The 144,179-nt window shown below is 43.6% G+C and overlaps 1 protein-coding gene across 2 annotated transcripts; it reads right to left on the bottom strand.

Annotated features, from left to right (window-relative positions):
* Positions 1–79,955: 79,955 nt before the first annotated feature.
* TNFRSF11A (TNF receptor superfamily member 11a) lies at positions 79,956–136,646 on the bottom strand (the record flags this gene model as incomplete). 2 transcript variants are annotated; one of them, XM_082668332.1, is made up of 10 exons in its annotated part: positions 79,956–80,296; positions 92,542–93,301; positions 95,394–95,446; positions 98,303–98,416; positions 100,390–100,481; positions 101,630–101,723; positions 104,632–104,775; positions 108,559–108,684; positions 110,170–110,251; positions 136,572–136,646. In XM_082668332.1, the coding sequence occupies 10 exons, from the start codon at positions 136,644–136,646 to the stop codon at positions 79,956–79,958; spliced, it is 1,881 nt and encodes a 626-aa protein (XP_082524458.1). The 2 variants fall into 2 exon arrangements, with proteins under 2 accessions (XP_082524458.1, XP_082524459.1); XM_082668333.1 differs by having other exon boundaries at positions 92,542–93,298.
* Between the last annotated feature and the right edge of the window lie 7,533 nt (positions 136,647–144,179).

The raw sequence follows: 144,179 nt of genomic DNA, 5'->3' as shown, positions 1-144,179 counted from the left end.
TTCTAAGAATCCAGTGTCAAATCTGAAGTCAGGAAGATTTACTCCTATATTTCCTTCTAAGAATTTTATAATTTTAGTTTCTAAATTTAGGCCTTTGATCTATTTTTATTTTTTAAAATAAATTTACTTATTTATTTTTGTCTGCGTTGGGTCTTAGTTGTTGCACGCGGGCTTTCTCTAGTTGCGGCGAGCGGGGGCTACTCTTCTTGCGGTGGGCGGGCTTCCCATTGTGGTGGCTTCTCCTGTTGCGGAGCACGGGCTCTAGGGTGCACGGGCTTCAGTAGTTGTGGCTCACGGGCTCTAGATCACAGGCTCAGTAGTTGTGGCGCCCGGGCTTAGTCGCTCTGCAGCACGTGAGATCTTCCCAGACCAGGGCTCGAACCCGTGTCCCCTGCATTGGCAGGTAGATTCTTAACCACTGTGCCACCAGGGAATCCCTGATCTATTTTTTAGTTAATTTTTGTATATGCTATAAAATAGAGGTCCAGCTCATTCTTTTGCTTGTGGATATCCAGCTGTCCCAATACCATTTGTTGAAAGACTGTTCTTTCCCCATTTTATTGTCTTGACATCCTTGTCAATTAACTGTAGATCTATGGGTTTATTCCTGGACTCTCATTTCTATTCCATTGATCTATACGTCTTATCATTTTTAATTGGTGTGGATAAATATGCATAAGAATGCCTTGCACTGAGTCATGGTAATGTATCAATAAATTCTGGCTGCAGATCAGATACGTAGCACTTGGTAAATTTGATAAAATAGTAGAGCTGTACATGCCCACTACTGTTTGGGAATAATTCAGTTTCAATTTATAGAATTGCATCATGTATTTTAGGGCTGGAGAGAAACTTGATGGGTCCTCTATTGAACGTAAATAAGAATGCATTGCAGTAAGGTGCTCATTCAAAAATCAAATAATGATGTGAATAAGGTTGATCATCTCTATTGGAGGAAGAAAATGCTACACATTAAACACATTACTCATTACATATTTATTTAACAATCTTGGACTTTATTAATAAAATGCTTTGTAGCAAAAAAAAAAAAAAGAGTAGAGCTGTCAACATTAAGCATAAATACTGCAAACACGTATGCTGAGACAGCAATTTAGGGACCTTTGCAAGAGCCTGAAATAAATATATAAAGAGACAACCTGAGGAGCCTTACTTGGAAGGCCTGGCCTAGAAGCAATGGTGTTTATCTTGGTGGTTGAACTTGTTCTACAAATTCAAGCAAACATCTTACGGAAGGGCACATCCGTCAAGGACACTGCAAACAACTCGGAACACAGTGCTCCGTATGCTGAAACCAGGAAGGAGTTATGATGCATTTGCTGGCAGCTATTTTAAATCACCCCCTCTTTTCAGTTTGGTAACATGATTTGCTTTTCTCTCTCTTTAGATGAAGTGGTGAAGCTTTCTAGGAGTGAATTTAGTTTAAATAAATTCAATGAAATGGTCTAAATAAATTGTTTACTATTTAAATTTTAACTAAATTAACAATTAATTATTAATTATATTTTAATTTTATTACCATGTATGCATATTATTTATATAATTATAATATATTATATTTAGAGGTAACATTAATATTTTTTGTTAATCACAGTTATTAGTACTATTTAATTAATTAAAATGCTTAATTCTTTAACTCAACAATTTATTAGGTGTTTACTTGGTGTAGCAGGCTAGATGAGGACATTTGTTCGTTCACTGAACAAACATTGTCTGAGCACACACACGCCCTGGGCACGGGGGTGGGACAGGAACAGACCCTGCTTTCCTGAAGCTGCTGTAGGTAGCAGAGGTCACAAAATGTTTCCAGGGCTCCACCTGCCCTGGCTACTGCCTCTGTCCTCGGCCCAGGGCGCTGACCTCACCACTTACTCAAGCCCACAAGTGCACCTCCCCCTTAGCCTCTCAGCTTAGCCAAGACATATAGGAGTTTTTCATATGAAATCTTACTTGGATGCTAAGGGAAATCCCAAAAGAACAAGAACAAAAGAAACAACCAAAGCAGAGAAAAAGACATGGATCACTTATCTTGCGGGAAAAAGAGTTCTTCATTTCTGTCTTACCGAGAGAATATTTCCCCAAACCCCAGTTTTCCACACACCATCCCCAATACCCCTAGCAAACTCCTTCCCTGGCTACCAGACTCTTAGAAGGCTCTCCAAGGGAGGGATAGGACATTTTCTGGGACCCAACAGGCTGCTCTAGATAGGTTTCAGAACCTTCAAACTATCTCTAGGGGTAATTAACTTAGGAATAAACTCCCCTCCAGCCCTAGGTTCACCCCTAACCTTTGCAGGGGTGCAGGGGAAAGGTACAAAGGGAGGCCCGCATGCCATAGGTCTATAAATCCAGATATAAATCAAGCTAACAAACTGTTAAATGGTATTCATATGCTCCTTCCTTGACAAATATAACTTCGCAATGACATGGCAAGCATGTTCCAATTTAGAATCCCCTGCCTCTGCCTGGGGCCTACCCTGTCACTCGTCTTGTCTTACACCAGGAAGGACCTTTCATGTATGTGGGTGGACACTCCAGCCAACATGTCCAAGTTCTGCATTAATTGCTTACAACTGCATTTGAATCTATGATTATCTCAATAAAACTTTTAATTAAAAGAAAGAGAGTGTGTGTGAGTGTGTGTGTGTGCGTGTATGTTTGCAGCATGGCCCATATACTCAAACTAGATGTGCCCCTGTGCTGGGCTGTCTGCTCTCAAGAGCCCCCTCTGGTCACTTTCAACCTGGCCCCTCCTCAGAGGACAAGAAGCCCACAGGTTACGGGGTCTTGCCTAGGGCTGCTGGGTGCTTCCCCTTCCAAACCAAGGCCTTGGAATTCCCTGAGGAAACAGCCTCCAGCCCACTTCCGGGGGCCTGCGTGGCCTTTCCCTTTTGCCGTCCTCCTGAGCGAATTGTCCTGCACTGCCGGTGTGTTTGCACTTCTAGGCCCAAGGGTAGCCTAAGGGGTGGCTGTTTGTGGAGCGTATGAACAAAGCTTGATTTGGAAAATGAAGGCTTAGAATGTTGGTAACCACTCATGGCCGTGACCAGTGAGGGGAAGGGGAGACAGGCACATGGTTTCTTTCCCTTTAAGATTCTGGAAAGGAAAGTGAGAAGACAAAGCCAACCTTAACACACACTCTCTGACCTCTAGTGAGTGGGACATGGTTCATAAAACACAGAGACAAAGATCAACTGTTCTGCTCCAATCAACCACAAACTATTGTGATATCCAGCAAAATGTCAGGCACCAATGCAAAGAGTAAAATACTGAAACCTGAAATTGAACAAGGGATGCTTCATTATTTCAACCTTCAAATCACAAGCTGATTGTACTCCTCTGGAAAGAAGGGCTGTTGATTTTGGCATCCAACGCCCAACAGTTCAAAGCACAGTAAACTTTTCTACGTCTTTCTGGCCCCACCAGGACATTTGACCAGGAGGCCCACAGTGGAGAGCTGTTTCTTATGTTAAATCCTGTCAGACACGAGGATTTCCTGGAGCGTACAACAACCCCATTCTCTGAGGAAAACGCAAATCTGAGACCTGACTGTCGTGGCACAGAAGGAAGTAGGACATACGGGAGAGCTGATCTCGGAGTACAGTTTAGAAGTTTCTGGAGGTTTAATATTAGTAACGGAATCATCTGTCAATCACCAAGTGCCGAATGTTTTAGAGTTTGGAGCATTCCTTTTTCTATTCCAGACTAATTATACTTCACAGTGGAGTTTTGGAATTACCATCTTAGGTATTTATACACTGCCTCATTCCCCTCCCAAAAGGATTCGAGACAGCTTATCTCCCTTTAAGATTAATGTGTTTGCATCCTAGAACTCTACAAAATGCATTTGGTTTTATATTAGTCAGCCAGAAATTCTCTTGGGAAATTGTCAGAGAAAATAAATAACGGCACGGGGAAAGGCAGAGTTAAAGCAGAGGACACTTGGGTATGAGTGTACTGGAAACACGTTTCTGCTGTGTCTGTTCTGGGGGAAAGGGCAGCACACTTCAAAAACTAATTTCTAGGGGATCGTTCTGGAGAACACAGCCTGACACACAGACAGTGCTCAATAAATATTTGTTGAATGGAGCAGAGTCTCCCAATCAGCGTGCTACAGCCTGTGGAAGGGATGGGGTGGCTGGTGCCCTCTGCCACAAAGATTACAATTTCCTATGTGAGCCATGCTGGAAATCCATCACCTGGTCCAGCCCCGTCATACTCTCCTCGCTCTGATAGTACCATGCGCTCCTCCAGGGCAGGGAAGAGAGCTCGTCTGTATTTATGTCTTAAGAACAAGGCATCATGCCTGGCATCTGGTAGGTACTAAATAAACGTTGAGCAGAATTTGCAAGCATGCTTTTTATAACTTCCTCCAAGTCATCTATTAGAATGTTGAGCAGTAAAAGATCAAGAACAGAACTATTGATCCTCCAGGTGCCAGGCTGACAATAATTTATTAATCCATACTGGAGGGAGGTGAGGTCTAAAAAGGAGGAGACTTTGTTGGGACATGATGGTTTTGTTCAAACACTAGAACAGCTGTCCCAGGGGCAAGCTGGGCACAAATGAGTGAAAACTAGAAAAAAGGTAAAGTTCTCCCAAGAAGAGTATTGGGGGTAAGTCCTGGGGAAAGGGGCATTCTCATAACTGCTGGAATTAGGGTAGATGTTCAGTTTTTCTGGGACAGAATTTGGTGATTTACATGAAAAGTCTTAAATATGTACCAAACCTTTGACCCAGGCATTTCACTTCTAAATTTTGATCGCTGAAATGAAATCAACTTCACAAAGATATATGTACAAGGATGTTTGATGGTGTATTGGTTATAATGGTGAAACATTTAGAATAATGTAAACTTTCAACAACAAGACCTTAAATAACTCATTGAATATAGTCAGTGCATGTAATATTACACAGCTATTAAAATGATGATGGAGAGGGAATTCCCTGGTGGTCCAGTGGTTAGGACTCGGCGCTCTCAACGCCAGGGGCCTGGGTTTGATCCCTGGTTGGGGGACGAAGATCCTGCAAGCTGTGGGCGTGACCAAGAAAAAAAAAATGGTGATGGAGAGTCATACTTATTTGAATGAAAATGCATTTGTACGATATGGTTAAGTAAAAAAAAAAGTGAGATACAAATGGTGCCATTTTGGTTTGATAGAAATATATATATATTATATACATTATATATATATTATATACATTATATATAATATACATTATATATATATTATATACATTATATATATTATATACATTATATATATTATATACATTATATATTATATACATTATATATATTATATACATTATATATACATTATATACATTATATACATTATATATACATTATATATATAATATATATGTGGGAAAGAGAGAGTGAGAGAGAGAGAGAGAAATTCTTGAAGAATACATATCAAAACGCTTCTGGTGATTCTCTCTCTGGGTATCAGGAATACAACTAATTTAATATTTTCATTTTTACCTGTTGTTTCTCAACTTCTAACTACAGATATGTAATACTGTAGTAATAATAATAATAATAAAAGTTAGGACTGATGAAAATGTGTCCCTGCTGTTCATTAAATTGGTGCGCTTTCTGCTATCCAAAGCACCCAGCTAGGGCTGAAATAGTTACCTGGCTGGATGTTCTGGGAGGGAAGCTGGAACAGAAGAGGCTAAAACCACTTCCAGCTGTCTATACACTGATCCCATGAAGGAAGACGGTGACATTGGAAAATGTGCCTAAGTCCCTGGCACGCTTTGTCAGGCAAATGGGGTTTTTCCGGACTAGTATTTTAAAATTTTTGGCAAGGCTGTTTTGTTTTTGATGATGAGAATGTCCTTTAAAATCAGAAGTTATATTCTTAGTATTTGCCTCTTTCTATGCCTTCTTAATGAGCAACAACATGAGAATTGGAATCTTCTCACTTTGTTCCCTGCTTTGGCACATAATACCCTATACAGATACTTGTGTCTGGACCTGGAAACAGAGATAACATTTGCCTCTCATCCCACAGGGTACACGGTAAGCTCCGTGAGGCCAGGGATTTTGCTCGTTTTGTTTCAGAGCCCAGAAGGGTACCTGGCACACAGAAGGCACTAGGTAAATATCTTTCGAATGAGTCAGTGAACGTCGGCAGAATGAAATAGGCAACCTGGAAGAAGCTGGTCTGCAAATACATGCTTTTGCTGTATTCACTTTACTTAAGTTTAAAAACATGAGTTTGTAAACAGAATTCCAAAAACTCATTTTTTGAATGTAATTAATTTTTCAAATTACTAACATTCTTTAAAAAGCAGGTATGATCATCATACAGCCATCTATTAAAAAATGAGAACTACAGGTTGTGTTCTAGATAACCACGTTCAATAGAACTTGCTGTGACAAAAGAAATATTCTGCATCTGCGTTCTCCAGTATGGTAGCCACTAGCCATATGAGGTCTTGAGCACTTGAAATGTGGCTGGTTGAGAATGAGGAGGTAAATTTTACATTTTATTTAAATCTAATTAATTTACTTTTAACTTTGAATAGCCACAGACGGTTGGTAGCTGCGATATTGGGCAGTACAGTTCAAGACTGAACTTCTCATCCTAGTGTACGCGACATGGTAAATACCACGTGTTTGCCAAGACACTGTGTATAAACATGATTGGGTCTTGCACTGAAAGAAGAGGATGGAAATAACCCCAGGAAACCAGTATGCATGACAGTAGAGTATTTTTCATAAATTTAAAAAATGTCTCGACCACACAGCCTTCCTAATCTCCAGTGGTCCTGCTACCTTCTCGACATGCCACAGATTTATTTGTATCCAAGATAAGGTTTAGAAGAGTTACAAAATCCAGAGCAAAGATCTGTGCAGTGCACACTGTCAGCATTAGAATGAAAAGTGCAATTTGTATGAAAAGTCTTATTTTTACTCTAGATTAGTGGATGATTCCACAATACTGCTTTGGTAACGTTAGTGATAAAGGTTTTTGCGTGTTTGCTTTCACTTAAAAATCCCCACATTACCTTCAAAGCAGATAACAGCATTGAGGAATTAAATGAATGTAGAACTCAGGCAACCAATCAGAAGAACCTCCCCCCACTGCCTTCCTCAGAAACCTTCATAAAACATTCATGCAAAGTGTTCTCCTTTAAATTAACTATTTATCTTAATTCTTCACCTTCTTGATGTATGACTGTCCTATGGCCTTTCTTAGTGATTTAGATATTACTGTAGGTCAAAGAACAGAAGGCAATTTCAGAGAAAAGCAAAAATGGAGGAAGAACACAAAGTGAATATATTTTTGTGGAATTAAACTGAAAAAAATTGTCATAACTTTATGATGAATTATAACCAGTGGTTAAATGAGTGCAATCACTTCATTATCACTAAGCCGCTATAACAAAAATACCATAGACTGGGTGGCTTATGAACAGCAGAAATTTATTTCTACAGTTCTAGAAGCTGGGAAGTCCAAGTTCAAGACCCTGTCAGATTCAGTGTTTGATGAGAGCCTCGTACACAGACTTTTTACCATGTCCTCAGGTGGCAGAAGGGGTGAGGGAACTCTCTGGGGTCTCTTTTATCAGAGCACTAATCCCATTCATGAGGACAGGATCACCTATCAAATCACCTCCCAAGGTCCCCCTCCTAATACCATCACACTGGGGATTAGGCTCCAGTGTTTGAATTGCAGAGCAGGGGGGAACACATGCACTTTGAATGGATATTCTGTCCACACCCTTGCATAATTTTATAACATCATGCATTGACTATTTTGAAAATATTGGTTCCCTGAGTTGTGGACTTCTTCCAAATGTTGACCCATTTCATTACACAATATCAAAAAACCACATTCATTATTATCCACAACAAACTCATCTGAAAAGTCTTTAAGTATTGGGATGCTGTCAAGCTTATGATGCCTGATACGAGATTTTTAAAAATCGAACTTTTGCTTAAAAGCTCAAAGAAACAAATATTATCGGTTGCTTTTCCTTGGTGTGACAAGCTCACTTGGTGCATTTTCAAGAAAATGCCCACCATGCAGTCAAGTCTGAATAACCCGAGTTGCCAGCTGTTCTTTCAAGTAAAAAGGATATGCCATGAAGAAAGCAGTTGGTACAGCTCACCACTTAAATGGTGGTACAAGTACTTTTTCTGGAGATAACCATGATGGTTGGATACACAGCAGAGTGCTTTATGCATACTTTCTATTCCATCTTCTGTGACTTTCAAAGTGGGCGCCTGTACCCTATAGATGCACAAGGAACCCTACTGGGGTCCTGGAAGGAAATAACAGAACTTCTACTTATATATATTTTTAATCTCATCCTTTTGTCATTTCTACTTTTGTGTATGGTTTATAACATACCATACAGGAGCTTATGTTTATAATTCATTTATAAATAAATGCACACTGGGGTGCATGCTCCAATTTTTTATTGGTGGAGCAGGCAAGCAAGAAAGTTTGGGGACAGCATTATGAACAGCCAGGGTAAAAACACCTCACTGAAACAGGCTGGATGGAATCCTGTGGATGTCAGAACACAAGCAGCAGGTCACTTTGCCTTTCCTGGCCGGGAAGAGCATGAAGTAGGTGGTGTAGTGTGAGAACTTCGCCCATCCGCCCGTAGGGCCTGTGCTGCCTTCCCTGTGGAGTGAGTGATGGAAAGTCCCTCCTTGGGAGCTACTGTCAGGTCTCCTGGACTGTCTGTCGCATTGAAGGACTTCCTGGTGCTTCACTTGAATGTCCACCTGAAGTCACTGCCCTCCACTGTAGCTTTCAGGGCTGTACCTGCCCTGCTGTTTCCACTGCTTGGGCCATTGAACCTTCTGCCCTCCCCACCTTCCAACACCACCCCACTGAGCCTGGCCCTGAAGCAGTGACATCTGGTTGCAGTCACAGAACAAAGGCTTCCCAGAGCCTGCGGGATCTTGTGGCTTCCGGTCCCACAGGGCCTCACCCGCTGGTACCCTTGGGGGCTTGTGGGGAGACTGTGGAGTGCCCCAGGGCTGACCACATAGCTCAGCCCCACCAGCTGTGCGGCCACTTGGCACAGGCAAAGCGTCTGGACCTTCCGCAGTCTCTAGCCAGCATCCCTAACCCCTACTTATGCCCCCAAGTGTGGGCTGTTGGCCCCAATGGACAGACTGCTTGTTGTGTTCAGACTCACCCATTGCCTCTGACAACTGACTTTTAAAAATTACTGAAGCTTACTGACTCTTTCCCTGAGACTTGTCACCAGGTTGCCTTAAACACCAGTGCAAAGAATCCCTCTCAAGATGGACCCCCCTCAGGTACAGTGGGGCGACTAGAACTCTACATCTCACTCTGAGGGTGGATGATATAGTTGGTCAAGGCCTTAAATGCTTTCCAGAAAATTCTTTCTAGTATTCATTTCATTTCATTCCCTTTCCCTCACAATGAGCTGTTAATGATTCCAGTTATGCAAGAATGTGATTACCTTTTCAAGATAAGAAGAGGTTTTCTGTTCTCTAATCTTTCTCAGGTAATATACTTCTGTATTTTCTTCCCTGGCTCCATCTCCTGGCCCAGACAAAGGCCTTACACGTGTTTACATTTCATTCTAAGACACTGGTTTTAGCCTCCCCATGGGGTTAGGGACCTGATAGGAAGGAACAGTGTATTGAGTAGCTTTCACTTGCTTTTCATCTTAGTTCTTAAAAATGCTTCACCTTGACAATGATGCAGTTAGTGAATTGTTTATATGGGAGTGTGTCCTGTTGTTCTCCTGAAAGACACATGACTGGACTCCCTCTAGCCTTCCAAGCTTTCTTTTTCTCTTCTCTCTTTATGGCTGGAGGGGAGGTTTCCCTCTCAGGCATTCTGACTCATTCTGTTGTGCCTTTCCCTAAGAGCCTGAAGCATGTTTATTGGAGGGTGTGGGACACAACTGCATATTCTGTTTCATATCTCAGCAACGCCAGCAAGACTTTCTACCCGCGCGTTACCACTCCTTCCAAATCTTTCTCTTTACCTGCTTTCTAGATCCCCAATAAAAATCCAATGGATGCAATAAAAGGTTATATTTATCTGTATCTACAAAAGGTAGAGTGTTATAATAAAAGGTGAAAAACAGAAGCCTTGAAGACACAGAGATTTTAAAGGTATATGAAATAATAAAATAAAAATAAATTCACCATCAAATACTAGAAACCCATACATGGTTGAAGAAAAAACAAGAGCAGGGCATGAGGCTCATATTGTAATATTCAACTTTTTTCTCATGAGGCTCTTGTTTCACTGTGTTCGATTTTGGTAACTCAGGGATAAAAACCAGGTTTTGTTTATCTCTGTGTCTCCAGTACCCAGCACTGTGCTTAGAAAACAGTGGATGCTCAATTAAGGCTTATTAATGGGAAGAAGAAAAGAAAGTGTTTCTGAGAGAAGAATGGAGAAAGCCTATTGAGAGAGAAAATCGGAGTCTAGCACATTAACAAAAAGAAACTCAGTGACTTTCTGCACCACAGAAAAGGTTATTTTATGCAGCTACAGTGCCATGTTTTCCCTCCAGCTTATTGGAAATGCACCAAGGATTACCTACCAAACTGAGAGGGGAGGGGTGACAGAGTGGGGAATGGCATCAGACCCACTGCAGTTCGTGAATTTCAGAATTAAATTAATCGCCAAGTGTAAAATGGCTTTGAATTCACCAGGAATCATTTGGGGATATTTTGAAAAGTTAAGATGAGCAAAAGAGTCAGCCCAAAATAGTAGGTAATTTAATGGTCTTTAATAGGAGCTGGAGGAAAGAGAACTTTTACCATCATCACCATCATGATTACTGTCCTCAACACCATCATTAAACAAGCAGAAAACAATGTCACTGTTAGTACACAGGCAAACATCCTCATTAGGAGATGCATTTCAGAGTTAGACGCCCTTTTCATCACTACATTCAAGAGGCAAATGAGGTAGAGAGGTAATGAGATGTAGCTTAGTGCTTGTTTTACACTGTGATTTTAGGAGAGTCATTACTGAGAACCTCCACTGATATAAGATTCCCCAAGGGGTTATTATGCTGTTAATATGGAAGGAGATGGAATTCAGGATTTTTATATCTTCTGAAACAGACGGTTATAATTTAAACTTCATGAAATACCGGAAAGAGGAAATGCAATCAAAACCCTTAAAGTCCTAGTTTCTTATTTTCCAGGCCAAAGCCTGCTGTATAGTTGTATAAATAGTTCTGAGACTCTCTTCTATTTTTCTTCCTTCCTGAAGATAATCCACAATGTGTCTGCCTGGACACATCTAATGGTTAGGCAGATGGCATTCCAACATCCCTTTTCTAAAAGTCTGAGCTCTTGTCAGATACATTGGGATGATCTTGAGCTGGTGAAGCAGAAGCAGCATTAAGTGTAGAAGCTTTGGAATGAAAGGAAGGGAAAAGCATAAAAGAATGCCTTGGGAGGGATATTTCCTTTAAAAGGCAGAAAGAACATTTAAGGGTGAGATGAGTAAAACCCCATACGTATTAAATCTGTCATGATCCTTATGACGCAGTGTTGCCCTGAGCCAGTCTCAACATTATCAACATATCTTAACAGCAGTGTAAATGCTATATTAGGGTTTATAAATATTTCACAATCAGGCTTGTTAACTGCATGACTTTCCTAACTGAAGTCAAACAGGTTTGAAAGCAAATTATAATGGTTTAAGCAAAGCTAATGAGCCTTCCCTTTAGGAACAGCCAGATGCTATTCCAGGAGACCCCAAACCTCACTTCAGACTCACGATTTAAGGTGGGAAATTAACCCAGAGCTTTAGTATTTTTTTTATAAAGCATTTTATTTTTTAAATTTTATTTATTTATTTTTGGCTGTGTGGGGTCTTCATTTCTGTGCGAGGGCTTTCTCTAGTTGCGTTGAGCAGGGGCCACCCTTCATCGCCATGCGCGGGCCTCTCACTATCGTGGCCTCTCTTGTTGCGGAGCACAGGCTCCAGACGCGCAGGCTCAGTAGCTGTGGCTCACAGGCCTAGTTGCTCCGCGGCATGTGGGATCTTCCCAGACCAGGGTTCGAACCTGTGTCCCCTGCATTAGCAGGCAGATTCTCAACCCCTGGGCCACCAGGGAAGCCCGAGCTTTAGTATTTTAATTTACGGCTCTACTGTCTGTTAAAACACACCCTTCTTATAACCACTTTTTATTCATATCCTCCCAGAGACAGTACAAAATAAGCTATAGACTGATCACTTAGAGGTTAGTGAATCACTCAGCACTTCAGGTTTGGTCCTGAGTATAAGTTTTTTAAGTGTATACTTCAATGATTTTAGTACATTCACAGATTGGTGCAACCAAACTCTTTTTTATGGCTGAATAATATTCCATTGCGTGGCTATACCACATTTTGTTTATCCATTCACTCACTGGCAGACACTTGGGTGTTTCTGCCTATTGTAAATACTGCTGCTATGAACACTCATGTACAAATAGTTGTTTTCAGTTCTTTTGAGTATATACCTAAGAGTGGAATTGCTGGATCATATGGTAATTCTATGTTTACATTTTAGAGGAACCGTCAAACTGTTTTTCACAGTGGCTGTACCATCTTACACTTCTACCAGCAATGTACAGGGGTCCCAATTTCTCCTTATCCTAACCAACACTTGTTATTTTCTGGTTCTGTTTTTGTTTTGCTTTATTTATAATGGCCATCATAGTTTGGTATGAAGTGGTATCTCACTGTGGTTTTGATTTGCATTTCTATAATGACTAATGATGTTGAGCATATTTTAAGGTTCTTTTTGTCTGTATATCTTCTTTGGAGACAGGTCTATTCAAGTCTTTGGCCATTTTTAGATTGGGTTGTTTGTCTTTTAGTTGTTAGAGTTCTTTAAATATTCTAAACACTTACGGAATACACTACAAATATTTTCTCCCATTAGCACAGATCACTATTATCTGGGATGAAAAGGAGACACTGCTAAAGGTCTTACAGACTTGAAAAAGCTACTATAGGGACTTCCCTGGTGGTCCAGTGGCTAGGACTCCGCGCTCCCAATGCAGGGGGCCGGGGTTTGGTTCCTGGTCCGGGAGCTGGATCCCACATGCTGCAGCTGAAGGATCCTGCATGCTGCAGTGAGGATCCCGTGAGTCGCAACTGAGACCCAGCACAGCCAAATAAATAAATATTAAAAAAAAGAGATATTATAATTCTAAGATAATATGTGTGCACTAAAAGACATGTTCCAGAATGGTCATAGTAGCATTTTTCATAATGGCCATAAATTGGAAACAATCCCAAATGTCCATCAACAGTAAGAGGGACAGTTCTATACTCATGCAACAGAACATTGTGATGTCCGTGACAATGAACTATTGCACCCAAAGTAACACTGACATATCTCACAAGCATAATATTGAGCCAAAGAAGCCAGATCGTAAAAAGTATTTATGGTACCATCTCAGTTAATTTACATGTAAATGTAATACCAGGTTCAAAAACAAACAGGCAAAACTAATCCATTATGTAAAAGTTAGGTTAGTAATTATTTTTTGAGGTGTCATTACTGGGTGGAGGATAGGAAACGAACTGGGAGATTTGGGGGTACTAAGAATGTCCTATTTCCTGTCCTGGGTAGCGGTTCCACTAATGTGTTTACTTTGTGAAAACTCGTCAAGTTGTGCATTTATGACCTGTTCACTTTTCCATATGTTATGCTACCATAAAAAAAATATTCAAACAAACAAATCTTCACTTTAGCCCTCTGTACATGGGCTCCCGGGACCTGAGTTCTGGGCAAATTAGCTGTTACCTAACTTGAATCTCTCTTCATCTGTTTCCACTTTATTTTCCTTTTGCCCTGAGCAGCTGACAGACAGTCCAGCTCTCACTTCAGAATGTGTGGAAACTTCTCGTTCCCAGTATGTCTCCGTCTCTTTCTGTCTCTGCCTCTTCGGAAACTCCCAATCTGCTTCTGTCTCCTCCTTTGCCCTCTCTACTTCCTGCTCTTCTGCTCATGCCCTGCTCTCCCCTGCCTTTTTGTCTCCATCCTGCTCCCCTTTCTTTCTCTTCTTTCCCCATTTCTCTTCTCTTCTTCACTCTCTTAATAAATGACGTATGTGCAGGGCAGGGGAGGAAGTCTGCTGCTTTCACTGCAGAAAAATTTACACTCTATACTCTTCTGTTTAAAAGCAGTTAAGTTGAGACTTCCCTGGTGGTTCAGTGATTAAGAATCCACCTGCCAATGCAGGGGACAGGGGTTCAAGTCCTGGTCCAGGAAGATCCCACATGCCACGGAGCAACTAAGCCTGTGCACCACAACTACTGAGCCTGTGCTCTAGAGCCCACGAGCCACAATTATTGAGCCTGTGTGCCACAACTACCGAAGCCCGTGTGACTAGAGCCTGTGCTCCGCAACAAGAGAAGCCACCGCAATGAGAAGCCCGCGCACCGTAATGAAGAGTAGCCCCTGCTCACCTCAACTAGAAAAGCCCACCAGCACCAACGAAGACCCAACGAGGCCAAAAAAAAATAAATAAAATAAATTTATTTTTTTTAAAAAGCCAAATTAAAAAAAAAAAAGCAGGTAGGTTGAAAGTACTCATTCCCTAAGAAACACTCTGGCATTTAGGTTGTTCCATTTTAACTTTCCAAGTTGAATGCTGCTAAAATACAAATTGTTAAGAAAATGCCCCACATATTAACAATGATTACCTCTGGGTGGCAAGATTATAGGTGTTTTTTATTTTCCATGTATATATTTCATATAAATATATTTCTGATTTTTAAAAATTTCTATGTTCTTTTTAAATATTTTCATTAAGATGTAACAAATTGCCATGTTTGTTATTAATTCTTTTAGGCTTTACATTTTTTTAATTTTGGAAATTAAATCTTTTAGAAAAAATAAAATTCTTAGCCAGTTCTAGTGTTCCTCTTTGGTGCTATGGAACATTCTAGACAGAGAAAACAGCTTGCACCAAATCATGAAGATGGGGAAATAGGAGATACGTACAGGGAAAAGCAAATGACTTTCTTTGAAGAAAAGCAAGACTAAGGAGGTGTGTCAGGTGACCTATGAGTCTGGACTTAATTTCACATCCATGGGGTGCTGGTGTCTTAGCAGCACCACGACAAGATGAGGAGACTTAAAAGATTACTCTGCAGCGATGCATCGAAAGGACTGAAAGGGAGATTTCCTGGTGGTCTGGGGTGTGGGTACTGAGTTCAGGATCCACTGGAATGAGGCTGATCTCATGATTCTCCTGCTTAAAACTCTTTTGTGGCTTCCCACTGCCCACGGGATCAAGTCCAAATGCTTCAGGTGGTGTAAAAGCCCTGCACGTTTTGGCTCCTACCTGCTCTCTCACTGGCTGTCCGGTATCTCTGCGCTCTGGCCATGTGAGCTGTCCCACATTTCCGCTTTCACATCTGCTGTTCCCCCTTCTCTCAGCACGTGGCCCAGGCCACGCCTGCTCATCATTCAGACCGCAGCTTCATTGACCCTCCCACAGAAACTGTCTCTGAACCTCCGATGGGTTTAGGCCCTCCTGTTATACGCTCCCAGAGCACCCTACAGCTCTCCTGTGTGCACTTGTCATTATTCACATATTTGTAATGGCTTCCTGACGGCCTGTAACCCTAGGAGGGCAGGAACATGGGGGCTGGGGGGTCCTCCCTTAACGTGTTCTAGGCGCAAATGCATAGCCATAGGCCTTCAGTAAATGTTGACCAGTGAACATGGAGAACAGTGATGAGTCTTCTGTTAGGATGATGGCAATGGAAATGTCAAGGGCAGGAGGGGAAATACGAATTTATAAGTCCATGCTTGCCCCTCTCCAGACTGAACGCTCTAGAATAGGGAGTTGGCAAACTGTAGATAGGACCAAATCAGGGGTGCTGCCTGTTTCTTTAAACGCAGTTTTGTGGGAACAGAGCCACGCTCGTTCATCTAGGTGTTGTGTACATCTGCTCTCCCACTAACCAGAGGTAGGTAGTTGCCTGTACAGCTTAAAATATTTATATCTGGCCCTATGCCAAAAAAGCTTGCCAACCCCTGCTCTAGAAGAAAGGTTGCATACAGGTTCACCATAATAATAACAGTGGTTATCTTTAATCCTGTGCCAGGATTACAGATGAGCTTTATATTCTTCATAATTTTCTGCATTATTCATATTTTCTACAAAGAACATATATTATTTTTATAATCGGTAAAACAATAAAAGTTATTAAAAACCAGATTGAGTATCCCACTAATTATTTTTAATTTTTAATTCCTACATGTTTTATACATCTTTCAGGGAAAAACTTTGTTAATCAGAGCAATTTTCCTTGCTGGCTTTGGAGAACATAGGAAGACAGCCCTAAGAGCTAGAGGAAATCTCTGTTACCCTCATTTCCTGCAGCAGTGGGCCAATGTCTTTCTGCTATTTTGAGCCTAGCTTTTGATTCTGAGTTCAGAGAATCAAGCTGAACATTTCTGTGAAACTTGGATTCCAGTAAATGTATACCTGTCACATACTGTACATGTCCATGGTCAGTATCTTGATGAGAACACTGGTTACTCTCTGGCAATATTCTGATTGGAACTTATTTTGTATATTTTAGTAACAATTATTAAGTAAAACTGCAAAACATAGACACAACTCTTAAGAGTGATTGCAGTTTTTTAAAAGTGCTAGCAAATGACTTTAATTAAAACAGAAAACGAATAACCCAGATCTTTAAACATCTGGTGAAAAAACAAGGTCCAATTTCCCATTTATATAGATACCGCTCTCCTTCCTTTCCTTCCAAGAAGTCTCAAAATGATTGACGTAAGTGATTATTATGGAAATTTTCTGCTTATAATTTTCCATTAGATGTAAGCTCTATGAGAACAGGAACATTATTGTCTGTATTGTTCACAACTGTGTTCTGGTGTGCAGAACCATAAGAAACACATAGAAAGTGCTCAATAATAAACATTTCTTGAAGAAATAACCATAAAAGAAGTAGATAAGAAAAAAATGGGTTCCCAAGGAAAGTGGTCTTTTGCAAAAGTTTTGTTAATTATAAGAGTGATGCACCCACAACATTGTAAAGCAACTGTACTCCAATAAATAAAATAATCTCCAAAAAACAGAATGACATGCACTTTAAAAACACCTAGAAAGGGACTTCCCTGGTGGCACTGCGGTTAAGAATCCGTCTACCAATGCAGGGGACATGGGTTACATCCCTGGTCCGGGAAGATCCCACATGCCGTGGAGCAACTAAGCCCGTGCGCCACAACTACTGAGCCTGTGCTCTAAAGCCCATGAGCCACAACTACTGAGCCTGCGTGCCACAACTACTGAAGCCCGTGCGCCTACCCCGTGCTCTGCAACAAGCCATCGCAATGAGAAGCCCACACACCGCAATGAAAAGTAGTCCCTGCTCACCACAACTAGAGAAAGCCCGCATGCAGCAACGAAGACCCAACACAGCCAAAAATAAATAAAAAATAAACTAAATTTATAAAAAACAAACAAAAAAGACACTTAAAAAATTAAGAAAAGTAGAAAAAAGGACAAAACTCAACTCTGTTCTCTCAGGTTTAAAGCTATCGTTGTTTTGTTGCATTGCTTTTATTTCTTTTCCATATGTATAAATTTTAATGTAATGTTAACCATGTTTTTATGTATCTATATCTATATTGTCTTCCCTTTAAAGTTAATCTTACACTATAAGAATTCTCCATGTAATTTCAAGGTCTTTATAAACATTCATTTTAATGATTATATAATAAATTGAGTGGAATTGCATCCTTTACTTAATAATTTCCAGTTTCTTTTATTTTGCAACTATAAACAATGATGCAATACCCTTGTACATTTAGCCATTTTTCATAGAAAGCACACGACAAGTGGTATATCAGCCCAGAGTGTCTTGGTTATGCTCAGTAACAAAACCCCCCCCAGATCTCTGTGCTTACAACAACAGTGGTCTATTTCTTGCTCACACTATATGTCCACTGCAAAAATCAGAAAAATTTTAAATTATAAAAATTCAGTTCCCTTCAATTCAATTCAACAAATATTTGTTGAGTGCCTGTTTTTATAAGGCCCACTGCTGGCTCTGAACATAGTTGAAAAGATTTTCTGATGAGTCACAGGTAAATGAAAGCTGGGAACTCTATTTTCATAACATGTTGTACAATAGCAGAAAACAAAAATCAATGAAGGCAAAAGATCATTTTGCTAGTCTAGTCATTTGTATGCCATGTCTGTATTGTTTTAGATGTGAGTCTCTTTTTCTGTCTGCCTTCTAAAAACCCTCCTTTGTGTGTAAAGGTCAGCCTGGTATGTCCTTATGCCAGTGATATAGCTTGAGCAGACTCAACGCCAGCCACTAGGATCACCAACCTTGGGTTTTGCAACACCCTCGTGCCCCCATGACCTCAAAAGCTGTTGTGAAATTTTCCAAACGAAACACATTTTAATTTACCAAAAATAATAAAATAATATTGAAAAGACCCTTTAGACCAATAATCCTAATTGTAGAAATTTTCCTAAGGAAATATTCCACCAAAGGAAAAAATGATACACACGTTAAGATCCTGATTGCAGATATTTATAACAGCAAATAATGGCAGGTAAATTATGGCATATTTACTAGATTGAATATCATGAATCAGTAAACATTCAAAAGCATGAAATTTATACAGATGCTTATGATTTAAGGTAAAAATGGGAAATTTGTGATTTATGCTTACAATTTAAGGTAAAAATGGGAGAAAGACAATAAAATTCCATCTATGTTGTGCAGTTATGTATAAAATAGAAATACATTAAAAAAAGACTAGTAGGAAATATGGCAAATGAAATGGTTGGTTTGTTAGGTCATGGGAATTTTGTATTATTTTTAAAGATTAAATATTTCGGTTACGGTTATTTTTAATATTTGACACAATAAAGCATTTTTAACAAATACATAAAATCCATTCCTGGGAGGGACCCTGTATCAAATTAATGTTTTTAAAAATTGGAAATAAAGCCTTAGGGAGATAACTAATATTGTGCTGTGATGTTGGTTTGCTAGCTCTTCTGGAAGCATCTTATCAATTCCTCCTTTTTCTGATATGTTCCTATTTTTCATTACTCAGGAATTGAATGATTTAGATAAAACTTTTTGGAAATAGGGCTGTTTGGAAACAGAACACCCTTTGAGAACTAATTTCTTGCTATCACTTTCCAAAACTCAGGAAGTGAATAGAGTTGAATACTGAGGGATGCTTCTATATGAAATACATGGACCTACATAACATAAGACATTTTCCAGAACTGAGTATACCTAAGTCTTTCCTTTTGCTTTGGACTGGACACACAGCAGACACCCAACAAATTGCTGACAGAGTGCAAAGGAGAAGAAATTCTATCACGCACCCCAAACCTGAGGGAGGGAGGGAGGGAGGGAGGGACTGTCTTACAGGGCAGCAGGCATCCCAAAGTGGGAGGCAGGAAGGCCAATGGGGAGGCGTAGGAGCCCCGTGGAGAGCACAGCTCATCATGCCATCTCCACACAGATCTTTTGGAGAAACCAGTGAGCAAAAGCGGCCCCAGCGTTGATGGAGGTGACATGCGATGTTCTGGGGCCTGTCCACCCATTTTGACAACCCGTTGACAAAAGGTGGAAGAAGTTGGCCAATGAAAGTTAGCAAAGAGCGGCTGGATTCGTGTAACTCATGTCAGCCTATTAGATTCTTTATTGGAAGCTCTCCCGGGCCTGGACGCTGAAGGGACAGACTCCTGGAACCACTATTTATCCTTGAATCAAAAACCCTTTGGAAACACTCTTGTGCTTTGCCATTTGAATCCATAATGCACCAACAAGGCTGGAGACGTTTGCTTTCAGTAGCTTTAACGACTCCCCTTGCTGTTGGTTGGTTAGTTTTGGGGGTTTTAGGTTTGCCTGGAGCAGATCCAATCTCCTCACTTGGTAAGCTGGCAACTTATCATAGCAGCAGGAGCCTTCCACGTAATACCGGTGGCATCAGTCTCTGCAGCCAGTGGCTGCTTTGCCACAATGTCATCTTGGCTGTGCTCCTGAAGACAGTGTGGTGGCTCTTGACAGTGGCGTCTGTTGAGCTGCTTCCCTGTGCTGAGCCTGAGCGGTGCAAGGACCAGCATGGGTTTGTCGGGGACCAGGACAAGCTCAAAGAGACAGCGTATTCTCAGGGTAGTGATATTTGATATACTTGCACGGAGCGACCATGGTGTGATTGTTCAGGCCGAGCTGCCTTGGGAAGGTGCTGGAGCAGGGGCCCGGCCAATCTGGAGAGCCCAACTGGCTGACCTGGCCCTGTCTCCTATGCTTTTTGCCCTACTTTGTTGCAAATTTAGCTGAACTATGTCTATCCCTTGGGTCACTGTGAAGTTTCAATTCCTTTTGCAAAATATTCTGAGGTCCTCATTAGAGATGAGAAGAGTATTTGTTAAATATGGGTAATGAATTAGACTTGGGCCTTCTCTTCTGGGTAGCTAGCAGGTAATTTATTCTCTTTTCACACTGCAGTGAAGTCCTGAAATGCTGACAGCTGCAGAACGACCAACTCACCTGCATCCCGTTTTCAGTTTGTTTCTTAGGACCCTTGATGAGGAAGCTTGAAAACGAAAAACAGACAAAGGAACCCCAAAACTTTGTTATTTAAATTATCTGATGTTTCCTTCGCCAAAGATTTAAAAGATGCAAAGATTTCAGAAAACTGTGGGAATGAGCCTTCCGCTGCCAAGTTTCAGGAAGGAGAGAACACTCTTTCTGAGTGGTTTTCAATTGTCTGCTGTGATAAATGATTCATTTCCCCATTACATTACATTAAAGGGATTAAAAATGACACTACCCTCCTTTGCATCCAATTTTTATGAGTCACTTGTATGATGGTGTGTCATGAGTAATAAAGATGGACCAGACAGTTAAATAAACTATGCCCCTGCAGAAGGCTGGACGTGTGGTGTAGAACTTGCAATATACTTTTACAATGAATCCAAGTTCACTTTCAAGTAACACTGTACCACTTCACAGGTATTACGAGTACCTTATAAGAACAAAATAATCCTAATTCTTTCCTCCTGTCCCTTGTATCATTGGTGTCATTCATTCCACTTATATATAAGTATATATGTATATAAATATATATATATATACACACATGCACACAAGCATATATAATTGAATACATTGTTGCTATTATTTTTTTGAACAAAATGTTAACTGTTAGAGCAATTAAAAATAAGAAGAATAAAAGTTTATGTTATCTTCACTTATTCTTCCTTCAATGTTGATGTCTGTCCTTTCTTTATGCAGATCCAAGTTTCTGACCTGGATTATTTTCCCTCTGTCTAAAGAACTTCTTTCAACATTTCTTGCACAGTAGGTTTACTAGGAACAAATTCTCAGTTTTTGTTTGTCTGAGAAGGTATTTGTTTCTCCTTCACTTTTTTTTTTAAATAAATTTATTTATTTTTGGCTGTGTTGGGTCTTTCTTGCTGCACGCGGGCTTTCTCTAGTTGTGGTGCGCGGGCTTCTCGTTGTGGTGGCTTCTCTTGTTGCGGAACACGGGCTCTAGGCGTGTAGGCTTCAGTAGTTGTGGCACAAAGGCTCCATAGTTGTGGCTCACAGGCTCTAGAATGTAGGCTCAGTAGTTGTGGCACACGGGCTTAGTTGCTACACGGCATGTGGGACCTTCCCGGACCAGGGCTCGAACCCGTGTCCCCCGCATTGGCAGGCGGATTCTTAACCACTGCGCCACCAGGGAAGTCCGGGAATTTTTCCTTAATTTCTGACTTTCTGTAATTTGAAAATGATATGCCTAGATGTAGTTTGGGGGTGGCATTTACCCTCCTTGGTTTTCTGACCTTCCTAAATCTATGGTTTGGTGTCTGATATTAATTTGAGGAAACAATGTCAATATATTTGGTAAAGAAAGTCGTTGTTTCAAATATTTCTCCTCTACCTTTTTTCCTCCCCTTCTGATATTCTCATTATGTTATACCTTTTGTAGTTGTCCTACAGTCTTGAATATTGTTTTTTTTTTAAAGTCTTTGTTCTCTTTTCAGTTTTAGAGGATTCTATTGACATATCCTCCAGTTCAGAGATTCTTTCCTCAGCCATATCCAGTTTACTAATAAGATCACCAAAAGCATTCATTTCTGTTAGTGATTTCTTAATCTCTAGCATTTCTTTTTGGTTCTTTCTTAGGATTTCCATCTCTCTGTGGACATTGCCCACCTGCTCTTATGTGCTGTCCACTTTATCCGCTAGAACCTTAGCACATTCATCACAGCTGTTTACAATTTCCAGTCTGATTATCCCAACATACCTATCATGTCTGGTTCTGATACTTGTTCTGTCTCTTCAAATGGTGTGGGTTTTTTTTTTTTTTTTTTTTTTTTTTTTTGCCTTTTGGCATACCTTACAATTTTTTCTTGATAGCCAGACATGATATACTGGGTCAAAGGAATTGATGTAAACAGGCCTTTGGTTTTTTTTGGGGTCGCACTGCACAGCTTGTGGGATCTTAGTCCCTCAACCCAGGATGGAACCTGGGGCCCCAGCAGTGAGAGCGATGAGTCCTAACCACTGGCCGCCATGGAAGTCCCCGAACAGGCCTTTCGTAATGTGGTGGTGAGGTGCAGGGGGAGGGGAGGCTATGGTCAATGGTCCTACAATTAGGTCTCAGTCTTCAGGGGCCTGTGCCTCTGGACTGTGAACTTCACAAGGGTATCTCACTTTTTTTTCTCCCCCCTTAAGTGGGATAGGATGACTAGAGTGGCCTGGAGTTGGGTATTTCCCTTCCCCAGGTCAGTTGGTTAGGCTCTGGTTAACTAGTTTCCCCTGAAGGCAGAAGCTCTGTTAAGAACAGAACGCTCTGGTGTGTTTTAGAATGGTCCCTTTTTCCCTCCCCGGAGCTGGAAGCAGGAGGAAGCTGATTAAGCTCCTGGAGGTAAAACTCACCGTATTTTGGGGACCCCCCCAGCCGCCCCAACCATGAATGGATCTCTCTGGAGTTTATACTCTCAAAGTTGTCCACACTGAGTCTCCAGCATCTTTTCAAATACAGTTCAGGCTTCCCTACAAGGGCAAGGAAGGGATATTAAGGTCTCTGCTTACAGCCTGGAACAAGGAGACCCAGAAGAGAATTGTGGAAGAGCATTCTCTAACCCACCTCGTTTACCTGTTTCTCAATCCAATGTGCTTTTCTTTTAATAACTTTTCCCCTAATTTTTAAAGTAATACATAGGCATTGTATAAAACTTTGGCAAAACCATTACAGTATATTTTTAAATTTCTATGATCCCTTTCTTTACCCAGAGATCACTACTGCTAACAGTCCTATATATTTTATTTCTGATTTTCTCCTATGTATCTGCGTAGACAGATGGTAGACAAATGTATAGAATAGAGTTGATATTGTAGTTATAGTTTCATATCCTGCTTCTTCCAATTAAACTGTTGTTATATCTCCTCTGTCACTCTTACGCATATCATATTCAATGGCTGCTTAATTGTACATTACTTGGATTTTCTATAATTTTATTAACTGGCCCTTGTTTGGGAACTTTAGGTTTGTTTTGTAATTTGGGGGCACAAATATTTGATAACATTTGACTGTTTCCTTTGGTTAGTGTTCTAAAAGTGGCATTGCTGGGTTAAAGGGCATGGGCATTTGAAAGGATTTGATAAAGAGCAATTCACTTCCAGAGAGTTTGTACTTGTGTCCTTTCCACATCCTAGTGTTGTCTTACCCTTAAGTTACAACTGCCCAACCTATGGATGGACTCTTCATGGAGAAAGAGGGCATTGTCCTGATATGGATGAGCTATGGAACTTTCCCATCTTTTTTTTTTTTTTTTTTTTGCGGTACCCGGGCCTCTCACTGCTGTGGCCTCTCCCGTTGCAGAGCACAGGCTCCGGACGCGCAGGCTCAGCGGCCATGGCTCACGGGCCCAGCCACTCCGCAGCATGTGGGATCTTCTCGGACCGGCGCACGAACCCGTGTCCCCTGCATCGGCAGGCGGACTCCCAACCACTGCGCCACCAGGGAAGCCCCCCATCATTTTTGTTACAGGACAATGATGGCGATAAGCCCGCAACAGCAGCCTACCTCCTCTTTTATTCAAATGCTTTGTTTCTTCCACTGCTGCTGGAGAAGGCTAGTGAGCACAAGACCAAGAACTCGGAAAGAAGAAAACATTGCCAGAAATCAGTTACCTATTTTTTTTCTCCAAAACAAATCCAATCCATAACAGGAAAGAGATGGAAAGGAGAAGATGAAATGAACCAAAGTGATTGTTAGCTGCTCACATTTCCTCTCAACAAATCATGTAATTTAAGCCGCAGGAGGCAGATTTCATATCAATAGAATCATTAGTTCATGAAACAGGAAACGGGGTGATGTTGGTGGAAATGTTGGCCAAATTAATCCCGAGGCAACTTCTAGAAAAATCACTGTTTGCAAAACCCATAGCTGCCCCTGAGTGACCTGAGAAACCCTCTCTGGCTGACCCCTTCTTCCTAATCCCTTTGTTTCATTAAGTTTTTACTATGAAATATTTCAGATATGTGAAAAAGGTGAACCCACAACCCAACTTGTTCAACATAAAAGCCTTCTGCTCGTTACTATACCTCCTCTTTCCACCTTCACACCCCTGTACCCAGAAATAACAATTATTCATAATTTAGTGTCCATCATGCCCATGTATCTTATACTTTACTATGCACGTTTGTATCCCTAAACAAACTGTAGCATTTCTTCCCTTTTTTTTTTTTAAACTTTTACAAGGATACTGAATGCTTCTTTCTGTATCTTGTTTTGTTCCACATACTGTCTGTGAAACTTATTCATGTTGAACACGTAGCTCAAGTTCATTGATTTTTGCTGCTGTTAATACTCCTTTGTATGTATATACCATTCATCCACTCTCTAAGGATGAATATTTAGGTGGTTTCTAGTTTATCATCATTAAAAACAACGATGCTACATATATTCTTGCGCAAGTTCCTTCGGGTTTCTATACAGCTGCGGTCAAAAGGTCTGCACAGCATTAACTTTTCTAATTACTGCCCATTTGCTGTTCAAGAGAGCTGTATCTTCTAGTTCCCCTTGCCCCACACCTCATCAGCTCAGTAGTACCAGACTTAGTTTTGTTAATCTGATGGGTTTTAATATGCATGTCCCTAATTACTAATTTTACTATCTTTGCATGTGTTTATTGGCCATTGGTGCTGCTTCTATGAACCCCTTCCTGTTCGTATCATTTGCTCACTTTAATTTTTAGGTTGTTTGCCCCATTTTTGAATGGCCAAATCTAGACAGAACAAACATGGTCAATCCTGAAATGGAGGAAGAGAGGCACCATTGGGAAGAGAGGCTGGTTTGTCTTGATGGTGGTAACAGGCCATTCTTCAGCCCTCAGCAGATGGAACTACAATACTACTCCACCCCTCCGGGTGGTGCGGAGCCTGGAGGAATCCCCCAAATCACTGTATTCCAGGAATAACTCCACAGAACCAAGTCAGTCTAGCTCCCCCAATGGATCAGTTCAGGGCTCTTTACTACAAACATCAGAAACCAGCTCTAGCTAATGTAATCCCAAATGGAATTTATTAAAAGGATGCCGACATCTTTCAGAAGGTTAGAGAACCAGGCCTGGACAATGGCTTCTGAAACAGGAAAGATGCCCCAAAACATTTCCCAGAACTGGCCTGGTAGAGATACCACCCTCAACTCAGACACTGGATACTGCATGGACTTTGGCGTTGGGGACCATACTATGACTTAGACAAGAGTGGTTGACTGTTGTAATGAGAACAGAAGGCTGGTTTAAGTGGGTTTAGCAGAAAATGGGAAGAAAGGAGGTGAAGGGCAAGCAGAGTAGTGAGACTGTGGCTGGAAGGGGACGTGGGGTCAGGAGGGTTTTTTAAAGGAGGAAATATGAGAGCACATTTGTATACTCGTGGGAAGGACCCAGTGCTCAAAAGAGAGCAGAGACTCATGGAAGCAAAGATTTGAGTAGACAGGAGAGGATGGGATACCTTGTATGGGGAGGAAGGACAGGTCATCAGAGTAATGGAAGGAAACTGAAGCAAGAGGGGACCAATGCAGGCAGCCTAATAGATTAGGGGAGGCGGACACAGAAGGAATCAGAAACGAACTTCTGTTTTCTAGGTGGAGCAGTAAGACCAATTGCCGATAATTAAAAGGGGGAGCAGAATATTGAAGGCTTGGGAACAGGAGAGAAACAGGTAATGTTAATCAAATTTCAAAGGTTTTGGTTTTTTATTCCTGATTTTTTCATATTCTATGATAAAAATCAAATGAAATACATCCCTTTAAATGGTTCACCAATGAATAAAAATTACGTATCAGGTTTCACCTTTGGAATGAGCTGCTGGTCTACAAGAACAGTTTCTCTATCAAAGAACGTCGTCAAGTTCTGGAGAACCTCTCACAAACCACAATCTATTTACTTTTCTCCAGAAAGGAAAATGATGGGATAGTTAACCTCTGGTTGTTCTAAGCTTAAAGTCCAAATTGTAATATTTATTCTGACTAATCTTGTGAGAACGAGGAGGGTATCTTTCAGAGCAAAGGGAAAACTGACCAATTACAATGCACCGAGACAAGTGCTGCACTGAAGAGAAAAAGAAGCCAGTTTTGCTCTTCTAGAACTGGAAGAGTCTTCTCCTAGTGGGAGAATCCGAACAATCTTCCATGGGTGTTAAACAGCACCGACGATTCTGTCTGCCACAGAGCCTGTGATGCTAGGCACCATGGGCGTTTCAAAACGAATGTTTTGAAACTTGCCGCCCACACTGGCCACCTCTCTGCACCCTCTGAATTTCAACACTGGGCTAGTGGAGCAATGTCAATATTCCCCTGGCAGAAACTCCTTCCCAGAGGCTAGAGGATGAAGCAGCTCTCCTCGTAGCAGCGTCCCTGCATTGTGATTTGATGGTGTGGGGCAGACTTGCAAATTAATTTGATTTGAAATTTTATTTTCAGCACAGAATTTTGCCAAGCCATGCATTCTCTCTACTGGTCCTTTCCCCAGTGTCATGTCTCTGATGCTGCTTGCTTGCGAGCACCAACAAGAGTATGGATTTGACCGTCAATGGTCTGTTCCGTTTCGTTTAAAATGATTATCGACTCTCCCCTCCCCCCAGCCTGGTTTCTTTCAGAGCTGATCTAATTTCTTGAGCGATCTGTGCCTGTAGACTCGTGTTCATTTGTTAATTGAGTTAGATTGCTGCCAGACATCCGAGGACCTTCGCTTGGGTTTATCCTGTGTCTAACTGTGAAACGCTGACTGTAATGAAGCTGTACTGGTTGGGAGAAAATGAGGGCTGATGAATTAAAGCCAGAAATGTGACATTGATGAGCCTCGATCATTCCGGGTGGTGAGGGGGGAGGGGGGGAGCGGGGAGGGGATGCACGTGGGTCTCAGAACTGCAGAGCTCATGGAGCAGGCCTGGGATGGGGGAGACTGGTGGCTTCTAAACAGTGTCTCCTTTTGGAAGCTTTGACAGTTTGACACAGAGCAGACAACACTGGGCTGAGAGGCGTGACTCAGCACTCTAGCTCCACTCCTGGGAGACACTCTCCTTTCCCCAGGACGGCAGTTTAAATGCTATTTTATTCTCCGTGACTCAGCTGACACAAGCTCTTTGGATAAGTTCCACTGTATGTTTTGTGGGCTAGAGCTCTTAATCTAAATGCAAAGGCCCTATCGGCCGAGCAGATGGACGGAGCAGCTGCCACTTCCCAGGGAAGCCAGGAGATCCCCCTGGGCCAGGGGGTAGGGGTTTCCTGCGAGGATACCACGTGTGAAGTCTTCGGGGAGGCAAGGCATTCTGAGGATGTGAGTTACCACGGCAAAGCTCACCAAGGCTTCCCTGATTTGATATAAATAACTCTGCACTGGCAGCCAGTGGGAGGAGAGCCAAGTAGTAATGAATACTAGGACAAACAAACAGGCCTCCGGGATGCAGGCCCAGCCACTCCAAACCACGGCTGGCAGCAGGCTCGGAGGTGGCGGGTGAGATTGTACCAACCATATTGCATTAATCCTTGTGAGTGAAGGGAGGAAGCTCTTTAGAATAATTCAAGCTCAAACAATTAGGGAAGGCCATGCCACATGGAACTAGAGCACTGACATAAAGGAGCACAACTGAAGCGTGCTGATTTGCCCGGTTTGATGTTTAACGTTAGCCGACACACCAGGAGTTATAAATGGGACACTTCCTATTTATGAAGCACTGTGTTGAGAGGTAACCAAGAGGCGTGAGACAGTCTCAGCACCACCCCAACTAGAGCTTAGAATTCAATGGAAGTGCCTGGGAGAAGGACAAACGAGATGTAGTCTAGCAGTATTGTATCCTATCCAACACCTAACTCCTGTATACAACAGAGTTTTTATTGCATTGTGGGGCTCATGTTAAGGGGGAATAAAAGTGAGACGAACCCGGAGTGGGAACACTGGGGAACAAGCCAATAAGGAAGGCAGAGTTGTCTTGAGCTCGGCCACCAGGGTTAGCCCCGTCATGATCAGGCTAAGCTAAGGCCGCAGTGAAAGGGGATGGGGGGGAAGGGAAACGGAGATTCGAGTTAGTTTGGGATGCTTGAGTCCCCTTTGGATAAAAGCATCCCCATCTTAGGCCCTCGGGAGTCCCCCAGATTAAGATCAACCAATGAGCTCAGAATCAACCAACATGAAAAATACAAGCAAACAGGCCACCATGCGTGAGAATCAGCAGAAACTATGAACCACAGAATCAAACTCCCTTCCTTCAGGTTAATGAATTAATCGGACACAAAAATATAAAATAACGATGTATCGACGTTTAAAGGTGGAACAAAGGAATCACAAAATAAGTAAGCAATAAGAGACTATAAAATGACCAGGAAGATTATGGGAAAAAAAGTAAATTTGAAAACTGAAAAAATATAAACGTTAACAAAACACACCTCAATTGAGTAGGTAAAAGAGAAAATGAGTATAGCTAAAGAGATTATTTTTATTTAATCCTTGAATATTTATTGAATCTTTACCACAAGTCAATTACTGTTCTAGGCCAGGGGAGTATAGCAGTGAACAAAACAGACAAAAGTCCTTGCCCACACACAGGTTACAAAATAGATAACACATAAAATACACAGCATAATACTTTGAAAACCATAAATCAGGGGAAAAGGATAGAGAATGCCAGGTGTGAGTAGAGCTGTATTTTAAATAGGAAGGACAGAAAAGTCCCCGCCAAGAAATTGACATTTGTGTAAAGATTTGAAAGAGATGAAGGAACAGCCCATGAAAATACTGGGGTGGGGGAGAGGCATTTCAGGCCAAAGAACAGTGAGTATCGTGGCCCAGAGGTAGGGGTGGGGATGCACTGGATAAATCTGACCTCCTGGAAAAGAGGTCTGTATGGGTGGAAAGACGGGGCGGGGGTCCAAGAGGTAGCAGGGGGCGGGTCCTGGGGCCTTGCAGCATAGCAAGGGATGATGCCAGGTGGCAGTCACACCTTAAATGTCCATATGCAGTCAGTGCTCATGAATTTAAATTTGAATTTAACTGTAAAATGCAGCTCGCAAGTGACCCTCAAGCTCCTTCCATCCCGGCTTGTCTGGCATTCCTTCTCTTGCATCTGGAATCCTCTCCTTCCCCTAGTCCTTCGTCTTTGATGTTTTCCCCGACTTTTTCTGTCTGATTTATTTGCACCCCCGTCCCTGTTTCTGTCTCAGTCTGTACTTAAAGAACGGCCATTATATCATGTTTACTGTTTTCTGCCTTCAACCAGGAGCTCCTTAAGGATGAGGATGAACCACGGCCGTCAAAGGCAATGCTCAGTATATTGAAATGTGCTCTACAAAATCCCAGATTATTGCAGGAAAGGGCTAAATGGTGACTGTTTGCAATAAGATTCTGTTACCAGATTTGGTTTGCCTCTAATTTAAGTGTACTGTTGAATGTGCAATCAAGATTTTAGTAATTATGTACAAATAGTTCTTGATATAAATCAAGGTTGTTATTACTGTCTTAAGCTCTGGCTTTGGTAACAAGTCTTTTCTTGGAGACCGTGCTGTTCTCCCTGCGTCAGCTGCTTCCCTCGACTCCCAGGACCATTCTCCTAGAAAGCTGCACGTTGGGGTCAGCTGGTTATACAGGGCAGATACTACTTTCCCAGCACAGTCGGAGTAAATCTTAAGCAGCTCCCTCACCAAGGAGAGAATCAGGCCTCTAGTGCTGAAGGCCGGGATGTTTTGTCCAGGCCACCATGACCTCCTGCACAAAGCTCTCCAAGCAATGATTGCGATCTAAGTTCATTCAACTTGAAGAAAGCTCTTGAACACAAGCCGCAGGGCAGAGCTGTGCCATCTTGATGGAAGGGGACCGGCTTTTTGTGCCCCTGCCACTGTGCCCTGGCAGTTCATCGGGCTGCTGCTGGCAAGGGCAGCATGATCCTGGGAGTAGGGGGTAGCCTCTGAGGCAAAGCGGCTCCCGGCTGCCCTGAGCAGTTGGGGGACAGGTGCGCGGACCAGGTAAAGAACACCTGGGTGGGCATCCACAGCCACCAACGCACACTTTCAGAAGATTCAAGATTCTAGATGGCTTCGTCAACAAAGGTGAAGAAAGCACAAAAACCTATATATTTTTCCTTCTTTTCCCATGAGGAACTAAGCTTAGTAGCAAACCAGGAGGAAGGGGTTCTGTAAGGAGTGTTGTCCTGACAACATATACTTTTCCATCTTCACCAAGGGACCCCGTCTCTGCGTTCTCCAGCATCTCTCTGCCAGAGTCTCCGCAGCCCCCCACTGGGCTAGGACAGACAGGTCTCTACTATTTTTTAGTCCCAAGTCCCCATTATCAGCCCCATTTCCAGCCATGGCAATTTAAATTCCCTAAACCTGTACCAGCTGGGCAAGAAGACCCAGATGTGGTCATGACCAAGAGCAACTCCAGAGTAGGAAACCTTACATCAGAGGCCAGCGCCCCCAGAGGACGATCAATTCCTTCATTTTTTAATCAGAGAGAGCTGTGGTTTAAACCAACAGCTGAATTGACATCAACCACACACACAGGCTTTGATTTGACTTATAATCGAAAGGGAACAATACTGCTCACCTCTCCACTTTCTCTTGACATTGCATCTGCTATTATTGTCCACAAAGCCTTCGTTTTCAGCCCAGCAGAGACATTATAAAAGGGCTTCAAACTACTCTTTAAATAACAAACCAGTGTGTCTGAAGCTCTATTGTCTGCCTCCCTTCTTGTTCCAGGCACATTCATGTACTTCCCTGGTTCCTTGTGAGCTGGACCCAGGGAAACCCCACTGGGTTTGCATCTCTTCTACAAAACACACCCAGTTCTCACCTAGGTCACACAGAGAAACCTGTATGTTCCCCTCCATTGTGGCCTTTGGTTCAAAATAAATTAAAAACCCCAAACAAAAATTCTAATAAGAGATGAAAACAAAAACCTAATGTATCAAAAGGACTAGTCATTTACCCACTGGAGGTATGAATAGCTCAGGCCTTGCTCTGCATCAAGGCGCTGAATAGAAAAACGCATATGTTAAATATATATTTAAGTCTTACCTCAGACAGATGACTAATGGGTGTTATGCTGTGTTGTGTTTTTTTGTTCAACCCACAGAGATAATTATTTACTCAATAAAATTTAAACAGTTATCATAGCATAATTGGAAGCCGAGGGTAGCATTTTTCTCTTCCCTCCCCTTCCCAGCTGCAGTTGACAGAATCATGCCATAGACAACATGATTATTAGTTTGCTGCTCTAGTTTTGTGACAGTTTATGAAGAGGAAATCCACAGGCCTCATCTTCTTTCACAGCCCTGCTGAAGCTGTCCTTGCAAATTCTTTCCTGACCTGAACTGTCACCCCTTATTTCTAACTGATTTGTTTTCTCCACTCCTCAGGAAGGTGGCTGTTCAGGCTTAATATTTAGGAGGGGGCGGCCAGCCAGCTATACAGTTCTTTTCTTTCTCATGTATGAGCTTTCCAGGGCTAGGAAGGTTTTGAACCATCCAAGAGAACCACTGGGCCTCTATCCAGTGGTCTGAGGGTAACCTGGATACTTAAAGGGTCTCAAGATCAGGAAATATTAGGAATAGCTGGCACCTGGGGACTCACAGGACGGCTTGCCCATCCAGCAGGCGAGCTAACCAGAGCCCAAGGGAGGGATGTTTCTGCAGCTGACAGCTAGTTAGTAGTTAATAGCTAGTTAGTAGGAGAGCCGGGTCAAGATTCAGACTAGGTCATGGTCACTCCCCCATGGGGCTCCTGTCCCCTCCCCCCACCCTATACGATGGCAGTTTCCTGGGCAGCTCTGGGAGTCTCTCTTGACTTTTTGGGAGGTACCATCCTTCTGGAGTGACTGAATTTCCACACTGCATCCTGGGCAATATGAAACCCAGGGTGGGGCAAATTAACCTCTATTTGGAATGTAACCAATAAATCACTCCAGTTCATCAAAATATGGTTCAGAAATTATGAAAATAAAGGACTTCCCTGGTGGCACAGTGGTTAAGAATCCACCTGCCAATGCAGGGGACACGGGTTCAAGCCCTGGTCCAGGAAGATCCCACATGCCACAGAGCAACTAAGCCCGTGCACCACAACTACTGAGCCTGTGCCCTAGAGCCCGTGAGCCACAACTACTGAGCCTACATGCCACAACTACTGAAGCCCGCATGCCTAGAGCCTGTGCTCCGCAACAGAGGGAAGCCACTGCGATGAGAAGCCCGCGCACCGGAACAAAGGGTAGTCCCTGCTCGCCTCAACTAGAGAAAGCCCACGTGCAGCAATGAAGACCCAAGGCAGCCAAAAATAAATTAATTCATTAATTAAAAAATAAAGAAATCATGAAAATAAAGCATATGTTTGGTGCATATCTTGAGAATACACAATGGTCCTTCCTGAACCCACTTTAGCAGGTGGCAATAATTCAGCCATTTTCTGTGCTTTCCTGGAGCTCTTCTGTTAGTGGGAAGGGCAGTGGATCCTACTAGAAAGGAGGTGCAAGCAGCCCCAAGATTTCAATCTGTCTTTCGTCTGGCGTGATATCACCTGCTGCCTTTCCTGGAAAGGCCAGAGGCCTCACTGCCTTCTCTTCCCACTCAGTCAGGCCTTCCTCTACCTGCACATCACGGCTACAGAGTTCGAATGGCTGCCATGCCAGCCTGCAGAAAGTCCTCAGCTCACCAGTGCCTCTGAGTCATCCTTACAGAGGCACTAGGAGCAAATAGGCAGATGAGCAGATATAGGTGGGCTTTGTTCCAGGGAAGAAGGTGGATGAAAATGCAGCAACCCAAGGACACAGAGACTCTGCTGGCAGATGTCCTGTCCTCCTTTTCATGTGCTTCTGTTGATCCCTCCATTCCTGATGTCTTCAGACACCAGCCCCGGCTGGCTGGGAGCACAGGACACCAGGTGACTGTCCTGTCTAGAATCTACCAGTACTCTGAAAATGGCCTCTCTCCCATCCACCAGAGGGGAATAAACAGTGCCATGGAGATGTAGATCATCATTCATGGGGACACTGCTTTATTGGAAAAGGTATTTTTCTTTTCCAAAGGGGATGAAGGAGTATTGGCCAACTGGTTATTTGAGCTTATGGAAACATACAGCATAAGTCGCTAATGTTTTCCGATTATTTTCAGTGATAATTGTAAATTAAGGAAAAGGCAAGACGGCTTGAGGATTTTTCCCCCTAAAGATAAAATATTGGTTGCACCCAGGAGCTCTCAAAAAATAGTAAGAAATGTTACCTTGAAAAATATATCAAACAAGAGAAAGAAAAATACCTTTGTGTTGCCTTCTGAGCTATTAATTGTTATAGCAGTTTTCTCGGACAAAATGCTCTGATTAACTGTATCCTCACAACCAATGACCATACACGTGAAATAGAGCACCTGGTGATAAAGCCTGTTAAAGATCTGTTTAGGCAAGGTATAAGATATTAAGCCCCACTTCCCCACGGTCCTTCTCACTGCAACCACTGCTTACAAGAAGGATCCTACGTTTTTGGTTTTTTTTTTTTGCGGTACGCGGGCCTCTCACTGTTGTGGCCTCTCCTGTTGTGGAGTACAGGCTCCCGATGCGCAGGCTCAGCGGCCATGGCTCACGGGCCCAGCCGCTCCGCGGCATGTGGGATCTTCCCAGACCGGGGCACGAACCCGCATCCCCTGCATCGGCAGGTGGACTCTCAACCACTGTGCCACCAGGGAAGCCCAAGGAGCCTATGTTTTTACGTTTCTATGACACTATTTCCAGCACCCAGTAGCCCACGGTTGCCCCCATCTTTCTCAAGTCATTGGCCGAGCTCCTAAAGCTGCTGTGGGCCTTCAGCTTACATCCAGCCTCCCCGATGCTCTAGAGCAGGCTGCTTAGGGGATGGGCTATAGCTCTGGAAGGCTACAGCGAAACGGCTAGGTGCTGGCACCCACAGCTGCTTCGTGAGCAGAACTGTGCCCCAGTCTGTAATCTCAGGATATTTATACCTACTGTCTTGGTTTGGATTTCCTCTTTCCCAAGAGCAGAGCCCGAGTAAAGAATTGGGAGCAGATAGAGCATTTGGAAAACGTAATCACTTCCTAAGGCTGCTGAAACAAATTAGTACAAACTGGGTGGCTTAAAATAACACAAATGTATTTTCTCACAGTTTTAGAGGCCAGAAGTCCAAACTCAAGATGTTTGCAGGGCCACGCTCCCTCTGAAGGTTCTAAGGGAAAATACTTCCTTGCCTCTTCCAGGCTCCCAGCAGTTGCTCACAACCCTTGGCATTCCCTGGCTTGTAACCGCATCACGTGGCCTTGCGCTGTGTTTCTCTTATAAGGACACACTCGTTGGATTTAGGGCCCACCTGAACCCAATCATCTCCATCCTTACCTTAATTACATTCTGAGGTTCTGGGGGAATGTGAAATTTCAACCCAGCACAGGGCTCAAGGATCCTTAACTCTGGAATTACCTAATGTTGACAGTGAGACTAAGCTGAACGGGTAGGGAGAGAGGATGTCGTGGAAGGGGGGATACATAGCTGGTACCTCCCTCACCGCTTACTCCTATGGCTGAAATTTTCCCATGAACAATTTCTAAGCAACTTGACTCAGTATTCAAGATGCAGTCCTCTGAGAAATGGCAAATACCTCTGAGAAATAATTTCTCAAGCTACTCTTCTCAAAGGGATGGGGCAATTAGAATCATGTGACAGGGAGTCTTATCTGGCCTGGGGCCTGGGGTGGGAGGAAGGAGTACCTTGCAAATTAATCATTTCCATAGTGAAATGCTGGCACTCCTGCAAATTTTTTCCACATCTCAGGTGTGTAACTTCTGTTTCAAACCATGATTATGCCCTTCCTTGCAATCCGTTGACTCCAGCACTTGTCTGGGGCCCGGGAGGAGGTGTGAGTGGGAAAAGCGAAGGTAAGGTAGACTAGGGAGTAGCCGCCTGAAAGGGCCAACCATCCACACTTCACTCATTTCATATTTCCTAGAATAATAAACCTAAAATTTGTAGCAGGGATGGCAAATTCAGTTGAAATGTGGCGAGAAAACGTGTGACTGAGCAGAGTGCTGTGTTCGGAAAGATTCTGAGGCTGCATCTGTGTGCTAAGTGGGAAGAGAGTCACGATAAAGTCACCATCTGCCACAAACATCCCCAGGGACTCTCGGGGCACGTGCCGCAAATCTGTCATCCCGGGTGTATAGCTTTGTTTGGACCATTTCCTAAATATGTTGTTGCCATACATAGGTAACAGATTTTTATGTCCTGATATAAAAACATACAAAGTCATAGAAACAAGTTATTTCTATGCTATCACTACTTTTTCTTATTTCTAAAGACATCTTGATACTCAATGTACAAGTTGACTTTTGAATCGTAAATTCTTAGAGGCAAGGCACTGTGTCTGTTTATACTCTCCAGCTGAGTGCATGCTAGGTATCACGTGTGACCAGGATTACTGGGCTTAGGCCAGGCCTGAGCTAAGCTCGTTGAAGTGGGGGTGGATGAATGAATAAGAAATTGGGGATGGGAGGGTTTTAGTCCCAGTTCTGTCCCTAAGGGCAGCTGCATGCACCCCCATGGGTAATTTCAACCCTTGGCATCTCAGTTTCCCCATCTCTAAAATGCAAATAAACCCCTATCTTCCGACAAGGGTTGGTGTGAGGCATATATGGAGCAGTCGCGTAGCCTAGAACAGAGTGGGAGTTATCTTTTAGAAATCATTCCTGCACAACCTGAGGGCAGTGCCGTGACAAATAAGAATGTTTGCATGAGGAGGGCACTGCCCAGGAAATCCGGCTCTGATTGTTCAAGAGAGACATCTGGAAGTCTCCAGGGCCCAACCGTTCTGAGGATGCCAAACAAGGAAATGCAATAATCTGAAAAGTCAGCAGTGCCCCCGGGACGGGGAACACTCCGAGAGAGACGGTGCCGGGAGCTGACCTTTCCCCACATGGGCACCGTCTGCAGGCGCCCTGGACAGGCGGCCAAGGTCATCTGACCTCACAGCCAGCCCCAGAGGACACTATCAGGGGCTTTAGAAATTACTCAGTTAAACGTCTGCATGTGAGGAAGAAGTAGAAAAAGTCGTTTTTGCCAGGTTCCCAAATGAGTGGCTAAAAGGGGACAAGAACCTTACTTTCCAGATGCCAGGAAAAAAGAGAATGTCCAGGGAACTGGAGGGAAAGCCCATCTTCCCTGTGAAGAGCTGGCTTTGGGAGATGAGCCTTGAGACGAGAGGGTTGCCAGCTGGACTTTGATACCCATGGGTTCCTTCCCAGGGAAAGGGTGGTAGCTTGAGCAGGAAAAAATCCACGTGTGAGGGCTTCCCTGGTGGCGCAGTGGTAGCAAGTCCGCCTGCTGATGCAGTGGACGTGGGTTCGTGCCCCGGTCCGGGAAGATCCCACATGCCGCGGAGCAGCTGGGCCCGTGAGCCATGGCCGCTGAGCCTGAGCGTCCAGAGCCTGTGCTCCGCAACGGGAAAGGCCACAACAGTGAGAGGCCCGTGTACCGCAAAAAAAAAAAAAAAAAAAAAAAAAAATCCACGTGTGGGATTTCCGTTGTTTAAATCTGTTGAATCCTGTGCAATGAAACTAGCTTGACGGTAAGAAGTCATGGGGTTGTGGGAGCAGAAGGGGTTGGTCCTGAGATCTAAACCCCAGGGGTGAGGCCACTGAATTTTCTGGTGAAAGGTAGGCAAGTGGGAAGAGCCTGCCTGGTGCAGGGGGAAGGGGACGGAGCACTGTCTGTAGAACAGGGGTTCCCAACCCCCAGGCCGTGGACCAGTATCAGCCCTTGGCCTGTTAGGAACCGGCCGTGCAACAGGAGGCGAGGGTGGTTGAGCGAGCAGAGCTTCATCTGCTGTTCCCCATCGCTCCCCATCACTCCCATTCCGCCTGAACCATCCCCCAGCCCCCATGGAAAAACTGTCTTCCATGAAACCGGTCTCTCGTGCCAAAAAGGTTGGGGACCCCTGCTGTAGAGAATTTTAAAACGCTAGTAAAACCATCTAAAAGTTGGTCTGCCTTTCATTACCACCATGCACTGGCAATTCTAAATGTTAATGATACAGATTCCTCCCCAAATCATCTTTTGTTGGTCTATGTTCTAAACAACCGTGGTTACTGTGGAGTTTAATACTATATACTTAAGCCTCAATTAGCACATTTGTGTTGTTTATCCTTTAATAATTATTCCACGTGGAAGTTAATTTGGCTGTCACCTGGAGAGGACTCAGCTACATGAGTTTGTTCCCAAACAGGGCATGAGACGTTAACAGTGGGGGTGATGGTAGACAGAGGTGCGAACTTGAGTGGCTTTAATTCTGCTGTTCTATGTAAGCATACAAAAATATTTGCAAACTGTCAGAATCCACTTTGAACAAGGTACACAATGCTTCAAAATTGTTCCTGGAAGATCAGTGTGAAGAAACTGGAAAGAGGCTGCTACTTCTGCCAAAAAAAAAAAAGGTGAAGAAATGGACAGTTATATAGAAAACTATATATGTAGTTTATACAGAAAAGAAAATCAAATTCAAAGAAAATCATAAAGAAGAAATGTTAGAAGAAATGACTGAAGATGTCAATCTTACATTTGCCAGATGAAAGGGCAGCATTTGAAGCCCGAGTCACTGTGGGCAGAAACTGGACAAGTACTTGGTGGTTCAAATAAGTCCAGTTTGCCGTCATTCTGACACTTTCCCTGATTTTTGCAGAAGAGAAACTTGAGAACCAAATACAACAGAAATTTGTGATGTTTCCTGGTGATGGGTTTTAGTGAAAAACTTTCAACTGCAGAGACCTTTGAAAGCTGCTAGAATCGATCCTGAAGAAGGAGGTTGTATCGTCAATTCTGGAATTTGCTGTGACATGAGATTGAGCTGGGTCTTTGTCAAAATTATCTTTATGCTTCAGACTTTCCCCAACTACTTATATGTCCCTTGTTACAGGTGAGAGAAAACTTCAGGAATTAAAATGAGTGAAAAATATTCCTCAATCAACTATGAACTAGATTGACAAGTCTGGCCATGTTGTGTACTGAATGTGAATATTGACGATTAATTTTGATGAAATCGTTGACAAATCTGCGGAAGTCTCAAAAACAAAAACTGTAACGTTCTGTTTGTTACCAGCATGGAGGCAAAGGGTTTTTCACCTTTTCTTTGAAAAAAAAAAAAAGGGATTTCCCTGGTGGTCCAGTGGTTGAGACTTCGCCTTCCAATGCAGGGGGTGCGGCTTCAACCCCCTGGTCGGGGAGCTATATGCCTCGTGGCCAAAAAACCAAAACATAAAACAGAAGCAATGTTGTACAAATTCAATAAAGACTTTAAAAAATGGTCCCCATCAAAAAGAAAAAAAATCTTCAAAAAAATCTTAAAAAAAAAAGAATAAAGTAGTTGGCATTTAAAAAAAAAGAGACTAATTTTAAAGTATTTACTTTTTCCCCTTTGGGGGTAATGTACTATTTATTTACTTATTTATTCATTTATTTATTTAACTACCATGATTATTTATGTGAAGTTTAACAAAAGAAAAATGTCATTGCCTGCATTTCTTTCCCTGCTGTTATAGATACTTTAATTTCATGATTATTACTAAAACTAACTTTGTTGTATGATAGGGGAGTTGTTAAAAAGAATCCACTCCAGGTGTGAAATACATGCGGTCCACCACTGGCGCAAGCATAACATTCTAGGAGTTTCTGCCCATTAAATGTGACATTCACTTGTACCAAGAGAATAATAATAATATACAATTTTGTAACAACAATAGCACATTTCTATGGTTACCCTTTATCACACAGCAGATATTTGCCATCTGCTTCTCTTCTGGGCTGTCTAAAGGAAAAGTCTGCTGAATCCTGTTGGATGCAGGTGCCTTGATTCTGGGGGAAATGTCAGCTTCCACTCTGAGGTTCTCTTATTTCAAACCAAGACCAGCCCAAGGTAGGACTGTGAAATCTGGGTGGTTTATCTCTGGCCCTGCAGCCTGTCTTCTGTTCTCTTCTGTCTCAGGAATTTAATTCCTCTGCCTCGCATGCTTTCTTCACCTGCCTTCTCAAATCCTCACCTACTGAAGGCCGTGTGACGGATACAGTGGAGAAAATGAGGGTCTTAAGGGATAAAATAGACCTAGTTTGTTGTTTTTTAAAATTTTTATTGCAGTATCGTTGATTTACAATGTTGTATTAGTTTCAGGGGTTCAGCAAAGTGAATCAGTTATACATATACATATATCCACTACTTTTTTAGATTCTTTTCCCATATAGGCCATTAAAGAGTATTGAATAGAGTTCCCTGTGCTATACAGTAGGTTCTTATTAGTTATCTATTTTATATCTACTAGTGTGTCGACCTAGTTTTTGATATTTTCATAAACAAATCAATGTAAGGACTGAAGTATAACTTAATAAAGTTAATTTATTTTTAAAGTTAATTTGTTTATTTTTAATTAAAAAAAAAAGACCTAGTTTTGATATCCTGGCTCTGTCCCTTACTGGCTGTATGACCTTGGGCAATTCATTCTCTGAGCCACGATTTTTTTTAATCTGTAAAAAATTTTAGGCACCAAGGCAACATGGAGTTGGGAGGAATTTTAGGGGCAACCAGTAGCTTCTTTTGAGAGACCTGCTCTGCACTTAGAGAATTTAACAACTGGAATACGGCTTTGGCCCTCTCACTAGGGACCACCTGAAGCTCTCACTGGAAGGCTGAGATGGATTAGTAACCCCTGCTGTGGAAAAGGAAGCAGAGAATGCGGGCACATGGAGCTCCATACTTGCCATTCCTGTCCTTGCTTCTCAGCTGTCAAAGCCAAGCATGTGTCCTTCATCCTAAGGCTACCCTTTCCTGACGGGCTCAACATGGCAGTGGAATAAAATCTGGAGATTTAAGCAAGCACAAATATACATTTGGCTTGTTTGAATTCAGGTGGCGTTTTCCTTGAGCTGGTCTCATCATTGCAGAGGCGGGGCCAGGTCAAATCTTAAAGAGCCGCTTGGCAACTCTAACGATTGGCAAAGAGGAAAGAAATTGGTAAACGGTGTTTTTAAAATATGCTAAATGCCAAGCACGTGTGTTTCATTTCTAATGTTTATTTATGGATATTTGCTGCTATTTTCCAGGAATTCTAGTAGCAATTATCCAACTATTCCAAACCTCCACCTGTTACTGGAGAAGGGCTTCTGAAATACATTCGCGCTTCCAACAGCCTATGTAGAGTGAAGGGTAGACATGTCCTTCGGGGGTGATTTCAGGGACACCAGAAGGTCCCTGTCTTCCAGAACACTCCTACCACCTTCTTGGTGGTGAATAAATGAGGAAAACCTCATCTAGTGAGGAGCAGTGTACAAATGTCCATTGACATAAGGTTACTGACAATCAGTTTTTTTCCTGAGACCAAGTGTTAATAGAGGAGAAAAGGGAAGGGGATGGGGGCCTGCAATTTCAATGAGAGAGTAAAGAAAGGGGTACATAAAAAGAAATTGAAGGTACCCAATATCAGATTTGTCTATTTCACCATGTCCCTGGCATGGTGCAGATTGAGCACTTGCCATGAGCCTCCAGTGCTCAGATGATTCTAAGGAAGTCAGCACACCTGCTTTGTCTTTTTGGCTCTGTCCCCAGAGCCATTCTGCTGGCAAATTGGAAGGCAACAGGGAGCCCCCTGTGTCCCTCTCCACTGTTCATAAACCAACAACCAACATTGAAGCTGGTGAAGGTGGGGATGACAGAATTTGCTCTAGTTGTAAGTAGGGCAAAAATCTGTGCCGGAGTATTGGCGGCTTTGCTTTGGTGATTGGTGTGTACTGATTATGTCAACCTCTTGTGTTTATAAAGCCTCCAGACTTCTCAGAAGAGCAGCAGGGAGAGAAGGAGTGAGTTATTTCTTGAGGACCTGCTAGGGAGTTTCATGTTTTACTTCCTGGCCTCATCACAGCACCACAAGAAAAGAACTATTTTTGGCAACTCACAGCCTCGGAAATTGGGGATCGGAAGGATGTCAGGAAGCTGGTGTCCGACAGAACCTCTGTCGCTTAGGAAACGCAAACTCTTCTATAGTCGATACAAGGGGAAGCCTCTTTCAAGGTACACGGTGGTGTTAGCCAGAGAACTCAGAGTTTTTTGCTTTGTTTTGTTTTGTTAAACTTTTTAGTCCTTTTTATTTTTAGCCTGACCCCATCTGACTTCCATGTTTAAATACTTCGGATGCAAGAACTTGGCTCAGATCCAACCGGAAATGCACTTAACCCCGTCACATGAAAACATCCCAGCTTTCTCAGTTGGTCCCTCTCTGAACGATCCAGAGGGTGTTAATGGGCACAAAGGGTTCTCGCCGGCTCGCCAGCACCGGGGGGCATCCACCCACGAGATGCTGACATTAGCCTTCTCTGCCCACCCAACCACTTCCACCGGGCACCAGGCTAAGCCAGATGGAGAATCACCTCCTATGTTAGCCCCGCAGCCCCATTCACTTGTTTCCACCTGCCCTAATGCTTTGGTTGTGTGTTGATCCGGAGCCCTTCAAGGGACGGAGGTAGAAGGAACTTGATCACAGAGGAGGCTATCAATGAGGGAAGCAGTCAGAGGTTCTGTCTAATCTGAAGATTAAGGGTAAGTAACGTCGTCTTCTACATCTGTCAGAGCAATTTAGGACTGCCTTCTGGACGTCCTCATTCATTCCGGGATTGCTTCCATTACCTGCCGACACCGAGAGGGAAGCACCAGGATCCTGGGCCCAACCTTCAATGGAGCGCCACCTAGCGGAATTGCTTTCAAATACCAGCAGTATGCTGCCAAGGGAGTCCCTTTTGTGTAAGGGGCTTGGCGTTTGCTTATTTCAGGCGCTGTGTCAGCAGGATGATTGGGCACTTCCTAAATCCAAATAAGCTGAATTAACATATTATGGATTTAAACAAGTTGGACGTTAATTGAGCGAGGCTCTTCACAGCCTAGTAGCTTGAGTTCCATTTACCCTTGACTAGGGGAGCAGAGTGGACCTGTTTACACTGGGATGGAGTCCCAGGCAGCTGGGAAAGTAGCAGGGAAGAAGAGGAGAGAACAAGGCGATGTCCTGGAAATTTTCGTAAAAGATCAGGCATGGGAAGATTAAGTGAGCATTATCCTCACGAAAACAGAAGCAGACAGGTGACCCGGCACCCCAGGCTGCAGAAGCTGGCTCTCAGCCATCAAGAGAGGAAAATCCCTGTCTCTTCCCCACACAGGTGGGCTGGCGTTGTTCAAAGATCCTAAATGTTTAGATTCTTTGCAAATCACCTGTTGCTTAATGTGGTCTGAGCACAAATGATTTCAATCCTCTCATCTCTCTTGTTTAGCGGCAGCTCACTATACTTTTATAAGGTTAGAATTTCAGCGGGGAGGGGCTTCCCTGGTGGCGCAGGGGTTAAGAATCCACCTGCCAATGCAGGGGACACGGTTCGATCCCTGGTCTGGGAAGGTCCCACATGCCGCAGAGCAACTAGGCCCGGGTGCCACAACTACTGAACCTGGGCTCTAGAGCCCACAAGCCACAACTACTGAGCCTGCATGCCACATCTACTGAAGCCCTCATGCCTAGAGCCTGTGCTCCGCAACAAGAGAAGCCACCGCAATGAGAAGCCTGCACACTGCAACAAAGAGTAGCCCCTGATCGCCGCAACTAGAGAAAGCCCTCGCGCAGCAACAAAAACCCAACACAGCCATAAATTAATTAATTAAAAAAAAAAGAATTTCAGGGGATTAAAAACTGTTCAGATAAACACCCACCACCCAGCTACTCTGGAACTTCTCTCTGCTAGAAGTACTGTATTCATTTCCTAGGGCTGCCTTAATAAAGTACCATGAACTGGTGGCTTGAAACAACAGAAATGTATTCTCTCCCAATTCTGGAGGCTCCAAGTCCAAGATCAAGGTGTCAGCAGGGCCGTGCTCTCTCTGAAGGTGCTAGGGGAGGATACTTGCCTTCTTCCCAGCTTCTGGTGTTGCCGACCATCCCTGTCGTTCCTTAGCTTGTAGACACATCACTCCAGTCTCTCCCTCAGCATCACACGGTGCTCGCGCTGTGTCCTCACGTCATCTTCCCTCTGTGCTCACTGGTGTCTTCACATGGCATTCTGCTCTGTGTGGTCTCTTCTGCTCTTCTAATGAGGACACCAGTCCTATTGGATTTGGGGCTCACCCTCCTCCAGTGTGACCTCATCTTAACTCACTCTTGATTACATCTGCAAAATCCTATTTCCAGATAAGGTTACATTCACAGGCACGGGGGTTAGGACTTCAACATATCTTTTTAGGGGTACATTTAACCCACAATAAATAGGAAGGGACAATGGCAGGCAGAAAACCACAAGACCAACGCCAGTTCCAAGGGTGAGGGAGAGGTGATGGACACAGGGACACCTCGGTGCTGCTGGTGGTTCTTTCCCTGAATTCCCACATTCTCATCCATCCAGACCTCTGTAATATGAGGCTATGTTTGCAACATCAGATAAGACCATGATATGCACTATTATTTCAATAGGATTAGAAATATATATATTTAAAATTTTTTTGGCCGTGCTGTGCGGCATGCGGGATCATCGTTCCCCGACCAGGGATCAAACCTATGCTCCCTGTGGTGGAAGCAGAGTCTTAACCATTGGACCACCAGGGAAGTCCCAGAAATATATTTTAAAGACATGCTGTTTCCTTAGAAAGGAAATAAGCATCCACTATTTATTGGGAACACCCTTCCAGTTTATATCTGTCACTAGCTTACTGCCCTTTATTTTTAGTGGGTGTAAAAAAAATAAATATGACCCATTTAACACAATCTGTGCATTTCCATTGAAATGGAGAGTCAATGTGAAATATGTAGAAACTTTTCTCTCAGTCTTTTTATCTAGGATTCCTTCTTATTTAATACATTATCTATTTGACAGGTAATTCAATAGATCCTACTGCACAAAAGCATATAGCACTCATTACTTATATTTTTTACAGTCCGTATTGCCTTGTTACTGATAACACATGCATGTATGCAACACTTAAGTGTTAGGGAAATACTTTATCTCTCCTTTCAAACAGACATAATAATGATACCTGTCACTGACTGACTGTCTTCTATGCTCCAGACGCTGTGCTGATTGGTTTATATGCATTATTTTGTTTAATTCTTAAACTAATCATGCTGTCGGTGTTGTCATTCCCATTTTACAGATGAAGAAGCTGAGACTTGAGTAACTAAGATCTTGCCCCAAATCACATAGCTCTTTAGTGGTGAAGCTGGAATTCACATTCAAATTTATGATTCCAAAGCTCATACTGGACTACCTTTATATTTTTCACAGTAATCCTGGTAGATTTTCCTTGACTAATCTAGTTTTTTTTTTGCCCTCTCCCCGGCATTTGACTCACAAGAAAAGCAGCCCCAGTTTAGGTGCGTACACTGACACCTAATGGTCTAAACCCATCTCAACATTCCCACATTTTACTTTTGACCGCTAGGTGGAGACATGCCTATTTTCTCTCCTCCGAAAGATCTTGAACTCTTTACCCAATCCCTCAGTGAACACATCTCCCCACTTTGGGTGCTAGAAATCCAAATGGCTATAGAACCAGAACCAGACTACTAATGAGTCAAAACACACAAAACTGGGCCTATGGAGTACCTTGTTCACCACAGTGTTTCTCTAAGCTTTATTAAAAGTGAAAATAAAATTCCACAGTGATGCCACGTGGAATTGACATCAGCAATCCATTTATGTAAAATAGACGCTGTAAGCTTGGAAACTACGTGAATGTGTTTTTGATCCATAAAGAGCTACATCAATGTAAAAATTGTAATAATAAAAATTATATATCTAATGAAGCTGAAGATGTGACGGGCAACTTTAAATAGCCTTGGTAGCTTTTTATAAAATTACATCTAATCTTTATGGACCTGGAGTAGATGGTAGATGGAGTGTAGTCTCTCTGTGGGTGTGTGATTGACCTCACTGGACAATGTGCCAGGCGCTGGGCAAGGTATAGTGTATACACTGATGACCAAATGGCATAACCCCATGGCCTGTGCCATGGTAGGTGCAACACAGACAGATGAAATCTGCCCTCGGAGTTGTGTGTGTGTGTATGAGCGTATATATGTGTGTATGAGTGTGTATATGTGTGTATGTATATGTGTGTGTGTGCATGTGTGTATAGAGTTGAACCTCATTATTCGTGGATTCTGTACAGTCTTCCCTCAGTATCTGCTAAGGGATTGGTTACAGGACCCCGTGGATTTACCAAAATGTATGGATGTTCAAGTCCTTTATATGAAATGGTGGAGTACAGTTTGCCTCCTTATCCGCACAGGTTCTGCATCTATGGATTCAACCCACTGCAGATCAGAATCAGACGATATGAAGGACTGACTGTATCTGCAAACTGGCACGCTCACTAAAATTTATTTGTAAACTCCAAATCAATAGTTGCGGTTATTTGCCCAGATGTGCAGAGTGGTCAAAAAATTGCATCACTTGATGTGACACCTTCCCAGCTGAGGGGAAACAAGACAATGGCTCTGCCTTCTTGTTTCCGCTCTCACACTGTAAACAAGTGTCCTTTTCACCATCTATTTAGTGTCACATGTTTTACACCTTTGTGCTTTTTGTGGATTTCACGGTTTAAAATGCCCCCCAGTGTAGTGCTGGAGTGCGCTGTTGCGTGTTCTTCTCAGTGCAAGAAGGCTGTGATGTGCCTTAAGGAGAAAATACGTGTGCTGGGTACGCTTCCTTCAGGCACGAGTTACAGCGCTGCTGTTGTGAGTTCAATGTCATTAATTAACAACATATATTCAGTAAGGTGTCTTCAAACAGAAACACACATAAAGCAATGTATTGACCCACTGATGAAAGAAAACGTGGCCAAAGGCTTGAAGGAAACTCAGCCCGTATTTTCCCTAGGACCAATGGTTCAGGTTTCACCAATTCACATTCATGGTGACTTTAGAGACCAAAACTACTGTGAATAAGAAGAATTGTATATATCCATCACACACACACATATAGTTATATGGAGTATTCATAGAATTCCACATGATGAGGGGTGGCGTCTACAGAAATCAGCATGGCTGCTCAGCCAGCCCTCAGATGGGAGGGGAACATATTGATTAAGGTAATTAAACTAGAAGAAAAAAAAGTTATTAGATTTGGAGAGGACTTCTGATTTGTAAACCAAATAGCCTAATATCTGTATCTTTCATTTAAGGCAGGAAGGTATAAACAAGAAGAAAGACTCACGGGGGTCCCTACAAATGAACACAGGGATAGAGGGGCTGGGGAGAGCTGACTTGCTGATCCCATGAGGGGACGAAGAAAGAGCAGATCCAGATTTAATCTCGTCACAATAGGTTCCCAGGATGACTATTATAGATGTTAAAGCGTTCTTATGATTTTTCTGTTATTTTTAATCCCATCCTCTGACTGTTTTCCTGCCCTTACGGGCGCTAAATTGCATTGGATGGCTTCAAAAATATTTTCTAAGCCTATTTAGAGTTGGAGGGGAGCAAGAAAGATGTACAGCTGGGCTCCTTCTTTCAGTGCCCGAGTGGGAGAAGGAAGCCTGGGGAAAACGGGCTGGTGGCAGCTAAGAAGGAGAGCAGCCCTAGGACCCAGTGAAAAGAGAAACAAGGGGGCATCCCCACCACAGAAATTATTCTAAGACAGCGCCCACAGGCAAATAGTCCTCGGGTGACTGCCCTCTGGCCAGCCACCCAAGAGGAGCCTGGACCTTTAAGAACCAAGTCAGGAAATTCTAAAGACTCCAGCGATCAGGGCTGGCGAAAAATACTGTGGCCAATCCTGAGGGCTTTGTTGACCAATCAGAGCCAAGGAACAAGGAAGACCACTCCCCCGCTTGAGGGACAGTGTAAATACCTGGTGAAGGCATACAGAACTACTCAGAACTTCAACTCAACTACTCAATAGTGCTTTTGTTTCTGTATCATGGAAAATGATCTTTCTACTGGGAAGTGCAAAATAAAAATAAGCTTCGAGATGTGAAACCCAGAGAGGGAGGGGCCCTCCAGCTTTAACATCTTGAGTTCATGAGACAGTGAGAGCAGACTGGCCACCAAGCTCAGATGAGCCATGTTCGGGGGTGCTGGAAGTGAGTGCAGGGTGGTGTCTGAAGAACCAGATGGATGAGAGAGAAAAGACAAATCCCAATGACAAGTACGATGTCATCATTTAAGAAAAAGGGGAAAGGTGGAATCTGGGAAGGATGGACAAGGAAGTGTTCATTCCAGGCTAAAGATTAGATTCTATCATTAAGTGGTCAGTTTTCAGCTCTAGGCATGGGCAAACTAACCACAGTTTCCCGTTTCATAGGATTACTAGTAGATTAGCAAATCAGGGCAGTCACAGAGCTCAGGTATGTGGATTTTGGCAAAGGTTCTCACGGTACCACGTAAACACGATGGAGAACTGTGAACTGTATAATGTCACATCACAACCATGGGCTGGACGATCACCTGACCCAGAGCATAAGCCTTCTGACAGCAAAGGTCCCTCCCAATTCCAAAACACAGGAAAATCAATGGGATGCCAATTTTGAGCACAGAGTCGAGAACTTACTATACATTTCTACTACTGCTCTTGATACTGGGAATATGAAGAGGCACTCCTTCCCTAAGTGAGCGTGTTTCTCAAAAGGTTAAACCCAGTAATTTCACTAAGTGTCCACTCAGAAACTGGCACGTGAACATTCTTAACAACTTTATATGTAGCCAAAAAGTGGAAACAACCTAAATGTTCATCAGCTGTTAAGTTAATAAACAAAATGTGGTATAGCCACATTTAAGATTTGCACATTTCATTGTATACAAATGTCACCTCAATAAAAGAACAGTAAACAACTACAAAAAATATGGCATATCCATCAGTGGAATATTATTTGTCCCCCCAGAAAAGAATGAAGTACTGACACATACTACAACACTGATGAACCTTGAACATATGCCACGTGAAAGAAGACAGTCACAAAAGACCACATATTGTGTGACTTCATTTTCATTTCCTTGTCTGAAATATCCATAAAAGGCAAATCTGTAGGGACATAAAATTAGTGGTTGCCTAGGGCTGGGGAGTGGGTTGGAGGAAAATGAGGAGTTTCTCCTCATTTTGTGATGATGAAAACGTTCTAAAATCAATGTGGTGATGATTGCACAACTCTGTGAATGCGCAGACACACACAAAACACCTGAACTGTACACTTCAAATGTGTGCATTATATGGTATGTGAATTTTAACTCAATAAAGCTGTGTCTACGAAAGAGTAAACTCTATCAGCAGAAATATATGTAAACAATTACCATACATTCTGAACGGTCCCATGTCAGAGGTTCTTCTAACTTATGTGTTTACCTGTCAGTCTGTCAGACCACATGGTAAATTCCTCTAGGGAAGGAACCAGGCATTAGTCATCTTCGTGTGCCCAGCTTCTAGCACAGTTCTACGCCATAGAAGATCATCACTAAATGCTGAATGCTCGGTAAATTGGTAGCACGCTAACTGGCAACTTGGTAAAATTAAGTGCAAGAGAAACAAATCCTCAGCGAGTGCTTCTTTGTAAACATGTGATATTGACCCTTTCTGTAAAGTCAGTCCCCCACTTAAAAGATCCACGGTATAGCACTGAGTGCCAAATTGATAAAAAATAACCAAAGAGAAAGGGAAAGGCAAATCTGTATTCTTGCAAGCATTTATACAGTATTGAAATCCAAACAGGTAATATAGATAATATTCTGTGAATATTCCTTCTGGGGTTCTTTTGCATACACAGGATGAGATGGAGCTTTAAGAGTAAGAATTTCATAAAGTTTTGACTGAAAGCACCATGTTGTTTACCCGGTTAATCCTTCAGTATCAACCATTGTTTTCTTTATTGTGCCAAGAACTTCTAACTCCAGAGCAGGTTCAATCTTCTCAAAAAGTGCCCATGGATTACTTGATGGGTATAAGTGCCTCCAAAGATATCCAACGGCACATGCTGCTCAAAAGAGCCCTTTGAGGCTTCTTATTCCGTGCATTTTGGCCATTCCTTTTGTATAAACTCCCCATGGCTGAGCTACTCTGAATGAGAGCTTGGCGATTCAAGCCCAGCTATAGGAAAAACTTCTTTATTCAATACCATATAATGTAGCCAAATTTTTCTACTTTGACAACCTCAAAGGTGTTACTGTCCAAAAGGAGTCCTGCTTCTTTGGAATTAAACGCTTAGTATACAGATCACAGAAAAAGAAATACAAACTCAGCTTCACTGATAGATTATTTTGCCACTCCCTTTGGCAAAAATCCAAAAGGGGAGAACATACTCATTGCTGGTGGAAATGCTAAGGGATGCAGTTCCTATAGATGAGGATTTGGCAATAGCTGGCAAACCTACATGCATTTACCTTTTGACTTAGCAATCCTACTTGTAGGAATCTATTCCAAAGATCTGCTCTCAAAAACAAGAAATGCATATGCACAAGACTTTTCACTATAACACGATTTGTAAAAGCAAAAGACTGGAAATAGCCCAAATGTCCATCAATAGGGAAACAGTTGAGTAAACTAAAGCACATCACATATTAGAATACTGTGTAGCTATAAAAGAATGAAGCAGTTCTCTATGTACTGAAAAGGACTGGGAGGTATTTTTCGGTGCAGCTGAGGTGCAGCAAATGTATGTAATAGGTTACATTTTCTCTAAGAGGCCAAAGAATGAAAAAATATACACTCATATATATTCAGATACATGTTTTCTTATATAAAAAAATTGAAGGCAAATCAAAACCCCCCAAAATATATTATTATAGAGAAAGGGAAGCAAGAGTGGGAACAGGAATGATAACTAGACTTTTCTAAAGATACCTTGTTTTAGGGTTATGACATTTAACTGTGTATATATTTAACAATTTAAAAGCAAAATTAAATCAAAATGGGGAAAAAGCTTAAAAAAACTCAAAAGCAAAGGGAAACAACTGAACCTAACTGTACGTTGACCTGATAATTTAATCACACAGAAAGTCATTATTGCAAATGACTTTAAAACACTAATTATTATATTATGATATATATATATATACACAAACATATGTATGCATATATATACACATACATATATATGATCTCTTAAATATCAACAAACAAAAACCGGAAAAAAAAACCCGCAAAGAAGTTTTATTTTCAGTAACCATATTGTCGGTAATGATGTGGTATTGTTATTTTGAACTAATATTTTGAACATATTTGTAGGCTAAAACAAGGAATTATGTTAATGGTATTAGGAAGCAAGATTTTCAGTATAAAAGAATGTGAAAAATCAAAGCAAAAATTCTGTAATCCTAATTCTGAATGGCAAATACCAGTATGAACTCAGAATGTACAGTACCTTTTTAAAAGTTGTTTCCTAGGGGCTCCCCTGGTGGCGCAGTGGTTAAGAATCTGCCTGCCAATGCAGGGGACACGGGTTCAAGCCCTGATCCGGGAAGATCCCACATGCCACAGAGCAACTAAGCCCATGCACCACAACTACTGAGCCTGCGTTCTGGAGCCCACGAGCCACAACTGCTGAAGCCCGCATGCCACAAATACTGAAGCCCACGCGCCCTAGAGCCCATGCTCCACAACAAGAGAAGCCACCACAATGAGAAGCCCGCGCACCGCAACAAATAGTAGCTCCCACTCGACGCAGCTAAAGAAAGCCCGCGTGCAGCAACAAAGACCTAATGCAGCCAAAAATAAATTTAAAAAAAATGTTTCCTAGATATTCCATTAAAAAGGTCTAAAAACAATGACCAACCCAGTAACTATGAGTATTCCTAGTGCTAAATGTGGGTCTCTAAATACTATTTCCCAATTAAAAGAAGCAAGTTCTTTGGGGAATGGTGGATTCCAGTTCAGAGTCAGGGGATGCATAAGCCACGCTGGAAGATCTTCTTATACAAGAAATCAAGGAAGCTATCAAAGACTACCGAGTTTTGCCTGAAAGGCACAGAAACTAGTTTGAAGTGGTTCCCACTGGCCAAAGATAGGAAAACTTGAGCATCAAAAAGAATAATAACTAATAAAATGAAACACATACATTATGTTAAAATCCATGAGTTCATAAAAAGCTTCTATCGGTCGCTTTAGAAGATTGCTAGGGCACCACTCATTTTTCTGAAAACTGGTAAATAAGGGGAGAGAATCAAGTGTGTATCTTATCTTTTCTGTATAAGTGATACCTTAAGGTAACCAAATATTTGCTAAGGGCAAGTTACTCTTTAAAGAAGAATTCCAGCCAATATTTCAAAAATTTTATAAAGGTATTTTGTATCTTTACAAAAAATACAGAGAACAGAGAAACATGTTAAATGACACCGAGGATATAGTCAGAAAAATTCAGAATGTAGGAGAATCTATAGGACAAATGATGCAGTGTATTTAAATAAATAGATGGCAAGACGATTTTCCCTCTTTTTTTTTTTTGAGAGGGAAGAGGAAGAGAGAGACTAAAATCTCCATAAAAGACATACTAACCCAATGCAATGTATGAGTCTTGTTTGGGTCTTGGATTGTACAAACTGTTAAAAGCTCATAAGAGAACTGGAGACATTTGATGATATTAAGGAATTATTATTTTTATATGCGATAATATTATGGTATGTTTAAAACAGTCTTATCTTGGACTTCCCTGGTGGTACAGTGGTTAGGAATCCGCCTGCCAATGCAGGGGACACGGGTTCGAGCCTTGGTCCAGGAAGATCCCACATGCCATGGAGCGACTAAGCCCATGCGCCACAACTACTGAAGCCCGCGTGCCTAGAGTCCATGCTCTGCAACAAGAGAAGCCACCGCCATGAGAAGCATGCACACCGCAATGAAGAGTAGCCCCCGCTCAATGCAACTAGAGAAAGCCTGCGTGCAGCAACGAAGACCCATTGCAGCCAAAAATAAATAAATTAATTTAAAAAAATAGTCTTATCTTTAGAGATGCAAACTGGTGTATTTTTCAGATGAAATATTTGTCTGGAATTTACTTTAAAATAATGCATTGAGGATGGGGGAAAGTGGGTTGAAGTGTAAAACAAACAAGATTGGCCACATGTAGTTGGTTATTGAACTTGTTTGATAGCTACATAGACCTTCATTATATTATTCTTACTCCTTTTCTATGTTTGAAGAGGTCCTGAATAAATTCATACTTGTCACGAACACTAGCTTTCCTCTTTCATGATTCCCGGTAATTTTCCAAGTGTTGGTTACAGAACCGTCTGGCCCAAAAGATGGGGCCAGACATTTCTTTCCTTTTCCATCTGTGTCCCTTCATAGGAAGCCTTCCTCACTGGGCTCCTGAGAGGGTCCCGGCTCTCTCTGCTCCCTTTTCTCCTTCCTTTGCCGCCCCTTCCCCAGGATCCCGGCATCATCCCAGCAGCAGCCCACAGGTTCATGGGGGCCATTCATCCTGCTCTGTCCAGGAAGGCAGAGCTCCATCCCACCCTGCTGCCCTGCTCAGCATAAGTCCTAAGACTTTCTGGGTTTCTCAGAGCAAGACGTGAAGAAGACAAACCCTTCTTGTTAAGATTGACCACTAAATATATATTATCATATTTAACATGTCTGCCTAGCTCAGCTGTCTTTCCAAAACCTTCTCCTCACTGGGATAGGAGCAGAAGGAAGGCAGGCTGTAAGGGGGAGAGAAAATCCCATTCTTCCACAGATAATCAATTAAATATATAAATAATTTAATGAAGGCATGAATAAACGATTGATCTAATGTCTTTAACCTCCTACTATCTCATATGTCATAAAAGATTGGAAACTTTGGCCCAAAGAATTTGCCTTTACTACAGCAGTCAACCAGCACCACCCATGTCTGCCCGCTTCTCTCTGTCCAGTATGTACTACGTTTTTGCCTTAACTTTGGCTTCTCAATATACTGAATATACTGAAAGATAAGTCTGACTACTAGAGCAGTCTGTCTTCCCATTTGGAACCCTGGAAAATATGAAATTCCAAAACTGTCAAGTTGGAAGGTTATTTTGTAATTGATGTTCCAGCCATCTCACTATATTTTCTCAGCTGTAATTGTCAAGGGCTCCACATTGCTTCTGCCAAAATATTTTTATTACTACACCAGCCGTATTTCTGAATTTCAATTTAAATTCATACAGTATGCTAGCACTTCCTGCATAAGATGATGGGTACTAACTATTAGCCCGGCTAGCATGGGCTGTGATGTCAAACCCCTGCCAGGAGTATTCTCCTGTAATCTTTCAGGGAAATTCTAGGTGTCTGAGCATAACTTTTAAAGAGTCACCTCTTCAGGAAAAAGACTCCCAGAAATATCCTTAATGGGGATCCTCGGGGAATTGCCTGGGCAGTAATGATGCCACTATTTGACTAACAAAAATACATTTCAAGGAGGATTTAATTGAATAGTTAAAAGTAGTGTTTTAGGAGAACAGGTTTTGCCCCCCTGAAAATCACTTGGAGAAGGCAATTTCTATAGTCTGAGATGCTTTGATAGGAGTCCTCCAGCATAGGTAGAAAAGGGAAAGAAATCCTCACTGTGATCCCCTTCTAGTAGGACTATGGATTTTTCACTCTAGACTGAAATCTTCAATGGCCATGGCTTCATTAACTACCAATTTATTTGAATATCCAGCTATGAAGACATTGAAATCAGTTATGTTGGCTGTAGCGATCACGGTGCATCTAGTCAACACTGGCATATTATGATTACTTGTAACGCTTGCTGTCACAACTCCTTTATCATAAATGATACCCTCATTAATAACCAAATTCATATCCATGTCTGCCTAATGGCCAGCAGAAGTCGCCAGTACCCACACCTCGAGCTAATGCATCTCTCTAATGGCTCTCTTTAGTTTTTGTACATTTTTCTCCAAATTTTGACAATTTTTCATTCATCACTGTGACTGAGAAAGGAAATGTTATGCATAAAATATAACATCAGCAAAAATGTCAGAAATGCCAGCACTTAAGAAATGAAGCATGATGGTCTACGTCGTTATGACAAATGTTATCACAGGCTCACAAACTTCTGACAAGAGCAGATTCAGAGATGGTTTGTATGACATCAACAGGATTTCATCTCTAAAGGATCAAGAAGGAGGTCAGATCAGCTAGGGGACCTGTGGAAAATCATAAATACTATCAAAGACAGAGGTACAAGCATCTAGATCAGAGCTGTCCTGCAGAACTTTGAGATGATGGAAATGTTCCGAACCTGTGTTGTCGAATATGGTAGCCACCAGCCACATATGGTTGTTGAGCACTTGAAATGTGGCTAGTGCCACCGAGCAAATGAATTTTAAATTTGATTTAATTTTAAATCATTTAGATGTAAATGGCCACAGCCCAGATTTAGATTATTAAGTCCTCATCAGGGAAAGGTGTGCACATTTGGTCTGAGAGAATGAGGGTCACACAACACCTCTGGAAACCTAACCATTTATATATGGTTAAAGCAGGCATGATGTAGCCTAATTTGCGTATATGCCGGAAACTATCTTACCTGATCCGTCTCAAAGTTATACAGGCTACAGTACACAGTGCACTCAGCCCTCAGATTCAGGCTAGCACAGCCTGGTCCAGGGATGTTTCTGAACTCAGTGCTGAGGACTACAACAAGGGTCAGCTCCAGACATCTCTAAGGAGTCGCCCTGGGGAGTAAAAGGGCTCATCCCACCCCCTGGCTATGGGAGCCAGAAATGGACACCCATGGAGGAGCTCCCAGGTTGGAATTAGAATGTGGACATCTTAGGAGACCATTACTCAGCTGACCAAGGGGTTGAGGGGGCTGAGGAAGTGAGGAACCACCAGCGTGACCCCCGAGAGAGGGGTTAGATTTTCCAAGCCCAAGTGGGGTGCACTTCTTCCCCCACCCCCTTCCTAGACAGCACCCAGTGGGATATTCCAGTGGGATAACCAGAAGGCCAGTCCCTAAACCACGAGACTAAAGACATCTGTGTGCAAGCTCCGCTCAGTAAGAACGCGGCAGCCCACGTTTGAGGGCCACAGGAGCTGGGACAGTAAGCCTGTGAGGACCCAGAGCACCGTCAAGGATGGACGAGAAACCAAAGGCCTCTCCCCACATTTTCTGGACAGACTCACAGTCCCCCAGGTAGGCAGAGAGGCACCCCATAACCTGGCTGGTAGTGAATTTCTCACTACCCTTGTCAAGTGGAGGCTCAGGGTCACGTTTAATTTGATTTAGAAAAAAATGTAGTAATAGGACATGTTTTGCTCCTGAATGTGGAACCAATTCACACCTGCTTGGAGACGGGGCATGGTTGCTTCTAAAGCAAACGCCCTGACGGGTCAGCCTTCCTACGTTATGATTACCTGCTCCCAGAGGCCTGCATTTTACAAAATGAATTTTCTTATCTCCAAGGCTTGAGGTCCTTTTCTTTTCTAGCTTACAGGGGAAAAAATCCAAAAAGCAACATGCAGAGACATGCCTTGTGGTTTGGCCACTTTAATCTCAGTACCAAGTGGGCCAGACCAGAGCTCCCAGGCTCCTGTAACAAGAACCCTCTGTCGCTCCCCCACTTTAATTGCCCTCCTGAGAAAGAGGAGGTGTACCTTCAGGTTCAGGTTCAGGCCTGACCAGTCTTGGACTCCACAGACTGCCGCCACCCAGCGACGGAGGGACGAGAGCTGCAAATACAGTAGCAGAAGGAGCAAAGTCTCACCACCCCGCCGGGAACTGTTTAGCTGAGAGGACAGCGGAAGCAAATCCAACAGGGACCTGGACCGGCTCACTTATAAGCGAGAATGGAAATTTTGTTATTTAAGACCTGAGGTGACTCTCCATTAGAAGGGCAGTGGCATCGTTCATTTCCGTGGGAAAATAAATTCCCTCCTGCTCAGTCCACGTAGAGGGATGGGCAGTGGGGGGCGGAGAGCCAGGGAGACTGAAGCGTCTCAGCCTCACCTGTTGGTCGTCACCCGGAGAGGATGGCCTTGCGCTTAGAGGGGCACATGGGTACCTTGCGCTGTGCCGAGGCAGGCCAGGGGCTGAGGAGGGGACTGCACTGCTCTCAGAAATAACAGAACTGAGACGGAGGCTAGGGGTGAAGCAAGTCCAGAACTGGAAAAGCACAGCCTCGGGAAAGACTTGGCTGGGAGTGGGAGTGGCCACGGACATGACAAGAAAGATAACAGAGGCTGCAGAGAAGTCCGTGCCGCGAGAAATCCCCAGCATTGGAGGCCCGGATAACATTCCTTTACGTTATTTGTACTTCTGCAGGGGCTGATAATACTGAATATTTATTGGGCACATAGGCTGTGCCAGGCACCCTATGTGGTTCACCTCATTTATTTCTCACGAGAGCCAGTATGAAGTGGGTTCTGTTAATATGCTTGTTTTGGGGGTGACAGTGCAAGTGCAAAAGGGTTAAGTGACTTGCTCAGGATCACAAAGCCTTTAGGTGATGGTGCCAGGACCCCAAGTCTAAGCCCAGGGCCCCGTCCACCCTCCTGCCCACCCAACGACATGTCAGCAGGTCAGCTGTGCCGGTGCGCGCCACACACACACATGCGCCATTGGGGAGAGGGCTGGGCAATAAAAGCCCGCTGGGCTCTTGCCTAGGGTGGTGCAGCAGAGACATGAGAAGAGCTCTGGCAGGCGGCCAGATTAGCATGAACCAGCCTGGACGCAGAGGGCCAGGAGACCTCTTGAGATCGGGGATTCACAGAAATGCTGGGAAATGTCCATGGGACACAGCTTGGAGCTTGGGCTCCACGTATTTCCCTGAGGGACTTCTAGACTCTGTTTTGCTCAACTAGATAAAATAAAGTAATCAGAATATTTTTCAGCTCTTACCAGATGTTTCAAAAGATTTATAAGTGGCATCATATTGCATTTTTAGGTGTCTTGCTTTTTTTCAACATTTTTATGCAGTTCATCCATATTATTATTTTTGCGGTACGTGGGTCTCTCACCGCCGCGGCCTCTCCCGCCGCGGAGCACAGGCTCCGGACGCGCAGGCCCAGCGGCCACGGCCCACGGGCCCAGCCGCTCCGCAGCACGCGGGATCCTCTCGGACCGGGGCATGAACCCACGTCCCCTGCATCGGCAGGCGGACTCCCAACCACTGCGCCACCAGGGAAGCCCCATATTATTATTATTTTTAAAAAGTTTCTTTGGTGAATAGTTGATTTACAATGTTGTGTTAGTTTCAGAGGTACAGCAAAGTGAATCAGTTATACATATATGTATATCAACTCTTTTTTAAATTCTTTTCCTATATAGCCCATTATAGAATACTGAGTAGAGTTCCCTGTACTACACAGTAGGTCCCTATTATCTATTCTTTATATAGTACATCCATATTATTGTATGAATTTTATATTCATTCTCACTGTCACACAGTATCCCACTGAAGGACTATGCCAGAACTTATCTATTCTATTGTTAATGGACATTTGGGTTGTTTCCACTTTGGGGCTATTTTGAGGAATGACGCTCCGACCCTCTCTGTTCGCGTGTCCCGTTGCATGTCTGCAAAGGTTTCTCTAGGATGTACAGCTGGTAGTGAATTCTGGGTCGTGGGGGATGCGTACCTTGAGCTTTGTCATAACACCAGACTGTTCTCCTTGGTGGCGGTTCCTGACTCTCATTCCCACCAGCAGTGTAAAAAGTGCCTGTGTCTTTGTTTCCTCATCAACCACTGTTATTGTTAGAAATGCTCAAAATTTGCCAATCTGTTGGGTATGTAATGATCTCTCATTGTAGCTTTACTCTGCATTTTCTTGATGAAAAATGACATTGGGTAGCTTTTCACACGTTTATCAACTATTTGGATTTTCTCTTTTGGGAAATACCTGTCTAAGTCTTACGTTTATTTTTTAAATGTTTGTTTTCTTATTGCCAGGAATCCTTTACATATTCTGAATACTAGTCCTTTGTAAGTTACACATATTTCAAATATTTTTTCCCACTCTGGTTTTCATTTGTGTTCTTTACGATGTCTTTTTTTTTTTAATTTTTTAAAAAAATTATTTATTTATTCTTGACTGCGTTAGGTCTTTGCTGCTGTGCACGGGCTTTCTCTAGTTGGGGCGAATGGGGGCTACTCTTCGTTGCGGTGCATAGGCTTCTCATTGCGGTGGCTTCTCTTGTTGCAGAGCACGGGCTCTAGGCACGCGGGCTTCAGTAGCTGTGGCACGTGGGCTCTAGAGTGCAGGCTCAGTAGTTGTGGTGCACGGGCTAGTTGCTCTGCGGCATGTGGGATCTTCCTGGACCAGGGCTCAAACCCGTGTCTCCTGCACTGGCAGGCGGATTCTTAACTACTGTGCCACCAGGGAAACCCCTATGTCTTTTGATGAAGAGAAATTCTTTGTGTAGTTGAATTTACAAGCTTTTTTTTTTTTTTTAAATGATTAGTGCCTTTTGTGTCTTCTTTTAGAAATCCTTCCTTAAAGACATGACAATACAGTCATCCCTCAGAATCCCTGGGGGACTGGTTCCAGGACCCCCAGAGATACCAAAATCCTTGGATTCTCAAGTCCTTCATATAAAATGGCATAGTATTTGCATGTAACCAACACATATTTTCCTGTATAGTTTAAATCATCTCTAGATTACTTATGATACCTAATACAATGTAAATGCTATGTAAATAGTTGCTGGTGCATAGCAAATTCTGTGGTGACTTTTTTTTTTTTTTTAGCCACGCAAAGCAACTTATGAGATCTTAGTTCCCCGCCCAGGGATCAAATCCAGGCCCTCGGCAGTGAGAGCACGGAGTCCTAACCACTGGACTGCCAGGGAATTCCCAGCAAATTCAAGTTTTGCTTTTGGGAACTTTCTGGAATATTTTCCCCTGAATAGTTTCCATCTGAGGTTGACTGACTCCGTGGATACAGAACCCATAGATTTGGAGGGCTGTTTATTCTGCTTTATTAACATTTTAAAGTGTTATCATCTCAAACATTTTAAACTCAGCCCCACCTGCACCCTTTCTTTCAGAGGCTCCCGGTGCCTGAGCATTTCTGGGATTCTCAAACACCAACAGACCTGCTTCTTGGTTTCACCCTCTACCAGTGAAGGTTTCAACTTTTTCTGATCTGCTCTCAGTCAACTGCCATCTGCATCCAGTCATATGCTTTTCAGCTTCCAAATGTTGGCGCTTTCATCTGTTTTCCCTGTTATCTTTGTCCGTGTGTGTGTGTATGTGTGTGTACACTTTTATTGTCACATTGGTGGGTTTCAGTGGGGAGAGGCAATAAATACAAGTTCAAATATCTGTGTTTAAATGGAAGTCACAGCAGTATTGTTTATGATGGCAAGAACAATTGGAAGCAACCTAAACATCCACCCACAGGAGTAAAGCAGAGTAGGTCCACACAATGGAATACCACACAGATGTACAACATTGTGTTACACAGAGGCAGGCTAGTGTGGCGGCTAAGAACAAGATTCTGACACTCACCAGCTGTGTAACTTCAGGTGAGTTACTTTACCTCCCCACCCAGTTTCCCCATCTATAAAATGGGATGATAGTTCCTACCTTGTAGAGCTGTTGTGAGAATTAACAGTAAAGAATATGTAAAGAAAGATGAGCAATTGCAGGTACATAGTTAGGAGTACATAAGAGTGTTATTAATAAAAGAATGAAGTGCATTTATACATGAAGATATGGCTTTCTCTCCAAGGTGTATTATTAGTTTAAAAAGGTGAAAAACACCTTTTTATGCATAAGAAAGGTGAAAAACACCTTTCTTATGCATAAAAGAAAAAAAAACACTATGAGGGACTATGATCATGGGAATTTCCTAGTGGTCCAGTGATTAGGACTCTGTGCTTTCACAGTCAAGGGCCAGGGTTCAATCCTTGGTCAGGAACTAAGATCCCACAAGCCTTGAGGGCATGGCCAAAAAAGAGGAAAAAATAAAAACTCTAAAATAAACCCCACTATGATCACACTTTTAAAAAAGGACAAGTGTACACACATATATACACAGAACATTTCTGAAAGGGTACTCAAGAAACTGTAAAAGTGGTTATCTTGGGGTAGAAGGTAGAAGGGACTTTGAATTTAATGTCTTTTGGCATTCTTTGATTTTTTTTATTATGTGTGCTTAGTACTGTTATAATTAAAAACAAGCAAATTAAAAAATATATATATATAATTGTTGAAGCTGGGGTTTGTTACATTATCTCTACTTTTGTGTATTTTGAAATCTTTCAGAATAAATTTTTTTTATAAATTAAAGCAAGCAAATCATCATCTTTGTCAGATATTCTCCAAAATCCAATGTTGAATAATTGGATGGTACGTAATAATTCTTTAAAGAAAGCTTGCATGGGGCCAGTCCCATTGAGGCAGACAGAAGCCAAACTGCAGAGGACCAGTTGTTCTACAAGAACATCACCGAGGTCTTAAATTATTGTAGGAATTTTTTTTTAATTCGGAAAAATTTCCAGGCCCTAAAATGTTTTTTTTCTAGAGATCCTTGTGTTCAATTTCAGGAGCCAATAAAAACTGCCTTTTTAGGGGACTGCTGGCTTTCTGGATAGCTAATTACAGGCAGAATGACCTTCCATCTGAGTGAAAACAGAGATGAACTTCTCAACTCCCTTAGAGGGTAATCAACCCTACCATCTACTTACTTGGTTTCCAAATTATATGCATCTACCCTCATGCAGCAATACAGGAGACAAGCACTCTAGATTCTCACCAATAGGTTCAATTTAAACTAGCATTCACTCAGCTCATATCACTGGATTGGTAATGTGATAAACAGAGCTAGAGCTGATTGTCTATACAGCTTGTACATTCCATTTATTCCTTTAAGTATTCTGAGTTTTATCCTTCGATCAGATTAGAACACCAGAAGCCTCGATATTTGAAGTATATTAGATTAGCCCATCAGAAGATTATCCTTAATTGCCTTAGCTTTTATCTGATGTTGCTATAGGAAATGGTCATATGAAATTTGCTTCTGCAGTTGCTATAAAATGTTCTTCACTACACCACCTATATAAAGCCAACTGGAAAGTCTGTTTCAGAAACTGGGGCCAAGAAAATTTTCCCAGAACACCACAGAACTGAAGGGGATTTCTTTCAGTAATGAAAATCACAGAATTTAAGCATTTCCCTCATTTTCTCAAGCTATTGGGAAGCTGAGAAATGTATCCACAGCCCAGCAACTCTGTTCACCAGAATAGTTGGTGTGCTTACATCCTCTTTATTCCTTAATCTGTATTTTCTATCTCATTACATTTTGTGTATGTCTGTTACTGTCTCTTTGAATCCGTTTTTCACTTAGTTGATCCTTTTCAAAAGTTTAGTAGATTATAGCCTGAAGAGGTACACACTTCCTGGGGCGATCAGGGTCAGGATCGTTTTCTTCTAGCAGCATCACCAGGAATGGTTTCATGAACACATGGCATTTGAACCAAGTCTTTGAGCACAGGTAGGGTTGACAAACATTGGGAAGAATGTTACTGGCGGAAGAAGGTATGCATAAAAGAGTGATGGAAAGAATGCACAGGCCATTTTGGGGGGATAATACGATTCGTTTGGGCCAAGACATGAGGGGTAAGAAGAGACGAAAGGAAGCCAAGCTGGAGAGACGGGGAGGCTCAGGTCAGAAGGAAGCCTCATGCCAGGCTGATGAATTCAGCACTAGAGCACAAGAGAAGGATTTTTTTTTTTCCAGAATAGGGAAAACGACAGTATACTTTTAGGCAGAGGAGAGAAACTATCAAGGCATAGAGTTTAAAGACAAAGATCAGATAGTACGACTGCTATAGCAAGGTCCAAAGTGATGTAGCAGGAAATGCAATTTAAAGCACTAACCAAGGACTAAACCTTGGAAAGTCCAAGGAAGAAGAGAAAGGCATCAAGCACACAGTCACAGAGGCCAGGTTCTCCCCCAACTCTGCTGCTGTGTATGCTTAAATCATGCTTTTCTTTAGAGGTACCTTCGTAAACATTCATCAAGCAATATCACACACTTAAGAATAGCACTAAAATGGATTCTTGCCCAAGAGTTGATGAGGAGAGGCTTTTTGTTTTAACAAAAGACTTCTAGCCGATAACTTTAGAGGGGATAATAGAATTTGATAATCGCCATTTTGCCACTTTGAAATAATAGAACTAAGCGGCACTCACTGGTGGATGCTGCAACCAGCAGGTGAGCCTTTGAGGGCAGGAGATGACACTTCTAGGAAAGAACGTCGTAAAGATAAAGGCTTTCTAAAAAACAAAACCACTAATTCGAAAAGATACATGCACCTCAATGTTCATAGCAGCATTATTTACAATTGCCAAGATATGGAAGCAACTTAAGTGTCCATGGACAGATGTATGGATAAAGAAGATGTGGAGAGATATATATATATAGTGGAATACTACTCAGCCATAAAAAAGAATGAAATTTTGCTATTTGCAGCAACATGGATGGACTTGGAGGGCATTATGCTAAGTGAAGTGAGTCAGAGAAAGACAAATACTGTATGATATCACTTATATGTGGAATCTAAAAGATACAACAAATATAACAAAAAAGAAGCAGACTCACAGATACAGAGAACAAACGAGTGGTTACCAGTGGGAAGAGGAAAGGGGGAAGAGGCAATACATGGGTGGGGAAGTAAGAGGTACAAACTATTAGGTATAAAATAAGCTACAAGGATATGTTGTACAACACGAGGAATATAGCCAATATTTTATAATAACTATAAATGGAGCATAAGCTTTAAGAATTGTGAATCACTATATTGTACACGTGTAACTTATATGATATTGTACGTCAACTATACTTCAATAAAAAAATAATAAATACAAAAGAAAAAAATGACCACAGACTACTTAGAGTTGCCTTATACAGATTCCTCTTTCTCTGAGGTATTTACCTCCTTTAGAATATTTGTTGCTGACTAGAATGAAAAGACAATAAAACATTCCCATTAAAAAAAAATAAGAGTCTTTCTAACGGAGCGATCATCAGACCAGCTGAATCTGCTTCTCCATCTAGAACACAGGCATCAGAAGAACGTGACTGTCAGACACAACATATCTCACGACAAGACGCAATAAGTGGGACATGCCACCACCCAGGCATTGCCTAAAATAATTAAACCTGAATCTAATCGTGACGCTAGTTGTAAATATTATTTTACAGGAGAAACAGTAGGAGGAACTAGTTAAATGACAGCCCGAGGAAGGAATCAGATAAGCCCAGGATGTACAACATTCTACAGGCTAAACGACTCATTTCCAATCAAATCAATGGCACTATTTAAAAAAAAAGTCTATAATAGGATAAATAGAATAAAAAGGACTTGAGACATAATAATCAAATGCAATATATGGAAAGAACCGGTGGCTTCTGGTCAACGACATCCTCTGAGCTTATTAGGCCGGCTCAGGAGTTCCATGTCCTCCTAGAACTCCAGGGGTGCTGGGCCTGGCCACCCAGACTGGGGGCAGGGGGCCACTTCAGGCCTGGGAGCTGGTACCAGGAAAGGCTCAGCCACACCACTGGCTCCTGAGTTCGCCAGTGAAGGACCCTGGCTGTTCGTCCACCTCACACACCCAGTGCTCGGTCCCCCATGCACCCCAAATCCTCAGCACTCGGCACTCGGGGCCTCTCTCCACTCTTCTTGTGCTTTCGGCCACACTGCTGTGGGATCTTAGTTCCCCCACCAGGCATTGAAGGAAAGCGTGGAGTCTTAATCACTGGACTGCCAGGAAATTCTCTCTCTCTGCTCTTTTGAAACCACTGATTATGTCACACTCTGAATAATTAGTAAAATTAGTTTGCAGTAATTATATCATTTCTCTTCTCATCTCCTTTAACATGGTATAAACATTTATGCAAATTGAGAATATCTTTAATAATAAAATATTTATATAACATCTGCTATGAAAAAAAAATCAACTGAATTAAGATTTTCCAAGGTCAACTATTTTAAATCCTGAGACTTCCAGAACTCTGAGGCCCCTTCTGGGAAGTGATTTATTTGGGAGGCAATGCGGGGGCGGGGAGGAAGAGGGCTGTCCACAGCTAATGACAAACCTTTGGAGTAGAGGTGAATTCCCATTTGCATGGGTTACAAATCAAGGATAAGTTAAGATCAGGCCAGAACCACCCAGGGGTTAATTATGTAGAGGGATCTGTTTAGTCCTGGGGGGGCTTCTACATTCTTTGGAGCAATGCAGTCCACAGTGGTAAGACAGGAGGCAGGGGGCTTCCCTGGTGTCGCAGTGGTTGAGAGTCCGCCTGCCGATGCGGGGGATGCGGGTTCGTGTCCCGGTCCGGGAAGATCCCACATGCAGCAGAGCGGCTGGGCCCGTGAGCCATGGCCGCTGGGCCTGCGCGTCCAGAGCCTGTGCTCCGCAACGGGAGAGGGCACAATGGTGAGAGGCCCGCGTACCGCCAAAAAAAAAAAAAAAAAAAAAAGACAGGGGACAGGAACCTCCCACTCCTCAAATAAGGTCACATTTGTAGGTGCCAGGTGTTAGGACTTCAACATATTTGGGGGGAACCCAATTCAACTTACAACACCCCCATGGGCCTCCTATATGGGAAAAGCCTTTTTCCATAGTTTCTGAGGACAGGGATCCCTAAGTGAGAGACCTGGGGCCCCATCTAAGACTGGATCCTGAAGTCCTTGATATCCTGGGGGGAAAAGTGACCCCCAAATTCCAAAGCTTCAATGGTTCTCCATTATGCTGACTCCCTGCTAGAGGCTAGAAGTCATCTTTGGAGGCAGACGATTCTTTTGCTTTGGGAAAAATACACTGATTGTTTGTGGAAAGTAGAGCAAATATCCTGTTCTGAAATAGGGTAGCTCAAGATAAAAGGACCTCTAGGTAATATAAAAATCTGTCATCACTACTCTGCAGATTGTTTCTGGGGGCAGCAGTTGAGCCTGGGTTCTGGGTAGGGCAAAGATGGTTTCAAGAGCATTCCTTTGCTTGGGGTGGAGGTGGGAGAAGTGGAAGGGGTGGGTGGTGGGAATTACAGGCCATGCAAAATGGAGCCAGGCTGAAGGCTAAGGAGGACGTCACCTTGAAGAGGCAGTAGTGTGTGTGCCGGAGCCGGCTGTGTGGACTTGCAGTAGATGATTGTAAGCTTCTCAGGAATTTTGTAAGCTAATTGATAAACATGGCCTTCATTAAAAATTAAATTATGTAAATGTGTAACTAAATAAATTATATTAGAAACAAAGTTAATAAATACTCGAGCTCATCACTTCATAATTATTTTACTACTTTTTCTATTATCTGTATTCTCGAAGTCTAATGTGTCAGTTGGTGGAAATAATGTATCAGGTTATATAGGGTGTGCTACCATACATCTCTTCCCAACTTCCCTTCAATGACATCACAGTTGGCAGCTTGAAATTGGCCATGGTGGGATGTACACCATGGGAAGTGCAAAGATGAGAAATCAGCCCCCTCCATCCAGTTGTGAACTATCTACCAGCACTCCACTGATGGGGAACACTGTGAGGCGACCGAACTACTGGCTCTGGGAGTTGTTTGGTTTCCAAGGCTGACTGTCTTTTCTGTGCTGGAAAAGGGGAATAAAGGAGCAGGCTAGTGTCTACACACAGGACAAATCAATATAGCAGAGCCCAGCTGCCTGAGCAAGCAGGTGACAAGGTGGAAAGAGGTGACGTGTAGGTGGAGACAGCCCAGCCCAGAGAGCTGACACCTCTAAGGATTTATAGACTGTGTAAGCTCGGTGTTAGCAACAGAGTACTAGTGGCTCACCTCCATTCTGAGACCCCCAAAATAAAAAGGTATACGTACACATATTCCTTGCAGATTCTCAGAAACACTCTCAGAGGGGAACCTGAGGAAGGATTGGGTTTCCAGTCATCCCACAGGCAGGGGCTCCAACTGTTGTCTTCGGAGAGACTGAGAAGCTCTCAGCTTCAGAAAGTTAATAGCAGTCTTTCCTATAGGATTTCTCAGGACCTTCAATGATCTAATGTGCCCCAGGACTCTCCCAGGGGGTCCCGTATGCAGCATTTCCCAAAGTTATTTTTCCACAAATCGCTCATGGGCTAGGACTCCACAAAAACAAACTTTGCAAAGCTCTAAACTAGGCACGTGGGGATCATGGAAATCCAACCCGGCGTTTTCCAGCCCAGTCATAGTTCTGTGATCCTTAAAGAGGGAAACGTTTATTATTTTCACACATGTGATGGAGCTCTCCCTTACAGCCCATCCTTCTCACTCCACCACCCAAAATACACAACGGGAAAAAATGTTTTTACAGTGAAGAGTGACCTGCAGACTACTGGCATCTCCATTATGGCCTGAAAGCATCATTGAGAGCCAGGGTTGCTATATTTAGCAAATAGAAATGGAGGATGCCTAGTTACATTTGCATTTTGGATAAACACGGAATAATTTTTAGAATCTTCACGCTTCATGCAATATTTGAGACATCCAAATACTGAAAATGTATTTGTTTATCTGAAAAGTTAACTGGGCATCCTGCATATTCCTGGGACACCAAGTGAAGGCAGGTTTTTGAAGGGATGCTGTCAGGTCTTCGGGGAGGCAGTTGTGGGGTGGTGGGAAACGAACAAGTTCTAGAGTCGGATTTGGTGGGACTGAGTTTTGTCACTTAATTAGCAACATGAGCAAGTTAACTAACCCCGCTGAGACTCAATTTCTCCAGCTATATGTAGTTATGGGAGATAACACTTCCCTCGTGAGTGGTTGATAGAAGTAAATTTGAAAATTCATGAAACAGACTCTAGCACAAATTAGCACATAGTAGTTGCTTAATCAACGTTAGTGCCAACCTCTCCTCACATCTCCCTCTCTTATTTGGGATCAATCACTGAGGAAACAATTTTGCTGGAATTCTGAAGGATATGGTGAGCACTCTAGCCACTTGTGAAACTTCCATCTTCTCCCTTTCAGCTTCTGTGGGGCTTCAGTAGTTCACAGGCAGAACCTGACTGACAATTCGCGGGTCAGCCCTTCAGGCCTGAAGAGAACGGGCCCATCTGGAGGCCGTTCTTGCGAGACTAAACCAGGAGCCCCTTGCCTACCTAGTAATTCAAACACTCGACAGTTCTACCAGTGACAATTAGTTAAAATCGTCACAGAAGGCTCCATGTTTTATTTGTAAAGTGCTGATTTTACAAATAATGCTCGCTTGGCTTGTGAATTGTGGCCAAGGGGGAAGGGAGAGTCCCGCCCAGGTGGCTCTCCACGTGCTTCCCTGTCATCCTGTGGCCGACACAACGGCACATTACTCTCAATCTTCCTGGGTAACCAAGAACTGCCCAATCCATGCTCCAAAGATGGTGACTACTTCAAGCTGTGAGTCTCTGTCTTAATATTGGTTTACATAATTATTTTGATTACCAAGTGTTGATTCTCTAATTATGTTCCCTTTGCACTAATGCTGATTATTTAAAATTTGTTTGTAGCATACCTGGATTGACTAGGAAAAAATCAGTTGGGCAATGAGGGGAATTAGAGGCAAATTGGGGACAACTCAGTATGTATTCTAAATTGGTTGTGCAGAATTCTGGAAGCAGATAATCCACATGTATCATATAGACAGCTAGCTTTAAAAAAAAAAAAGCCATTTCCTACAAGAGAAATGAGAACAGTCCAAGGTTACCAATGTTCTTATTATGGTTTCAGTTTTCCCCAGAGCACAGGAATCTTCACATTCTTTTCAAAACAGCATTAAGGAAGTTGAAAGCTTCCTTTTAATGAAAGTATAACCTCATTTTGGACGTTTAAAAATACCCCTTGGGGGCTTCCCTGGTGGCGCAGTGGTTGAGAGTCTGCCTGCCGATGCAGGGGACACGGGTTTGTGCCCCGGTCTGGGAAGATCCCACGTGCCACGGAACGGCTAGGCCCGTGAGCCATGGCCGCTGAGCCTGCGCGTCCGGAGCCTGTGCTCCACAACGCGAGAGGCCACAACAGTGAGAGCCCCGTGTACCGCAAAAAAAAAAAAAAAAAAAAATACCCCTTGAACACAGGAGCAATTGCTAGACTACTTACTGCATGGGTATCAAGGATGTTGGTTGCAAAAGTTTTAATTACATAATAAGAGGGAAAAAGCCATAATTTAAGAGTGCAATTACCCAGAATAATTTACCTCATTATTAACTTCTGCGGATAGATCTAAAGTCCTCAGAAGCCTTGCTTTTAGGAAACAAAACAATACAAAGTCCGCTCATCATTAGTAAATGTTTGAAACTGTGTTTAGAGCCAGGTTGTGGACAATACCAAGTGCTGGCGAGGAGGGAGGGTGGGTAACTGACTCTCATACATTGCCATATTGCAAACACACACTTACCAGAGAGTCCAACGATCCCACTCCTAGCTATTTACTCAAGAGAAATGAAAACTACATCCACACAAAATCCTGGATGTGAAGATTCATAGCAGCTTTATTCACAATTACCCCAAACTGAAAATAACCCAAATGTCACTCAACTGGTGAATGGATAAACAAACTATATCCAGGCAAAAGAATACTACGCAGCAATAAAAAGGAACAAACTACTGATACGTGCAAAAACGAACACTGTGCTAAGAGTCCAGACTCAAATAGCTGCACACTGTATGGTTCCATCCACGGTGGAAAAGGCAAAGCTCTAGGGACACAGGACGGATCTGCAGGTGGCAGGGGCTGGTGGGGGGTGGGCAGTTTTCTACAAAGGAGCAAGGGGGGACTTTTGCAAAGATGGAAATGCTGTCTTGATTATGGTGGTGGTTACATGACGACACGCATGTGTTAGAATTCACAGAACCGCAGTCCTAGAAAAGGTGAATTTTACTGCAGGTCCTAAATGATACTGACTCAATAAAACTGATTTAAAAACCAGTCATTTTGTGACTTCCTAAGTATCATGCTGATGCTGAATAAGCTTTCATGAACACTCTTGATGCAAACAAGTGTGGGGAAGGTGGGCAGGTCCTCTGTTCTTCAAATAACTAGCCCAGATGTTCTGCTATAGCGGCTTTGTTCCGTCTGACCAGGAGACAGATGCACAGGTTGACAGGGCCCTGACTGACTGAAGTGCTCTTGGAGAACAGAGGCCACCATCTGCCCCTCCTGGAAGATGTCCTCTATCCCGTGGACATCTGCTCACCATCCGCACCAGCCACGGATGCGCAGATATGAAGCGTCAGATAACTGCTGAGTTTGTATTTGCTCGACTTTAAAGATCTCTCAACCATGCCATGGGGGCTGTTTCATTATTTATCATAAATGCCGTAATGAATATACAGTCACTGACACAGAGGTATAGGGCCCTGCAGCATTCACCCAGTGGATACAATCACAGACAAGGGCCCATGAGCTGCCGTCAGCGGGGCTGCTCATCCTTCTGACGTTGCGCGTCTACACTCGCTCTAGGTGCGAAAAAAGGAAAACCAACATCATCTTATTCACAGAAAGGAATCCCTTTGGGGACATAGGGCCAACAGACTGTATGCTTAGGATATAAAGTGTCTAATGCAAAGTTTTAGGGCTCACTAATGAATTTGGGAAACTAAGTCTGATTATAATAAGAGGGTTTGGGGTTTTAAAAAAATATTCGCATCATTGATTTATTCCACCCGCATCAGTTCTACTCTAGTGTACATAATTTTGCTATAGCCCAAAACAGAACACTTTAGAGGAAGCAAAACAGAGTGGATATAAATATGACCACAATCCACAAAGTCATTATAATAGTGGGCAGGAACGCAAACCTTGGGCCTTGGGTGTAAAACCAACACGCTAGTTTTGTGAGCTTGCGGAAGTTCATTAATTTCACTGACCCTATTCTCTCTACTGTAAAGATAACAATAGTCACTTTGGATTTGCTGTGATGATTAAATGGGATTATATATATATATATATATATATATATATATATATGTATGTATATAACTTCGCAGGTGGCTTCAACAAATGGTAGTTATTTGCCCAGATGTTACCTATAACCCACGTGAGGTGAGGCTCTCTCTTTACTGTGGGTCAAACCCACATTCTTGTCTTCCGGTAAGAGGACTGTCAGTGATCACTGCTGTTGCCCCTCCCCTGGTGGCCGCCACAAGTGGATTTATTTACAGCAGGAATTGACTCTCAAGAGCAGAGTCCACTGTCAGTGTGAGAGGCCGGGGCTTAGTGACAAATGACAGCTCAGCATTGGGCAAGGATTCTGGTCAGAGCTTAGGGCCCCTGGCTCTGCTGTCACACTGCACCTCAGTCCTGACATGTGAACTCTCGCGGCGCCTAAGGTTTGTTTCTTTTATCACTGGGAATTATTTTTTCCCCAGATTTATTGACTGACATATAACATTGCGTTAAGTTTAACATATACAACGTCATGATTTGATACACATGTATATTGTGAAATGATTACCACAGTAAACTTAGTCAACACCTCCATCACCTCACATAATTTTCTGTGATGAGAACATTTAAGGTCTACTCTCCCAGCAACTTTCAAGTATTTAATAGAGTATTGCTAACTAGAGTCACCATGCTGCACATTAGATCTCCAGAAGTTATTCCTCTTATAACTGGGATTTTGTAACTTTGACCAGCATCTCCCCATTTCCCCACCTCCAGCCCCCTGGCAGCTACTTCTGGTCTCCGTATCTGTGAGTTTGGCTTTTTTAGATTCCACATGCAAGTGACATCACACAGGATTTGTCTTTCTCTGTCTGACTTATTTCACTTAGCATACTGCCCTCGAGGTCCATCCATGTTGTTGCAAATGGCAGAATTTCCTTCTTCTTTTATGGCTGAGTAATATATTGTCAGGAATTACTGCTCTATCCCTACCTTACCTTCAGAAGCATAGCCAGCTCTGGCTTAATAAAAATGCTTATTTTAAAAAGGAAGGCACTCGAAGAACTCTTTTCTAAATAGTCCCACTTTCCCACCAACGTCTTCAGAGCAGAACCTTAAATTGTGTCTTCCAACTAGAAAGATGTATCTTTTCTTGAGTCATTATTGATAGAACAGAAATTGGAAGAGAATGAAAGTCCTATAATGATCTTGTCCTCACTGTGTTTGCTCATGTTATCAGACCTCAGCAGTCAGGGCTACACATGGCTCAGGGGTCCAGCATCCTCCATCTTCCTCTGGACACACTTCTGCCCACACGCCTGACTGTCCCGTAAAACGAGTGCCTTGTTTTATGTTAGTGGCCCTCCTTGGCCACTGATTGGACTGATCCATGTGACCTATGAATGGTATTCTGGTTGGAAAGTTGTGTTGAGATACCTAGAGTGTTATTTCATGGAATTTGGAACTGTCTTATGTATAAACTGGGTATAGTTTATATCTATAAGGTTTATCTATACTCATATACACATACACACAACTACATCTGGCCAGTGGATAGTGGACACTGGAAATGAAAGGATTTGGGCGCTGAAGATTTGGGAAGAGAGCAGCTATTACCTGCACCACGCATAGCAAAGCTACAAGGGAGACAGAGAGAAACTGAGTCTGAGGGGGAACGTGAGGGGGCAAGAACAGAGGGGCTATCTCTGGAGCTGCCTCCTTCCTGCCCTTCCAACATCTAAGGTTCGTCTTTGAAATCCCTCCCTGAATTGACCTGATTTCACCACAGTGGGTTCCTTTGTGCAAGCTTGACTTTGAGGCAGTCAGAAATAGTTGTTGGTTTCCACTACCACCGAGCAGACTTTAAGGGTTTAAACAACCATTTAAAACACAATGCTGGGCTTCCCTGGTTGCGCAGCTGTTAAGAATCCGCCTGCCAATGCAGGGTACACGGGTTCGAGCCCTGGTCCGGGAAGATCCCACATGCCGCGCAGCAACTAAACCCATGCGCCACAACTACCGAGCCTGCGCTCTAGAGCCCGTGTGCCACAACTACTGAAGCCTGTGCGCCTAGAGCCCATGCTCCGCAACAAGAGAAGCCACTGCAATGAGAAGCCCGTGCACCGCAACGAAGAGTAGCCCCTGCGCGCCCCAACTAGAGAAAGCCCGCACGCAGCAACGAAGACCCAAAACAGCCAAAAATAAACTAATTAATTAATTTAAAAAAATAAATAAAACACAACGCTATGGATCCATACACGCAGCCAGAGGTTGAAATGGCGAGATTCGAGTCCAAACTCCACCTCTGTGACTGAGGGGTCCTTTCCTAAGGAAGGTGGGATCTGGACTTTGGCTTGACATGAAAGCAATATGCTCACTGGTGCAAGAGGAATAAACGGGTAATTTCCAAGAAAAAGTCACATTCTTAGAGAGTGATGGGTAGAAGGTTTAGCTTCAGCAAGAAGACCTCAGCACAGCACCCTCTGCAGCCCGAAGTCCCGGGGTGGAGGAGGGAAATGGAGGACCTGGCAGAGGGGACCAGAGCAGGGATTGGACACAGGACATGAGGAATCTGGGCAGGGGAGGTTCTGAGGGCCCAGGAGGCAGGGAGGGACAGAAGAGGCGTTGAGGGAACAATAAGGAATGTGGGAGCCACATGGAAGGATGGAAAAGGGGAAGCGGACCAAGTGCCTGGGGGAAGAGTCAGAGAGTCAGAGAATGGCTTGAGCAACAGGAAAAGAGGGAGAAAGCGACACAGAATTAGGGGACAGAGAAGAGATCAGGGAAGTTGGAAAGGAAGAGTGCAGGAGGATGGGGGGGCACAGACACACAGAGAGACAAGACTCCCTGGTTCTGACACATTCTCATCGGTGACCCCCGCTCCATGGCATGGCCTCTCCCCATCTAGATTGTCCTTGTTTTCTGATTGGTTAAAAAAAGAGCTACTAATACCATCCCAGTCTATCTCAGAGGGAAGTCATCCTACCCCTTCGCACATGCTATTTTCTCTGACTGCACCATTCTGCAGCGTGTGCACTGGGAGACCAGTGCAGCTGGAATGGAGGAGGGCGGTGTGGGATGAACCTGGAGGGCCGGGGGCTGTGGAGTCCATGTGAAAGGTTCTGATCTCTTTGGGGTAGTTGTGGTCAAATTCATAAAGTCCTGATTCCTCTTTTCCATTATCTGTCCATCTCTGGCATGCCTGCTTCACCAGCTGCAAGTATAAACACAGCTGCACCTCTTTTCTCTTTCCTATTAATTGCTGGAGCCCCCATGTGTCAAACAGCTCACAGGTAGAGCCTCTCCATCCGGGCGTCCAAGAACCCCAAGGTCTTACTTGGTCCAAAGGGGAACTGGTCTCCTTCCAAATACCCCAGAGAAGATGAGAAAAGCTAGTGAGCTCAGGTGTGGTCTGTCACGGCCTCTGGTCACCGTCGAGCACTGCCCCACACTTATAGATACTTGTGTGCTGTTGAGGGGAGGAGAGCCTCCAGGGATAATGTTGGACTTACCTCGCTCACGCTCAGCCACTGTCCCCAGAGCTGAGTGGGACGTGGCTGGGCCTGCAGGAGTGTCCACCTGTCAGCCCCAGCTGTTCAGCACCAGCCCAATACTCCTCAGAGCCCTTGGTGTCCTTTCTCCCAGGGGACCCCACATGGATGCTCCTAGCCCTTCCCAGAGCTCCTGAGCGTGGAACGTCTCCATGCAGCCCGGCCTTACTCCCCTCGCCTCCACTAGTTCTGCAGACCAAGGGCAAATGTGGAGCATTTCTGTCAGGGCACAACGGATCCCATCACACTCCAGCCAACAGATACCAACTGGCCTTAACTTCATAAGACCAAACAACCTTGCCCATGATAACAAAGTCTATCCCGTGGCTACCAGCTCCCTCTATTTCCAGACATAGGTGGCGGTGGCATTTGGAGTTTGTTTTCATGGTTTCCCTCTCCCAGCACCTCATTATTATAATATTATTAATATATAAAATGACGAAATCAGAAAATATCAATAGAAAAACATTCCACGTTTCCAACCAAATAAAGACATTTATACCAGCATGTAAAACACAAAACTCACAGTTTCCATGGGTGAATGTGCTCCCTAGAAGCGTGACTGATGTAGTCCATAAAGCCTTATAGGACATAGCAGCCCACAGAGCAAGCGACGGCTCTGGGCCCTGCCACTGCGAGTCCCACTGTGAAGAGAGGTTTTATTGTAGAAACATTTACTCTGAAAAAATGTTACTGCTATACATATCCTGAACCTTAATTTTTTAATAAAATGAAAAATTGCGACATCTTTACTTTTTTACTAACGGTATTAAATATACTTTCAGAATGCTCTAAAAGCTTTAAATATGTATTTTTCCATGGTTTCTTTGTCATTGAAATAAAAGGCCCTAAAAACCTATATATTCTCATATTCAGAATATATAAAGAACTTTCAAAACACAATAAGAAAATAACCAAACCAATTAAAATATAGACAAAAGATTCAAACACACACTTCACCAAATAAGAGATAAAGATGGCCAAATAAACATATGAAAAGATGCTCAGTTAAAGTCACAATGACATCTATTAGAACGGCTAAAATTAAAATAAATCAACAACTGATGCTACCGAGTGCTGCTAAGGATATGGAGCAACTGGAACTCTCCTTCACTGCTGATGAAATGAAGGGAATGTAAAATGGTACAGCCACTTTGGAAAATAATTTCAGTTTCTTATAGAGTTAAATATATATTTACCATATGATCCCACAACTCCACACCTGGGTATTTACCCAAGAGAAATGAAAACACATGTCCACACAAATTGTTATAGCAGCTTTATTTGTAATTGCCTCAAGCCGGAAAGAATCCAAGTGTGGGTGAATAAGCGGTGGTACATCCATACAACAGAATACTACTCAGCAATAAAAATGAACTAACTGCTGATGTACCCAATAGCTTGGATGGATCTCAAGGGTATTATGCTATAATATTTAAAGAGTCTAAATTATAAATACAGCTATTGCTATACTAAAAGGTTTTTAGAGAAATTTTCACTATAAACAGTGATATCAAGTCATAATGTAGGCTGAAAGGGTTAAGGAATTCTTTTAAACTAAATAAAGTTATGAAGGAAGGAATAACCCATTTCATTATATTAATTCAGCTCCATAGCAGGAGCTGCCATGGGAGCATTGGTCCAGGGTTTCCAGAACATGTGGCTCCCCTGCACTTCTGAGCTTGGCTTCAGTGATACCACCTTACATGCTTGTGCCCACTGCTGACCCCACCCCTGCTCAATTTCAGATACCCACCTATTTTTTTTTTAAATAAATTTATTTATTTATTTATTTTTGGCTGCATTGGGTCTTTGTTGCTGCACGTGGGCTTTGTCTAGTTGTGGCGAGTGGGGGCTACTCTTCGTTGTGGGGCGCGGGCTTCTCACTGCAGTGGCTTCTCTTGTTGCGGAGCATGGGCTCTAGGTGCACAGGCTTCAATAGTTGTGGCACGCGGGCTCAGTAGTTGTGGCATGTAGGCTCAGTAGTTGTGGCTCGTGAGCTGTAGAGCACAGGCTCAGTAGTTGTGGTGCACAGGCTTAGCTGCACTGCGGCATGTGGGATCTTCCCAGACCAGGGCTTGGACCCGTGTCCCCTGCATTGGCAGGCAGATTCTTAACCACTGTGCTAGCAGGGAAATCCTACCCACCTATTTTTGGAAAGGCTTTAGTAGTTGCAAAGTAGTCTCTTCACCAGCATAGCCCTGGGGAGTCAGGAATTCCATAGATAACCCATCCTTATGTCCTGGAGCACAGCAATATCCACAGTCTTCCCCAGAAATCTAGGACATCCCAGACTCCCTGGGACTCTGCAGCTATCTTCATCTCCTTTCTCAAGGATGCTCGGGGCCCAAGCATCAAAAGCACATTAAATAAAAATGATGACTCACCAACCGAACGTTTAGGACTTTGATTTACCCCTTCGCACAAAAGGTTAGGCAACTCATGCCCAGAGCACCCCAGGGCTCCCCAAAGCAGATGGCCAAGGAGAGTCATGTGCCATCAGAGACGGTCAAAGGGCAAACATGTCAAAATTATGCCTCTTCCACCAAAGACAGTACTTCTGCTCAAGCTCACCCTTTTGCCCAGTACCCAACCATAAAGAGTTGGTTTGTTGAATCAGCCTAAAGGGTGAACATGACATCGTTCATCTGTTTATGTAGCAGGTTCTTCTACCCAAAGATCTCACCAGTTTTCTTGATTTTACAAATCGTCACTTTTCCATGATCTGTGCCAACGGAATGCAGTAGTACCATAGACCCAGTTCCCTCATCATGGATGTTTGGCTTTGGAAGGAACCTCAGTACTCATTTGTAGGAACTGACTGTACTCTGCATCAAAGGCATCTGGTCACCAGAGAAGGAAGCACTTACTGGGGGCTGGGAAACGTTCCTCTCCTGCTCCCAGCTGCACTCTCCCCAGCACCATTTGATTATGAACAATGTTCCTGTGATGGAGATGGCAAAAGGGCCCCATTCTCCCCTCCTTGTATCTACCACTCTCTCAGTGTCACCCTGCAACTCTGTGTACTCACCCCTTCAATCTGGCTACCCTGTGTCTTACTTTGGCCAACAGAATGTGGCAGAAATGACAGCACACCAGTTCAAGCCTAGGTCTCAAAAAGCCTGATATGGTTTTGTTTGCTCTCAGAACCCAGGCACCACCATGAGAAGAAGGCCAGGGCAGCCTGCTGGGAGGATGAGGGACCGCGTGGACAGGGTTCAGTCCAGCCAGCCTTCCCCGAGCCAGTCAGCTTGCAGACTGCACGCAGGTCAGCAAGCCCAGCTGGGCTCCTCCAGGCCTAATGAACCAACCAAGCTGAGCCAACCCACAGGGCTGGGAGCTAAATCAATGGTGATTGTTTTAAACCACTGAGTTTTGGGGTAGCTTGTTACACAGCAAGAGCCCTCTTTTCCTTTGCCATAGGAAGGTTCCAATACCTCACATTCAAACTACTCTTTGTGCTTGCAGGCAGAGAGAAGAAATTAATTCTTCCTACTTCTGACAGCTGAATTAGGTGTGGGTAGAAAACACTAGACTCCGTTTCCGTTTCAACTCTTTCACTGCCTAGCCAACCTACATTTTAAAGAATTTTACTTATGAGATCAATGGTAGATATATTATTAAAAAAAGGCACTTTCTGTCCCAACTCTTGTTGAGGTTTCCACCAGTGACACCATATAACCAACATTTGATACCACAGTACATCATAGAGATCAGAAAGAAGTCAGATCATTATTTCACAAAAAGCTTTGTTTAAACAAGCCGTGAAAAAATTTTTTTATCATCAAATATGTTTAATAATCTCTTTATCACATTCCCCAGTTTTTCATTATTGTCTTCATTTCATTCTGTTTACATTTGTCATATACATCTCTATAATACACAGACACAGACCTATATTTGCTATATACCTCCTACCATTTAATTGTTTTTGGATCAATATAGAATTAGTAGGGATCAGCATGGGAAAGAATACTACCTTTTTCTGAAAGTAGATTCTTATGTATTTATTTAGCACTTTTTATTTAAGGATCTCAAAATACTTTAACATTCACTGTAGCATCCTTATGTTATCTCTAGTTTGGGAAAATGTCAAAAATTAGTGCCTTTTTATAGGAAAGAAAAGGAAAGTATTAGTGAGATGATGACAGTCACAGTAGAAACTTGGGTCTTTAGCTCAGCCTTCTCCTTTGTGAACTATACTTTGTTTAATATGTCAAAAGGTTTAACGGCTTCTTCCATTTTTATAACATCTCTCTTTGGATGGATGTGAACTAAAAGGGCAGCACAGACAGTAAATTCCCACCAACGGATCATCCTGGCAACACAGTTATTTCCTGCAGTTTTTCTTGTCAGCTAAGAAGCCCCATAAATTATAGAACCACCTCTGCTTCTCCATTAAAAGTCATAATTGATGGCTACTATTCTAGCATTTCCAAGAGACCTGCAACCGACAGGGAGAAACCAGTGATCAACGATCATTCATTCCCTTCAGCTGGGCATTTGTGGCCATTAAAGTCTGGACAGTGACTGCTATCACCACTCTTAAAACCAACCAGATCTGCAAAATTAATTTTAATGTGCTTAGATATTTTAACTTTAGTATTTGAGGAGAACAAATGCTCACTGGCCACAACAGATGAAACATCCTAGGTAATTCCTTTCACTCTGACTCACATTGTATGTTTCCTCACAAGAGCACTGATGCTAAGAGAAAAGCACCTCTATGATAAGTTTTCTTAAGTTCACAATATAAGGATTTGGGTTTTTAATGTAAACGCATGGAAAATAATAAGAATGTTTTCCACTTCTACAAGGCTAAATTACAGATACACGATTTTTTAGGAAGAAAATGGTGCCTACTGCCTAAACACATTTATGCTATTCTTGTTTAGAAAGAAAACAAATGCACAACTTTATTCTTCCTTTCTTGAACTTTCCTGGCACCTTCCTTTCACCGTGTGTGCAGGCCATCCCATGTCCTACTCATTTTCCACACCTTTTCCAGGGACACATCAAGAATAAGAATGCCAAGTGCAGCAACTTGGATTTTTGAGATTTAGTTTCCCAAGTACCTGAGTGCCTCTGCTGGGAAGGGTACTACATTCACCCGGGGGAAATGAACCATTTTGAGATGGAGTAAAGGAGGCAGACACGAATTGCAACCTAGTGCTGCCTAGAAATTGACACAAACTTAAAAAACATTCAGGGTGAAAATGGGATTTCCCCTTTTCCTTCCTTTAGAAAACTGAGAACTCAGAAAAGTTTTCGAAAGCTAAAAGTCCCTCCTCTTGTTCTCTGAGCCTCCCCCCAGGCTTCACGTTTCTAGCCTTCTTCCAAAAGTGCTTAGTACAGACTCCTCACCTCTCCCCGCCCCCGCCATCACCAAAACACAGTCATCTACTTGTGAGAAGGGACCAAAAGAAAACATATAAAGAAGACTGTCACCCTTACGAGACCTTTCAAGAAAATCGTGAAATAGTAAAAAGAAAAAAGGGCGGACAATATCAAGAGAAACGTTATGAGAGACAGTGAAATACAAATATCAAACATGGAGGACGGGGTGGGGGAAGGGATACAGATCCAAATAGAACAGGACGGCCATAAAAACAGATGTCGTAAAGAGACAAACTACGGACGAACTAATAATGGGAGGTGGAAGTGGAAGAAGAAAAACTAGAAGGAGGTAAAAAGTGGAGTAACAGAAGAGAGCAACGTGTACCTGTGCAATTAGTAGACACGTGACCGTGGATGGAAGTGAGTAGTAATAACAAATGTACTTCTGTTTGCTTGTTTGTTTTTAAAGTCCCCGATTCTATTTAGAACAAGATGGATAAAGAACGTCCGGTCATTTGACGCAGGTGTACCGAACGGAGGGGCTCAACGGCACACCTCTGGGGCCACGGCCCCGCCCCATCCCAGGCCCCGCCCTCAGTCCCGCCCAGGCACGGGTGCGCGGCGGCGTCGTCAGCTGGGGACGCGGCTCCCGATGTGCGCGGCGCGGAGGGCGGGCTGGAAGGCCCGCAGCTCCGCGCCCGCCCGGCTGCAACCGCAGCGGGTTCTCGGCTGCTCAGCGCCGCGTCTCGGGCGCGCCGGCCTCGGCCTCCCCCTGCTCCTGCACCGGCCGCGAGGCCTTGTCGGGCCCGGGGGCGCCTCGCTCCTGCAGCCCCGGGCCCACCTCGAGGCCGGCGCACGTGTCCGGGAAGCGCGGCCCGAGGCCGGCGAACGAGTCGCAGCACGGCGGGCTCTCCTCCTGCACCGGGCGGCCCACCGGCTCCCCCGCGCAGCCGCCCGGCCCTGCCGGACCCTCCTGCGAGTTCTGACTGACGTAGACCACGATGATGTCGCCCTTGAAATTCATCACCTGCCCGCTGGAAATAAACGTGGAGTTACTGTTTCCAGTCACATTTCCTACAAGGGGAGAGGAAGAGAGAACACGCAGAGGGTGAGTCATCAGTTCTGGGCGAGAACTTGGTCTTGTGAGAGGAAAGTTTCCCAATGCATGGAGGGGCGCTGGCGCCCCGGCCCTCTCACGGGCGGCCCTTCCTCACCCACCCGTCCCCTAAAATGCATGGGGCACTCCCCGTGGTTCCTTCCTTTGCCGTCTCACCGGGCCTGACTGAGGTGGAGGAAGGAAAAAGGGAGGGAGAGAGAAAGAAGACGAGGGAAGAGAAGCAAGACAGTGGGCCATCCTCAGGTTTTGTCGTTGGCCACAATGACCTCGGGGGACACTGGCAGGAGAGCCCGCCCGCATCGCAGAATCACGGACGGGATTCAGATGTTGCAAAAGGGTGTGCGCACGTGATGGATAACGCAGCAAACACAGCCAGTGGTTCGGCAATGGTCAAATGCATCAGGAAGGGAAGCAAAGGCTGGAGCGAAGGTTGCGGCCTGTTAGGACCCTGGAGCCCACAGCAGCTCAGCCTCCTCTCTGACCAGACTCTTTCACATCTTTTCACCCTCCCTGGAGAGGTCCCTAAGCTCAGCCCTGGTGGGCCATGGGGCCACCCGGGCTCAGTATTTAGCAGAAATTAATTTCCTTAACATTTTTTCAAACTCCTAGAAAAAAGAGAGATTCACAAGACTAAAATGGAGAAAAGCCAACCAACCAAACAAAAACAATCTTACAAATCACTCTTTCCTTCGATCCCTGGGAGGTGTTTTGTCCTCAGGGGGTTCTGTCATCACTTTTTGTGGGTGACTGGATTTAGCCAGCCTTTAATTAGTGGGCCTTTTGAAAAACAAATAGAAAGTTCAACAAATGTTAGGAAACCTACTACCTCTTATTCTCCTATGTCAAAGACTGATGCTCTACAAATGACCCAGGTGAAAATAAATGCCACAAACCAAGCAGATGCAGAAATGCCCCAACACTCAGCATCACCAGCAGAATCTTTCAGTCTGACCAGGGAAGGTGAACATAAAAACAGTGCCTCACTATTAACCTCATCTTTTTTTTTTCTTCTCTGTTGTGACAAAGCTTAATAATAACTTATACAAATAAACTCGTTTCTGTCATTACTCTCCATGAAGAGATTTCTCCCAAATGTGGAAGGCATATTTTGGATGGTCTCACTGAAATACCAACAGCATACAGGAAATACCAGGAGCCTTCCCTGCACCCACAGGGTACCTTCAGAGATCCTGAGACAAGCACAGTGGCCCATTACAGGGATTTCAATGAAAATAGAGATTTCAAATATGAGCAACAAGTTGAAAGTCACAAGGGAGGATTTGTGACTCACGCTCCTTCTCCCGTTGGCAGTTGTATTGGGGCTGTTCCTAGATGGGTGGTGGCAGGGATTTATTTGCCTATTAATTCCCCCAAGCGACTTGGGCAAGTACAGCTAGTATTCCATTCACTAACTAGTCAGATTGACCCATGTTCTCCATTCCCTCTAAAATACACAGACATGATCCCACAATCCCATTCCTGGGCATATATCCAGAGAAAACTATGGTTGGAAAGGATACATGCACCCCAATGTTCATTGCAGTGCTGTTTACAAGAGCCAAGACATGGAAACAACCTAAATGTCCGTCAACAGATGAATGGATAAAGAAAATCCATTGTGGTACATATATACAACAGAATATTACTCAGCCATTAAAAAGAATGAAATAATGCCATTTGCAGCAACATGGATGGACCTAGAGATTATCATACTAAGTGAAGTTAAATGAACTTGTTTACAAAACAGAAATAGACTCAGACTTAGAAAACAAACTTAAGGTTACCAAAGGGGAAAGGTGGAGAGGGGGATAAATTGGGGGTTTGGGATTGACATATACACACTACTACATTTAAAATAGATAACCAACAGAGACCTGTATAGCATATGTAACTCTACTCAACGTTCGCAATAACCTAAATTGGGAAAGAATTTGAAAAAGAATAGATATATGTATAACTGAATCACTTTGCTGTACACCTGAAACTAACACAACATTGTGAATCAACTATCCTCCAATATAAAATAAAAATTTTTAAAAAACATAGGTGTTCATAACATCGAGCATACTCTATGCTACAGGTCTACTCTCTATTATGCCTATGTCTTTCTGCTCTCACCAGTTACCAAGTTAGTTCTTAAGTCTGTTTTTAACTAGTTGAACCTATTAGGAAATCTAATGAAATACAAGTGTACCTTGTCTTCTTGCTCTTGGGTTTATTGTGCTTTGAAAATACTGTGTTTTTTACAAGTTGAAGGTCTGTGGCAACCCTGCATTGTCAGATGATGGTTAGCATTTTTGGCAATAATGTTTTTTTTTGTTTTTTTTTGTTTTTTTGCGGTACGCGGGCCTCTCACTGTTGGGGCCTCCCCTGTTGCGGAGCACAGCCTCCGGATGCGCAGGCTCAGCGGCCATGGCTCACGGGCCCAGCCACTCTGCAGCATGTGGGATCTTCCCAGACCGGGGCACGAACCCGTGTCCCCTACATCGGCAGGCGGACTCTCAACCACTGCGCCACCAGGGAAGCCCGGCAATAAAGTATTTTTAAACTGAGTATGTACATTATTTTTTTAGACATGCCATTGCACACTTAATAGACTACAGTATAGTGTAAACATAACTTTATATGCACTGGGAAACCAAAAAAATTCGTGTGACTCACTTTATTGTGGTGTTTGCTTTATTGCGGTGGTCTGGAACTGAACCTGCAGTATCTCCAAGGTCTGTCTTTATGTAAAGTTGCGAAATGTAAGTAAGTGTGAAAAAAAGGCAAATGTTTCTAAGAAAACAATGCTTTGCAAGGACCCAAATAAATGTGAGCCACTAAACGCAAAACGAAAGACATCAGCAAGCTGCTGGACTGGTGTGTGGTGGCGTGGACAAGGCAGCTGTTAAAAGAAAAAATGAAAAAGACTTTAAAAATGCAGAAGGAGTTTGCATTCAGACTCGCTACGCCTGGAAGTTAAGATGGTGTGGTTAACGTGAAAAAGGCTCAGGAAACTATATTCAGCCAACACATATGTCCCTATACTAAAAAATCAATGTGTGAATGCAAGTTATATGTTTTAAGTTTAAAAAGATGTTGAAGAGGTGAACTTGTAAATGACTTTTTCAAGTAACTCAACAACTGCTAACTGAGAGCTGATATAAGGTCTCTACTGTAGCAGCAGCAGCATGCATGAGCGTAATAACTAACACAGGAGAAGTCTTCCTAGTTGAGGGATCACTAGTTAACAGAAAAAGTCAAAGTGAGAAATCAAAAATAATATGTGTGTACCATAAACCATATTCCAATTTAAAATGTACTGTTTAAAAATAAAAAATAAAAAAATACCATGGTTATTTAATAAGAGCAGCAAATTTAAGTTGCTTTAAAGTATGATTTTTTTCTTGGTATAATTCCTTTAGCTTTTTATTATTACAACATTGAAGAACAACATGGTTCTGTTGTTTCTCAGTATCTTGTAAACCTACACACAGGGCAGTGCTAGCCACTGCGTGATTGATTTATGGTCTTGAATTTAATATCTTTTTTGTCCTCTTCATATGGATTTATCTATTTATGTCATGGTATATATAATTTCTCCATCATTTAAAATTTTATTTTCCAACAAATCATCATCATGCCTCCATTGTTGTTTACCTTCCTCATCAGAATCTTCAGTTTGTCTGAACTCAGATAAAAACCCATTTTTTTTTAAACCATTATCTTACACATCAAGATTTTGTGTTAAACTTTTCTTCTTAACAATTTCATTCCAGGGGACTTCCCTGGCAGTCCAGTGGTTAAGACTCCACGCTTCCAACATAAGGGGCATGGGTTTGATCCCTGGTCAGGGAACTAAGATCCCACATGCCATGCAGCCAAAAAACCAAAAAAAAAAAAAAATGAAATTTCATTCCATGCCTTTACCTCATGGTCAACAATATATTTCTGATATATTCTATAGGATCGATATCCTTATTTTCTATTTTTTTTCCAAAATGGAACTCAAACCCTTTTTCCTAAGAAATATATTTAAACATTTCATAATTCTTCGATCCACAGACTGGATCAAGAGTATTATTCTTGCGGGGGGCACAGTAGGGAGGGGAGGACCAAAAAAAGGCCTTTCAACTCCTGACAAATAGGATGTAAAGAAAAGCTACCTAGAAAGAGTATGAGATTCTCAATTTTATTCTTCATGTGTTTCTTCATCGAAAGTACAATTAATGACAAAAACTACCTTCGATCAAGTCCAAGTCTGTTCCATTCACACTGACTTTTATGAGAGTAGTAAACTGGTACAGACAAAACTTTAAAAAGCTCTACTTATTTGCCAGTAACAGTAAGTGACAGCAGAGCCATCTTCAGGGGCATGTGACTTGTGCAGTCGCACAGGGCCCTGTGCTCAGAAGGGCCCCGTGCTTGTTTAACGTTCTGTTGTCATCATCTTGAAATTCTTACTAATTTTTGCACAAGGAGCTTCATATATTCACTTTTCACTGGGCTCTGGAAACTTTGTAGCAGATGGCAGACAGCTATAAGGAGTGCTGCTCTGTTTCCCCCTCCCCCCCTCACTGATACTCTAATTTAATGCTACTCTTTTTGGAGGTAACATCTTATAAGTTGGACATGTTTCAATATTGCAGACACATTTGCCGATCTAATTTTCTCTACTGATAAAGAACTCAACGTTCGGTAAAACTCTGAGTTGCAGAGGCTACCCACCGGTGCTCCTAAAACGTGGACTCTATGATATGTTTCCCTGGTGTTCAAGCCACTTGCCACCTGCTATAAAACTTTCAACACCCACTTTCTGATAGAGAACTGAGGCTTGTCCCTTTGAGAAAAGGTCTGCTGACTGTATCAGTTATACCTGTCAGGCTTTGCCTCCGATCTCGTTTTGGTTTCTTTAAAGTGAAATGAGAACCAAGCCAGCTGCCAAGCAGTCTAAGTGCAGAATCCTTCTAGAGTTTTATTGCCTCAACCTTTCATCACCTCACCCTCTCAACTTCAACAGCAAAAAGATTTTAGCAGCTCATTCTCTGAATCTTCCTGAAGCACTTAATAGTTTCATAGAAATAATTCTCATGCTTATCAACTTCATTTTTTCTTTTTTAACCAGTTAATGCAACAGTTAAAGTTTTAAATCACAACAGGATCAGCTCACACTCATAAGACTGGGCAGATCTATGGATTTTAGTAAGCGCGGCCATTCTCTGGGCGGGAGCAGAAGGTCCGGGGTGTCCTAGAGTGACCCATTAGTTGTGAGTAATCAGTGTGCTGTCGGCTTCCGTCAGGTCACTCTACAGAGGTTAGGGGGATTGTGGGCTAATCTATGGTTAAGTGAAGCTAGATTAAGATTAAGCTAGATCACTATTATAATACTAATAGTGATGGAACACCTCAAATCCAGAATTTACTGCGTGCTCCCTCTGTGCCAGGCTGGCTGCATTACAAACACCAGCTCGCAGTTCCTCCACATGTGAGCATTCCAGGCTTGCTTCTTTTTCCCCCTCTACTGACTGACATGGCTTCAGGAATGAAAACTGTCCAGGCTTCTTTCTCCAGCCTCATCACAATACAGACTCACCTGCAAGTAATCTACTAACATCCATGGCATCCTAGTCTCACCTGTCTCAACTTCAATAGCAAAGAGGTTTTAGCAGCTTAGAGTGGTGTTTCACTCTCTGAAGAGCATGACTGGTGACTAAAAGGGTGGTGGTTTCAGTGGCTGCCCGAGTACAGGAGGGACAGAAATGGGGTTGGGACAGAGGAGAGTGCAGGACCCTGAAAGCTCTGGTCCTGCCCTGGCTCGGCCTCCACTAGTTGTGGAGTTGGGACAAACTACCTAACAACTCGGTCTGCTCTTTATGAAATGAGCATCAATTTTCAAGCCCAGCTAGCCTGGCAGCGTGCAGCCGCCCAGAGCAGGCATATGATAAATGAATGAATAAATGAATGTGTGAATAGCCAGCAGGATGGCATAGGGTCAGATGAGACAGTGGATTTGAAAATGCTTGGGAAATAGCACAGAATTTCTCACAGGTGCAATGCTGGCATTATTACTCCCAGAATGTAATGTTTGTGCTCATGCAACTCCCCAGGAAACGAGATTCAGGAAACGTACTGAGCGGTCATGTTATCTTTCCATCCCTGTCTTGTTGAAGGACTTCAAAATACCTTGAAGACTGAAAGGGCACTTACCTCTAGCAATCTAACCAACTTTTATTTTCTTTGCTGAAATAATCCATCATTCTGACTGTCTCTGGTTTGAACACTCATCTATGTAATTCTACACAAATCCCCCACCATCTCATTTCTCATCGTGCAAGTCAGCAGCTAGTTGAATGTACCACTAGAGTAGGTCAAGGTTTTGAATGAGCTGGTAATATCCTTACCCTGTATTACGCCTCAGTCCTGAACTGTCCTTGTTTACAAACAATCGTTCCTTGAAATCAGCTTTCTGCCTTTCAGAGGGTTTTACACGGTTGTGTGAACGGACCTGAGAGGGCAAGGCCCTGGGATGGCAAGTCAAAAGGACCCCATGTCAGCAAGGTGGGTGCTGCGGGCCCCCTTATCAGCATGGTTGCTGGGGTTTCCGCAGTTGGTACATGCCCGTAAGGGGTAGCCCTCTCCACTGAGAGCCAAGGAAACCCCAGGACGTTCTGATGTCAGGGGAGACCTTCTCCCTTGCTGGTGGCTGGTTAAGGGGGGAATGTGGAAAGGGAGGGATGGGGTGCATGAGGCTTGTCCAAGATGCCTTAAGAAGGCTCAAGGCTTTCATAGGTCCCATTAGTCCACAGACCTCTGGGAATACGAGCAAAGCCAGGCCCGTCACTTCCCTCTTCCCTACTCTCCGGAGCTGGCTTTCCGCCAGCTTTCCCCAGCAAGCTGCCTCTGGCATTTATTTTAGTTTTATTTTACTTTCAAAAAAAGATGGGGTTGGAGGCATGTGGAAGAAAGAGCTTTCCTTCCAAAAGAACCGGTGACAGTGAAAACAGTAACTTCCTGAGACAACTGGCAGAAGAAAGGGGACTCAGAGGTCAAAGTAGCCATCACCTCCTGCACAGACACTAGCGCCCCTTCCCATGGAATCTTCTGGGCCTGGCCTGGCCACTGCCCTGCGCTCAGCCTGAGGAGCCAATGATCCCAGCCCGAGTTTGCCCTTATTCTACAGCACACTGAGGATTCTCCAGCGCATGGTAAACAAATGAAATCAGCAACATTGGCACTGATTTACGGGGAGACAGTGCCATGGTTGAAGGCAAAGGCTTCAGAATCAGAGAGCTGAGTCATGGTTTCATCGCTGACTCGCTGTGTGGTCCTGGGCGAGGAACTTGCCCATAGGATTCCTGTGAGGAAGTGGGAAGGTAATACCTACACGAAGCACTTAGCCAGCACCTGGTAACTAATACCTACAATGTCATTGATAAAAATGCAACCTTCAGGATGTCAGAACAGGCTTAATGTGTCTCTGAACACAAGGGGATTGATAGACTTCTATGTGAAGGCTACCCAAAAGGATGATTTGAGAATTAGCATGACATGAGAGTTTTTATTAAATTAGAAAATCTGAAGAGTTTCTAACATTTAAAATGGGTTGGTTGGCTTAACATTAATATTTAACGTAACTTACCTGGAAGAATTTTCGGGTCACTTGAGAGAGTTAAAAATAGCATTTTAAGTCAACAGAAACAATGAATAAATGAAGTATCTCATCATGACCAGAAAGATGTTTATAGTTTGCTAAGTCCCTGCTTTGCATAGCAGGCCCCGTGGAATCCCTATTTCTCGGGCAGAGAGAACAAAATTCCTTTTAAGAACTCAATCCTTGACACAATTTACATTTTTTAAGCAAGGTAATGCATACTTGTCTTCTCAAAGGCTTATTATGTTGTTTAAAATGTACGTATGAATATTAAATCACAAGAACTATAGCAAATAATATCACCCAATTGTCATGTAGATTTTCTTCCAAGGAAAAGAACTAAAAATATACACAAATCCACTCAAATTACCCAGGCTATATTGGGTTCTTTTGGAATTTTTTAAAAACTTATTTTATATTTAACCCATATGCTTCTCATGTGATTTTCCTTTTTATGGAAATGCAAGATCTGTTTCAGGCATTTGGAAGAAACTGGGTCTATGATGATATGGGAAGGGAAACAGTATTTAATAGTTCCATTCTGAATCATGCTTCAAAATTACTTAGAATGGCTGACAAATGAAACCCTTCCAAAATTAGAAGAGAAGGAAGGGAAGTAGGGCTAAACTAAAAGATATAGTGAACAAATTTTTCTTATATTTTGAAATAATGCATTGACCTTTAGCATCAATGAATGCTGAATTTTATTACCAAATAACTGAATTAAAAAATATTTTTAACTTATAGAATCTGTGAGCTAATACCTGCCCTTATGATACTTAGCTAAAAGTCAAACCCAAGTTAGTGGATGGCATTGCAACAGGAGAGAGAAGAAAGTTAGAAACAGAGGACTATCCTTTGCTCAGGGGGTGGGGAGGAAGGGGAAGAAAACTGAGGTAAGAGAACGTTTATCTGTCTTTCAGGATGGAAGTGGATGGTCAAGAATAGTCATTTCAGGACGGGGTGGGGCCCAGGGATGGGAGACCAAGGGTGGGGGATGTGGGAGTCAGGCATGTACCCTAATCCTCCAGTGCCCTTGGCTCCCAGGCATTAGCCTAGGTACGTCTATGCCACTTGGATGGACCAGCGCATCCTTTTTTCTGCCATCTCTGCCTCCTCTGCCCAGGACACCTAAGTCTGCCCAGGACAGCTAGCGGCCATCCTTCCATCCCCTACCTGGCCCCCTGCTCCCCTGAACAGACCGAAGAGGTAGGAGGCTGAGAGTGAGTTAGGGAACAAACAGGAAGCTATGGGCTCTTATTCCTTTAGTTATTCATGACTGGATGGATGGAGGAATGAATGAATGAATGAATGAGCTTATGAACATTTATTCATTTATACTGTGAATAAGCTGCCATGGGAGAGACTAGAAGATCGGGAGTGGTGAAGGTCACGGCAATTCCTACCAACTAACTGTTCGTGGCTGCCTGAAGATGGCTGTTGATAAAGGTGTGAGTGTGCTGGGCTCGGTGAGAAAGATGCCAAGACGAATTACGAGGGGCTGCTGAGGAAGGGGAGAGTGGCCACCCAGGCAGCCAACGTGCATCCCTGGTTTAGGAAGCAGCATTTGAGCTGGGACTTGAAGGTCAGGAGGAGCTGGGTGCTCTGGAAAAGGGGACCGTGCGGGGACAGGGTGGCCACACCTGGGGAGGCCTGTTACAGTGCAGAAGCCGGAAAGTGAGAGATTCCCACTAAAAACGGCTGAGGCTGGCGTTGGCCAGACTTAGGTGGGTGAGCTGGTGAAGAGGCTGCAGGTTAGGCGGGCTGGCCATGGAGGGCATTGCTTTCTCAAATTATTGATTCTTTTTGTGTTGTCCATTCCCTAGCACCAATCCCTACTTGTTTTCCAAGCTTTTCCAAGTCTCCGTGTCTCAGTGGACCCTCAATAAAGATTTGATAGAGAATCATGTAGCTGGTGCTCATGAAGAATCGTTGTGGGCCCTGGGAACAAACACCTCTCTCCAGTTCAGAAGTGTCTGAACCAATTAAGTGATCTCAGGAGCCAGAAGCAAGTCACAGGCCAACTAGTGATACATTAATCATAAGAAGTTGTTTCTTCACGTGACATCATTTTCTAGATACAGAATTCTCCAAACTCCAGGTGAAAGGGCTTAAAACCAAGGTAACCACCGTCATGTCATCAGGATAATTTAAGATGTAAATCAAGACATGGTTACGCAAAACAAAACCACAAGTATGTTTTCCCCTTTCATTGGTTTTTGCTGATAACCCTACTTGTGCTTTAAGAGCTGTGACACTGCTAACACCGACTTAGCGTCGGGTATTATTTTTGAAAGATAGGCTTGTGGAGCTGTTTGAAGAACAATCATCCTCTTCAAAAGGAAGCTGGGTGCAAAGGAGATACTTTTCCCTACTTAGGTGGCGCCCAACCCTGTCATTTCTGCAGAAACCACTTGATTTGGTTGTAAGTTTTTTTCTTCTTAAATACTCACATATAAAAATCCAAAAGCCAATAAAAAGGTCACCTCCCTCAAGTCCTGAGAGCACAGTGGCTTTCAGGAGATCATGTAGAATTAACCCCACCCAAGCTCCATCCTCTTTCACACATTTTATAGAAGATAAACTATGACCAAAAAAAAGCAATAATGAGAAAGTGCTATTTTGACCAGGAATCAGAAGGCCTGTTTATGTAGAAGTAATTATGGAGAGACCTGCACAGCCTCAAAAATCAGCCTGGTGGCTGCTACTCCTCAAGCAAACATGAATTTGGCCCCTTGCTGGCAACTCTCTACGGATGTTTTACACGGCTGAGCACCAGATCAAGACAGGAAAAGCAGTGTCAACTTTTTGCAGATTAATACCACTTAGTTGATGACATGCTTTTTTTTTTTTTTTCTTCTTCTTCTTTCCATGCCTAGATGTTTAGTGCTGGAGGAAAAAAAAGATAAAAAAAGCAGAGATGGGCACTGTTTTAACTCCTTATAGGAGAGCTCGGATCCGCCTTTTTGGTTTCCTGACACAACGAAAACATTGATCTCCTTCACTTTGGCCAGTGCTGTTCTTCCAAGAACTGCTGCTGCCTTTCACACAGCAGCAAACATCACCTTCCTGATGTTAGCAACTGAAAAACAGGTCTGTCCCCTGGCAGCGTCACAAGATGTGGCAGCTGCCAAACTGAGGTTCCGCCTCCCTCCTCCCCACACCCCCAAATTCTCGTGTTCTCTCTGTGTGTGCAACCAGTGGGAAGAAAATTAACCCGTAGAAAAGAAAGAACAATACAAACGAACCATAGAGCCAAACTTTTAGACACGGAAATTACTTAAAATCTTTGAAAAAATAAGTTGAGGTCTTCTGGAGGAAAAACACATCAGTTCTTTGGAAAATATCCCCAAGCCCACCTCCTCCTTTCAGTTGGACTGAGAACTGAGAGAGAATTTACACCTCAGTGAATCTGTGTAGTTGCGGCAAAACCACAGACCTTGGAGAACAGATTCAAATTCATTGTTCTACCCAATGAGGCAGGAGCCACCATTAGCATGGGGCAAAACAGTCTCCATTTAGGGCCCGACTGAGCTACCTCACGGTTATAAAACAATTCAAAGACCAGCTGCTAGACCCAGTGGCGGTCTAACTAAAGAGGCAGGAAAGAAAAAGAAAAAGCATCCCAGGATAAAGGTGGTTCATGAACGGGCTTTGTGGTTTTAGAGTTTGGAAGGATTCTGTGAAGCCCCTTAAATAGTACATATGCATATATTCATTTTTCTGGAGAGAGGGTCTATAGCTTTCAGAACATTCTCAGAGATCCCTGACCACCCCCTTCCCATAATACAGCAAATAATCCCCGGAACCAGAGAAAGCCCTCACCATCAGCAGAAAAGTTCCCTGTAACTACATAATAAAACAGAGGATTGTTCTACCTTCGCAGAAAAGTTATAATATTACAACTGGTGGGCTATTCACACTCAAGCAGTGGTGCAGCAATAAATCTCTATAATGATTTTAAATTGTAAAGCCATCCTCCTGGTTCCATAAATATATCCTATGCAGTGTTTATAAAAGGGGCTTCTCATAAAAAGCATCAAAGGACAGCCACTGCCTCATTAATCTGGCCCAGAATCAACAAGCTACACTCAATAAATATTAATTAATCAACGATTAACTAAACAATTTTGTTTCTTGTCCTGAAATTTATAAGAGCTTTTTTAGGGGGAAATTTGAGGCCTAGGTCGCTTTATAGAAAAAACCCAAACCCGGAAATCTGAGGGAACGCCTTGCCTTCAGCCAGTCCTGTGGTCAATGTTGGCATTGTCTTCAGGGGTCAATGCGGGGATTTGAGGTCTAATTCCATTGTGAGAAGCCTGAATGCAAAAGGGCATGGGGCACGTATAAACCAAGAGAGAGAGCCCCAGGGGTACAATCCACAAACCCAACATGTGGACTGACTCAAAACCCAGCCTGTAAAGAGGCTTATCAGGAGGAAATGCTCGAGCTGAACTTTTCCCACGTTAGCGTCCCTCTTTCCTGAACGGCACATGACACTTGTCCCCAGATACTGCACAGAGACCAGGCCTTTTTGCTCAGAAGGGAGAAAGCAGCAGAGTCACTTACCTGATGCAGGTGGCTGCTCACTGGAAGGGCCTCCAGAGCCAGGACCTCCCCTCGTGGAGCTGGGAAGCCGTGCATCAGCCCCATCCATGGGCTGGCCTCCCGCCTCTGCCCCATCAGCTGCTTCGGGAGGAAGGCCCATGCCATAGGCGCTCTGGGGCAAGGGTCCACTTTGGGGGCAACCCATCAGGGGTTCCCGGTCCTCCCCAGCAGGGCTCCTGCAGCCTGCACAGCCATCTGCAGAGTTGGCGCTTGCTGCCCAGTGGGGGCAATTGCCACCCTCCACTTCTCTTTGCAAGTACTTTTCGGAGGACATAGGAATCCAGTCAGTCCTGCACAGAGGCTCAGCGAAGTGGCAGCTTTCGGAATCCACCAAGCTCTCTGTCCCAGTGAAGCACTGGCTTAGACTGTCATTCTCTCCCACCTCCAGGGGTTCAGGGAAAGGCGGTGTGGATGTGCTTCCAGGCTGAGTGAAGAATAATATAGAGTCTGGGGCCCGGGGGGGCCTGTCCACGTATTCGTCTTCCGTGGGAATCTGCCTGAAGGGGTCCCCCTCAATCTCGCTGACCAGGGTGAGCATCCCGGCATCTTCTCCCGGCACACAGGGACCGCCACCTGCACACGCACCTCCACTGTCAGGACAGCACATATCTTCAGAAAACATCTTCTGTTCCAGAGTCAGCAGTAAGACACCCTCACAGATTTCACGCTGACTAGGGGCTTCCACACGAGTGCAGCTAAGATTGCTGCCTGAGGACTCCTGCTGATTTGAATTCAGAAGGCAGAGCATTAATCCAGCGATGTTAGCACATGGGGCTGCTAAACGTGGCTGAAAATGGTGCTTATAGTAATTATTTCCACCATAACAAGTACAGATGGAATACTCACTATGTCGCTTTATTTGGGTTATTTAAGATTAGGGGGTGGGGAGAACCCTCAGATAGAGTACAACCAGAATCAGATGAATCTAACTGCATTTCCAGTGGGATAGCATGTTTACACTGAAGCCAGGGGGAGAGCTGACCCAAATAACTTTAGAACACAGGATTTTGCCTATACCCTCAATCTAAATTTTTAAAAAACCCTGTAAACAAATATTGAACTCTGGTTAGTAGCTTTGCTTTTCGCTGTGGTACGGCTTAGGGATTCTGAAACTACTTTCTGTGTATTCTGGAACTGAGTAAATATACTGAGAATAATCGGAGCTGGGTTTCTTACTGGTGGAGAAGGGAAGATTCAAATACAGCTTAAAGAAAGACTACAATAAATCCTGTAGTGTTGGGACCAGAATCGGAGAAATCAGTATGAGCTCAAGGTTTACAATTTGTATGTCTTTAGGGACTTCCCTGGTGGCACAGTGGTTAAGAATCCGCCTGCCAATGCAGTGGACACAGGTTTGAGCCCTGGTCCGGGAAGATCCCACATGCCACAGAGCAACTAAGCCCGTGCGCCACAACTACTGAGGTCGCAAGCCACAACTACTGACGGCCGCGTGCCTAGAGCCCGTGCTCCGCAACAAGAGAAGCCACCACGATGAGAAGCCCGAGCACCGCAACGAAGAGTAGCCCCCGCTCGCCGCAACTAGAGAAAGCTTGCATGCAGCAACGAAGACCCAACACAGCCAAAAATAAAAAAAAATAAATTTAAAAAATGTATATATCTTTATACCTAAGAACCTAGACCTAAAGGATATAATGGGATAATTAATGAAATTTTAAGATCAAATGTAAATTATTGATATATAATAGTATTGTACCACTACTAAATATTTTGATTTTGATAAAGATACTATGGTTATATAAGAGAATGTCCTGGTTCTTAAGAAATTCACATGAGTATTTAAGGGTAGAGGAACATGATGTCTGCCACACACTCTAAAATGGTTCAAGAGGGCTTCCCTGGTAGCACAGTGGCTAAGAATCCACCTGCCAATGCAGGGGACACAGGTTCGAGCCCTGGTCCGGGAAGATCCCACATGCCGGGGAGCAAGTAAGTCCATGCGCCACAGCTACTGAGACTGTGCTCTAGAGCCCGTGAGCCACAGCTACTGAAGCCCGCACGCCTAGAGCCCGTGCTCCGCAACAAGAGAATCCACCGCAATGAGAAGGCCGCGCACCGCAACGAAGAGTAGGTCCCACTAGCCATAACTAGAGAAAGCCGTGCGCAGCAACAAAGACCCAACGCAGCCAAAAAATAAATAAATTAAGTAAAATTTTAAAAAATGGTTCAAGAGAAAAAATATACATATGCATATACAAACGTACAGATAGCAAATAATAAAGCAATGTGAAAATATAAACAATCGGTGGATCTGAGTATGGGGCAGGTGGAAGTTTTTTGTACTATCTCACTGCTTTCCTACAATTCTGAAGTTATACCAAAATTAAAAGCCACCAAAATAACTACAAAGTACAGGAATGTGACTGCTCTTCCCTCCTAGGAATCTGTCCTAGGCAATAGAGATTGGCACTAAAATAATAATATAAATAATACATGGGCAGAGAGATGACAGAAATGGAATGAAATACAAAGAAAACAGCATTTAGGATGAGCACTGACTTGGGCTTTGGGTTACTCTGTGGGGATCAGTCCTGGGATTTGAGGTTCCATCCTCTCAACGAAGTACCCATTCACAATTTGACTCAATATTTGACTAATAATAGTTATATCAGCCAATTTTTTTTTTTTTTTTTTTGGCCTCGTGCACTCGGCTTTGTGGGATCTTAGTTCCCCGACCAGGCATGGAACCCGGGCCCTGACAGTGAAAGCGCCGAGTCCTAACCACTGGACCATCAGGGAATTCCCCCAAATTGTTAACAGTACTTAAAGGAGGCACTTAAGACTTTTAAATTTACCTTATTTCCACTTAGGCGGCCGCAAGCTTCATTGACCCAGTGCCACAAATTAGCTAGAAAAACAAAGTAAGGATAAGCGCTGCATATTATTATTCCCTATTTCTAATGCAGTATTATTGACCACTATGTCAGATCAATATTGTCTTCAAACAAAATCGTCTGCAAATCTGAGAGTGAAACATTTAAAAGAAAATCAACCAATTTAAAGACTAAAGCCATCTTCCTCCTCCTATTAAACACAGAAATTTTTGATCTATGTAAAGCCAAACATGATGCCCTAATGTTCCATTGAATACCTTCAGGCACATCTGAGGGCTGTCAGAGCTGCTGTTTTGACTATAGACATTCTCATGCCCTTAGCAATTTTTCTTTGACTATTAGGGACCCTGTTAGGTATTGTAGGGGAACAAAGGTGACGTGGGTCTAGGGGACTTAGCACAAATATATGTATGATAAAAGTAAAGTGCATGCCAGAATGCTGTGTCAGGCCCCACTGAATTCCAGCGGGCCCCGAATCCTTTTCCCCTACACCCTGCTGCTTCTCAGAAGAAAGAAGAATATATTCTGTGGCATGTACAAAGTATATCTTCCTTAACTTTTTAAAATAGAACTGATGAAACTTAAAATGTCAAATCTATGAATTAAAAAAAATCTATGAATGTATATAATACAAAGATAAAATTTTTTCCCACCTCCACTGAATATCTGATGTTGAATTCACTATAAAGACTAAAGCTAAGAGGTGGTCCATTTTCCACTGGATGATAATGACGTCATCATAATAGGTAATGATGCCTCTATGTGACCTTGCCTGGTCTATTTAACCTCTCTGAGCCTCAGTTTCCACATCATAAAATGGAGGAAATAATAATGCCTCCCTCTCAGTGCTGCTGTGGAGACTTAGGACACATAAAATATGGAGAGCAGTGTTGGCACATGATAAATATTTAATATGTCAGTTACGACTACCATCATCATTATTATTTGTGCTTATTTTCTATCACTTTAAAATTATATAAAAATAAAGATACTCCAAATAAAAGGAAAGTTGCAGCTCTTTCCTTTTAGGGATCAGGACTAGACAATTACAGATGATACTAAAAATAACATTTGTACACAGAGGTGGTAATTACTCATAACTACTGTGATAATCTCTCTCCTGGTTGACTGCAAAAGCCCTCCTTACTGGTGGGTCTGCATCCACTCTTTCTGTACCCCCCAAAATTTGTTTTAATTACTAAAATAGCCAAATACGAAAACCACAGGGTTGTTCTGCCTCCCTCTGCTCAGGATGGGAGCACATTTCTTAGCAGTTTCATGTCACACTGGTTCTGACTTTCTGCTCCAGCTGTGCTAACCTTCCAATCCCCCCAACTTGCTCTGCTCCCTCCAATCATGCAATTCTCTTTGCATGGAATGCTTTTGATTCTCCTTAGCTCCCCTTGGGCTAGTTCATTGCAACTTGTCTTTCAGATCTCAGGTCCCCTGCCTCCGCCCTGGGAGGCCCTGGCCGAAATTGAGCCTGGACAGACAACTCTGTCACCCCTGGAGCTCTTGCACCTCCCTTTCCACACTCAGCCTCATTCTATGGGCCAATCCCTGCCTTGCTCACAGAGAAGCTTCTTCCATGAGGGCACTGGCTCTGTTTGTGTTGCTCAGTATTGAGACCCCAGTGTCTGTTCAGTCCCTGGTGGCCAAAAAACATGTGTTGAATGAAGGGATGAAAAGAAAGCTGACAGTCACACATCCCGACTCAGTGACGGGCAGGCCCATTGCCTTTGCCATTGGTAAGATATGGCCAAAAGAGATTATCACAGAGAAAAAAACTAAAGAATAAAATACTGGGAGTCTGTTTATCTCATGAAAACATGGCTATATGAGTGAGCAATCCATCAGCATCTCTGAAAATGCATTATTCAAATCCCCAGTTCCGATGCTGGGGAGGTGACGTTGCATTAAATAACAATATTCAATAATGATAGACTTTTTAAAAAGTTAATTCTAACTTTTCCTCTTCAAATACTCTCTGCTTAACACTGGCATCGTCAGTCACCATCTTCCCTCTTTAATCTTTTGATTGCCCAGTGTTACATTAGGCAATGGAATGTTAATGCAAATACTAAGATATGCAGGATTTCATGAAGTCTATGGATGTGACTGTGAGAGAACTGATGGAATCACAGCAAAGCAGAGGTGGACAAAACAAGTGAGCAACTGAAAATGGGAAAGGATGGTGAGACCACAGGTGCTTCAAAAGACAATGATGTGCACTAGGTTTAGGAAATGTAGTGGAGCCTTGAACAGTTTCTTAAAAATTATACTTTGTAGCTTTGTAGTATAAAAGTCAAACAGGATGTGATGTTAAAAGACACTATCAAACAATTTTTTTTTTGTGGAAAAACTATTCCCAATAAACAAGACGACACTTGATTATTCATTCTAAGAATGAGCACCTGCATTTTACTGAATATAAGACCACTTATTTTCAGAATTTTAAATTCACCTATCAGGGTAACACCCCAGTCAAAACTTTCCATCTGTCATTTACCTGAACATTTTGTCTCTGTTTTAATTAAGTAATTAATTAAATTTAAGTAATTAAAAATGTTTGTGTTCTAGGATAAATGCAACCTCTATATATCTGACACTATATAATCTATACAACAGTCATTGGTTTCCTGCACCTAGAATATTTTTGTTTGCATATACATAAACAGGCACAATGGATTTTTGTTCGTTTGTTTGTTTTGCCAGAGAACAATGAATTAGGTATAAAGCGTGTGTCACCTTAGTTTAAACAGATCACCAGAGGCAGTCGGAGGGCAATATACGCCTCTTCAAAGCATACACCTAGAAATGTATCTATTGGCTTTAAGATTCATTTTCAAAACCCACCATAGACACAATACCTGTTAGTGCTTTCCCTTTTTTCCTATAGTAAACACCAAAGATGACAGCAGCAACTAATGCCACAGATATGAAGAGAAGCAGAATAATTAAACTGGGCAAGTAAATCTGTGGTTCTGTGTTGGAAGAAAACGAGAAAAATGGCATTAAAGATTGTTTATTTTTACTTTCTCCATTTAAAAACATAACCCTGGGCTTCCCTGGTGGCGCAGTGGTTGAGAGTCCGCCTGCCGATGCAGGGGATGCTGGTTCGTGCCCCGGTCCGGGAAGATCCCACATGCCGCGGAGCGGCTGGGCCCGTGAGCCATGGCCGCTGAGCCTGCGCGTCCGAAGCCTGTGCTCCGCAACGGGAGAGGCCACAACAGTGAGAGGGCCGCATAACCACCCCCCCCAAAAAAAACAACAACCCCCCCCCAAAAAAACCCATAACCCTTTCAATCAAACCCCAGAATCAAGGGTGTTGGTGTGAAATAAGGACAACAGGAAGGTCCCCGGCCCTGACTGTAGGTTTGTCAGGAAGAGCTCCCGCTCAGAAGGGTGAAATCGACAATGCAGCCCGGTCCTGCCGGCTGCCATAGCTCTGCGGGGCCAGCCCAGGACCATATTTAAATGCTTCTACTTTAGAACAACTCTAATAGGGACGAGCACACCATCCATCATCTTTGTTTACCTACAGAACACTTCACTCTGTCTAGGTGGATGGGCCCTGGAGGCAAAAGGAAGCCCCTTATCAAATCTCTTTCCAAATAACATGGCACCAGGGTTTTTCTGGTCATGAGAACAGAACCACAGCCATCCTGCAGAGTGTTTCAGGTACTTCATCTACAACACAGTGTGGACTCAACCATTTGTTTCATCTCCCCTTGATCACTTAAATGCTAGTACCTTTATATTATAAGCTCTTGGTTTACATGACCTGGTTTCCGGACTCTTGCTTTTCCTCTCCTTCTGTCTTTTTTTTTTTTTTGGCTACATTGCTGCTGCACGCGGGCTTTCTCTAGTTGCGGCGAGCGGGGGCTACTCTTCGTTGCAGTGCGTGGGCTTCTCATTGCCGTGGCTTCTCTTGTTGCAGAGCTTGGGCTCTAGGTGCACAGGCTTCAGTAGTGGTGGCACACGGGCTCAGTAGCTGTGGCTCACAGGCTCTAGAGTGCAGGCTCAGTAGTTGTGGCGCACGGGCTTAGTTGCTCCGTGGTATGTGGGATCTTCCCGGACCAGGCTTGAACCCGTGTCCCCTGCATTGGCAGGAGGATTCTCAACCATTGCGCCACCAGGGAAGTCCTCTCCTTCTGTTTTTTTTAAGACAGTTTTTTATTCCCTCAGTTATTCTGAATGTCCTCTTAATGGTCTTTATAAATGCTGCTCTGACCGTGCAATTCCTTACCCAGAACGCTTTGATGTTCTCCCATTTGCCAAAATGTCAAAGCTAAGGCCTTGATTTTCTTAGTCAATGTTCATCAACCCCATCGCTCTGTGGCCTAGGTTCTCTTGCCTCATTAGAAAGGTTTTCTTGCCACTTATGTCTCCTCCTGTGCTGTGATACATGGACCCACCTTCACAGCATCTCGCTCACCTGGGTAAGCAGCTTCCGCCATTAACTGTCAACTTTCTGTCAATCATTGAAAACTGTACTTGAGATTGATTTGATCCACAGGATGTTCCAGAAATAATGATAACTATCTTCTAACAAGTTGTTAACTCTGGCTGGTGACCAAAATCTCCCATAGGTACCCTACTGTGACCACTGTGACCACCACCATCCTATCACATTTGGGCATTTTAATTTATGTTTGCACCTCAGTTTTCTTTCTTGTTTTGGCATATACGAATAAATTACTAGTTATCCATTCCTTTTTTTGGCACATACGAATAAATTACTAGTTATCCATTCCACAGTAGAAAATTATCAAATAAACAACATATCTGGAATTAAAATACTAATAAAAATGAAATACTGAGCTGACCATGGATAGGACGAGATGAAAAGGGAGAAATGGACGCCTCTGGATACAGCATGTAATTCCGGAGAAATCTAGAAGAGCTGACTAGACTGGGGCACATCTACCCAACCAACCTGCTCTATTCAACGTACCATTTGGTGGTGTTGTAGGTGGAAGAGAACTACAAACCACATCTGATTTATCGGTCCCGTGAAGTGCTTCTGTCTCTCCAAGAATGGTACAGCTGTGAGGGGAAATGTCGGTAAGTGCTTTGGTTTTATATTCTTATTAAAACTACAAAAGGTCCTATCCCTTTAGATTGCAAGCTCATTCAGGAGAGGAACCAGGTCTTTGTGGATGTTTGAATTGCCAGTGTCTAGCCACACATCATTAAGGTGGACAAAGCCAATAGTAACTACTGCCAGTGTTCTCTAAGAACCACTCTGAGAGCATGGTCCAAAAGAGAAAAGACTGGTGGCTTCAGTAAAGAAGATTCCAAATTCAATTACCATGGCTAAGTGATAAACTTTGGATGAATACCCTTTCGAAGCTGAAAACACAGAAAATCTTTTCAAAATAAAACTTGGATAAGTGGATCAGAAAATAAATATTTTATGAGAATTCATTTATTGGGAACTAAAAGAATCATGACATTGATTATGAGTATTCAACAACAAGCATGCCATGAAAGGACTCAGGAATTTCACTCTGGATATACTCACATAAGTGTGAGATAGTATATAGAAAAGATGATTCATTGCAAACTTAGTTACTACTCCAAAAGACTGCAAACCACTTAAATGACTATCAATAGAGAGCTTATTAAATAAATTATGGTACATCTCTATGATGACATACTATGTAGCTATAAAAAGCCACAAAGATCTAAGTGAACTAATATGGAATGAGCTTCCTTCAGGATATATTATGCGGGAAAAAAACCCCAAGTGTGTAAACATTTATTTAAACAGGAGGCTTCTATTTGCACATACACCACACACACACACACACACACACACACACACATCTTTGTACAAGTAAACCAGTGATGCTGGGAAGCTGGGAAAAGTGGGACTGATAATAAGCATCGTTAAGTAATTTGCAACTAAATAAGGTTAGAAAAAGGGAAAAAGCAGCTGCAACTATAAGGCAAAGCTTCAGTCAAACTGAATCTAACAAGCAATACACAGCTCCTGTCACACACAGGGAGAAGATTGGCTGCACTGGTTTACGGCCCTCAGGCCCAATTGACAGACTTTTTCTGTTGTGAACCTGGCTTCCAGAGGAAGCCTCATCACACGGAATCAGTCTGTTTTCAAAACAGACGAGACAGCAGAGGCTGAGTTGGGTTTAAAATCAACAAACCCTCTGGGTTCCTTTGTTGTCACTTACTTGGTCCAGGGTTTGCACTTTTCTGTGGAGGAAGAGGCGTCGGAGAAGTAGCCTGCGAGGCAGGGCTCGCACACCGTGTCCTTGTTGAGCTGCACTGTCAAAAAGACCAACAGACAAAAGAACACAAGACAAACGAGGACACTTAGAGATCGGCCAGGAGGATGGTCCAGAGGACCAGAGATCAGAAGTGCCCCACCTGTCTCTTGCCTCCCCATTCCTGCCCTCACCACCTGCGGCCGGTGGCTGAAGTCCTCACAGACTTCAGAGGGCCCGAGACCCCACAGCAGGTGACAGCACTGTGTCCAGAGGGGAACTGGCTCACTGTCAGGGCGCCAACGCCAGACCTGAATTAGATCTGAATTAGATCCAGCTCTCTGGTCCGGACCCTCTACCGGTCAAAGCCACCGTCCTGGTCACCGATCCTTTGTTTCCTGGCCAGGGAGCCTGCTATCTGTTTTGTTTTAATCAAGCACCTGTCTGTTCTCACCTGTCTCCCCTTTGGGGCTTACACCAGGCTTTGGGTACAGAGAATGGCAGCCCATTGACTGCTTTTAAAGGAAACTTCTTGTCTTGACCTTTTCTGATCAATACTCTCACCAGTCTAAGTATTGGAGTGTTGACAAAACAAAACAAAGAGAAAAGAAAAAAATGAACCAACCTACACTATAGGTCTCTTTCCCCTAAACCAAGGGTTGGTAGTAACAGTTTTCTATAAACAGCCATACAATAAATATCTTAGGCTCTGCAGGCCCTCCGGTCTCTGCAAATTACTTGTAGTGTGAAAGAAGTCACAGATAATGTGTTAAAAATAAATGGATGGGGCTGTGTCCCAATAACATCCTATTTACACAAACAAAAGTGGGGGGATGGATTTTGGACCCCTGCCTTAAGCCACAGCACTGAAAGCAGGAATTGATCCTGGTTAGTAAGCTGTCTTCACCTCTCTCATATTCCACATGAACTACATTATCAAAATAGGAAATGTCTCAGATTTCCTATGTCTATTACCTTTACTGCAACTGACGCATGATGACCCTTTGGTAATTCCAGTAAAGAAGGACACTGGCTACCATGTGATATCATAATAAGCAACTGGCTTGTGCCAAAACCACAAATCACTCTTGAAATTAGTAGCACTTCTGTGGTTTATTTTCATGAATAAAACCCTAAAATAAGGAATTACATTTTCTTTGTCCAAAGTCAAGTGGGAAGTACATTCTTGATTTCTGCAATTGCCTCAATTAGTAGGGTACCCACCCCTTACTCTAGCAATTTGATTTGCCTTGAAATGATATCAACAAAGGTGCATGTAACATCTAGTCACTCGTATTAATTCAAACAGCTTTTCAAAAGACAAACACCCTCTGGAAGAGTAACCCTTAAAAACAAAGCGGCTTCCTAAAGGGGCTGCAAGGCACGAAGAGCTTGAAGGGACACGACTTTCACGTCTGCTCTTTGTAACACTGACCTGCTGGGGGCATCCTGCACATTCTCCTTTCTCTTTTTTCCTTCCACAATCACACTCCCACGTTATAAAAGAAGGCACACTTCATACCTTCTCCAAATCCTACCACAGCTTCTGAGATGCCAAACAAAGCAACAAGTCAAAATACTGGTGATGGAAAAAAGCTCCTGCATTCAGAGCACCTCATTACAGCTTCTGTCTTTCCCTATCTATTAAGGGCAAGGGTGTGACAACAGATATGGGGTGTTTGGGATCAGGTTCAGTTGTTCTGAGTTCAAATATACTGCAAGGCAGGGGTAAAATTTTCAGTCATCCACGTCACCCCCTCTACCCTCCACCTATTGCTGAAGAATGCACCATTTCCAAAGGAGCAAAGCAGAGAGGACATTGACCAGAAAAAAAAAAAAAAAAAAAGCAGAAAGGGACCAGCACCTTTATTTATTTATTTTTTTTACCAGCACCTTTTTTCATGCAGCTAACAAACTTTTGGAAAGGCTCTGGGTCTTGCCTGTATCTCAGAACCAGAATTCAGAAGGGAGCAGGCTGTCACAGGGAGATTTATTTTAGTAATTAAAAAATCGTCAGACTTCTTCCCACGAGAGAGCCTGTCTGGTTTAATTGAAGGACTGACTGTGTCAGACTCTGTGATGGACATTTTCCTCCATACGAAATGAAATGAATAATATTTTTTTAATTCTCCCAACCCTGTGTTTTACTTTTATAATTATAATATAGCAAAATATAATATATTCAGCTTTTGGACCAACTGTGTATAATAATAACAACTGTAGTAACAACTCAGTCCAGAAGAAATGTTTTTACGCTTAGAACCCTGAGTCACAAGAAATTTTTAAAAATTAAAATTTCAAATAGGTGCATTTTTTTTTCATGTGAAAGAGTATGAAAAGGTGATTAGCATAAACGCCCCCCCCCCAGCCTAAAAATACATTAGGATAAAACTCTGTGGGGAAGGTGAAATGGATACAAATCAAAGGAGAGAAAAGAACTATATAAAATTTCCAACAGGTAAAGACGATCAGTGCATTTTTAAATGGATGATGATGGCTATTCAGTTGCTATCCCATGTTTTGATTCCGCTGAATATTTTAGAAAGTGTAACTTACTGCTGTTCCAATTCCCTGCAAACTAAGTCCTTAAGCGACTTTTTCAATTTGTAATAAAAATGTTTAGCTATTTAAAATTTTGTCAGGAGGTGCACGGCTTTCCAAAATTCTCCTAAGAGGGTGCACATGTTTTAAAAAAGGTTTGGGGACCCCTGCATGATCCGGTTCCCCCCTTAGTGGGCATGGGAAGGTTCGAAAGGAGGAGCCTTGAGAAGAGCGCGTGGGCCGAGCTCTCACATTCCCCCGGAGGCGCACAACCTGCAGTCCGTTCCCAGGGAACCCTCAGCCTCCTCCAGCGGCCCCTGGTCCCGAAGAGTGTCATGACTCAGGGAAGCCGTCTGAGAGGCCGCTTTGGCCTGGGGGTACTTGCACGGCTTTGGGAGCGCCGCCAGACGCGGGACCCCGGCTCGTACCCGGGAGCCGGGCGCCGAAGCCGGGCGCGCACTCGGCGTTGCGGCGGCAGCAGCGGCAGTCCTCGCTCCAGTGGTACCCGGCGGTGCAGGCGCAGCGCCGCGGAGCCGTCCGGTTGCCGGGCTCCACGGCCACCAGGGCCTTGCCTGCGGGAGAGAAAGACAGGGCGGCGAGGCAGCGGGAGCAAGGGCGGATACACACCTTCCACCTCGTGCCACTCGCTCTCCAGCACCACCAGCCCCAAACCACCCAGACCGCCCCGGACGCAGCGCACGGATGAATCACTCAGGACTCCGGGATTCAGGAACTCCCAAGTTCCCCCTCACACTTCCTGTGCTGGCACTAAAACATCCCAGAAGGTTTTTTGTGTTTTTTTTTTCTCTCTCTCTCTCAATAATTAAGAGTCTTGTGGTTTTTGAAAAGTCAGTTTTCATGTTGGTAGGAAGATTAAGGCCTGGGGAGTTTCTGATCATTGACTATTTTGACGAATGCAAAATAATCGACTTCACAGCTTCTTGAGTTTTAGTAAATTCAAATGTAACAAACATTCTTAACACCAATGCTAGATCAGACCTAAGAGAACTGGGTTTCTGGAGACTGGGGATTCATCTTGGGATCCCGCAGGACTGCAGGATTATTCAGAGTCCTGAAAACAGGCGTCACTGTGGGATTAGATACGGGCAAAGTAAGGAGGTTGGGCCTGGTGACAAACTTGGAAATTAATCTCTCCCCCAAAACTTAGGATAACACGTTAGTTGTCTCTTTTCTCACAACACATAGCAAAGCGCTCTTCTCTTCTCCTTATCTCAAACCTCCTGGCTCTTTCCAGTTTTTGTGGAATAGAGATAAATGCTCACACACAGTCGACCCTCATTATTCGCTGGTTCATGTTGGCAATTTCGCCTACTAGTTAAAACTTAATCGTAACCCCCAAATCAATAACTCCTGGTGCTTTTGCAGTTATCCTCCAACACATGCAGAACAGCGAAAATTTTGAGTCACCGGCTGGACGTGGATGTCCCCAGCCAAGGGCAAACGGGGTGACACTGCCTTCTAGTTTTAGCTGTCACACTGGAAATCAGAGTCCTTTTTGAGGTCTATTTAGTGTCCTATTTTTGGCATTTTTGTGTTTTTTATTGGTGAGTTCACTGTTTAAAATGGCCCCCAAGCATAGGGCTGAAGTGCTGTCGAGTGTTTCTAAGTCCAAGAAGGCCATGATGTGTCTTCTGGAGAAAGTCCATGCATTAGATAAACTTTGTTCAAGGCTGTTTATTGTGAGTTCATTGTTAATGAATCAAAATATTTCTTAAATAAGGTGTCTTTAAACAGAAACACATACAAAATGAGGTTATGTTCACCCACCCAGGAGTGGTGGTTCAGTATTTGCTAGCTCAGTGTTTGTGGTGACTTTATAGAACATAACTACCATGAATAACAAGAATTACCTGCACACACACATGCATACATGAAACAACACAATAACATTTATTTAAAACAGACTTCCTACTCCTCCTATACATCCCCATCTCACCTGGATTGTCCAAACAGCCCTTGTACTTTATATTTCTGAATACTAATCAGAGTTTGTTATGGACTGATGTTTGTGTCCTCTCAAAATTCATATGTTGAAATCCTAACCCCCCCCCACCACAGTGTGATGATATTAGGAGGTGGGGGCTTTGGGAGGTGATTAGGTCATGAGGGTGGAGCCCCCATGAATGGGATTAGTGTCCTTATAATAAGAGACGGCACAAAGCTTGCTTCCGCTCTCTCTCTGTTCACCACCACGTGAGGACACAAGAAAGTGGCTGTCTTGAAACAAGGAATAGGGAACACACCAAGAGCCCCGCCATGCTGGCACCCTTATCCCAGACTTCCAGCCTACAGAACTCTTCTGTATATATATTTGTTGTTTAAGCCACTGAGTCTGTGGTATTCTGTTATAGCAGCCTGAACTGCCTAGGACAGAGTTCCAAGAGAAAACAAAGAAGCCAGAAACCTGTTCCCTCCTTCACTGTCTCAAGTTATAACCAGCAGGGAGGGAATGCTTCCTGTTCCCATTCTTTTCAGACCAGAGCTGGGTGAACCTGAGAAGTCTCCACTCCCTTCTGTGTCCACTCTCCAAGGCCCAGGTCAGCTCTGAAGCACCAAGACCAACTTGCATAAACATGGACATACTGTCTGGAACATACGAACAAGTGTCATTTTCCTTGGAAAATTTGAATTCCAGTATCCCACTCAAAAGTAAGTGCATGTGGACTTCCCTGGTGGCGCAGTGGTTAAGAATCTGCCTGCCAATGCAGGGGACACAGGTTCGAGCCCTGGTCCAGGAAGATCCCACGTGCTGGGGAGCAACTAAGTCCGTGCGCCACAACTACTGAACCTGTCCTCTAGAGCCCGTGAGCCACAACTACTGAAGCCCACGCACCTAGAGCCCATGCTCCGCAACAAGAGAAGCCACCATAATGAGAAGCCCGCGAACCACAATGAAGAGTAGCGCCCGCTCGCCGCAGCTAGAGAAAGCTTGCATGAAGCAACGAAGACCCAACACAGCCAAAAATAAGTAAATAAAATAAATAAATTTATATATATATATATATATATATATAAGTAAGTGCATGTAAACCTGTGTGGTTATGAACAATTTTGACATATTTTAAAATATCTTAATGCGCTAGTTTTGGGGCTTTAATCAATTTTGGCAGTAGACAGAGTGAATCTTTCTTTCCAAGAGACAGCAATGAGTCAAGCTCATTACTAAGCAGTGGGAAAGAAAAAAGACTTGATCAGATGCTTCTGCTCAATGGAGTTTCCATGTTACCTTCTCTGGACAAAGTCTGCCAGCTGTTTCTAACACTTTAGAAAAATTACAATGTTTAGAAAAATGCTTATTTCCTAGTTCTGTCTACTGAAAAAACAAACAAACAAACCTATACACAAGGATCAATCCAGTAGCAATGAGTGCTTCCCAGCACCCAGACTGAAGTTGCTAAATAAGATGTTCTGCTGAAAGCAATGAGAAATCCTTGGAGAAATGGCTGATTCCACCTTTAGGGCAGGAAACGTCCAAGGTGAGGCTGGGAGCAAGAGAGCTCAGAAGGACACCGGGGTCCACATCGAAAGACTTGGGGGCCACCTGGGAGAGGTGAGATAATCCAAGCACCAGTAAAACTAGTAACCGCAATAGATTAAAACACCTCAAAGACGTAAGTGCATGAGTTCATAATATTCATACAATTCCTTTGGAGACAACTTGGTGATCAAGTCATTATTCTGAAAAGTGGTAAATAAAGTTACAAGCGTTCATTCTGCCTTTCCTGTATATACTGTACTTCAGGGTAACAACCCGCTGATGAGGGAAGTTTCTCTTTAGAAAGCATTCCAGCCAATAAAGGAAGAAGGGATGATGGAATTAGAACATCACCTTTCTGCAGCCCCTAATGAAAATGGATCTAGGCCATGATCATCAACAGCTGCTAATATCACCCAAAAGAGAGAGAAGCAGCTACTCTGTGAGTACTGACATCACCACATTATGCTCACCTTTGAAGGAGTTTTGTCAAAAACAAAGCAGAAAAACCCAGATTCTGATCAGCCTTCTAGATCTAATAACCCCTTTACAGGAAATATCGGAGATATGAATATTCAGATATATATATATATATCTGAATCACTTTGCTGTATAGCTGTATAGCTGAAACTAACACAACACTGTAAATCAACTATACTTCAATAAAAACAAAACAAAACAAAACTATTCCAGAACAGAAGTTCTACATGAAGAATTTTAACACAATCCTTCTGGGATCCGAAGCACATCTTTCTGGGGGTCTATGGTCAAAACTTCTTCCCATGGCCCCTAAAAGAGACAGTATTGCTGTATCTAAAAATATCATTTATCCACACAGCCCCCGACATGACTGACTCACCTGTATCACAAACTTTATGCAGCAAGCATTTATCTTCTTCATTCCAGGTGTCCAGGTATTCATCCGGGCCACAGGGCAGACAGACGCTTTCAGAGGTAGCAGTGCATTTGGAAGACAAGTACTTTCCTTAAATTAGAAGGGGAAACATGCACCAATCAAAAATACTTCCTCCCAAAAAAGCCAACAAATCAACAAAAATGCACCAATCTGGGAATTCCCTGGTGGTCCAGTGGTAAGGACTCCGTGCTTTCACTGCTGTGGGCCCAGGCTCAATCCCTGGTCAGGGAACTAAGATCCTGCAAGCCACGGGGTGTGGCCAAAAAACAAACAAACAAAAAAAACAAGCACGAATATACTGGACCCCTTACATGACCATGATCCCAGGACATCCCCCAAAGGTAGACTGATACATGAGATAAGACCACATCTTACAGCGACGGCTCCTCAGCCCTCCCGGCTGGCTCAGATAACCTCTCCTGGGTTTGCTGTGCCTGTGTTCACAGCAGTCTTTTAGGTCTTCTAAGTAAAAGATCACCCCTTCCACCGCAAACCTCTGCTGACTCAGGAAAAGAACTATGGTTTTCAAACTGGTGCCTACAGAACTTGAGGGGTTCCCTGGGGGCTAAGCAAGAGGAACTTCCTCTCACCTCTCCCCTCCCATCTTCAAAACCCCTCTCCTGTCAACCTGGATAGTTAACTTCTTTTGTCCCAAGTACACTGTGGGCTCACGGTTAACTTAGTTTGATCAGAGAGTAATACACACACACATGCACGCATGAAAATCACTGGATCTTCATTCTACGAACCCAAAAAGTATTTGTAGCGGAAATATCTAAAGGATCTTGTTATAAGGTAAGCACGTTTTCCTCAAAGCTCTCCTCCTCTCCCCAGCACAGTGAGTGAGTGAGGACCCTCTGGACTTGGGGCTTCACTGAGGCCATAGAAACACTTGGTCACCTTCTGGCAGAGCAACTTTGGGGAAGTGGTGACCAGTCCACCTTCTACACCTCAGCAGGTATCGTGGGGAGGAGTTATAACAGGGTTTCAGCAAGTTTTAGCAGTGATTCTAGGATAGATGACCACCCCCATCCTCCGCTAATTTCTGTGAAAATAATACTTTTTTTTTTTGGCCACACCGCATGGCTTGCAGGATCTTAGTTCTCCCACTAGGAATCAAACCTGGGCCCTTGGCAGTGAAAGTCCCGAGTCCTAACCACTGGACCGCCAGGGGATTTCGCAAAATAATACTTTTAAGTAAGAGTTGTATCTCATATTTTGAGAGTTTGAATCACAAACTTCTAAAACAGAGTTTCAGAAACCATCTTGCCTTCTCAAGAAGCAGCGTTTTGGAAAGCTGGTACTTAATTCATGTTCCAGCATGTACTTAATTCAAGTACCAGTTTCTGAAATTGCTCTTGATTTTTAGGTGATTTCATCTACTGAGAGAAAAGTTTTTGTCCTCAGAGTGACAAACACCACTACCTGGCACCGCCATAAAACGCCTACCCAATTTCTTTTTTTTGTCTGGCAGGATAGAAACGGTTCCTTAGATTAAAAAAAGAACCCCACCCGCTTTTGGAGTACAATGACAGGAGGTTTGGAGGTACAAACCTGGTTCACATTTGTTACAGCATCGTCCAAGGCGCTCGTAATGCCTCTCGCTAGTACACGGAGAGGTGATCTGAAAAGTCACCTAAAGAGAAAGTAAGCATCAGGTGGAGATTAGGCACAAGTTCTTTCTAGAGAAAACAGAAAGTGAATTACTGACTCACATTTCTGAAAAGTATAAGAAATCACCGTAAACAGTCCTGAAACAACTGCTCTGCATAATACCACCCCCCTCCCAAAGATGTCGCTTTCCTATTCTAGCCCATTTCTCCCTAACAATGTACAAAACCAATGATTCTGGCACCCAAATCCATTTAAGCATTTAAAACAATTTCGGTCATGCTCCTGGTAATAGGCCGGATGAAAGGGAAATTTACAAATGGTACACAGAAGGTTGAAAACCACTTTACACAACCCACATACGAAATTGGTCCCACTTCTGTGTCATCACATGGTGGACAGTTTGCTCAGTCCACTTTGGTCATAAGACTGTAGAAGGACAGAATGGGGCCCCTTAACATGTGTCTTATACCAGGGGAGGCCAACGGTGGTCTTACAAGCTAGCTCTGATTTTAAAAAGATGCTTAATACCGCTTACCTTTTAAAATTTTAAACATGCAGAGAATCTGAAAAAGTGGGACAGCAAGGGGTTACAGGAAGCCTTCTGGCTTACAGCCAGGAGCCCTGACCAACCGCCCGCTGGCTGAGGGATCCCCGACAAGCTGCTTCAGCTCTTTGAACCTTGTCTCCTTTCTGTATGATTCTAATACCAATACTAATTTCCAAGTCTGCTCATCTAAGCAGAACAAAACAAAAAGCCAAGTCCCTTACAATCACTCAGATTCTTATCAGTTTGCCACAGAAAAGCTCTTTTCTTTATCAGCTTTCTCAGCGTCAGAAAAAAAACCCACACATTCCTGTTGACAGGCAGGCAGTGGAGCGATGAACTGAACGAAGAAGTGGAAGCACTGGGCTCAGCTGCACAGACTTCACACTGTGCGTACCAAGAGTCCTGCTGGGTCCCACGGATCCAAAGTTACAACCTTGCCCTCAAGGGACTTCCGCACATCAGGGTGTGTGCTATGATGGAGCCAGGTGGGTCCCTCCCTCAGCTGAAGGCCAGGGGAGGTGTCCCAAGGAGTGTGACAAGTGAGCACAGGCTCACAGGATAAAAAAGAACTCAGCCAGATGAGGAAAAAGGAACTGGCCCGTGGAAGTGGAGGGCAGGGCAAGGAAGCCGTCTTTGGCAGAGCATGAGATGTTCAAACAGGGATACTGAGGCCTGAAGTGGCATGTCGGGTGGGGCTGGCACTGGAGACCATCAGCAGAGTCCCGGGAGACGAGACCAAGGACGGTCAGAGCAATCAGAGGGCTTCACCTGCCTATTCAAGAGCTTGGATGGGAGGTGTAGAAATAGTGTAGCTTGGAAGAAGCCGTGCATCCTCACAGTACCTCAGTTATGAAGGAAGTTTTCTAGAGAGAGCACCACACCCAGAAAAACCCAGGCTAGCTGAGTACGGTGTGCAGGATGCCCCCAGTACGGACCTCTCCGACCTCCCCCAGGCCAGGTAAAGGGCTTCCGGGAGGGCTGGGGCCAGGGACAGTTACTCTGAGGCCGATGAGAATGTCAAATGTGCTTCTGGAGCCAGGTATGCCAGGAAGGTTGTATTCGGACTTGCTTCCGAGACCTGTCTAACACTCTCTGTGGACCCCTGATAACATGGATTGATGTTCCCCGAGCATTCACCACGTGACAGGGTCTGGTGGACAGTGCAGTGAGCCCACTGAACATTAGGAAGAATGATGTAACAGAAACCACCCCACCTCTCCTTTCGGGTCTCTTTTTCTCTTTGTTTTTATAGGAATCTGTTTCTCTGCGCCTGGCACAGTAACGTGTGCACGCAGAAGAAAGAGGCACAGAGGCAAAACGGTGCGGCTGAATTCGGTCAGTGCAACTTTTGTCTCACAAACGGGATTTGTCTGAGCCTGATGATATGTGAGCGCTCCTGCGACGCTGATGACAAAGGCAAACAAGAGAAATGTGTGGTGGGAGATAAAGGTCGATGGCTTCTGACCCATAAGAAAGCTGCAAGAGCCTCTGTAAGATGAGCACAGACTTTGTCTGTATTACACACACAGCTTCTCTTTAGGGGAATTTGGTAAAAGGACTCCCCCCAAGCAGCAGCTTAGAAGGTCTGTCAGGTGCTACAGGCTGTGCCCTGGGCTCCAAATCCTGGTACCTGGTGAGCATCATTGACCTGAATATGTGGACAATTTGTTTACACGTTTAGGAGAGTGGCAGTGATTCATTCAACCCATCCGCCGTCTAACCCAGGAGCATAATACCTCCTAGCAAAAATGGGGAAGCTACTGATTCCAGAGGTAACCAGATGTCTCAGCTCTTAAACAGATTTTCACAGATTATTCCTTAGAATCCATATCTGTCTCCTAAGCTTACTGTGACTTTACACCTGGACATGTCTTCTTTTTTTAAAATGGAGATATAATTCACATACCATGAAACTCACCCTTTCAAAGGGTGCGATTCAGTGTTTTGTTTTGTTTTTTTTGTATATACACAAAGTTGTGCAACCACCACTGCTAACTCCAGAACACCTTCATCACTCCAAAACTGATATGTCTGTTTGACACAGCTCTAGGATTACAGATCTTTTAAGTTGCATAAGCAATTCTGCTACTGGGAGAATTGGCTATGGTGAGGCAGAAAATTATGGAATTAATCTAATTTAAGGTATAGCTTAAACTGAACCCTACTTTACTCTTGAGTTACATCAGATACTTTGCAGTACACCTTCAAACCTTCAAAATGGCAATAAATATACAACTCAAAAGGCAACATACATACATAGATATGGTTACGGAAATGTGGTTTGTGGGTAAATAAAAAGAATCTGGAAAACTCTCTGTAGGAGGCCTACACCTTCAGAAGGCAAGATGTGCCTTTGCTGTGTTTTTTCCTTCTCTTGTTCTGCCTCTCTGCTTCTAAGAAGCTCTCTGCTTCTTTTCCCCCACTGGCAGAGCTGTAGCTCTAGGATGACCTTCTTATTAGAGGATCTGCAGCTCCCCAGACTTCACATAGCATGTAAAGCTTGCCCTGTGCTGGTCTCACTCTGATCCTAAGCTCCACGTCCAGGAACCCTGTGGTTTGCTCTCTGCACTGCAGTCCCCGCATTTGTAACTATTAGGAAGTCCAGATCTTGGACACCCTGGCCTGTCACCTTTTGCTGATCCCCTGAGGACTTGTCCCTCCATGCTACAGGCCAGAAGGGCTCTACCTGCCTGCCTCCTGGATCCCAAGCTCCCACATCCAACCTTCTTGGGCTCGGTTTCCTGTTAGCCTGAGCTGGATCTCCTTGACACCAGCCTCCCTCTGTCTGGATAGCCTGCCAAATACATCCCCAGACTGGTGGTTTTTTGATGTGAATGAACGAATGCCCTTCAGTCCCTCCCAGTCTGACCCCTTCTTTTTCTTTTTTAACATGTTTATCGGAGTATAATTGCTTTACAATGGTGTGTTAGTTTCTGCTGTATAACAAAGTGAATCAGCTATACATATACACATATCCCCATATTCCCTCCCTCTTGCATCTCCCTCCCACCCTCCCTATCCCACCCCTCTAGGTGGTCACAAAGCACCTAGCTGAGCTGATCTCCCTGTGCTATGCGGCTGCTTCCCACTAGCTATCTATTTTACATTTGGTAGTGTACATATGTCCATGCCACTCTCTCACTTTGTCCCAGCTTACCCTTCCCCCTCCCCGTGTCCTCAAGTTCATTCTCTATGTTTGCATCTTTATTCCTGTCCTGCCCCTAGGTTTTTCAGAACCATTTTTTTTAAGATTCAATATATATATGTGTTAGCATATGGTATGACCCCTTCTTTTTCCTACAGATTCTAGCTCTGACATCTCCCATCTCAACAGCAGCTGGGAGAGCCTCCAGGCTGCTCAAGCCCCTCCTGGTCCTCTGGCCCTTCCCTCCCAACAGCTCAGAATTTGGGCCTGACTCTAGCCCCCAAGACCAAGCTCCCAACGGTTATGAGGTAGTAGCTCTTATTATTGGTAGCAATCCTAGTAAGGCAGTAATTTGATAAAAACATGTTCCTGCTTCAGTGTTCTGGAAGCAACCTCCCAGGGAATGGGGGGATTCAGCAGAAGGCTGCAGATTTTCAGTTCATCGGGTGATTTTGTCAACCACCTCCAGTCTCCTCTCTTTGCCCAAGATGTAGCAACAGAAGGCTTTTGGTAACCGAGTTGAGACGTACAAACTTTGAGTTACCTATGTTTTTGTCTAGTTTGCCTTCAGGATTGACCTGTTTCCCTCTAAAACAACAGAGCTTTGGAACCATCGTTGTTTTCATTAAGCAAGTAAAGCAGAACCACTTCTAAAATGTCTATCTATTGAATAAAGAATACAGTCACATACATTCAAAATCAGGTCTGTTGCAGCGCTTGTGTTTTGGGGAATACGATTTGATTCATGCATGGTACTTAGAAGTCTCGTAAAAAACCAGCCATGTCCTACCGACCACAGTTCTTAATCAATGAAATACAGAAGTAATGTTTGGCCCCCAGAGTTTACATCGACTAACTTCTGCTTTCTCACAGACTTCCCCTGAGTGTATAAGAAACACTATAGAGTCTGTTTATGGCAAATAGCCTTTACATCTCCTGCCTCTCCTTCCCCCATCTAAACTCCTTGGAAAGTCTAAATAAAGGAGTTAAAATGGCAAGACAATACACCTGCTTTATTGGCCATCTGTTGCCTCACTTTCTTGTGTGTTTTGTGTCATGTGTGTATTTGTTTCAGGGCATACGGGCTGGTATTTAATTTTAACGGCTGACAAACTCTTCTGGAATAAGCATGTCCACAGTCCGTGCGAGGCTTTGGGAGGCCGGAGGGAGATAATAAATTGTACATCAAAATCGTCTTTATAAAGCTCCGTGGATTTATTTCCCAGTGTAATGCCATGTTGGGTCTAACCCTGAGAAACCCCAAGCTGAAGAAACATTTCTGTGAGCTGAGCTGCAGAGACCGGAGGGTCTGGATTCAGAATTCTGCAGGGAAGGTTGACTTAAATATTTATTTTTCGTGCTGTTAATCAACCTAATTGTAGTGAAAGCCGTTATGAATACTAAAATTACTTTGCTGCTCTACTAAAAATTCATGCTGACACATAACAAAACAGAAAGAAGCTTGGCTCCTTCTGTCAAACCAAGGGGAAAAGAACCCAACCCAGACGAACAAATGAGGGATTTTCCATAGATTTCATTTTATAAAATATCACCCATGACTATACTTGAGAATTTGGCTGTAAATTAAGTAAAGGTGGTATCAAATCTCTGAATGTTACAGTCAACTGAAAGATGTGGTTTTTCTTAAGAGAGAAACTACTGGATGTGAAAATAACACCTAATAGTTCTGCTGCCCTTGAAAAAAATATCCTTAAAGAAAGTCACGGGGCTTCCCTGGTGGCGCAGTGGTTGAGAGTCCGCCTGCCGATGCAGGGGACACGGGTTCGTGCCCCGGTCTGGGAAGATCCCACATGCCGCGGAGCGGCTGGGCCCGTGAGCCATGGCCGCTGAGCCTGCGTGTCCAGAGCCTGTGCTCTGCAACAGGAGAGCCCACAGCAGTGAGAGGCCCGCGTACCGCAAAAAAAAAAAAAAAAGAAAGTCACGAATGAAAAGTGCTCTAATCCAGAATAGAATAGAAATCAATTACTAGTAACCTGTGTTCCCGAGAACACCAAGAAAGCGGCTTTACTATGAGGGTCTCACACCAGGAAATTGTTTCTATCTGAAGGCTTTTGTTTTTAGAAATAAATGAACAGCGAACAAACAAAAGGTCTCAGTCATAGGCCAGAGGAACCGACAAACAAATGCTGTTCCTTCTTGTCCATTTCTTTGAATGTCTCTGTTTTTAGCTGGCTGAGCAGTCAGGCCAGAGACGAGGTCTAAGTTTCTCCCCTCAAAACATTTCAGTTAGTGAATCCAAACACAGACCCTTTCAACCGAGATGTTCTACAGGACCTGCTCAGTTTGGTCCCTTTCTTAGCTCCTTTTCTCCAGAAGCTTCCAGTGGCCCTGCTCTATTTTATCTGGCTTTGTACTCTTGAACATGGCACAGTTATATGTCTGTTACTGCAAAGAAAGCATCCACTGTCATGCCTCTCGGTTAAAAGTTCAGAATTGGAAGTGGAATCATTTTGAGCTTGCACATCAGATAAGGCAGGTTTCCAGAGAAAACAGAAAAATGAAACACTAACTGAAGTAAAGTCTGACATGCCAGAATGGAGGGATTTAGCAGAGCAGAGGCCAGGGCCAGAAAGACACAGGGAGAAGGGAGCATGGTACCAGCGCGCTGGTGAAGACGGAAGAAGCTGCCTGGCCAGGTAGCTCCCCTGGTCGGTTAGGGCAGGGCAGACTTCAGGACAGGATTCTTCCAACCAGGGCAGCTCTTAGAGTTGAGCTTCCAGATTGGCCTGGATAGAAGAATGCCTGACATTTCTTTAATAAAACTGTCTACATTTCTACAATTTGAGGACAAGGGGGGAAAACGTCAGTTCTAAGCCTCAGTCTATTCACCTGTAAAATGGGGCAAATAATTGCATCCATCCCACCGCAGTGAGGATGAGACGGTATAATTCATGGAAAATTATGTATCAATGGCAAGTGGCAATACTCAGGAAAAATGAAGGCTCTGTTTTTTCACTTTGAAGCGAAGGACCTTTCTAGCAGGTAGCTGGGGGAATGAGGCAGGACGGGAATTGCGTCACTCACTCACTCAACAGAGGGGCGCACACCTGGCTGGCGGTCGGTAGGGGGGATGCTACTGTAGGCACCTGGTCAGAATCGGTGAACACTAATTACTTTTATCAGATCGTTCCCTGGTGGGGGGCTGGAGGGAAAGGAGTGGGACAGAAAAAGGAAAGAGGGTGGAAAAGAGACCAGGGACTCGTAGAAAAATTCTGAAGGCCTGGCAATTTTCCTGAGCGTACCATCCCTGTTTAGTTTTAACATGGCTCTGATGACAAAAGCTGACGGCAGAGTGTTTCAGCTGCGCAATTGGAAAAACATGATTTTGGGGTTTTTTTTTTTTGCTGCACCTCCAGGCTTGCGGGATCTTAATTCCCTGACTGGGAACAGAACTCGTGCCCCCTGCAGTGGAAGTGTGGAGTCCTAACCACTGCACCGCCAGGGAATTCCCAGAGAAACATGTTTTTAATCCAAAAGGTTTATTTTTTTTTAAAGCATGTTTGACTTCACATAAAGAAGTGCTTTCTCATGAGACTGAAATGGTGGCAGGTGGCCCGAGTCATGGTAGTGGCTTTCTGTCTGGAGCTTCAGTCGGTGATGGGGACGGAAGCCGGGCTGGGGAGGGAGCGAGCTTACTCAAAGCTTCTGCTGATAAAGTGTTTGCTAGATTCTGTCAGTGATTTCTGTCAACTGGGACAGAATCGAGCTATGACCAAATGCCCTGCTAGACATTTCCATTTTAGAAAAACTCAGAATTTCAAGAGAAAGAATTTCAAGAGAAAGAATTTCAAGCTGACAGGTTTACAGAGAAAACATCAGACTTGTTTTTCTTTTGCACAAACCAAAGCTTCACATTTCATACTTCAGAACATTACACAGGCGCCTATAAGACAGTATGTTACCAATTAAAGAGAGAAAATTAAGGAGCAGCTTTTGGGGATCTCCTGTGAACCCCAGCAGATCACCCCACGCATTCCCTGGAGAACACTGAACTGTGGAACATGTTAAGAGTGTGAAGACCCCACGTCTTGCAAGCCAGGTATGTGGTCTAAGTCATGATGGAAGTGGATACAGAGAATCAGAGGGTTTAAATAGAAAACTCTCTGAGTGTCCAAAATACTACAATTCACTTTACAGAAATATATTTTACACACAGCTTTTCTTTTTTACATCTTTATTGGGGTATAATTGCTTTACAATTGTGTGTTACTTTCTGCTTTATAACAAAGTGAATCAGTTATACATATACATATGTTCCCATATCTCTTCCCTCTTGCACCTCCCTCCCTCCCACCCTCCCTGTCCCACACCTCTAGGTGGTCACAAAGCACAGAGCTGATCTCCCTGTGCTATGCGGCTGTTTCCCACTAGCTATCTATTTTACGTTTGGTAGTGTATATATGTCCATGCCACTCTCTCACTTTGTCACAGCTTACCCTTCCGCTTCCCCATATCCTCAAGTCCATTCCCTAGTGGGTCTGTGTCTTTATTCCCGTCTTACCCCTAGGTTTTTTATGACATTTTTTTCCTTAAATTCCATATATATGTGTTAGCATACGGTATTTGTCTTTCTCTTTCTGACTTACTTCACTCTGTATGACAGACTCTAGGTCCATCCACCTCATTACAGATAGCTCAATTTCGTTTCTTTTTATGGCTGAGTAATATTCCATTGTATATATGTGCCACATCTTCTTTATCCATTCATCCAATGATGGACACTTAGGTTGTTTCCATCACCGGGCTATTGTAAATAGAGCTGCAATGAACATTTTGGTACATGACTTTTTTTGAATTATGGTTTTCTCAGGGTACATGCCCAGTAATGTAATGGGATTGCTGGGTCATATGGTAGTTCTATTTGTAGTTTTTTAAGGAACCTCCATATGTTCTCCATAGTGGCTGTACCAATTCACATTCCCACCAGCAATGCAAGAGTGTTCCCTTTTCTCCACACCCTCTCCAGCATTTATTGTTTCTAGATTTTTTGATGATGGCCATTCTGACTGGTGTGAGATGATATCTCATTGTAGTTTTGATTTGCATTTGTCTAATTATTAATGATGTTCAGCATTCTTTCATGTGTTTGTTGGCAGTCTGTATATCTTCTTTGGAGAAATGTCTGTTTAGATCTTCTGCCCATTTTTGGATTGGGTTGTTTGTTTTTTTGTTATTGAGCTGCATGAGCTGCTCATAAATTTTGGAGATTAATCCTTTGTCAGTTGCTTCATTTGCAAATATTTTCTCCTGTTCTGAGGGTTGTCTTTATATCTTGTTTATGGTTTCCTTTGCTGTGCAAAAGCTTTGAAGTTTCATTAGGTCCCATTTGTTTATTTTTGTTTTCATTTCCATTTCTCTAGGAGGTGGGTCAAAAAGGATCTTGCTGTGATTTATCTCAAAGAGTGTTCTGCCTATGTTTTCCTCTAAGAGTTTGATAGTTTCGGGCCTTACATTTAGGTCTTTAATCCATTTTGAGCTTATTTTTGTGTATGGTGTTAGGGAGTGATCTAATCTCATACTTTCACATGTAACTGTCCAGTTTTCCCAGCATCACTTATTGAAGAGGCTGTCCTTTCTCCACTGTACATTCCTGCCTCCTTTATCGAAGATAAGGTGACCATATGTGCATGGGTTTATCTCTGGGCTTTCTATCCTGTTCCATTGATCTTTCTGTTTTTGTGCCAGTACCATACTGTCTTGATTACTGTAGCTTTGTAGTATAGTCTGAAGTCAGGGAGCCTGATTCCTCCAGCTCTGTTTTTCGTTCTCAAGATTGCTTTGGCTATTCGGAGTCTTTTGTGTTTCCATACAAATTGTGAAATTTTTTGTTCTAGTTCTGTGAAAAATGCCATTGGTAGTTTCATAGGGATTGCATTGAATCTGCAGATTGCTTTGGGTAGTAGAGTCATTTTCACAATGTTGATTCTTCCAATCCAAGAACATAGTGTATCTCTCCATCTATTTGTATCATCTTTAATTTCTTTCATCAGTGTCTTATAATTTTCTGCATACAGGTCTTTTGTCTCCTTAGGTAGGTTTATTCCTAGATATTTTATTCTTTTTGTTGCAATGGTAAATAGGAGTGTTTTCTTGATTTCACTTTCAGATTTTTCATCATTAGTGTATAGGAATGCCAGAGATTTCTGTGCATTAATTTTGTTTCCTGCTACTTTACCAAATTCATTGATTAGCTCTAGTAGTTTTCTGGTAGCATCTTTAGGATTCTCTATGTATAGTATCATGTCATCTGCAAACAGTGACAGCTTTACTTCTTCTTTTCCAATTTGGATTCCTTTTATTTCCTTTTCTTCTCTGATTGCTGTGACTAAAACTTCCAAAACTATGTTGAATAAGAGTGGTGAGAGTGGGCAACCTTGTCTTGTTCCTGATCTTAGTGGAAATGCTTTCAGTTTTTCACCATTGAGATGACAAAATTCAACACCCATTTATGATAAAAACCCTGCAGAAAGTAGGCATAGAGGGAACTTTCCTCAACATAATAAAGGCCATATATGACAAATACACACAGTTCTTGAAAAAAAAATTCTGCTGCTGAAAGTGAGGCTCAGGACTTCCCTGGTGGTGCAGTGGTTAAGAATCCGCCTGCCAATGCAGGAGACACGGGTTTGCGCCCTGTCCAGGAAGATCCCACAGGCCATGAAGCAACTAAGCCCGTGTGGCACAACTACTGAGCCTGCACTCTAGAGCCCGTGAGCCACAACTGCTGAGCCTGCATGCTGCAACTACTGAAGCCCGCACACATAGAGCCTGTGCTCTGCAACAAGAGAAGCCACCACAAGGAGAAGCCCACGCACCGCAATGAAGAGTAGCCCCTGCTCACCGCAACTAGAGAAACCCCGTGCTCAGCAACGAAGACCCAACGCAGCCAAAAATAAATAATTTACATATAAAAAAAGTGAGGCTCAACTCTTCTCTGATTGGTACAATATGAAAAGACGTGTCTGTTGGAGAAGAATGTGAAGAAAATCATGACCATCATGAATACTATTATAATAATTGACCTGCTACTAAGGGATTTGGGGCATTCTAAAATGCATTTTACGAATGTGTTTCCAGTGATAAAGAGTATTCAGAACTCCAACTCGAAGGTGTTCATCACAGCTGGTCAACTCCTGCTGGTCTCATTGAAAACCCACTAATATGAATCAACCCCCTCCCCACATACAGACCACTCCCCATGAAGGGGTTGTGAGTTGATTTCCTCACTATGCAGACACTAGAGTAAGGCCAGTCATTCCTTTGACTGAGTCATTTGCCTTATCTTGTAAGATGACTTTTCATTTGTTTATGACCAGAAGACAAATTTTGGCCTGGTCTAGGGTTTAATAATACAAAGTACCAGTCTCTTAAAAAGCTCTGCTATCATCACATCTTCAAAGCTGTCTTTACTGAGCTCTCATATATCAATACTTGTGCAAGGGATTGGCTTGTGTAGGAAAGGGAATGAGTCCATCCCTACCCTCTCAAAGTGTGTCGCAGCAGAGGACACAGGCAGATAGAGGAGAGAAAACTAACAGATAGAGACCCACAGGACAATACAAGACCTGGTGCACTGGAAAGATCAAGTTCCACCAAGTCCCTGGATGCAACTCTCACTGGTCACGGACTGGGAAGGGGAGGGAACCCGGCCTGGGATACACGGGAAGGAATCACAGAGGGAGATGCACAAAGTGCAGAGGGCAGGGGCAAGGGCAGAGGAGTGAAGAATGGGGCTTGGGTTGGTGGAGGGGGAGAGGAGGGGCAGTGGGAGACCTGGGGCAGATGCAGAGGCAGGGGAGTGGGGTCCTGGGAAGAGGCAGCTGTAGAAGGGCGGTCATTTTTAGCAGCACCATGGAGTGTACTGCAAACAATGGTGGAATGAGAAGGGCCAATAAGAAGGTGTGAACTCCTTTTGGCAATGAACAGTGTCTGATGGAGGGAATGACTGGTGTCTTATGGAAGGAATAGCCATGTAAAGAGCTGGCATGAACAAACAAGGTAGGGAGTCTAGATCTTGCAGGAGGAGCAAAGAAAGTGGCTTATCTCAGGGAGATGAGAAAGGGCTGTCTCCATCGTGAAACACTGAATTTAGGTCTTTTTATGCCAGTCCTTTGAAAACCCATTTTCAAAAAAACTTTGGGGGCACTTTAATTAAAAACTGTTTTTATTGGGGTAAAAATTATATATATATATATATATATAAAACTAAATTTGTCATTTAAACCATTTTTTTAGTGTACAATTCAGTGGCATTAATTATTCATGATGTTGTATAACCGTCACCATGGTCTCTTTCCAGAACATTCTCATCATCCCAAACAGAAACTCTTTTAACCATTACACAGTAACTCCTCACTTTCCCCTCCACCTGGGAACCCTGGAGTTAAACAATAATGCCCCATTTTCTCCAGCCCCTGGTAACCTCTATTCTGCTTTCTGTCTCTGTGAATTTGACTATTCTAGGTACCCCATATAAGCGGAATCATACAGTATTTGTCTCTTTATGTCTGGCTTATTTCACTTAGCATGGTCTTCAAGGTTCATCCATATTGTAGCATGTATCAGAACTTCATTCCTTTTCATGGCAGAATGATATTCCGTTGTATGAATACATCACAGTTTGTTTATCCGTTCATCTGTTGATGGATACGTAGGTTGTTTCCACCTTTTCTGTGTTGTGAGTAGTGCTGCAGTGAACACTGGCACACAAATATGGTCATTCTATGTTCAGCTTTTTGAGGAACTACCAAACTTTCTTCCATAGTTGCTGTACTATTTTAATACATTCCCACCAAAAATGCAGGAGGGTTCCAATTTCTCCACATCCTTACCAACACATTATTTTCCATTTTTTTGGTAATAGCGATCCTAATGGGTATGAAGCGGTCTCTCAGTGTGGTTTTGATTTGCATTTCCCTAATGACTAACGATGCTGAACATCTTTTTTATGTGCCTTTTGGCCAGTTTTGGAGAAATGTCCACTCAAGTCCTTTGCCCATTTTTATGGGGTAATTTCATTTTGCATGGACCTGTTCACAGGACTCAATTTAGCTGTCAACAGCATTGACTTATTATATAGGACTGGAATGGTTATTAGAGGGCTGTAGGACTCTTGGGTTCATTTTAACCAACTTGAAAGAAATCTTTGATTTTCCTGTTTAAGAAAAACCTTCCCAGTCTAAACGGCATGACTGCATGGCTCTCTAGAAAACAATCAAGGAGGTTTAGCATTTAAGTAAGACGTGCTCAGTGAGTTTACAACCTAAAAGTGGAACAAATTAAATATGCATTCACTTACTCCTCAAAGGTTAACTGAACACATCCTATGTGCCAGACACAATTTTAAGTTTTTTGGATACAGCAGATACTAGACAGAGTCCTTGCTTACATTGTACTTCTTGGGAGAAGAGTGACAGTAAACAAACATGTAACGGAATCTGGTTGGAATGACTGTGATGAAAAAAATAAAACAGGCTAAGTAAGGTAATGGGATTATGAGGGGGAGCCTCATCAGATGAGATGATCTTTTGAGTGGAGACCTGCATGAAGTGAGGGAACAAGCCAAATTAATAGCAAGTGTCAGGTAGAGCAGTAGTTCAGGTGGACAAAAAAGCATTTGCAAATGCCCCGGGAGGGTGTGTGCCTGGCTGGACCAGGAACAGCAGGAAGGCCTGTGTGACTAGCACAGCGAGGAGAGGCTGGAGTATAAACTCACACAACTGATGACATAATTTACCCAGATCGTGAGTTAACATGCACCTGCAGCTCCAGGACTGTGTGATACTGACTTTAGGTTCGTAGTGGACATAACATTTTAAATAATAAGCACTTCATACTATTTTTATCACCAGGCAGGAAACATAATATTTGCCATAAGAGTTTTTAACTTTTACATTTTTTTTTTTTTTTTTTTTTTTTTGCGGTACGCGGGCCTATGGCTCACGGGCCTAGCCGCTCTGCGGCATGTGGGATCTTCCCAGACCGGGGCACGAACCCGTGTCCCCTGTATCGGCAGGCGGACTCTCAACCACTGCGCCACCAGGGAAGCCCTTAATTTTTACATTTAATTGTGATAAAATACTCATAACATAAAATTTGCTGTCTTCACCGTTTTGCCACCAGATTTTAAAAAAAATAGATACTATACAGAGAAAAAAAAATCTGACTCAGGTCAGGTTTGATTAAAAAAAGAAAAAAAAAACCCTTAAAAATGTAGAGTAATTGTGGCCTATTAGAAGTCTGGGTATGTTCACCATTTCGATTTAGCAGTTACAGTTGACTTCATGAGCTGTCTTGAAAGTTGCTTTTTATGGCCCCATCAGTATTTTTTTTCTCTGACCACCTTGATTCCAGATAAGCTCCTTTAAGAAAAGAAGTGCTGCACTTATTTAGACAGGAGCATATCAAAGGTCTATTGATTTTTGCTCAACTCTCCTTCTTACTTTCCTCCCAATGTATTTATTATCTCTGCTCCTAGACAAGAAAACATAGGGCCTAAGGGAAAATGAAGAAATAACTTTGCACGTCGAAACTTTAATTGCAAGTTTCTTTGTCTTCCGGGGAGATAAAGGATGAGAAAAGTCTGCAGCTGTGAGCTACCTGAAATGAAGGTCCAAGGAAGGTTAGCTTCCTAAACACAGTAATTAGGATGGGTTTGCCTTGTCCTCACATCGTCACCCCACAGGCTCCAGTGAATGCCCCTTTATTCTCCTAGTGCGAAAGGATTTTTTTTTTTTGCCATTCTTGAATTTTTTTTTTTTTTTAACTTTTATTCATTTGAGATGAGAACTGCTTTCTCTTCTTTCCTGTAGTAAGCGCTAATGGCCCCTGTGCTTCCAAGTGTGTGCTGGTCTGCTGGATGCCAAGGACCCTCCTAGGCTCTGCCTCCATACTGGGGGTGGACCAAGCTAATAAGGTGGTTAGCCCCCAAAGTGGCCGGGGCAGGGACTAGACTTCCCCCCGCCCGCCTTTTAAAGGTGCACAGAATCACCTGGAAATCTCATTAAAAGGTGATTCTCATTGGGTAGGTGTGGGGTGGGGCCTCACCCTGCATTTCTAACAAGCTCTCAGGTGATGCTCATACTGCTGGTTGTTGAGTGGCAAGGTCAGAGATCGTTCAAGACCAAGATGAAGTCCAGCGCCTCAGCAAGGCTCCCCGGGCCCGCACGTGGGCTCAGTCTCACCCCAACCCCTCCTCCTACTGTCTCCTCAGCAGCCCTGCCCTGGATCCTAGGCCTAAAACACACTGCGGCCCCCGGCCTCCACGCGCTCCATTTCGTCCAGCCAACCCGTGTCATCCTACTCAACCCTGGAGCCTAAGTCAACCAGTCTGACACATGACCTTGCCCACAATGGCCACTTTGGTTTAACCTCAGATCTCACACCTGGACTGGTTAGCCCCTTGCGCTAGATGATCTCACATCCACCAGGACTGTCTCCTGTCCCAATCCCTTTGATGCTCTACGGTTGTCTTTCGTGTGTCTGCTCCTCCTGGTAGACTGAAAGCTTGCAACTAGGCCCTCAGCACACCGCCCCTCCCCCCAGTCGCCTGTCCCCAGCATTTTTCAACAGATGGTCCTACACCACTTTCAGGGTCAACCCCCGCTCAGGATCCTTGATTAACTCGCCGGCATTCCAAGCCCCCTAACCTGGTTTTGCGTCCCCCGTGCCTGCTGACCACCCACACGCCACTCTACTAAGCACGCCTGCTCCTGTGCCAACCCTGTCCCCATGCTTTGCTCGGCTCTCCCCGCCTCTATCACCAATCCAAACGCCAGCCCTCCCTCCTGACTCGGCCCGTCCCACCTCTCCTGGGGAGCCCTGCCCGGGGACTCTGACCCACGAGACCCTCCACCCTTCCTGTATCCCACCATGTATCTCATGTATCCCACATCTCACACGCTCTGATGGCCTCACAGGGCCACATGCAAGGACATCAACTAGATTCGAAGTTTCCGGAAGGATAAGCCAGTGCTGGCGACTGAGCAGGTGCCCACAGGATTCTGGACCTGGGGGGAGATGCAGCAGGGGGACCCTCCCCGTCGAGGTGGCTGGGGCACCAGGCACCACTGCCCTGGCCTCCAGAATAATCACTGTCATGCTCGGCACCCTTCATCTATCTTGCTTTTCAAGACTTTACACCCCACACCTAGTGCTATCCCTGGACTTGTTTGAACTCATCTCTTCTTCCCTTTTTTTTTTTTCTTTTTAACACAGTTGAGCTTCATCTTCTCTTGTCTCAGCCACAACTAACCTATACTTTTTTAAAAAACAAACCATAATTTAAAAAGAGTCATGTACCACAATGTTCACTGCAGCTCTACTTACAATAGCCAGGACGTGGAAACCACCTAAGTGTCCATTGACAGACGAATGGATAAAGAAGATGTGGCACATATATACAATGGAATATTACTCAGCCATAAAAAGAAACGAAATTGAGCTATTTGTAGTGAGGTGGATGGACCTAGAGTCTGTCATACAGAGTGAAGTAAGTCAGAAAGAGAAAAACAAATACTGGACGCTAACACATAGATATGGAATCTAAAAAAAAAAAAGGTTCTGATGAACCTAGGGTCAGGACAGGAATAAAGACGCAGACGTAGAGAATGGACTTGAGGACATGGGGAGGGGAAGGGTAAGCTGGGACGAAGTGAGAGAGTGGCATGGACATATATACACTACCAAATGTAAAATAGATAGCTAGTGGGAAGCAGCCGCATAGCACAGGGAGATCAGCTCGGTGCTTTGTGACCACCTAGAGGGGTGGGATAGGGAGGGTGGGAGGGAGGGGGACGCAAGAGGGAAGAGAGATGGGAACACATGTATATGTATAACTGATTCATTTTGTTATAAAGCAGAAACTAACACAAGGTTGTAAAGCAATTATACTCCAATAAAGAATTTTAAAAATATATAAAACGAACTCAACCACTCAAAATTATTCAGTACCTTTAAGCGCTGCACTGTGCCAGGTACGGGAATCTGACTCTCCTCCACTGCCATGTTCACAGAGCAGTGCCTCTCAATCCTTACCGTGAAAAAGAATCAACGGGAAATCTTTCTAAAATGCAGATTTTCTAACAAGCTCCCAGGTGATGCTGACACTGCTGGTCTTTGAGTAGCAAGGTCAGAGATTACATTAAAGACCGAGAGCCAGAACTTTCTCATGTTCCCAAACGCTGTACAGTTGTCTCCATTTACGTAATGGACATTGAGAACAACCTCGCCCATCACTGGAGACAGACACCATTTATCTTGAGTGGGCCTCCTGCAACACCTACTGCGTGCCAGGCACCATGCTTGAGGCTTTCCCTTCCTCATATTTCTGCTTCCTCACAAGGAGACAAGGCAGCCCATTCAGATAGTTACTGATAAGCCGACTGGCACAGTGCCAGACACAGAGCAAATGCTCGAATTCTAGGTAAATTAATGAATAACTTTTCCTGAAGGACTGTTGTGACCTTATAACTTCCCTTTACAGAAAACTGTGATGGTTTCCTACTAGCTCTGAATCAAATTCACACTCCCAAGCGTAGACTTGGAAAGGTTGCACCAATTGGGGGCAAAATTAGAGACACCCTGGGGGAAAGGGGTTGCAAAATCAGGATCAGAAATCTCTTCCTGGGCTCAAATTGTCTTTTCTAATAGGGATAGAACACAGGTCCGCCTAATCAACACACAACACAGCTGCTCCAGCCTCTTATGCTGTCCCTCGTGCTGGGAACAGAATGCCTCTCACACTGGATGAGGCCCCTTTCACCAGGCCACCCTGGACTCGCTGTTCAGGCACACAGCAGCCGGGTGCCAGTCACACCTGCATTCCCTTGCCCGTGAGGACTGCTCCATGCAGTTAAGATGACTGGTTGTGGGCTTCCCTGGTGGCGCAGTGGTTAAGAATCCGCCTGCCAATGCAGGGGACACGGGTTTGAGCCGTAGTCTGGGAAGATCCCGCATGCCCGTGGAGCAACTAAGCCCGCGCACCACAACTACTCAGCCTGCGCTCTAGAGCCCGTGAGCCACAACTACTGAAGCCTGTGTGCCTAGGGCCCGTGCTCTGCAACAAGAGAAGCCACCGCAATGAGAAGACCACGCACCACAACGAAAAGTAGCCCCTGCTCACCACAACTAAAGAAAGCCCACGTGGCAACGAAGACCCAATGCAGCACGCCCCCCCAAAAGAAGTCCTCCTTCTAGAACTTGCAATCTCTTAAAAAAATATATATATATGACTGGTTGTGCATTCTAGTGCTTTGGTTATTTGTAATTTTACAACTAAGTAGGACCTCAACGGCCTGGTCACAGGGATCCCAACTGGGACACAGAAAACCTAAGCCCATCAGAAGGGGCACTTTCCCCCCACCCCACCCTGTCCAGGACAGAGCCTGACAGGTGGCAGAAGTGGGATAAACATGGCCTGTGAACTGTCTTGACAAACGCAGGAGCAGGGCTATAGTCAGTGGTACAGTACAGTTTATTTCTGGTGGGGGTGTGTGTGGCATAGAGGAGTCAGAGATGCCTTTGCTTCAGGAAGTGGCAAAGATGATTCAAAATGTCACATTTCTTTTCCTCCTGAGTCAGGGACCAACTGGCACGTGGACCCTATGCTGAGACTGCTCAGAGTGCCTGTTTAAACTCAGCCTTAAAGTCATAGTGTTCTTCCTTCTGCTCAATGACAGTTAACAACAGAAAGGCCTCAATGAATGTACCTCCTTGAGCCGAGCCCCACGAATGCAAACTGGTTATGCTATTTCCCAAAACGCTAAAAGAGCTTGCTTCTGCCCACCCCCCCCCCCACCATGTCCTGGAAGTTTGTTTCTCTGCTGCTTACCTGTCGTACAGGTGACTGCATAAGCAGTTTCCCTGAGGGGTTAATGCCATGCCACTGGGGCGGACACGTGGGAGGGGTTCCAGCTCTGCCACTTATGAGCTGTGCAAACTGGACCTCTCTGTGCCTCACTTTTCTCATCTTCCTGGCAAGGTGGAGTGAGGATTAGAGAAAATCTATGTAAAGCACCTAGCACATGCCTGGCACACAGGACGGAGTCAGCAAGAGGCAGGTGCTTTCAGTACATTAACCACATATATTAACTTACAGCTGAGCTCAAAATCTTTTTATGGAATCCCACGTCTACAGCAACGGTTCTCAAACTCGAGTGTGCGTCGGAATCCCCTGCAGAGGTGGTTAAACGGTGTCTGATATAGTGGGCCTGGGGTGGGGCCCGAGAACATGCATTTCTAACAAGTTCCCAGCTGCGGATGCTAGGTCCAGGGCCCCCCCCTCCACAGGGCAGAGTCCCAACACCCTCCTGAGGTTTGTCCGTGACTAACCAGCACCCCTCCCATCCCCAGCTGGCCTTGGCCTCTCCTGGTCTCTGGCCAGCTCTGGGCCCCGGACAAACGGACAGGACTTGAGTTTCTCCTGTTTGGCTCTGCTTGTCCCACCTCTGCCCCTTCCCCTGCTCACTCTGCCCTCAGACTCATGACTGTCCCTCCAGGCCCAGACAGGCGCCACCTGCCCAGCTCTCCACGGCAACCCTGTGCGCTCTGCGCTCCCGCGGCGTCTTGCTCTCGGAAGCTTTAGACCTACTTAACTGCAAGGACTGAAGACGGGGCTGTCTTATTTTCCCTACTAGGTGGGGAACTCTCCAGGGCACAGGCTGTGGGGTAAGTCTGATGTTTTCCAGAGTGTCTTATGGAAGTGCAAAACCAGGGTCCAGAGAATTGAAAGGAAAAAAGGCTGACAGCGAGGTTAAAGGAAGTAGCATGAATAACCCGAGCAAGGGGAAGCAGTGGGCTGACAATCTCCAACGAGAGAAACACAAAAATAAAGAAGACGTTGGCCAACTGATCTTTACCCCCATGAAAGAATAAATTTGAGGAAACGGAGTCAAATTGTGACACAGTATTAGATTCTGCTATAGGGAAGTTCCTGCCACTGGGAATTGTTAAATAATGTAGTGGAGTAGCAAGGGTGGGTGTGAATAATCTCTACAAGGCTTGAAAAATGGAACAGATTCTCAATTCCCATGAACGTTTCAGACGTGATCCTGTTCTTCTACCTTGGGTACAAAATTGAGAACCCTCGACAGATATTTTTTCAACTGGATGTGAATTTGGTGGCTGTTTGTGCTACTTAAGGATACACTTCTAAGTTAGTTGCTAAGGATGTTCCAAGAAGGAACAAATATTTTTTAAAACTCAGAACCTTAGAAAAGTGGCTCATTTCCCATTCTGGGGGTGGGTAACGAGAACCCAGGCTAGCAAATGCTGCAGTGCTAATAGGATTTGTGAGATAGCACATGTCCACTCTCCCTGCTTGCCAGGTTTAACCATCACATTCACAAAAAGTTAGAGTTTTTCTTCCTCATTTTTAATGGAAAGTCTTCAAATTTCTGGTGGCTGGAGGAAGTGGCTCTTGTACTCTCAACACTGCACAGGAAATGTAATGAGTTATTATTACTCTGATGAACCGAAAGGGTAGTTTTTGCAGTCGGTTCTTCCTACCACTTGGAAACCTGGCAGCCCTCTGACTTTGCTTGTGCCAGACAGGCCTCTGTGTCACCTGCTAGCCTAGGACTTTTTGCAGTGGGGAGCAGAAGCGGGGGTGGGCAGAGAGGAAGGGAAACACTCAGCTGAGGCACTAATAGCCACCAGGAAAAGGTGTCTCATGCAAGCAAAAAGTTTTTGCTGAGCTGTGGGTCCAAGGTAAACACTGCTTCTGCTGGGGGCAGGTGACCTATCTGAGGCCAGCGTGGGAAGACCATGGCGCAGGCCACACCAGCTCTGATGCTGGACTCTTTGGGGGGGTCACTGACTGCTTATCTCTTTAGTCCTGAGTTTTAAAACTCTGCCTACATCCTGAACCTCTGATTCAAAGACACCTTTAGGTCAGGAAATGGCTCTGAATTGCAGAGCACACAAATTTCCTGCAGAGCCAATGCCTTGGGGCTCTTAGCTTGTTTTTTAACCCCAGTGGGGTCTAAGGACCTTTGCCTCCCAGTAAGATAATCTAAAGCAGATGCGATTCCATATCCTAAACTGCGACCTTCTTTATTGTTTGTTTGGGGAAAAAACAATCCTTCTTTACTTGAACCTGAACCTGCTTTGATTCTGATTTGGACTAAGACAGAAGTTTCCTTAATAAACTGTGAAAAAATACAATCAAATGGTCAGCTGTCCTGTTTTGACATCTACCACATTTTTTTTTTTTTTTAATAATAGGTCCAACCACATCCTTTGCCCTGTATCTTCGGCGCCCAGCACAGCCTGCTGGCTCTGAAATCGCTCCTGCACTTCTTTCTCTTGCCACCCTCCTGACCCGATTCAAGCCTGTACCAGCTCTTCCCCAAAGCAGGGGCTGTGGCCTCCTTACCACGCCCTGGACCCCCTCCTCCCCCCAGCGCCATGGCACCCTTCCCCATGACCTCCACATCTGACCACGTCCCTCCCCAGCTCACAATACACGGAGATAAAATCTAAACTGTTTTCCTTGCACAGAAGGCCCTTGAGTGCTGGCCCCGCCCCCCACCTGCCCTTGGAGCCCAGGAACACTGTCCTCTTCCGAGTCGCCTGAAAACGCCGCACTCGGTCTGGTCTCCCCACCGTTCCCCCCACCAGGCAGAGCACAAACCAGTCTTGATCCCCTAGCCCACATGCTGCCCCCTTGCCCCTCTTTCTGTGCTTTGGACACACACAACCGCACGGTAAGGAAAAGGGGGTATTTTCCGCCGGCACTTCCAGGCCGGTTAAAGCGCTCTTGTCCTGGGCGCCCACCACACTCTGAAAGCACTCTTGATGACAGGAGTGTCCCACCGCATTCTGTCTGCACGCATCTAGGCCGAGCGCTTCCGGGAGACGGGGGCTACGCCCCTGCTCTCCATCTCCTTAGCCTGCTGCAGGGCGGCCCACCTGGAGGAGGCGCTCGCTTCGTTGAGCTAAACGAGCACATCTAACACAAACGCAGTCCTCTTTCTCACTGTTGACCGCCGTGCCCTGGACGTGGCAGCCCACAGAAATCCCAGGCTGGGGGCCGCCGGTGGCGCACAGGACAAAGACAGAGAGCAGGTTAGCACACATGCACGCAGACGCGCTGAGACGGCTGCCGGGCGATGAGCGGGGCCAGCAGCCGCTGCCCACGAGAGGGAGGGCAGGGCGCCGGGGAGCCGCGCCCGCCGGGCTCGCGGGCAGGACGCAGCCTGACGGCGCCTCTCGGAACCAGGGCAGAGGAACCGCTGGGCTGCGCGTAACCAAGCCCGCCGCCCACTCAGTGTTAAACCTCAAATGCGCACTGAGAACTTCAGACCCACCCGCTCTCCTGTTTTGCTGAAGTCCACTGTCTCTCTCGTGGTTTCTTCAGGCTCGGGGCTTGGGTTTGGGGGGTAGAAAGGAGGAGTTGAGCTTAATCTGTGTTCCTAGCGGTGGGTCCTACACAAAGCTCCCACGCGGCAGCCAGAAGGAAACACGAAGATTAGGTGCCCAACTTCCTACAAACCAGGTGGAGAATTTACAGGCGCTTGCAGGGAGAATCACCTGGCGCGCGAATCCCACCCACGCCGGCTCTGGGGGCCGGGAGGTGGGGTCAGGTATGCTTCCTTTGGGGGCTGGGGGGCGGCCGCTGCAGGGAGACAGCAGCCAGGCCACAGCTGTCCTGGCGGCCACCTGGCCCGAGGGTAGATGCCCTGGGGGGTGACTCACTCGTAGAGAGGGCAACTGTCAGGGCGGGATGCAGATCCAATCCACAGGAGTCCGCCCAGACAGCATCCTCTGGACACACCATGTGGAAAAACACACCACTATCATTTTCCATGTGCTTCAAAGATAGGAAAATAGCATGGGGGGAATTTTAATACTGATCTGGCAGAGAAAGTTCACGTGGTACCTTCTTCAAACAATACTCTGAAAAGGAGGCCCTGGTTTGGAACTCCCCTTTTCATGGCCTCATAAAACACTGATTTATTGACCTTCAAAGACATACCTTTATTGTTTCAGTTTTCCTGGCATATGAATTTCTGGTAGATAACTGAAAAAGCAAGCTCATATTTCCTTATCAACACGGAGAATATGTTCATATTACAGATGTGCCATTTTCGGGGGAAGTGGTGGGAAGGAAATAACAGGGAAAGCATTTGAAACATTTATCAACAAAGTGAACAAAAAGGACACTGATCCCCAAGTCTGTGATTCTCCAAACGAAGTAGTAACTTATGGCCAAGTCTTCCCACTAGGATGGGCTGGCAGGGCAGGAAGACAGCCGGGGCAGGGGCGGTCACCTACCTACCCTACAGTCCCAGTCCCACCCAGGGGATTTCCTCTGCGGGGTGTCCCCACAGGCCTTCCAGGGCCCCACGGCTTATCTGTTTCTGATTAGTCTACATTACCACCTCAACAAGGGCCATACAAGTGTTATCTCAAAAACTATAAATGTTTAGTGTCCTGTCTGTCATGGGGTTTCTTGAATTAAGCTAGCTTTCCAGATAGCTTTGTGCTATCTATAAAGTCATAAACATATGTGGGTTTTCTCTTTTTGGCAAGATTCCTTTAGGCCTAAACCACTGACGCCACCCTCTCAGATAGAAAGCTTTCTTCCCCACAACAGCCTCTTGGGATCATTCCCTCTCTGACCCTTGATTTCCTACCCATCCTCCGAAGACCGCTTCAGAAGCCCCCTCCTCCAAAAGTCCTCCCTGATTCCTCCAACTATATTCCCTCCTTCCTCCACCACCCTCTGCGCTTCTCGTATCATAGGCTGCGTCATTATTATCACAGCTTCACCTGTCTCATCCTCTTGACTGGGCCGTGACCTGTGAAGACCCAGCTATGTCTTCGCCTTGTTTCTCACCAGCACAAGGTTTTACATCCCAAATATGTTTGCTGGCCTGGGTACGAGTGAATCTGCCCTTAGGTCTTGGATATCTAGGGATAAACATGGCTGGGTGATCAGTTACCTCAATGAAAACAGCCTGCTCCTAGAGTTTCTTACTTGGAATAAACAGCAGAACTATCAACATAAAAATTTTAAATGTTTTTTTCTGTAGGCAAATACTCTTCTTATGTCTGAACTCAGATTCCCTCACACAGGCGCAGAGAGATATAAGCACAGAGATGTTTTAAAAGGCAAAACTTACAGCCCCCCAGGTAAGTTTAAATCGATTTAATACAATGTAATCGATTTAATACAATACTTGCAGATAAAGCACTTTCCAGAAGCTGTTTTTGCCAACTATTTTACAAAACCAATACCTCCTCCATCCTCCACACTCAACAGTTCTTTAAGCCTTGCCCAGTGTGTGGTAACTAATCGGCAGTGCAATTCCTTTCTTTGAACTAATAGATCAGGTTGGCCGAAGAAGCAGTAATTGAACAGAGTGCTTGTAACCACAGTATCTTTGGGGGGTAATACTACAACATTACATCTAGCTCCACCTTTCAGAATTAATAGATTTCCACTGGGGAGACTAGGCACAAACTTACATCATTTGATTAGAGCCATCCCAATATCATTTGATTGTTTCCTGTTTAGGTATGATTTAAAAACGCACATAATATAAGTAGCCAAAAGGGAAAGGCGGGGCGGGGGGGAGATAGCACTTGCTGAAAGATAGCTCTGAGAAATAAATGTTTTGATAGCAAATGAGTTCATGTTAGAGCGTACTGCATTTTACACATATATGTACATATGTAGTTTTTGCAATAACACTGTGAGATGCTTTTTTTTTTTTTTTTTTTTTTTGCAGTACGCGGGCCTCTCACTGCTGTGGCCTTTCCCGTTGCGGAGCACAGGCTCCGGGCGCACAGGCTCTGCGGCCATGGCTCACGGGCCCAGCCGCTTTGCGGTATGTGGGATCTTCCCGGACCAGGGCACGAACTCGTGTCCCCTGCATCGGCAGGCGGACTCTCAACCACTGCACCACCAGGGAAGCCCCGAGATGCTTTTTTTAAAACTGTGTAGTGAGCAGGTCTTTCTCAGGTGGCTAGCTGTTCACTGGAGCCCTAGTCCTGTAGTTCAAATAAGGCAGCAGCACCCTGTCCAACCTGTTGAACACTTAATTAAGCAACACCTGAAGTGTTTAAAATGAAAAATTCCAGCAGGCTTTTCCGCCTTCTTTGCCCTCAACCATTCCTTGAGACTCATACAAGTAGAAACGAAATAGACTGAATCTTCCTGAGAATTGTCTGCTCCAGACTTATAGCACGTTCCTGTTATTTCTGTCAAGGCTCTAATCCCAGGCTGGCTTCCCCCTCTCTCCTCACTCCAAACACAGTTCTCCAAGTGCTGTTCCCCTTGTCTTCTTGGGGTCTCGAGCTGTTCCCCCAAAAGCTGTTAACAAGAGCCTAAGCCAGTCTTACAGAGAAGGGAAATCTGAAACTACTGAAACCCAGAAAACCACCAATATCTACCCTTCCCTACAAGGCTTTCATAGTATTTGTGGTGCTGGGCTTCCTACACTACAGCTCTCCTCCGGGGAGGGCAGAAAACCAGTAACTGGTTTTATTTATTTGGCAGCTGTACCGAGTGATCTTGTAAAGAAATCTCTTCTGAGAGGACTTGGGGTGGGGAGGACAACAGGACATAGGAAGATGCTCTTGTTCTGGCACCCCCCCCCCCCAGACCTCTTCATGCCCTTTATCAGCCCTGTGGGCTGCCAGGGGAGCCCCGGGTGCCTCCTGGGTTGGGAGCCCCAGCAGGGCCTGGCCCCAGTGAGACTAACCACTGCCCGCTGTGCCCGCCGGCCCGTCCCAGTCCCATTCCGGCTGAGCACACGGAGGACAGGGCTGTTTCTGGCTCCCCTACTGGCTTGAAGCACCCCAGGTCCCTTGGTGTCTCCAACTGTGAACATTATTTTGTCCTAACATCATCAGAGGGTTCTGAGAACAAGTGATTCTATGTCATTCTGGGCCAGAACCTGAGCCGGTGGACCTTAAACTGTAGGGAGGAGTCGGAGGGGAGAAGGGAGACATAAAAAAGAGGGGAGCATAAGAAAGAAATCTAATGTCAGCCTTTCTGAAGAAACTACCAAATCCTGTTTCACCACACGCCCGGGAGGCGAGCATCGCTCTAGTCTTCAGACTACCAGCGAAGCTGAGGTGGGGAGAGCGTGTAAAGCCCAGTTAGAGGGAAGGACCGAGAGCTCCGGCGGGTCCAAAATGGCCCGAAAGGAGAAATCGTATGTTGGGATGGTTACTTAACATGGGCACTGTCCGCGACTCCGAATTTTTCCCTCGCTTCTTCTCCTGTTCGCGGGGGAAGGGTCTGTGTCCACGCCGCTGCCTCCGCAGCAGCTACACTGCGGGGGCACCTCGCAGACGCTCCAGAAATGTTTAGAGAATAAACGGCACCACCAAAGCCTGCCACTAAGTGGGACTTTTGGAAGCGCCCGTGTCCGGGTGCCGGGGTCCCGCAACTCCCCGTTCTGCACCCCAGTTCCCCTCCACTCGCCCGTTCCCTCCTTCCACCGTCCAACGCGCACCCCCCCAGCTCTCCGCCCTCCAAATCCTCAGCTCCTGCGGCTCCGTCCAGGTCTCGGGACGTCTGGCAGCCGCCGCGCCGCGTCCTTCCCCAGTTCCCGCGAAGGCGTCGGGCGCGGGACCCGGCGCGCGGGGAGCGGGAGCTGGGGCGGCCCCCCTTACCTGCAGCCGGCCGAACAGCGCGCAGAGCGCAAGCAGCGCGGGCAGCGGGCGGCGCCGCCGGGCGCGCGGGGCCATGGCGCGGAGGGGCGGGCTGGGCGGCCCGCTCTGCGGCCTCTGCTGCCCAGGCGGCGCGGCACCTCGTGGCCTCGGGGTTGGTCCTCCCCGCCGCCTCCGGGCCCCGCCCCGCCCCGCCCCGCCGCCGCCCGGCGCCGCCCCGCCCCGCCCCGCGCCGGGCACCTGTTCCCGCCCGCCCGCCAGGTGGTGCCCGAACGAGGCGGGCGGTGTCCGCTTCCCGCGCCTTGTTGGGGGGTGGGGGGACGGAAAGGATGCCGGGAGGTGAGGGTTGCGGGGGGCGACCTGGGGTGTTCTCCGCGCCCGCCGCCCGCGTCTTCTGCCGCACTGTGCACCCCTGTACGCAGGTTTGCCTGCGACCAGCCTTCGGGTGTCTTTCACGGTCACAGACGCGGCCGGCCTGCATCCCAGGACTGTTGGGGCCGGACTCCCGGGGAAGGAAGACAGCCCGGCGGCCTGGCCCCCGCCTCGCGCCCGCGCTCAGGCTTCCCGGCGGGGCCTCCCAAAGTAGGTGCACCTCGACCAAGAGTTAACGAGGAGAGGGTCTCCATCGGAGATTCCATAGAGCTCAGTGAAAGGATCAACCCAATATAACGTCGAGCACGCTTCATCATATCCCTCGTTCAGTCTTCCGGCCAGAAGCCACTTCCTCTTGCCTCCTCCAAGGTGTCAGCCGCCACGCTGTCTCCGCCCCCTGCCTCATGTGCTTAGGAGTACGTCAGCTCTCACGTGCCAGGTGGATGCTGGATGCACACGTACACCCAAGCCTTTGCACAGATAACTTTTCTGTGTGAAAACACTGGTCCTCAGGTCAATAGAATGTATTGTTTTGAGTTCCAGAAGCATCAACCTGTCTTAGCTTTTAGCCCAGCAAGTGGTGTATCCTAGTGAATATTCCATGTGCACTTGGAAAAACTGTATTTCACTGTGGCTGGTGAAGTGTTTTATAAATGTCAATTAGGTTAAATTGGTTGAAATACCCATATTGATTTTCTGTCTACTTGTGAGAAAACTGGAAATTTCCAACAAAAACTGTGGATTTGTCTATTTTTCTTGATCTGTCAGTTTTCTTATTTCATGTTTTTGAAGCTCTGATTAGAGGCATAAACATTTGGGATTACTATGTCTTTTTGATGAATTGATCCTCTTATCATTATTACATGTTCTCCTTGATCGGTGGTTAAATTTTGGTTTCTGAAACCTTTGATACTGTATAGCCCTTCACCTTTCTTATGAATAGCATTTACATGGTATATCTAATTCTGTCATTTTACTTATCTATGTCTATTTAAAGTGACAGCATGTAATTGGGTCTTGCTTTTTCAATTTATCTAGTTTGACAATCTCTGTCTCTTGATTGGAGTGTTTAGGCCATTCATATTTAATGTGATTATAGATATGGTGAAGTTTAAGTCTTGCTATTTGTTTTGTTTGTTCCATCTTTGCTCCTTTTTTTCCTCTTTTCTTACCTTCTTTTGGATGATTTGAGTATTTTTAGGATTCTTTTTTCTCCATTGTTAGCTTATTTTATATACCTCTTGTTTTGTTCTTTTTAGTTCTGGGTTTACAATATGTATCTATGACATCACAGTCTACCTTCAGATAAAATTCTGCCACTTCAGGTATATTGTAAAAACCTTGTAATGACATACTTCCATTTCCCCCTCCCACCTTTGTGCTATTGTAATCATGCTAGTTGCTTTACTTTGTAACTCCCTGCTGTGCAGCTTGATTGGTACACTGCCCAGTTACTTTTGTGCTTTTTGGAAAGCAGTCTGGTAGTGTTGATTAAAAAAAAAAATAAAAGTGCAAATATCCTTTGACAAAGCAATTCCATACAATAGTAAAGGAAACAAGTTACAGAGTAATACCATCCCATGTTGTAAACAATAATCAGAAACATTTATTTACCTAAGCAGAGGAAGTTTCTGGAGAGACAATAATAGTAGCAAACACTAACAGCATCCTTACACTTACAAATTCATTGAATCCTCACAACAGCTTTGTAAAAAATACTGTCATTAGTCCCATTCTACAGATGAGGAAACTGAGGCATAGAGGTTAATAACTTGCCCTAGGGTCACTTGCCGAAAAGTGAGAGAGCTGGGATTCAAGCCCCTGGCTATCTGGCTCTGGAGTGTGAGTTCTGCCTTACTAAGCACCAATTTATTTTTCAGGTTTTTAAAAATTGAACTGTAGTTGATTTACAATATTTTGTTAGTTTCAGGTGTACAACAAAGAGATTCAGTTATATATATATTCTTTTTCAGATTCTTTTCCATTATAGGTTATTATAAGATGTTGAATATAGTTCTCTGTGCTATACAGTAAATCCTTGTGGTTTATTTTATATACAGTGGTGTGTATCTGTCAATCTCATCCTCAAAATTTATCCCTCCTCCCCCTTTCCCCTTTGGTAACCATAAGTTTGTTTTCTATGTAAGTCTGTTTCTGTTTTGTAAATAAGTTCATTTGTATCATTTTTTTAGATTCCACATATAAGCAATATCATATTTGTCTTTGTCTGATTAACTTCAATTAGTATGATAATCTCTAGTTCCATCCATGTTGCTGCAAATGGCATTATTTCATTCTTTTTTATGGCTGGGTACTATTCCATTGTGTGTGTGTGTATATGTATCTATATACATACAATATATATATCACATCTTCTTTATCCATTCATCTGTTGATGGACACTTAGGTTAAAGCACCTAATTTTTAACATTAGGTGAGTTCCAAAAGGAAAAGGAGAAACTGATAATTTTAACTTTTGATGTTCCTAAGCTATTTACACTGAGGAAAAAGTACTTTTACATTTTAACTGACAGGTCTGTAAATTTGGTAAACAGATGTTAAAACTCCAGATGAAGTAAGTACAGGAATGGTAAAAAATACAGATTAAAAAATATTTATCTGGCCTACTGTTGTCTTGAATGTGGAGACAGGCTTTCTGGAAACAGTAGTGTGTGAGATTATGATTTTGATAAAAGGAACTGACTTGTGGGAGAGGGTACTTTCACTGTGGCACTTTATGAGAAATACCAAGGGTTACTCCTGGCACATTTCCAACATCAACCCCTTTTTTTTTCAGAGAAGTTTAGGGGACTTAAAACTTCTGCTTGGAAAGCCCCAGAGGTGAGTGTGCTGGTTTTGGAAGCACTCTGAACAACAGAATGCCCATGTTAACATATTAAATCTACTAAAACAAGTTTAATTGAAAAAAAATGAAAGTACTTTTAAACACTCTCTATATTTACAGAGCTATCACTCACATAATTCAAATATTTTATAAAGATTAATGTAGAATACATTTGTCATCAACAAGATCCATTAAAATGAGCTTGAGGACATTATCTTTCCTATATGAATAGCATTATTATGAGAAACATGGAAGTAAGTTAAATCAAATACTATCTTCCTCTATTAAGTGAAGGATGCATACACTATAGCTAAAGAGATTGCTCATCATTTACAGAAACTAAGTGTTATTTATGATTTTTATAAGCCCCATATTTATAGGGACATGTACAATTAAATTTTGGTTATATGTAATAAATGTAAAATTCATTTTAAATAATAGATGTTTTAACATTTATTAAAGGTAAACATTTCCAATTTTTAAAAAGTAATCAGGTGACAGTGAATTGTTTTATTTGTACTGGGGAAAAATAAAACATTATACAAATACAGGCATCGTAGGTTTATTTGAAAATTATTTTACATGGATAATGCACACCTCACCCTGGAAATCCCCACTACTCCCCACTTCTGTAGGAACTGTTTAGTTTTCAGAATCAAAAAGGTAAAATAAAAATATGGCTATCATTTTTGCTTCTAGTGGATGGTTTGTAAGTATTATAGCATTACATTTTAATGGTCCTTATTTAGGCACACGAAAATAGACACTATCTTGTTAATGAAATGCTTATGAATGTCCGCAAGAATGAGAATTAATCAGCTTATGTAATTTTTTTCACGTGGTGATACAAAATAGTTACTGGGCGGAGCTAAAGCAAACACTTAAAAAGCAAAGTTATTAAGTAAACATAAGACTTCATGAATCTTTCAGTAAAAGCTTACTAGTAAATACAAATGTTTTTATTACCTACCCTGTTATGGTTTGCTCTTCCACTCATCTTGCCTATAAAACTTTTTAAACAAAAGTAAACCATTGATAAATCAGTGTTCACTCACAGATAAATCAAGGTGCAATACTGTCCCATAATGACATCCAAATATAATAGGAAATTTCATATCTATGTTCGTGAGAGAGATTGGCCTGTCATTCCCTTTCTGAATTGGATCTTGTCAAGTTTTGGTGTCAGGGTTTTGCTGGATAAGATTGAGGTATATGGAAGAACTTTGAAAGGGTGTATAAATGTTGTTATTTTTTTCCTTAAGTATTTGGTAGAATTCACCGATGAAGCCATTTGGGCATTGGGGTTTCTTTGTGGCATGGTTTTAAATTACAATTTCACTGTATTTAGTACATGTAGAACACAGAGATTTTCTATTTCTTTTTGTGTTGATTTTGGTAAGTAGTTCGTGTGTGTGTTTGTCTTTAAATAGGAATATGTTCATTCCATCTAATCTTTTAACTTTGCTGGTATACAGTCATTCATAAAATCTCCTATTTTAGATGTAGTGTTTGTAGGGGTTTCTTCTTTTTAGTTTCTAATACTGGTAATTTATGCCTTCTCTTTTTCTTGGTTAGTCTTGCTGGGGTTTAATCAGAGTTCAATTAATTAGAATCAAATTTTTAGCTTTGTTCATCCTCCGTATTGTATTTTGAGTTTTCTATTGCAATAATTTCTTGTCTTTATTGATTCTTCCACTTTGCAGTTCTTTTCAAACTTCTTGAAATTGAGATAATTGACCTTAAGGCTTTCTTCTTTTCTAATCTATGTATCTAAAGCTTATGTACAGCTCCCTCTAAGCATGGCTTTAGTTTTGTCTCACAAGCTTGATATTTTTGAATTTTCACCATTTAATAAAAATGTTTTCTTTCTTCCTTAACCTATGGTTTCTTTTGAAAGCACATTGCTTACATTTTCAACATTTGGCATTTTCTAGTTACCTTTTTGTTATTAATTTATAACTTAATTCCGCTGTGGTCAGAGAACATATTCTGTAGGATTTCAGTCCTTTGAAACTTGTTGAGAAGATTTGCTCTGTGACACAGCGTATCGTCATTTGTTAAATGCTCCATGTACACTTGAAAATAAATGTGTATTTTGCAACTACAAGTCTTTTGCAACAGACTTCTTCATAAGATGATCAGGTCAAATTTATAATTGTGTTGTTCAAATCTTTCGTGTCCTTCCTGATTTTTAAACTGCTTGTTCTCTGTCAGCTTCTGAGAGGAGTGGGTTAAGAACATACAAAACTTCCACTATGATTATATGATGATTTTTCCTTTAGTTCTGTAATTGTTTACTTAATATATTTTGAAACCATTACATGCAAAAAAAAAAAAGATTTAAAAAATCATTCTATTCTTCCTGTCTACAAGCTTGACATTCTTTTAATGGTTACTTAAACTAGAGATTATAACATGCATCCTTAACTTGTTAAAGTCTAATGCAAAATAGTATTTTATTATTTCCTGGGCAATGCAGGAAACTTAGACTGCTTTAACATCAATCACATCCCATCCCCACCTTGTGCTCTTTTGTTGGGTGTGTATATTTTAAATCCTATAAGACATTTTAAAATTTCCCCACATATTTATCTTTTTTATTGCTCCATATTCCTTTTTGCATCTCTAAGATGCCACCTAGGACCACTTTCCTTTGGCCTGAATAACATTTTCTGGTTTTTCTTTGGTGGGAGTCTGCTGGTAAGAAATTCTGTTTTGGGGACGTTTTTCTAGGGAGACAGTGTCTAAAAATATCTTAAATTGCCTTCATTTGAAGTTCTAGGGTGGCAGTTATTTTCTTTCAGCATTTGAAACATATAATTGCTTTGTTTTCTTTCGATAAGCCAACTATCAGTCTTGTAATTGCTGCTTTTAAGATTTTCTCCTTGTATTTGCTTTCCAGCACGTTTACTATAACATATGTAGGCTTAGTTTTCTTTGAATCTATCCTGTTTGTAGTTCCTTGTCCTTCTTGATGTTTTTTGTTAGTTTGAGAAAATTTTTGGCCACTGTCTCTTCAAATAACATTTCTGCCCAATCTCTCTCATCTCCCCTTCTGCCCCATATGACTTTTACCCTCTTTTCTCTGTTTTGCATTAAAAAAAAAAAATCTGGGCTGCTTCCTGTTTCCGGTTCCACATGTAGAGAGCTTGGAAGTTGCCACTCTGTCCCAATGAGTAAAAAGCTGAACAAACTGAAAAATCAATGAATCTTCCTAAATCCATTTAAGAGAAGGGAGGTCACAGGGCACACCACTGCCCCCCACATTGGAGAGACTGACAGGCAAATACAGAGAATCACAAGTTACCAGAGCAGAAACTCACAAGCTGTAACCTCTCTGGGAACCAGGGCAGGGGTAGAAAAACCACAACTGTAATTGATCAATTGCTGGAGGCCCAGAGTGGACAAGCCTGAGAGTTAAAAACTCCAGGGGGACCCAGTCATAGAGGGGTCCCTACTCGTTTTTGAGTTTTACCTCCAGGAGCTTGACCAGGTTCTCACAGCAGATGTCAGAGAAAAATCTCCTGGGCTTCTGGCAGGGGGAGGGGAGAGGAAACAATTTTGAAATACACCAGAGTGCTCTGTTCTTCCTAACAAGGCCTGCCCTTAGAAAAACTAGTTAACCTCAGAGCCTAAGCTGCTGGGTATTATCAGAGCCTAACCCGGAGAAGGGAAATACCCAACTCCAGCCCACTATTGCCATTCTGTCCCATGTAAGAAGGGAGGAAAAAGCTGAGAAACACTTCCGAAGTTCGAAGTCCAGAGGCACAGGCTCACAAAGACCAAGACCTAATCACAGGACTCATTAGAATGTTTCTCTTCCCCTGTCACCTACCACTCCATTACTAAAGGCCTATTTACAACAGTTGCTCTTACCTAGTACCTCACGTCTGGTTATCAGGAAAAAAACACAAGGCATACTAAAGACAAAAAACACAGTTTGAAGAGTCAGAGCAAGCATCAGAACCAGACATGGCAGGTATGCTGCGATAATCAGACTAGGAATTTAAAAACAACTATGATAACTATGCTAAGGGCTCTAATGGATAAAGTAGACAGCATGCAAAAACAGATGGGCAATGTAAGCAGAGAGACAGAAATCCCAGGAAAGAATGAAAAAGAAATGCTAGAGATAAAAACCACTGGACAGAAATTAAGAATGCCTTTGATGAGCTTATTAATAGGCTGAACATGGCTGAGGAAAGAATCTCTGAACTTGAGGATATAGCAGTAGAAACCTCAAAATTGAAGAGCAAACAGAAAAAGACTGAAAAAAAAACCCAACTACAAAAGTTATAACATATGTATAATGGAAATATCAGGAGAGAAGAAAGAGAGAAAGAAACAGAAGAAAAAATTGAACCAATAATGATGGAGGATTTTACCAAATTAAT

Source organism: Grampus griseus (genome assembly GCF_964374135.1).
Source record: "Grampus griseus genome assembly, chromosome: 12".
NCBI classification, from domain to species: domain Eukaryota; kingdom Metazoa; phylum Chordata; class Mammalia; order Artiodactyla; family Delphinidae; genus Grampus; species Grampus griseus.
The sequence above is the reverse complement of the archived record's forward strand: the minus strand, read 5'-3'. Positions and strand labels throughout refer to the sequence as shown.